The following is a 144179-nucleotide window of genomic DNA, read 5'->3' as shown; positions in this document are numbered from 1 at the left end:
AAATTCAGACATTAAACACTAAGAGAACTACTCATTTAAATACTAGAAGCAAGAAGGTCACACAAAGTAAAGCAGAATGCAGAACCACAATAGACTTAGATTCTCCAAAAGCTAAGGTAGCAATAGAATAGATCATTGGTCCTGATATGTCTAACACTATAAAAGACCAACAAAAAATGGTTGAAGGAGGAAGTGCACCAATAGATACTCTGGCCCTAATTGGTACCACTACCACACCTAGAAAGGAACCTGTGACACCTAGATGGTTAGAAACTTCTGTAGAAATGAAGCAAAGTATGGTACCCCTCTCTATGCCAATGTATGACTTAGTAAGTAAATGCCTTGGAAGATCTTCTAAGGTTAAGAAAGAAAAAATAGAGTCACAAATTGACTTGGACAAGAACATAGGGTGGTGGCTAGCAGAAATTGTCAAACATCCTTAGGATAAACTTCAGGAAGAACCAACACCTCAAGATTATCAAGTATCAAAAGTAGACCTAGGTAAAGGTAGCAGAGCAATAGATATGAAAATATTTGAGGTATCTAGACTGGGTTTGGAAATATGCTAAGGACAAACAAGACATGAAAGAAGCTATGGGAAGCATGGCCCAATATATCAATGGTATTCTGCACCTAGAGCCAAAGCCAATAAATGAGATGTCTGCCATTGTTGACATTAAATCCTCAGCCAATCAAAATTTCTTAGATAACTTATGAAGGTGCAAGGTTTTTGCTAAGTCATTTGAAGAATGGGTTCAAACTGTGCAAAATGAAACAATAAAGCAAGTGAATCTTCTGGGTGGTACCCAAAAAGAGACATATATTGTTGTCAAGAAGGTTGAATCAAAAATTAAAGGATATGAGAAAGAAAAGGGTAATTAGGTGATAGAGGTATTATGGATTGATGAAATAAAGGGGTATGGTTTGTAGAATTTTATCTCTGAGTGTCTGGTAGCCGATCTTGATGATAAAACTTTCTATGTGATCCAGCTTTGTATTGGATGGAGAAATGAGGCAATCACATAGGGGATAGATGAAATAAAAGAAATATTTTCTAGGCTTGAGGCCATAGATGATATAATCCTTGGTGACCTGAAGTGGTTTCATAAACAATGTGTAGAAGAAGAGAGTGACTTTGTTGTGCCTACAAAAGATATCATCAGATAGATACAGAAGAAATTTTTTGAACTACAAGGGAAGAAAATGCCTGTGAGATAAGATTTCTCTAACATTGCACATGTTGAAGCCATGTTGGTAATCAACTAGAAACACCTAGAGATGCATGAGGCAAAGATCATAGAACCAAAGAAAGAGAAGGAAGTATGGAAACTGAGGATCGCTTATCTCAGCTTGCCTCATCAACCAGTTATCTCACCCCTTACTACTGCATATGAAAAGTAGAAAGTCAAAAAGATTTTTTTTGGCATGGATAAAGCCCTATGACACCTAGACACTCCTAGTTGAATGTTTGCTAACTCTTAGTTTCTCTATTTTTAGTTTGTTTCAAGTAGTTGGCATAGTTAGATAATTGAAAAATATATATTTACTCCTGTCAAGGTAGTTTTAAATTTAGTTATCCAGCCTCAAGGAGCATATATATGTAATTGTATATGAGAAATATGTTAGAAAGTAATACTAATCTATTCAAGAGCAAAAGCATTAACTAGCATATAAACCATAACATAAATGAGAGACTAAAGAGGAAACCCCAATTGGAAATGTGAGCCAAATGAATGGACTCTCCCAATGGGATTTAGCTCCTTGCTTGGTAGATGGGTCTAAGGATTGGGATGTATGCTCAAGGTTCCCAAAAACTAGCTTCAATGGAGATGAAAAATGGAAAATTGGTAGCTTTGTGAGCTCTCAATTTGGCATCATAAGGGTATGGTTGATGGCTTTTGGCTCTCAAAAGGGCATTATAACTTTAGCTCCAAGATTGTGATGAAATGGCTTGGGAGAGGATTCAATTTATAGGCTAAGGGCTTGAAGGATGGAGGGCTAAGATGGAAAGAAAGATGAAAGCTTAAGGAGGGCTAGGATGCACTCAAAAGGGAGCACATAGATTGTGCTTGTTTAGCACCAATCAGGGAGTGACACATGTCACAAGGTGAGTGGATAGAGGAAAGGGGAAGGATGAGTCAACAAAGGAGGCTCAAAGGATAATATCTTCATAAAGATCCTTCATTATGGCTTGTAAGAGCTTGTAAGAGTCTTTATGGCTTTTGTAAGAGCATTCATTGTTGGGTGGTTGGGATATTTTGGAGGGAGTTGAGATTGTTGACTTTCCTTGGCTTAGGAAAGTCTTAAGCTTGCTTAGGGAATGTGACAACATTAGCGGGTGGATTAGGCTTGGGTTTAGGATTAGATTAGGGATGTTAGAGATTTGCAAGTGGATGGCATTCATGAGGGTGGGTGAGTTAGTGGCTAAGCTTGGTTAGTATGGGTGGATGGGGTGGATTAGGCTAAAAGGGGGATTTAGGATAGGTTAGGGGTTATTAGATTTGAGGGTTTTATTTATCAAATAGATTTATTTAATAAATGGGGATTTTGGATTTAGATAGAAGAATAGGATTTAATTGATAAATAATAGGTTATTTGATTTATCAATTAGGACTATAGATGATTAATTAAATTAATCAGCTAGGGGATGGCAAAGGATTAATTAAATAGGAATTTAATTAATGATGCCTTTAGAGATAACTAAATAGGATTACCAAAGCAATGTAATCAAATTTAGGTGTCTACAGTAATAACTAATTTTTGAAAAGGGGTCGACTCTCAGTAGATGCAAAACTAGAACTACTTTTGATTAAGTGTCTACACTTTGAACTTTAATGCAAATTTTGGTTGTGACAATTAATATAAAATTCTACAGTTTTATAGTTTGAATTTTTTCTAGAATAGGTACTACTACCTATTTTTTAATGGTTTATTTTCTTGAGGAGATTAGTCATTTGTGAAAAGTTTTGCATTGTCTCCTTACAATTTAAAATCTTGTTTTGAGGTTGAAGGAATTCGAGGGAAGAGGAAAAAGTATAAATCTCAAGTTTCTTTCATCTTTAGTGATTAATCATGTGGATGATCTTTGTTGTTAAATTTGAATGATTTTTTAGCCTGCACATTCTTTTCATTTTTATGAATTGATTGTTTAAGGTTTTTAGTATTTTCTTGAAAAATACTCATTTGGAATACTTTTCCTCAAAAAAGGAATTAATGAATATCTTTTCAAAATGGTAGTTGAACCAAATAATATATCAAAGTAATATTAAGCAGAGAATTCCTTACAATTTCATGGGAATTTAATAAGTTGGTTTATCAAGAATTTCCCTCTTTATGATTTTAGATATAGGGAAAAATTGTTAACTAACACAATCTATATTGACCAAGCCTTGCAGTATAGACTGAGTGGTCAAGGAAAATAACACACTAACAAAATGAATTGGTTATCGTCGAGTGAATAATCTTGACCGAGCTAAAATGGAGACTGAGCTAGCTGTCATACACCAAGTATAAAGACATTAATTATAGACCTAAAATGAAATATTGAAGGTATTTATCAAATTTGACATTCATTTTTATTCACCAAGCAATCAAAGAGAATACAAGAAGATTTCAAGGTGATCGAAGCGATTTTAGCAACTAGAGAAAAAGAATCACATCAATTTAATAGCAAATTAGTGGAACAAAGTATCATTCTCAATGTCAAGTTAAATATTTAGTGAAGATATTTGTGAAAGTTTTGTTTAAAACCCTAGTTCGAAATTGCATCTAGAAGTGAAATAATGAAGGATACTAGTACAGAAATCATGAGGAATGATCAAAGTCCTCCACCCAATTTCAGGAATTTAGTTAATATTTAAAACAATGTTGATGATATTGGAACTTTATCATCAATTTCACCTAGAGTCTTGATTGTTCAAGATTTAAGATCATGTTATTTATGTAAAGTTGGAGAAATTGGAGATTTTGAGATAAGAGCAACTTATGAGAAGCTATGTGTTGATGGAATCCTAAAGGAAGAATATAAGATCATTGCCAAAAAAAGGCTTACACATGCCCTAGGATTTCCAAAAAAATTAAAGTCAAATGGATAAAGGTTGTGCTTAGCTTCATTCAAGATATGAAAATATGGTTAGAAGGTAGGCCAATCAAAATCAACAAGATAATTATTTGTAGGGTAACTAGGTACCCTACATTGGATTGACCGAAGAGCATAAGGAATGGAATGAAGAATGAAATTAAAAACTTGACCAAGGCAAAGTGGAATGGTCCTGGAATGTCAATTGATGGAATTGAGGACCCATTAATTGAATTTTTTGTCTGTATGATTGCACACAAATTCCATCAATCTAGAATATTGAACAATGTACCTTGTGTAGTAGTGGATTTAGGCTACAAAATTGTGAAGAAGGATCATTTATATGATCTTTTTGAGCTGCAACTTCACCAACTTATAGAGAAGCTAGAGGCAATGAGAAAAGAAAATAACACCTCTTGTAAGTTTGGGTCCCTATTAGTTTGCATGTTTTTCTGTGTACAAAATTATTTTCCTACCATTGGAATAGTTGCATGGGATAGGAATAGAAATTTCATGGAGCAGCTAAGTGATTTAATAAGTAGATTGGGAGAAAATTTTGAAGTAGCAATGGGCAACTACTTTGAACAATTTAAAGTTAAAATGAAGAATAGAATGAGAATTCCAAAGTCAGTTGTGGAAAAATATTATGATGAAGTATGTTACATTGTGGATATAGATTTTGTGTATGCACAAATATTTTTTCCAAGGGTAGCATGGCTAAGGCCAATGCCCTATGAAGTAAATGTAATTGAGGTAACTAAAATAGTTATTGCACTTTTAGCAAAGGAGTGTTGAGCAATTTGGCACATATGAGATAGTAATTGGCTAGATGACTATTGAATCTAGCACACCTAAAGCAGGGAAGAAAAGAAAGAGAAAAGATGCCAAGGCTAGAAATAAGGAACAAGGAGAAGGGTCAAGAAAGCCTATAGAGGTCACAAAACATAAAGGAAAAGAACTTTTTGTTGTGAAGCCAAGGGTCACCAAACATAAAAATGTTGTTTTTTGTTGTAATAGAACCTAAGGTAAAGGAAAACCTAAAGAAAGACATGCAAGAAATGGTGACATCTCAAAGGCCAAAGGGCAAGGTGGTCATCACCAGGAAAAGGACTACACAACCCCCTACTTAGCTATTGACAAGAAGTCCATCCAAGAAGAGAAAACTAACTAAAGTCCAAGCTAAGTCGAAGAGAAAACTGATCATTTCATAAGAGGAAGAGGAGGAAGATGATGAAAAGACCAAGTTTGATGAAACCAACATACTTCAAATAGTGAAGAGACTCCCTCCAATGACTCTGGATTAAGTATGTGAAAAATTGGTAGAATCAGAAAGTATTTTGGGATTCAAAGGTATTCAATATGATTCTTTAAACAATGATGATCAAGTTGAGCTTGAAGGCACAATGATAGACATGATGATCAAGTTCAAGCACACACCCCTAGAATTGGGAACTAGATTTCTAGTGGTATTATAAAAAAGAGTGGATGTTAACTAAAAATAGGCATTGCCCACTAAGAAGAAAATAAAAGAGAGAACATTGGCACAAGCTATGCCAGATTTAGGGAAGACTCATATGTCTATAGCCCTTAAAGATTTTGTCAAGAAGTTTATGCTAAGGGACATGGCATATTAAGTTTTAAAAAATAAAGCTCATGAAGTTGAGAAAGATAGTATTCGGGTATAGAAAGAAGCCTTTGAACTGCTTACTCCATTTATGGAAGTGAGGAAAGGTCAAGATGCAATAGAATTTGAAGATGAATGCAAACAAGAAATGGCCAAGCTAATCGAGGAGATTCAACAACTTATCAATGGATGTGAATAAAAAGAGACTGTCACAATTGAAGATGACATTGACACCCCTCCACCTAATCTAAATATACTAACTAAAGAGGAAATTCAAGGCTTAATAAATGATTTAGGAAAACTCTATACTAACCCAATTTTGTTACAGATAGTTGAATATCCAAAGCTTGAAAATAAGAAGACTAGTTGTGTTAATGTCACATCAGTAACAGAGGATATAAGAGTTGAGAAACTTGGTAAGGCTTTAATTGTATATATGGCATTGACTTGTATGCCAATTTTGAAAAAGGAAAAAAAATTTGATAAAGACTCATGCACTAATTTGATAGAGGATGAAGTCAAATAGATAGAGAAAGAGGATACTCAAGCTCTTATTCAATTGTCGAGTGCAAAGGCTGCAAAACCTAGAAATGTGGCACCTATGCAACAAGTGATTTCTATACAAGTGTAGCAGACAAAGTGGAGATCCAGTGAAAAGAGGAAACAATTATGATTATCACTACCCAGTGATACACCCTCTTAATCTCAAGATGTGACTCATTCAGGTGAGGAAGATGATGAATTAATAAGCCTTGATGAGGTAATTACATTACCTATGTATGATTTGAATAATCTTACATTAGAACAGATGCAAGAGCTAAAAACTTTGTTGAGTTGTAAGGAAGATAGAAGAAAAGAAGACAAGTACTACATATTGTCAAAGATATTTTTACAGATGCATTTAGGATCATAGATCTGAACAATCAACATACATTTTTTGATAAGCTAATACATTTAGTTGATAAAATTTAGATAGAAGACATAGACACCACTGAGAAATTATTACATTGGTCTAAAAGAAGAATGGAGCATAAAGTATTATAGAAAGTCTCACAAGAACTTGTACATAGACAAGTTGATCTTTCTACATCAAGCTGAAAACAATTTTGAAAACCATTAATTCATTATATTTGAAATTGGTGTGATATAGATATGTCTTTACAGTAAACACTACATGCTTATTAGAGCTATTGCATGCAAACATAAGAGTGAATAGTATTACACTAGGCAAGAACGCAAGTTCAAGCTCATCTTCTTATGGTGAACTGGCATTTAGTCAAAAGAGGTTAGCCGAGCTCACAGCTAGAGACATAGAGATCAAGCACAAGTTGACGTTGATTCAACATCAGTTAGTGCCACATATAGAAATTATTGAGAAGGTGGTCTTTGTTTCTAAAGACATTTTGAAGACGAAAATATGATTTTCACATATTGCAAGATTCAATGATCTAGCTATCGAGCTAGAGATTTGATTACAAATTTTGGAACAAGTACAGGAATGATGGAATAAAGGCTATGCCAATACTGTGGCAAGTCATTGGCAATTTTTTGATAAGTATCAATTAGCCCCTACAACCTCAAGTTCCATCAGTGACAAAAATAAGGAGGATATGAAATAAAAGGGAATCTAAAGAATAAAAAGGGATATGATAGAATAAATCAAGGAGAAGCAATGTGCAAATCAAAGATCGGACATTAGATCTTACTAGACCATATTATGGTCTTAGAGGGAGTACTCATTTTTGACAAAAATGATTCTTTTATTCATGAAAAAGAGTTTTTGCCACTAATGTCAAAGGGGGATATTGTTGATCTCTAAGTCTTTGTTGTCGATTAGTGTCCAAACACTTAGTCATTTACTAGGAAATATTACAAGGTCATCACTGTGACCAAGTTATCTAGCAAAGACTAAGCAAGATAGTGATTTTTGAGTATTTAGTAGCACCTGAGTAGATGAATGAGCCGAGCAATATAGTTGAGACCAAGCATGTTGATAAGTTAATGCCAAGAAAATGGGTATATAGAAGTTGAGTAACATCATGACAAAGTTTACATGACCAAGCATCAGATCATTCAAGTGTTGAGTAGTTCAATTTTGACATATAAGTTTTTAATGGCACACACACATATGTAAACCATTTTGGCTAAATTTTCTATGATATTTAATATTTGAAGAGCTAGCTAAGGATTTGATCATGTGTCATTATAGAAGGTAATAATCCCAAGGCGTGCAATTCAACAATCAAAAAATGGGATAGAAATGGAAAAAGGTGATCAAGTGTAAGTCATCAATCAAGATCTAGAACTTTCATAGAACATCTATTTAAGGAGGATTCTAACCCTAGAATCATATGTATGTATGAAGAAGGAAAATGTCCTCATGCACATATGAAGGAGTGAAGATGAAATTTCAAAGATAGGGAAGACAAAGAGCAATCAGAGCACTGAAGGATTTAACAGAGTTATCAAATCATAAGATCGATCAAATCAGAGATACATCAAAGAGGAGACCCAAGATTAGCTTGCAGAGAAAACTGAGGGTTAAACTCTAAATCATTCATTTTTCATCAAGACAAGGTAAATCTCCTAACAGAGTGGTCTTAACAGATCTATCTAAACCTCCTAACAGAATCCTTACTTCATTGTGAGTGTAAAATCCTTTAACAAGGGTAGACCTAATAGATTCTTAAGCTTTTAACAGGGCAGACCCCTCATAGGGTAGATCATATTTTATGATCAAACATTATAACCTTAACAAGTTAACTTTATTATTACAACAGTGAAGATTTGTGGGTTTCATCCCCACCCTAATTTTTCCTTCATCTTGAAGTGTTTTTGGGTAACCAAATCATTGTGTTATGTGTTTAACTCTTTATGGATGTGATGTATTTCATTTATGTTTTAGCATTTCAGTTTTGAAGCTAATAATTTAAGATCATGATCCCCCCCCCCAAGTATCTTGTTTCCTATATACTTACTCCAACAGCTTAATGATATTCAATGTTTTTATGAATAAAAAAGGGTATATGTTGCATGAGTTCATAGCATAAATGTTAATCATTACACAATTAATTAATAGGCATGTCAACCTATGATTGGTAAATGAATAAGCATTGTGTTCCCGCTTAGTAAAGAGAAATTTGAACTCTTGTTCATCATTTTTGTCATGTTTCATGTTATATAAGAACTTGTATGATTTCTTGAAAAGTTAAACCCAAGAAATCTTTTATTTGTGCCATTACACTTTATTTTTTAAATTATTATTTTTAAATGAAATTACTATGCAACGATAGCACATGTGAATGGAATATCTTCTAAGCAAAGGAAATTAGTTGTTTTCTTGCCAAGATTAAATTTTAGACTTCCTTATGGGATAGGTGTAATATTTTTATTTGGGAGAGATAGAAATGGATGCAATTTTCTTTGTTTCTTTCTATTTATCGGTTATCTGATTATAAATGGATTATTTATTTATTTTCGTTCTACCAAGAAAATATGGATCATTTCTTTTAGCATGAGTATGTTGGGTACGTATGGGATGGGTTTTGAATGAAGAATGGTGTTTTATCTTAACTTCTAATATTAGAAATGGTATTCTTGAGCTTAGGGAGTATGATCTTGGAAATTATTATGTTTGATTATGTTCCATGATGACCCATTGTTTGTAGAAGTTCTCAGAGAGAAGTAATAATGATGGATGTTCCTTGCACTTCATTGTGAAATATGGTGGTTATTATGAAATTCAATTTACTTGGGAAAATGAAAGAATGTTGCTTATGTTTCTTTATGAGATGGACATGATTTCTTTTAACCACATAGTTCCATTGCCTCTCTTGGTTTTACTTGGTTAGACTTCCTCAATGCCATGTTAGGTATCTTTCATGTTAGGAAATATTTTGGGGAATCTTAATAGCTCCATGGTAGGGTGGTAAAGTACTCCTACAATATTCTTGCCCTCTTATATTCTTATACAGGTTATGGAGCCTTTGTCAACTTAGATGACATTACCTGAACATGTTGGTACTCAGGTAACTAGGTATGGTTTCTTTTTAAAACCTTTTGTGTTATCTCTTATCTTTATACTTGTGTAAATATATATGTATTTATTTTAAATTAATGAAAATTAAAAATTAATGTTGACTAGTCAATATTCAAATGACCTTGACTCTTTTATACTTTTCACATTTTATGAAAATTGTTGATGTGGCATTCGTTTTGCAGGATAAGTCTTTACATATGGTTTCAGAGCTCTTGGTTCCACGCTAGAGCCTTGCATTCACTATGCTCAATCTTAACCCTATGACACAAAATTATAAGTTAACCAAGCTTAATCTATATGTATATGTACTAGTTGTAGAGTTGATTATTGTCTCTCTTAGTTATGATTACTTTTGACATGGAAGGATGGGATGATATTTATGTATGTCATGATATTGGGTTGACCTTACATTCTTTTAAAGATTGTCAAAATGGATATTTTTTGAAATGACTAGTAATCTGTGTTCCTTAGATGGTTATGATTATATTTTGATTGAAATTCTTTGATTGTATAATATGCATATTATTATAGTTTAAGTACTTATTTATTTGCATGTGTGATGCAAGAAGGATGTGAATTTCTATTATCCATTGAGACAATCAAATGATGGTTTGACTTTTGCACTAGGTTATGAGTGCCCACAAATTCAAGACTTGGCTTGTGATAGAAATGAAAATATGTCTTTTATTATGTAAATTATATGTGGTGCATATGTGGTGCAATAATTTGATGCTAGATTCTTTGAGTAACGTAGTATGATATGTAGGAAGAATATAGATTTTGTTTGCAAAAGTATTGCATGCTGCGTTTTGCATTTAAATAATGTGTGAGATTACAAAAATAAAATATATAAGTAACAAGATGTGATGTATGTTTCCTGAAGTTTAGTCATGTTCTTAAATGCTCCTTGGATGCAAGGTGTCATGTAGAATCTACTCCCTCTTGGTTACTAGTGAGATTCATTGTGTTTTATGTCAATTGGTTTTCATTTGATTATGTGATCTTTTAGTTTTTATGAATATTAAATTAATAAAGGGCTATCTTGAAATTTTATATGCTCCTTGTGACCACTTAGCCACCTATTTTTCTTGGTGACCTATCTACTGTGAATCTTGTTCACTTTTATTTTATTGGTTATGTGCCTCCTTTTTTACCTTTGATTTGAGAATTGTGAATCTTTGTGTATTTTTATGATGCTAGTCCCGTGATTTGAAAGTGATATCATCTATCACGTTTAGTGGGGAACATTGATAGGATGTTTGACGGAGTAGATTGTAAAGAACATGTTATTCTTCCTCTTGCATTAATGTTTTATCATTTTATGTATGAGATTTGGAAAGATTACCTTTTGGTGTGGGTGTAATGTGGCTATTTGAAAAGTATAGAAATTGATACGGTATCTTTTTATTTCTTTTCATCTGCTAATTCTGATTAGATATAGATATTGTATGTCTTGTTTGTTTCTATCAATTAAATCTTGATCAAAGTGCTTTTGCTAAAGTTGTAATTTTATTACATACATGTAGATATATTGTTACTTTATTTCCTTGCCACATTCCATGATTAGGCTACTTAGACATATGTGGAAAGTAGTGTATTTCATGACTACACCAAATACCTCCTACCTTTTTGTATTGTATGGGCATTGGAGGGTTGGGAATTTAGTGTGTTAGGTAAGATCCCAAGGAAGTGTAAAGCTTCATGGTTGGAAAGGAAAGCACCTCAACTATATTTTATGCTTTTAAAAATTCTACTAAAGTGATGATTTAACGGTGAGAGGGTCATACATCACAACTTGTTCTTATATGTTGGTTAAGCACACTTGCACTCATAAAACTATGAATGTTTATTTATGTCAAGATCTAACATTTCTTTGATGTCTTAAATTTCCTTGAAATATTGTGGTGACAAGATGGGCTTGAGGGGCTAGGTCACATAAATGAGAAAAGTTGGTCTACTAACCTTTCCAAGTGATGGAGAGCACAGCTAGATGATTTACTTATTTTTTTAAATTACATGATAGATGGCATTCTACTTGTATGGTGTACTTATCATACCATGTTCGACATGCAAGTCAATATTTTATATGATGTTCATTGAGGTATGATAGTTTAAATTATGCTTGATGTAAACATAAGATAGAATGAAGTTTGGCATGTAGGTCAACTTCTTGAGTATATTCATTTATGGTATAGTCATGTGATGACATATTGTGTTTGATAGTTCGGTCGATAATTAGCTCATGAAATGTAATTATTATTATATCTAACATTTCGACATGTAGGTCAAAAACTACAATGAAGTTGCATAATTAATTGGAAGATGTTTTATTTACTTATTGATTCGACTATGTGTAGTTGACTTTTGACTTTGACTTGACTTGACTTTTGGGCCTATCTGGCAAGTGTATGGAAATGTGGTTTTCCTTTGAGAATGCAAAAGGGTGTGCATAGATCCTTCTTTTATCTGATTTTGAGAATATATTGCATTGGTTCTTTGTATACATCATGATCCACCTCGTGCAACTTTGACTTTATCAAAATTCATCAATACATTTTACTTAGTCAACCTAGTCGATGAACGTTGAGCAATGATTGGTCATCCTGAGTTGTTTGTTTGGAGTCCTACTCGATATGTTGTTTGTCATAAGATTAGTAATTTTTTATTTGACTTAGACATTTGGTTGCTATGTGCAGTCATTATTTAGTTTTATTGGTGCACCACATGTCAGATGGTGTGTATGGTTGATTATTCATGTTACTCATGATCAAGATGTGATTAAAGATGAGTTAAGAAATCATAAAATTAAAGAAAAAGGTTGACTCTTCATATTTCAATTGATCTCCTTGAGCTATTGACATCGTGAATAAGCTAAAAGTATTTTAAAGTGTATATATATGAGGATGGAAGGAAGTGGATATGAAGTATCTACTAGTGATGTCAAATCCATGTGATGCCAAGGTACATTAAGTAAGTCTAGGTATGAGTGTGATATCATGTGATTTTAAAGAAGTATGTAATTTAGTTTTGAGAATCATTGAGATAAGGACGTATTGATTTTATTTCATTAGATATTTGATTTGATTTATGATCATGACATAGACTGATGCTTGGATGTTGTTTATGTGTATATAATAGATGGAACAACATGTCATTATAGAGGGGGAATACTGTCAAAGAGAGGTAATTCTAACCTTTTAAAACTATAGAATGGTAATGGAATTCACACACTCACACATAGAAAATATTCTTGAAATGATTACTATACATATGCTTATATAAAATGTGTCATACTTTCTTTTAAATGTGTTTACTTCAAACATGTCTTATCTTTGGAGAAGATTGCTTCTCTGAGATTGTGTATTGATTTTCTTAAAGCAAATTCCATTTGAGATTGGGCCTTATTAAGAAATTCCATTTGACCTTGTTAAGTAGATGGAAGTCAATTTAGGTGATATAATTGATTGTAGTGCATGCATTATTGTTAGTAATGGAAGATGGATTTTGATCCTATTATTCTTATTTTCTTGAATTTCTTGATATGATTGCAATTTTTATATCTCCTCACATCGAGGATAATGCATTTTTTAAGGGAGGGAGGATGTCACAACCCAATTTTTCATTACTGAATAAATCAGTCTACCTTCTACCATATGTATGTTGCTGGCATCTTTTCTTTTATAAAATTAATAAATATACTATGATATGCATATTAATAACATCAAATCATTACCTTAATGGTTTCAGTCTTCATGAATTGGTTGACATATATCATGTGTGGGAAAAATGTTAGGAAGAAAATATTTTTTGGATTTTTTAAAAAAAGATGTTAATGTGAACTTTGGGTAAAAAAGAAAAACAAGAACAATTACTGAGCACATTTCAGAGCTTAGCTAAGGAGGAGGTAAGCGATTGTTAAGAGGATACATCCAAAAATGGAGGTTCATATAACTTCCAAGTTCTTTGTTTATAATCCCAATGTTGATAAAAAAATTCTTTTCATTCTATCATTCTTGATGACACCCAAGCACGACATTAGTACACAAAGTAGAAATTTGAATCGAATTCATAAATGCATTTCTAAAATGAGATAAAATAATTGAGAAAATTTATTAACTAGCAATCAATAGACTATGGCGTTCATGTTTGATAGAGAAATTATTTTGGTTTAGTTGTTATAACCATATCTTAGGTTTTAGGAAATCCCCAAATCTTGTTGCGGAAGCTTATAGACCATGTATCGAGCAAGTCCAATGTTATGGCATGCACCTAAATTAATGTTACAGCTCCAAGATTTATTTTCTTGCATGAACCAATATTGAAGGAGACAGAATTGGTTTTTTATCTTGTAGTTTTTCCCCGACACTATCCAAAAATTCTCCATGGTATGAATATGATTTTTATTAAGAAGCATAAGTGTGGGGGAAGGTTGATATTATGATTGTTTTCTTGAAGGATGTATCAAAGTCATCAATCATGTTTTTCGTACAATAGACATTTGTCAACATATGTAGAAGAAGGGACCAACAATTACATCTATGTGAAGTAGAATAATATTTACTGCATAATTTAATGTTTTGCCTATTCAAAATAGATCCATTTGTATTTGTTTGCTTAGTTCTACCTTGAATAGAATGTTTGGAAAGTTTAGCATATGTGTTGTGCTAAGAGATGAAACTAGAGATTAAATATCTTAAATTCCTCTCCAAAGTGTGCATTAAGAAATTTTGAAGATATTCTTGGTTGTTCTATAAAATATTCTTTAGACAAAGAGTTATCTTTAGTACGCATTTGAAAACTAGATGATATATACCATCCATTTATAATCTATTATTTTTGTGATGCATTAGATCTTTGGAGTTAAGTTCAACAGAATTTTAAGGGTGTTACATCCTTTGGGGTTCAGTCCTCTACCTATTTATTAGAAGTTGAACAGGAAATTATAGTGGCTTGGCCACTAACAAATGTTTGATTTATGAAAGTTTGTTAAAATCTCATATTAAAGGCTTAAAGATATTGTTATTACAATTGTTTGGATACTAGATCTAGGAGTGGTGGTTAGAAGGAAAATAACTAAAATTGTTCTAAGCTTCAGCAAATAATTTTATCCTAACTTATTCATGCTTGCTCTTTATTTTATGGATATAATTAATGTATAAAATGGCAATTACACTTGACATTCATTGATTTTCCTATGCATAGAACATCTCCAACCTTTCCTTGTTTTATATTAGAAGGAATGAGCTTACCTATGAGTTGTATTTAACTAAGTACGCAATTTACCTTGCACTATGAATGTATGTATATGACATTATTTCCATTTGGATAAACTTCTACCTGAAATGGAGTAGTTTATTAATGATCTTGGCAATACCATTTGTGGAATATAACAAAATTCTCAATTAAATTGAACTATTAATATCATCTTGCCTCCTTAAGAACTAAAGTTGCCTTCTTTTAGGTCTTGTGAGCTGAAAGTATCATGAGGAAGTTTCCCTGCAAGCAATATTCTTTTATCATTAGTTATTGAGTTATTCACTTGAGGACATGACTAATTGTATATGCTTCATATGGACAAATTTGACTGAACATATTATCCATGATAATGACTAGATGGACTATTCTCAATGATATTCAATATTTTTATGAATAAATAAGGGTATATATAGCATGAATTTATTTCAACCTATGACTAGTTCATGAACTAGCATTGTGCTCTTGCTTAGTAAAGAGAAATTTGAGCTCTAGTTCATCATTGTCATGTTACATGTTATATAAGAGCTTGGATGATTTCCTAAAAATTTAAGTTCAAGAAATCTTTTATGTGCATCATTACACTTTGTTTGGGAAATTACTTTTGTTAAATAAAATTCCTACGCAATGATAGCACATTTGAATTGAATATCTTCTAAGTAAAGGAAATTAGTTGTTTTCTGGCAAAGATTACGATTTAAACTTCTTTATGAAATGGGTGTAATGTGTCTATTTGGGAGGGATAGAAATGGATGCAGTTTGCTTTGTTTCTTTCTATTTGTCGGTTATCTCATTAGAAATGGATATATTTATTTTGTTTTGTTCTACCATAAAATCTAGATGATTTCTTTTAGCATGAGTAAGTTGGGTACTTATGTGATGGGTGTTGAATGAAGAGTGGTGTTTTATCTTATCTTCTAATGTTAGTTATGGTATTCTTAAGCTCATGGAGTATGATCTTGGAAATTTTTATGTTTGATTATGTTCCATGATGAACGATTGTTTGTATAAGTTTCTCAGAGAGAAGTAATAATGATGGATGTCCCTTGCACTTCTTTGTGAAATATGGTTGTTATTATGAATTTCAATGCAGTTGGGAAATTGAAAGAATGTATCTTATGTTTCTTTATGAGATGGACATAATTTCTTTTAACCACACAATCTCATTACTCTCTCAATTTTACCTAGTTAGACTTCCTTGATGTCATGTTGGGTATCTTTCATGTCAGGAAAGATTATGGGGAATCTTAATAGCTTTGTGGTATAGTTGTAAAGAACTACTACAATATTCCCGCCACCTTATGTTCTTGGATAGGTTATGGAGCCTCTACTAGCTTGGACAATAGGTTCGAAACATGTTGGTACTCTAGTAACTAGTTATGGTTTATTTTAAAAACCTTTCGTGTTATCTCCTATCTTTATACTTGTGTACATATATATACATTTATTTCTTCAAAATTAAGTGAAATTAAAAATTAATGTTGAATAGTCAATATTCAAATGACCTTGACTCGTGTAGACTTTCTGTATTTTTTGAAATTGTTGATGTGGCATTGGTTTTGCAAGGGTGGGTTGTACATATGTTATAAGAGCTCTTGGTTCCACACTAGGGCCTTGAGTTCACTATTTTTAGTCATAACCCTCTGAATGGAAGTGTAAGTCAATTGAGCTTAGTGTATGTGTATGTACACTAGTTACAAAGTTGATTATTATTTCTCTAAGTTATGATTACTTTTGACATGGAAGGATAGGATGCTCCTTATATATGCCATGTTTTTGGGTTGACCTTGCATTCTTTTAAAGATTGTCAAAATGGAAATTTTCTAAAATTATTAGATGGTTATGATTATGTTTTGATTGAAATTATGTGATTGTATAATCCTTGAAGTACTTGTTTCTTTTCATGTGTGATGCAAGAAGGATGTGAATTTTTCTTTTCTGTTGAGATAGTCAAATGATGGTTGACTTTTGCACTAGGTTATAAGTGCCTACAAATTCAAGACTTGGCTTGTGATAGCAATGAAAATATGTCTTTTATTGTGTAAATGACATGTGATGCATATATGGTGCAAGAATTTTATGCTATATTCTTTGAGTAACCTAGTATGATATGTAGGAAGAATATGGATTTTGTTTGCAAAAGTATTGCATGTTGCATTTTGCATTTTAAAAATGTGTGGAATTACAAAAAGAAAAGATATAATTAACAAGATGTAATGCATGTGATGCATGTTTCTTGAAGTATGGTCATTTTCTTAAACACTCCTTAGATGCAAGGTGTCATATAGAATCTACTCCCTCTCAGTAACTAGTGAGAGTCACTTTATTTTATGTGAATTGGTTTTCATTTAATTATGTGATCGTTCAATTTTTATGAACTTTAAAGTGATGAAAAGATAGCTTGAAAAAAAATTATCTTTCTTGTGGCCACCTAGCCACCTATTTTTCTTGGAGACCTATCTACTGTGAATCTTATGCACTTTTATTTTATTGGTTGTGTGCCTCCTTTTTGGACTTTGATTTGAGAATTTTGAATCTTGATTTCAAGATTTTTTTTTATCTTGAGGTGGCTAGGGTGTGTGTGTTTTTATGATGCTAGTCTCATGATTTTAAAGTGATATCATCTATCATGTTTAGTGTGGAACATTGATAGGATGTTTAAGAGGGTAGATTTTGAAGAACATGTCATTCTTCCTCTTGCATTAATTTTTTGTCATTTTATGTATGAGATTTGGAAAGATTACCTTTCAATGTGGGTGTAATGTGGCTATTTAAAAAGTATAGAAATGGATAAAATATGTTTTATTTCTTTCTATCGGCAAGTTCTAATTAGAAATAGATACAGTGTGTTTTGTTTCTTTCTATTAGTTATATCTGAATCAAAGTGTTTTGGCCAAAGCCATTTATTTGCTACATATGTGTAGATATGTTGTTACTTTATTTCCATGCCACATTCCATGATTAGGCTACTTAGACATATGTGAAAAATAGTATGTTTCACAGCTACACCAAATATTTCCTGCCTTTTTGTATTGTGTCAGCATTGCAAGGTTGGGAATTCTTTGTGTTAGCTAGGGTCCCATAAGGCTTCATGGTTAAGCACAAAACCACTTCAACCATATTTTATGCTTTGTAAATTCCTACTAGTGATGATTGAATGGTGAGAAGTTCATACATCAAAACTTGTGCTTATGTTGGTTAACCTCACTTGCACAAATGAAACTATAAATTCTTATTTATGTTAAGATATAACACTTGTTTGACAACTTAAATTTCCTTGAAATATTATGGTGATGAGATGCAATTGAGGGCCTGGGTCACATAAATGAGAAAAGTGGGTCAACTAACCTTTCTAGTGAACGGCGAGCACACCTAGATGTTTTACTTAATTTGTAAGGATCACATGATAGATGGTATTCTACTTGTTTGATGTTTCTTATTGTTCCATGTTCAATGTGCAAGTCAATATTTTTTATGATGTTCATTGAGGTATGATACTTTATATTATAATTGATGTAAACATATGATGGAATGAAGTTTGACATGTAGGTCAACTTCTTGAATATATTCCTTTAAGGTATAGTCATGTGATGACATGTTGTGCTCGATAGTTTGGTTGATAATTAGTGTATGAAATATAATTATTTTTGTATCTAACGTTTCAACACATACGTCGAAAACCAGAATGAAATTGCATAATTAATTAGAACATATTTAATGTACCTATTGATTCGACTATGTGGAGTCAACTTATGACTTTGACTTGACTTTTTGGCCAATGTGGCAAGTGTATGAAAATATGATATTCCTATGAGAATGCAAAAGGGTGTGTATAGATCCTTCTTTTATCTAATTTTGAGAATTTATTGCATTGGTTCTATGTTTATATGTCATGATTCACATTGTGTGACTCTAAATTTATAAAAAATTATCGATACATTTTACTCAATCAACCTAGTTGATGAACATTGAGTGATGATTTGGTCATTTTGAGTTGTCTAATTAGACTACTAGTTGATATGTTGTTCGACATAGGCTTAGTTATTTAGTATTTGACTTAAACCTTTGGTTGATATGTGTGGTCAATATTTCGTGCATGTTAGATGGTACGTATGGTTGATTATTCGTGTTACTCATGATCAAGATGTGATTAAAGATGAGTTAAGGAATCATAAAATTAAAGAAAAATGTTGACTCTTGATATTTCAATTGATCTCCTTGAGCTATTGACATTGTGAATAAGCTCAAAGTATATATATATATATATATATATATATATGAGTATGGAAAAAGGTGGATATGAAGAATTTACTAGTGGGGCCAAATCCATGTGATGTCAAGGTATGATAAGTAAGCACAGGTATGTGTTTGATATCATGTGATTTTAAGGAAGTATGTAATTTAGTTTTGAGAATCATTGAGATAAGGACATATTGATTTGATATTTTATTGGATAGTTCATTTGATTTATGCTCATGGCATAGACTAATATTGATGAAGGGTGCTCCCCTTAATACAATATTTAAACACATAGTAGAAACAAAGAAATAACAACAATTTGTGAGAACAAAATATGGGCTTCTTATTGTTGCAAATGCAAAATTACAAAATTTAAAATTACAATATGCTAACCCATATGGGTGCCTTCATTACAATAATCTACAAGACCAAGCTATGAACTATCACCTAGAGTTGTCCTAGACAATGTTTGGGCATTTCTTAAATAGGAAATTTTATGTCGCTTGAGAAGGTTCTGGCCGACATACCCTAAAAATACATATACAGTCTGCCAAATACATTTTTGACATTTATTTTGTAATTTTTGGTCAGCCTAACCTCGGAAGACCATAACTCTCAAACCGTTGCTCTGATTGGCTATTATAACCACTTTTTGGAATCCTTAGCTTTTGATCTACAGGCTTGGACCGACACTAAAACCCATCCATCAATTTTTTAAGCCTCATCTAGGCATATTTAGGCCTTCAATGGTAAGCTTGAAGTTTTTATACCAAAATTACACAACAAAAATCCATGAATACACATGATATGGCACTGAGCCTCAAGTGGTAGACTGATATATCCAAGATGAACATCCACCTCTGAAATTAGGACATTTCGAGCTTGTATGACTGACTTATTAAGTAGCAAGCCTCTAGAGACAACAACTCTATATTAAGACAACCCTTATTCAAACAACTTAAATGAAATATTTTTGGTTGATGCAAGATTGCTCTTACACCCAGGATGCTCCTACATCAGACCCCTGGGATAATTTGAGAAGTGACCCCATCACATCTTAGGTATTTAGAGGAAAACCAAGATGGTTAACCTCCTCCCTTACTAGCCATGATGAATCTTCTACTAGCCTCTCTTTTCATTTGACCAAGTATTATTCATAAGTTATATTTCTTATACTTTTTCCAACATGATTGTCCAGTATCTCCTTAATCTCCTTTGTAGCTGAACTAGTTGTTGGAATACTCCACTACACTTCTACAATTTCATCTCCATCACCTCCTTCATAATACTCTGTCAAATATAAAATGTTAAATATTGGTGAAATATTCAATTCAACAAGCAACTCCACTTAATAGGAATTTCCAGAATCACCATCTTCACTATCTTGTATGGTCCAAACTTCTTCATTTTTAACTTATTATATGTACCTACCAAAAAATGCTTCTTTCTCAAATGAACCATGACTTCATCTCCAATCTAGAATTCCTTATACCTACTTTTGACATCTGCCTTAACTTTATAATGTATATTCATCTTAATAATGTGCTTCCTCACCTTCTCATGGATATCTTCAAATGTTCAGCAAAGTCTTTTGCTTTAGCACTACTTATTTCTCCTTTATCCAGTTGCCTCAACTCAAAAACATTTATGGGACTACTCCCATATATAATTTGGAATGATGATTTACTAGTACTCTTGTTGACAGAATTATTATATGAAAATTCTACTTGCGATAAAATTAGATCCCATCCTTTTGGTTTATTTCCAACCAAACATCTCAACAAGTTTCCCAAACTCATATTCACCACCTTTGTTTTTCCATTAGTGTATAGATGATGTGATGAACTGAACTTCAAATCTATGTTCAATTTCTTCCATAATGTATGCCAAAAATACCTAGTGAATTTGGTATCATGATCTAAAACTATACTCTTTGGGAACCATGTAGCCTCACCACTTGTTTGAAAAATAACTCTGCCACATGAACAATGTTACTAGTATTCTTGTAGGGAATGAAATGCATCATCTTTAAAAACCCATCAACCACCACAAAAATAAAAGCATGCCCTTGTTGATTCCTTGGTAATCCAAGAACAAAATCCATGTTGACGTCCTCCCACAACTTCTCTGGTACAGGAAATCATTTATACAACCCCTTATTCTTCTTCACTCTTTTTTCCATCTGACATATTATGCAACTCTGCACAAACTTCTTTACATCTTGTTGTAATTATGACCAGTAATAATTTTTAGCAACCAAAGCAATGGTTTATCTCTACCAAAGTGTTCATCCAATCCTCCACTATGCTTCTCCTTGATGAGATTCTCTCTCATTGAACTTCTTGGAATGCACAATGCTTCCTTTGAAAAACATACATCTTGGATTATAAAATGCAACCACTTCATCCTATAAGAGTAGTAGGTTTTGTACAAGCCTTCCACACTTCGCCAAAATTGGGATCCTCTAGATACAAATTATTGAGTTCCTTGAACCCAACCACCTCAATCTACATTTTGTCAAAAAAAAATTCTTCTACTAAGAGCATCTACAGCTTGGTTAGACTTCCCACTCGTGTACTTCAAATAATATGTATAACTCTGCAAAAACTCAACCATTTCAAATGCCTTTGGTTCAATTTTCCCTAACTATTCAAATATTGTAGAGCTTGATGATCAATATAAAAAGAAAACTCCTTAGGAAGAAAATAGTATCTCCACTTCTTCAATTCTTGAACTATAGCATAAAATTTCTTATCATAAATAGAATATTTTCTTTTTGCATCATTTAACTTCTCACTAAAATAAGCAATAGGTCTACCTTCTTGGCTCAAAACAACTCATATTGCAGTACCACAAGCATCACAATCTAATTGAAACACTTTGTTAAAATATGGAAGTGCTAAAATGAGCTACTTTGTAACTTTATGTTTCAATATATTAAAACTTGTATCTACTCCTATAGTCCACTTAAATTCTTTCCTACCCCCCTCCCCCCTGCTCATTATTTCAGCCAAGGTCCACAAATACTGCTAAAATCTCTTATGAACTTTTTGTAAAAACTAGCCAGTCCATGAAAAGATCTTACCTCTATAGCACTCTTTGGAGTAGGCCATTCAAGGATAGCCTTCACTTTTTCTAGGTCCATTTTCAATCCTCATGTTGAGACTACAAATCCTAGGTACACCAACTTCTTCAAAAAACTGCACTTCTTTAGGTTTATCAACAACTTTTCTTCCCTCAACTTATCAAACACCTTTCGAATATACATCAAATGCTCCTCCAATGTCTTACTAAAGATCAATATATCATCTAGGTAAATAATGAAAAACTTACCCAGAAACTCCTTCAGTACCTCATTCATGAGTCTCATGAAAGTGCTTGGTGCATTGGTTAGCCCAAAGGCATGACTAACCACTCGTACAATCCTTCCCTTATCTTGAATGGAATCTTCCACTCATCTCCTTCTTTGATTTGAATCTAATGGTACCCACTCTTCATATTTATCTTTGTGAAATACAAAGCTCCACTCAAACAATCTATAATATCATCCATCCTTAACAATGGAAATATGTACTTCATTGTGATCTTGTTGATAGCCTACAAATCTGTACACGTCCTCAATTCTTTGTTCTTCTTTGGTGCTAATACTGTTGGTACAACACTTGGACTCAGACTTAGCTCAAATCAACCCTTTTTGCAACAACTCATGAACTTGTTTGTTCAACTCTTCACTTTTTGCTAGTGTCATTATGTGTGATGCCTTGTTTGGAAAAATTTCTCCTGGAATCAAATCCATTTGGTAATTGGTCTTCCTCACTAGGGGTAATCCATTAGGTACATTATCTAACACAATATCACGAAACTCTCCCAACAAATTTGCAACTTCTACAAATGCCTCCTCTACTTCTCCTTTATCATCTTTTGGGATTACAGAAAAACATATATTTTGATGCTTCATACCTTGGAGAAACTCCTTTCCATCAACAAAAGATATATTGGCAGAACTACATACCTTTTCTTCATTCTCCTTCAATGGCTTCAACTTATGTTTCACTCCACCCTTTGCCAAAGTGTAGGTATTTACTCACCCACCATGTATAGCATGTCTATCAAACTGCCATGGCCTACCCAGCAACATATGACATATGTCCATAGGTATGATGTCACAAAGTACATCATCCTAGTAGCTTCCAATCTTGAACTTCACTGAGCATTGTTCATTAACCATGACCTTGTGCTCATCTTGTACATAGGAAATATGATATGGACACAGGTGGTTCTGTCTCTTGAGATTTAACTTCATGACCATTTTTTCTGACACCAAATTGCCAGTGTTTCCACAATAAATGATCATGTCATAACACTTATCTTCACATTTGCACCTGTCATGAAACAAACTCCTTTGATCAGGTTCATTCTCTCCACTCAGAAAGACTCTCCTATTCACTAGAACTTCTCTTTCAGCATCCTTAGAATGGGATCATTTGGCATCTTTATCAACATGCACAACTCTAGCCTAGCCTTATGTTCTCTGATCTGTCCTTCCTTGGCGCTCGGAACATTCAAATGCTCTATGTCCTTCTTCTCCATAGTGATAAGAAATGATTGTAATTGTTTCCCATCTAGTTCTGACTATTACTCCTCACCTCATCCTTGTTCTTTTGATCATTATTTTGGCCTCTATAAGATCATTTGTCAGATCTTCCACTGTGACCTCTTAAACTATTCTTGTTATCAAAAAAATTTCTCAACTTCTCCTCAACTCTTAGGGAAAACTAATACACCTCCTCAATACTATTCATTCGAGCCAGACTCAGCTCCTCCTAAAAGGTCAACTTTCTTCTTATTAGCTTCCACATTGTTGATTCTAATGAGAACTCAATAGAACTCTTCGGTATACTCTTGAACATTTCAGAGCTTGGCTAAGGAGGAAGTAAGCTATTATTGAGAGGAGACATCCAAAAGTGGAGGTTAATATAATTTCCAAGTTCTTTGTTTATAATCCCAATGTTGAATAATTTTTTCTTATGTTTGAATCATTCTTGATGATGCCTGAGTATGACATTAGTGCAAAAATTAGAAATTTGAATTAAATTCATAAATCTCTTCATTTAAATGAAATAAAATAATAGGGAAAATTTATTAGCTTCAACAATCAATAGACTATGGGGTGCATGTCTGGCAGAGATATTTTCTTGGTTTAGTTGTTATAATCATATCTTAAGTCTTGGGAAATACCCAAATCTTATTGTAGAAGCTTAGACCATGTATCGAGCAAGTCAAATGTTATGGCTTGCACATAAATTAAATGCTACAGCTCTAAGATTTATTTTCTTGTGTGAACCATTATTGAAGGAGTCAAAATTGATCTTTTGCCCTATAGATTTTACCCAACACTATCAAAAAATTCTCCATACTATGAATATTATTTTTATTATGAAGCAAAAGTGTGGGGAAAGGTTGGTATAATGATTATTTTCTTGGAGGATGTATGAAAATCATCAATCAATATTATCGTAGAATAAACATTTTTCAACATATGTAGAAGAAGAGGCCAACAATTATGTCTATCTCAAAGTAGAATAATATTTACTACATTATGTAATATTTTTTGTACTAGTCAAAATAGATCTCCATGTATTTGTCTTCTTGGTTCTACCTTGAACAGAAAGTTTGGAAATTTTAACAACTATGTTTTGCTAAGAGATGCAACTAGAAAATAAATACCTTTAATTCTTCTCCAAAGTGTGCATTAAGCAATTCTGAAGATATTATTTGTTGTTATATCAAATGTTTTTTAGACAAAGAGTTGTATTTAGTACACATTTGACAATTGGAATATCTATGCCATCCATTTATGATCTAATATTTTTTGTGTTGCATTAGATCTTTGGAGTTATGTTCAACATAATTTTAAGGGTGTTTGTTCTTTGGGATTCAATCCTTTACCTATTTATTAGAGGTTGAACAAGAAACTATAGTGGCCTGGCCACTGACAAAGGTTGGATTTATGCAAGTTTATTTAAATCCCATATTAAAGGCTTGAAGGTATTGTTATTACAAATTTTTGGATAGTAGATCTGGGAGTGGTGGTTAGAAGGAAAATAACTAAAATTGTTCCAGGCTTCAGCAAATCCTTTCATGTTAACTTAATCATTGTTGCCCATTATTTTCCTGATATAATATATCTATAACATGGCAATTACAATTGACACTCATTGAATTTCTTACATTGTTTGTGAAATTAGAACTTCTCCAACCTTTCCTTGTTTAATTTTAGGAGGAATGAGCTTACCTCTTAGGTGTATTTAATTAAGTATCCAATTTACCTTGCATTGTGAATGTATGTATGTGACAGTAGTTCCATCTGGATAAACTTCTACCTGAAATGGAGTAGTTTATTAATGATCTTAGCAATACCATTATTGGAATACAATGAAATTCTCAATTAAATTAGTTTATTAATCATCTCATCTCCTTAGGAATATAAGTGACCTTCTTCTTTTAAGTCTTGTGAGCTAAATCTATCATGAGGAAGTTTCCCCACAAGCGATATTTCTTTATCATGAGTTATTGACTTATTCACATCAGGAAATTAATAGGAGAAATTGTGATGTGTAAATATATGATTATGTAAGTTACCAAACAATGCATGTGATTCTTCTAAATTTTTGATTGAGTACTTTCCATAACAAAATTGGTTGTATATGCTTCATATGGATAGATCTAACTATATATATTATCCATAATAATGATTGGTTGGACCATGCACAATGATATTCAATGCTTTTATGAATAAAACAATGAATTTATTGCATAAATGTTAATCATTACATAGTCAATTAATAGGTATGCCAACCTATGATTGGTTAATGAACTAGAATTGTGTTCCCACTTAGTAAAGAGAAATTTGAACTCTAGTTCATCATTGCCATGATTCATGTTATATAAGAACTTGGACAATTGCTTGAAAAGTTAAGTTCAAGAAACCTTTTATGTGTCATTAAACTCTTTTTTGGAAATTAGTTTTGTTTAATGAAATTATTATGCAACGATAGCACATGTGAATGGAATATCATCTGAGTAAAGGAAATTAGTTGTTTTCTTGCCAAGATTAAATTTTAGATTTCCTTATGGGATTGGTGTAATGTGTCTATTTGGGAGGGGTAGAAATGGATACAATTTGCTTTGTTTCTTTGTATCTGTCTATTATCTTATTAAAAATAGATACATCTAGTTTGTTTAGTTTTAGCTGAAAATCTCAATGATTTCTTTTAGCATGAGTATTTTGGGTATTGTTGTGGTCTCACAACACACACCTCATTCCTTACTAGGAATGGGGACCCCTTACTTTTTTTAGGCTATCGAACTATGAGTTCAAAAGTTGAGAAAAAATAATAAGATGTTAGAGTCAAAAAAGTTAAAAAACACAAAAAAATTAAAAATAGAAAAGGATGAAAAATGAGAAAAATGAGAAAAAAAAATTAAAAACATCATCATCATCTACTTTGCATGCGGGTGAGATGTGCACTGTGCACCCGCGCACCATGCACCTTGCCCGGTGGGGAGGTTATAAAAATCCCATCACTCGGCATTTCCTTCAACAAAGTTTATTTTGTTATTTTCTCCAAAGTTCACAGCGCTCATTAGGTATTTCTTTCCCCTCTCTATGGCCCACATACACACACCACCCTCTTCTCAACTCACACACATTAATAAAAATCTGTGATAGTGCCTTAGCACGCACCTACGCATAGTGCCCACTGCCACGACATGCACCCAACAAACCTTAACCCCTGCACAATGCTACTGCACACTCACACGTGCTGCATGTGCTATGCCTGCCATTCATTAAACACCCGCATGTGCTGCTCTCATCATGCTCTGCCTTTTGTGCACCTCCCACACTCACCACCTGTCTGCGGTGCTTTGCACACCAGCATGCTATCAAAACCCTCCACCACGATGCCAACTCCCATGTTCATAGCACTATGCACCCACATCACCTCCATGAACTCCACCCACGTGCCTCTCTCTACACGCTACTTGCCACCACGTCCTACACGTCCATCGCACCTAAACCCTAATCGCAGGCGTCACTTCGCACACTCGCAAGCCTAGTTTCACCTTTATTTATTTTATTTTATTTTTAATTAAAAAAATTTTAAAACTAAATAAAATAAAATAAAAGATAGGAAAAACAAAAATAATAAATAAATAAAAATTCCCAAATGGGGCATTTCATTTTTGTTTATTTAAATTCAAAGCTTTTATGTTTTATTTCTAAGTTTTCTCGTTGACCTGACAAGTGTTTTTTCTTATGACGTGCAGGTGATCAAATGGTGTCCAAATCTAGAGTAGCACCCAAACGCTATAGTTTTCAAGTTCCAAGGCATTCCCTCAAAGTCAAGATTTCATGATGACCATGAAAAAATCAGGGATACTGATTTAGGGCACACAGGTCTATGAGAATTCATCAGAATTTGTAACAAACCAACTAAGACATCAGCTCTCGTATCTTCACTGATCTGTTCTAGGTTGGTGAATGCAACTTCACATCTTATGTCAATATAGTTAACAGAATTAATCATGGCCCTAGTATAGCATTTTGTTCCTGAAGAAAGGGTCATCAAGAGCATCACTAGAGAGGTTTTTTTGGATCTACAACCCAATAACATTGAGGGGGTTTTCCATCTCCCAAAAGTAGATCAATTAATTGGGCTCTCATGTGAAACAACTAAAAGATGGTATAGGGAGCACCAATAGGATGCGATTGACATCATACAGTCCTCTTACCTCATTGAGAAGCCTCCTCGGGGATGGATAACAGGAAAAGTTGACATGACTCAGGAATACATGAAGGAGGACATTGGATACTCTATCATTCTTTTAAGTAGAGTCATAGGTTTACCTATAGCGGGCCACCTTAGCACTTTCATGGTCAACTTCATTGAGACCATCAGATAGGAAAAGATACCACTGGACTGGGCCACCACACTAAGTGAAAACTTGTGTGAGCAATTAAGAATGGTGAAAGAAAAGAAGAAGTTTTACATGACTTCTTACATGGTATACCTGCTTGCAGCAAAAGCAACAAACTATCTTGGTTTGTACAGGAGAGGTAGTATGCAGGATCCTAATGCTTGGCCATACATAGTTTACCCTCAGTTGGTGAAGAAAAAGTTCTCAACAAAGAGTAAGGAGTATAGAATCATGAATGATGAGTTTATTTTTGTGATCATTCAATTCATTGAGTGAGATTATGGGAAGAGGTTATCTGATGAAGCTAAAGCATACATTACAGTTCTCGGAGCCTACTTCATCCAGTTCAAAATGTTCACATATCTACAAGTAGCTAGTGCCTCCATCAATCCTAAGAAGCTCTCAAGATATCCAAGTGACAAACTGGTGCTTTTGGAGATTGCCCAATAAATTGAGTCCGCCTATGAGAAGATAAAGAGACAACAGAGACCTTTCTGGGCATGGCCATTGGTCATTGGACCATATCAAGTGAAGAGGAAGTAGGATACTTTTTCCTTCAAGTGGGAGTGGGAGAACTATCCCCTTGAATAATATAACTCTCCCTGGCCCTATTTTGATAATATTGGGAGAGTGGAGAGTCTGGCAGGAAAGGACTTCCATCATGAGGATACTATTGAAGATCATTGGATGAATGCCACAAATGACTATGATGTCTACATAAGGGATTATTGTAGGATGACTTTGTATCTAGCAGAGAAGGCTCTGCTGTTGGAGATTTTGGAGGAGATAAGGCAACAAGATTCGAAGGAGTTACTGGACCCCCTATTCAACGCAGACAAAATTGGTGAAAAACCCATTATGAATGTTGAGGTTGACAGGGAGGAGGCCAATTATATTAATCATCAAGTGAGGCATGTCATCATAATGATGACGGATTGGATCAAGAAGCCTTTTCCACTTGATCCAAATCCTGATACAGTGATCTTTCATGCAGATGCCCACCCAAAAAGAGGTAAAGGGAAGAAAGTAACAATTCCTACCTTTGCAGCCTAGTCTCCTATCAGGCCAGAGATAGTGTACTAACTTGATCTCCCGGTTGGATACTATCATCCTCCAGAGAGGAGGGGAAAGAACAAAAGGAAGAGGACCTCCCCTCAGAGGATTCAGACAAAACAGGTTGAAGAATAGGTGCCTCCCTAGTAGCAAGAAGAGAGTGCACAAAGGTCTGAGGATACTCTAACTACTCAAGTCCAGGATGAACCTCAATTGCCTCCCATTGTGCCCTACCAACCAGAAGAGGGAGAGATTCCACAAGTCTCTATTCCTCCTATACAAGAAGATTCAGCTTCTCCTTCTACCTCCAAGAAACAAAAGAAGAGGATTAAGATCTCGATGAAAAAGAGGCAAAGCATCAAAAAAAAATTAGTGCCTTCCCCATCTGTTCCTAAAAGCATTCTGGAGGCAGAGGAAGAGGAAGAAGAAGAAGAATTAGAAGAGGAAGAGGAACAATTACCATTACATGGAAGAACTTGGCTAGCAAGAGTTGTAGAATTACAAAGGAGAAAGAGTACCATGGGTACCTCGCCATCCACCCAAGCAGAACCCTTAGAACTCTCTTCCTCGGAAGATGAAGTACAGTAGTGGGTGGATGAGTAGAGTGAAGAGGGTGATGACATTTTTTCAATGTCATATTTTGACTTTATGCCTGTGGGTATAGAGTTGATGCACCAGTGGAATCTAGGAAGTGTTGCTCTTGTTTTCATTGGTTACCTACCAATCTCTTCAAAAGCTTAACTTGCAGTGTGTTGTTTCATGTAGCTTATGTCCATTAGGATTTCAATTTCATGTTATTTGCTTTAAATTTTGTGTTATTTGCTTTCAAGTTATGTTATTTTCTTTGCTAACCCCTTGTTAGAATAGGAACTCATATTAGTTGCATTGTTAGATTGCATTCATAAAAAAATAAAAAAAATACAAAAATATAGTTTTCTTTTAGTGTTATTTTTGAAACAGTATGCAGATTCTACATTCCATCTCAAATCAAAACGAACCAACAAAGGCCTCCTCGTGAACATTCACATTTATCTTCAACTGGGTGGGTTCCAATAGGTCTCAAGATCACCTAGAACCTTGGAGTCGATTTAACAAAATCAGCTTTTCAAGAGAGGAATTTGCAAGAATTCCTATCATTTAGCATCATGTAAAATGATAGCTCAACAGAATTGGTGCTAGAAGGAGGGTGGATCACAGCAAGAGCTCAGAGAAAAGTTGAAAATTTGCCAAAGTTTTAGAATTCTACACTTTTCACAAAAACCTGTGTTGCACACAAGTTCAAAAAAATTTCTGAGTTTTTGAGAAATTTAGGTCTACAACTTCACAAGTACGCAGGTTCACAAATCCACAGGTATGTAGGTCCACAAATCCACAACTTTTTAGGTCTACAGGAGTGCAAAACTCTATGGTGCACAAAATTTAGAGAGGTGAGAAAGTGTACCTCTACAGAGGTGCGATTTTTCTAGAATTGATGCAAACTGGAGGATATTGATCCAAAATCCCCATTTTAGCGAGCATTAAGGTCTATGCCAAGTGCACACGAGTTTTTTGAGCTTACCCACTTCTGCAAACCATGTAGTCACAAGGGAATACCCCACATTCAACCACTTCCATTAGAACTTTCATTATCTTCTTCAACTCCACCTCCACTCCAACCCCCTGGTGGACCGCCACATATTCCAATAGCTACTCCTCAACAACCACCGTTAGGTCCACCAAACCCTCCAATGGCCTTTTTCGCCAATTTCATAGACTCACCAATAAGCTTGAGAGGTGCACTCACTAGTACATTTAACCCTAAATTTTGACCATCAAATATAAATTGTTTGGTTGGTCATCATTATAAAGGAAACTTCTTCTTTTTTTTAATACATGCCCGTGTTGGTAGCAATTGCGACCAATGCTTTATCTTTTGTGTTGGTCTCAATTGTGACCAACACGGGAACATAAAGATATTAAAAAAAAAGTGGCAAACATCAGTTGATTTTATATCATTTGATCATTTGGGCATCACTAGGAGGATTGGAGGTATGTGCAATTTATTGGAGTGAATGCTAAGAATTGAAGCCTAAGCTTTGAATCAGCTTAGAAAATGAGAATGTGAGGTCAACAATGAGCTTATGAAAGTGAAATCTTCACATACAAAGATAGTAGCAGTGGAAATATAATTCTCATTCCTAGAAATATATAGGTGACCATAAAAAAAAAATTGTGGAGGAATAGGGTCTCATTTATAGAAATATACAGATGGTAATAACAAAAATTTTAAGGAGGAATAGGGTTTCATTTACATTGTTGAAGGAGTAAATTGAGTAATGCCACAGGAGAATTTGGAAGTGAGTGTATTTTTGTTGCAAGTTCTTCAACATTTACCCTTACTTTGATGATTGCTTTGAATCGGTTATTGCAGGTTCTTACACTACATTGGCATTTTGACACATTTTAGGGCAACATTAATCCATTTTTGCCCCTAAACAGGTATGCACTCCTTATATACCTTTGCATTTTTGTCTTTCATTCCTATATTTGGTATTTGATAGCTCATTTCTGGGCAATATACGTCTACATTTTTTTCTTTCATATGGCTAGGGTTTGATAGTTCCATATCGGGGTTGAGATCTAGTAGCAAAGGTAGTAGAGCTTGTTTGACCATACACAAATAGTTGTTATGATTCCACATTTTTTGATATTTCTAGTTCCATATCCATCCACTTCTCGTGGGCGGGCTATTCTTTAACCTTCCACAATAGCCATAGTCAATCACAGCCATAGTCAGTGACAAATTAAATTACCCAACCACTTCATACCCAACTACGGATATATTGGTACACCCACTGAAAAAATTAGCACAAAAAACCTACAACCAACCGTCAAAATGGAAAGGAAACTAAAACCAAAAATCTAGGTGGATAGCACAATCCAAACTAGAGCCTAAAGAAGTGGCAACACCTTCTCCTTCAGCTCCTGCTGAATTACTTGAATTTTTTTTCCATCTTCTTGAACTCTTTCTTATCAGACACAAGGTTGTCCTTTATCTTCTTTTGGGCACTAGTGCATGTACATTTAAAAAGGCTACAAGCTTTTCTTTCTAAATCTGGTTCTTCAAGATGTAACACAAGCATTGAAGTAGCATCTGGTTCAACATTCTTGATTAGTCTATTTAGACTTTCCATGGTAGCTTCTATATTCCATGGACAACTAGTTAGGACACATTTGATTACATCGTCCATTCTTTCTATTTCTCCTTTCAACTCCTTGACTATAGTATCATTTTAAACTATTCACCTTATCCATCTCCTTTGAATTTCTATTAGCCTCCCTACTTTATAGCTCTTCAACTTTGGCCATTCAAATTGAGGATCTTGAATGGATTAAAGGACCATTTCTCAAGCCTAAAATTGCACAAGGGGACAAATTTTTCAATTTTAAGAACACCAAGAAGTGGATCAACACTTACATCCCTAAGGTCCCCCTCTAAGATTTTGACATTGACTTATACAGGATCCATGACATTGAGCGTAGGAGTGTGCATTTTTCTATTCTCCTTTTCCTTTACCCCTATCTTGTTTTTCATTATAATATGAATTGAAATTTCCTTTGAATTTCTATTAGCCCCCCTACTTTGTAGCTCTTCAACTTTGGCCTCAAGGGCTCTATATTCATATTGAGTGTCTTGAATGGATTGAAGGACCATTTCTCCAGCCTAAAATTGCATAAGGAGACAAAATTTGTAATTTGAAGGACACCAAGAAATGGATCAACACTTATAGCCCTAAGTTCCTCCTCCAAGATTTTTACATTGACTTCCACAAGATCCATGACATTGAGTGTAGGAATGTGCCTTTTTGCTATTCTCCTTTTCGTTTACTCCTATCTCCTTTTTCTTTATAATATGAATCAAACTCTTCATCAATTTGTCAATGGATTCCTAAGGAAACAACTAGATATTATGGTCAAATGAATCATCATAATCCACCAATCTCATGGTCTTCTCCTCTTCATCTACTAGTTCCTCTTGAATGATAGAATTTTTTGAGCTTTTTGGTTCATCACAAGCATAACAACATCATTTTTCATATAGCATAGTAAATGTAGCGAAAGAGTGATAACAATATTTCCACAAACTCATAATAATTTTCTCTTTCCTCAACCTCCCCCATTTCCATACTCTATTTCCCTTATTCGCTTGAAATATCCTTTTTCTCTTCATACTCACTCTCCCCTTCTAACTTCATAGGAATCTCTATGTAATTAACATGACCCTTTTTCCTCTTAGAAGACTCATGCGTGGAAGCATCAAGATCAGTGATAAAAAAATAATATTTTCCTTTGTTTCTTTCTGAAACCTCAATTTTATCCTTTGGCACTAAAACACACAAAGAAATAAGGTTTAGGATATTGTTCATGATGTATATACAAACCAGCCTTATTAACCCCTCATGGATGATTGGCTAATTGTGTTTCTCTCTAAAAAAAATTAATTCTATGAGTGAGAGAATAGATAAGGAAGAAAGGGTAAAAAATCCTATTTTTATATCTAAAATGGTTAAGAAAAGAAAAGTAATAATTATGATCCCTATAATACCTGCCATTAATGGTCACATATTCCATCACAAAAATCAAGACCTTGTTTCAAATAATCTTAATGGATGATAAAACATACACCCCACCCTTCTCCTTAACCAATTCCCCATCCTCCTTTTTAGGGAAAACACTAACAAAAAAAGCAAACACTTTTTTATGATGGGAAAAATGCTTAGCTTTTGGGCTTAGACCTATAATTTTGGCCATGATATCAACATTATGCTACAAATTTTTTCCACTCAAATCACCTATAACTTTGAAACTCACCCCAACAGATTGGATAAGAAGGAGACATCATCACTCACTTCTACCTATAATTTTATGGACATCCATATCCCCCAACAGAATCCCCCACTTAACCATCCGCCATTAACCATCTTGTGTTTAAGGGCCATGGCAACATTCTTGCAATTGTGTTTCAAGCTTTTTGGGGAATTCTATTACAGAGTGTCAATTTTTCTTGTGGATTCAATTTCCTATGTTCATTTTACTCTTCTTATCACTACATCTTATTATAAGGTTCTTCTTCATCCCTCAAAAAAAGCAATAGCTGGGTCAAGTCACTATTGCCAATTTAGTAACATTTTGGGTACATATGAAGATGTTGATCTGAAAATTCAGAGATGTATGTGGCTTTTGGTATAATGACAACTATACGTGTGATATTAGATCCTAAGGAACTAATTTATTTTTGTCACTTTTCTTTGAGAGTTATTTAAGTGAGATGTTTTACAGCTAAAAAAATATGTTCAAAAATACTTTGGTGGCATTTGACAGTATTTAAAAGATAAGCTTTTAATATATAAAAGAGTTGCATTGTAACTACAATCCCTACATTCTTGTCCATTCATTCATTTTAACAAAGGTTAATATTATAGCCTTCACTAATAATCATATCTTAATTATATAGCCTTCTCTAATAATATAGTGTTATTGAAATTGGGATATTCAAGTGTCAGACATTACAATAAGAACGTATATAAAGCCATGGCACTAGCCTAAAGACTTTGATGGTCTCAACCCGATTACACAATGTGAGGTACAATCATGAAGAAGTAAAACAAAGGATAATTCCTATCTTATTTTTACATTATACTAAATGCACCTCGATAGTTGAGATTTTTTTTTTGTGCTAAATTAATGTATTTGTGAAATATGCTCTACACTCATCCTGTTATCCCAAGTGCCATAGAAACCTCTCATCCCACACAACATCTTCCATAAGCCTCCAATGTAACATACTATTTTTTTACTTGAATATTACACTAATATCATTATGGAATCTTTGATTTTTTTTTAAAAATATTAGTAGGTTCAGCTTATATAAATTATCATGGCTTGCTAGTCATAACAATCTTCAACTAGTTTAAGTCTTCTCAAGACCCACATCTTGTGTTGTAGTTGATCTTTTGTTTGGTTATATACTTGTCTTGTTTCTTCTTGATCTTGACCATGATATTGTTCAAGGTTTTCTTTCTTCTTACAATTTAGTAGGACATTCATCTCCATGTTCCCAACCCTTACTATGCTTGTGCTCTTAGTTTCAAGAGGAATCCTTATTTAGCCATGAAACCTTATAAGGGTTAGGATGAGGAAAATTCTTCAATCCAAGCTTCTCTAAAATTTCTACAGATATTATCAGTTGAACCAAAATCTACAATAACTTTGTAGACCTTACCTCTTACCTTGTAGAGAGTTCTGAATAATGTCTTTCTTTGGGGAGGTTCTTGCTCTGTGACAGTCTTCAGTCGGGTTCTATTGAACATTAGAGACTCTCCTCTCTCTGGATCAGCATTTCCTCTTGCCCCTTGGTCACCTTGTGCATCCTTCTCTTGAGCCAAATGGACTCTCCTATTCCCTTCTTGGTTGTTGCTGCCCATTTTCTTAGGAAGTGCTTGTATGTAGCAAGTGCAATATGTAGAGGTAGAGTTATGGAAGGTCAACTAAGTATTTGTTTCTTTACATTTTTTATATTTCTTTATCTCTTTATCAATCTATCTCTCTATCTATACCTCTTCCTATCTGTCTCGCTTTAGTATTCATTTCTATATGTGTCTTCCTCTTACTACTCCATCTGCAGGTTGCAAACAAATCATCCTTCTTCCACCAATGAGTCATTCCATTCAAGAAGGACCATGTTTGATGATATCAATGCACAAAAAAATAGGGAGACAATTGCTAGACTATGGTCTAACTTAAAAATAAAAGGTGATGGAAAATGTTATTGTCCTTGAAAAATTTGTAAGGGCTTAAAGACTCGAAGATATCTAATCAAAATAGCTGAGGAACATTGTAGGCAACATGGTCACATTGAAGGGGGAAAAAAATATCATCCATTGGCATGTATTTTAATACTTTATAAATTACATAATACATGATTTGATGATGACATCATGGTCATGGCTAATATAAGGTCATCATTTTCGTATAGGTCAACATCTTCGAGTTTCATGTTATGGTCCATGACAATTTGGAGAATGTGGATTTCCAAATGAGGGAACATGGAGGTGTGAATATTGAATTAGAAGGTAATGATACCATGGAAGAAGACCACGATGATGAAGATCATGATGATCAAGATGATCACGATGATCAAGATGATGATGATGATGATGATGATGATGCAGAGCTTGATGTACCTATACTTGAGAAGGCTTTGAAATAACTCTTCTTGTCATTGTATTGTTGTTGGTGAACATGAAGGTTATGAATGGGTTATCCAACATAGAAATGACACATATGTTAAGGTATGTCATCTTCTTTCATTATTTTACTCGTAGTTCCCTTAAAATTAACATTAGGTTCATGTAGGAATTAATATTCTTGAAATTAAAAAATTATATTTTTGGTCTTAGGTTGATAGGTGAGTGTTTGTTACCACCATCAAACATTCTACCTCGCTCATACCGAGAATTACCTTCCATCATGAAAGATATTGGAATGGAGTATCAAACAATGCATGCATGTCCGAACAATCATATTATATATCATAAACAGCATGAATTTGTAACACAATGCCCTATTTTTCATATTAGTAGATATCAATCAGATTGATTAACAAAAAAGGTGCCTCACAAGGTTCTTTGGCATATTCCCATTATTCCACGTCTGCAACAATTATTCAGGTGCAATAGCTTAGCACAATTTATGGATTACCATGCATGCAATAGAAGTCAAGATGACATTATGCGAATGCTTGCAAATGGTTTGGCATTTAAGGAAATAGAGGGAAAATGGCCACACTTTAAAGAAAAACCTCATAATCTCAAGCTTTCATTAGCAACAGATGGTGTCAATCCTTTTGGAGAGATGAGATCTACTTACTCGGTGTGGCCTATTTTTGTTATCAACAATAACATACCTCCTTGGTTGTCCATAAAGAGAGAGCACATAATGTTGACACTGATTATTACAGGTATTTTTTGATTTAATGGTCATCTAAATTAATTTATTATTACTAATCCATCAAAATGGTCATAATAATTATGTAATGTTTTTGTTCATTCAACTAGATATGTACCGAGTTAAAGATATCAATGTATATATTAAACCCCTTATCGACAAGTTGATGGCATTATGGAATGGGGTTACTATGTATGACATTTGTAGACCAATAGGACAAAGAAAATTTCAATTTCATGCAATGCTTGTATGGACAATACATGATGACCCTAGGCTAACACATTTTTGTGCTATGTTCTCTTCTTAGCACCTCTTTTTTGGTATGTTATAGTGAGAACACAAAGTTAACACATTTAATCCAATTATACATGATCTTGTAGGTCTTTAGACAAAGGGAAAATTTGTATGTCCAGTTTTTGGTCCAAAGACAAAATCTCATGATTCAAAAAGTTTAAGAAAGCAAGTGTTCAATGAGAATAGAAACTTTCTGCACAAAAATCATAAGTACTAAATTATCGAAAAACATCTCTTCAATGGGAAAGAAGAGACTACGTTAAAGCCACAAAGAATGACACCTCACCTATGGAAGTTGGCATACAATAAAATAAATCATCGAGGTAATGTCATTCGATCTTATGGTTTTTGTTTCAAATTTATATTTTGATATTGTGTTTTTTTTTATTGGTGATGTAATTAATGCTTGTGAAGGTCATCAAGGCATCAATGACCAACTTTCAAAAGGACTAAAAATTTATCCTACACAATTTACTAGGTTGTCGTACTACAAGAAACTCCTAATTGTGCATTTGTTTGATCCTATGCATATTGGAAAGAATGTAACAAAGACGTTATGGAAAATCTTGGATGGAAGGCATGACAAAGACCAAATTGTCAAAACTTGTAGTGACATTGAAGAATTCAACCGTGCAACAAAAAATGGCATTCGATCAAATAACAATGGAGACCAGATTGATACAAGTGCCCTTAGTTGGTTATTGTCAAAGCAGCAAAGCAATGCTATAAAAGAAGTCATTAAAAAAATATGATTTCCCACAGGATTTGTTGCGAACATAAACAATCTCATATCAAAGAAAAGTGAATTTGGACCAGGGTTGAAAACACATGATTGGCATACATTTATTAAGGTAATTCATGTTATTTTGTATTCACTATATATTTGTATACTACATGTAGTTTTAATTGCATTCTTTTATAAAACATTAACAAGATCATTTTACAAATATTGCAGTACGTTCTACCTCTATCTCTCTCACACCATTTTGCCAACAATGTCAAACAAGTTATATATGATCTTGGAAAATACATGAGGTGGTTGTCATCTAAAGAAATCAATAAAGAAGATATAAAATATTGGAAGAGAAAAATTCCTCTTCTTATGTGTGAAATGAAAAAGTGTCTACCTCCAAGTTTTTTCAATGCACAAGAACACTACCTCATACATCAAGTTGAGGAGATTGAATTGTTTGGACCTGTACCAACCAAGTCAATGTGGATGGTTGAGAGGCACTTGAAATTTTTGAAAGGCTTGGTTCGAAAAAGAGCACATCGTAAGGGTTCAATGGTGGATGGATATATGGTATACTCGACCATGGTGTACATTAGTGAATATCTTCTTAAGTTTGTAGCAAAGATCCATGTAGATCATATTTGGGATCCCAACTCAATTAACAAATTTGAAAGGGAGTACTTGATGGGCAAAGGTAGATTGAAGAAAGTGAGAGGTAAATCTAAGATGTTATTGTGGTTAATTAATTCTTATAAATCTGCAATATAAGTTATGTATAATTGCTTTATTTTTTTTGATACAGGTGGTTGAGAGTGGGATGCAATACATTTGTATATTGCGAACAATCTTGATTGGATGATGGTATGGATTGAATGATGTCAACAAAATGGTTGCTCATTAACATGGGAAGGTGTTGCTTCATTGGTTACAGAAGCTCATCGTAATAGAGATTCCAATGTTACGCCAATGGTAGTTGATTTAGTAAAGGGTTTAAGAAGTGGAGAGGTATGTAGAAATTTATTAATGATCATAACTTGACATATGTTTCGTATCAACTCACAATGCAAATAATTTACACATGCTTCAAAAATTGCAAGTCAAGCACCACAAAGCTATGTACTATCATGGCCACAAATTTTGCATAAAAAAGTTGGATGACACAAAGAAAACTTGTGATTCTAGGATAACTATAGTTTTCAAGGTCACCAATATATCATCTAGAAACAACATACATCCTCAAAAATCTCAAAATCAATACTGTGGCATCTTGGATTATAACTTTAACTCCTTCAAAGTAGTTCTATTTTTTGTCAAATGGTAGTTCTATTCGTCATCAAATGGTACAGATTATGACTAAATCAAAATGATCCAAATAGAACAGTTATTCAACATGATAATGGATTTACAATTATTAATACAAGGTTGTTTGAGCCAATTGGAGATGAGTTCTATGTTCTTCCAAGCCAATGTGAGAAAATATTTTACTCAAAGGTTCCACATAAACAGGGCTGGTCATTTGTTGTTAGACATGATCCAAGAGGAAGGTTGATAAAGTATAATGTTATGGAAGAAGAAGATATTGAAGATGATGAAGAAGCAGATGATGAAGATCAAGATGATGGTGATGACGATGATGGTGATGATGATGATGATGATGGTGATGATGATGATGATGGTGATAGTGATGATGGTGATGATGATGGTAATGATGGCGATGATGATGGTGATGATGGCGATTATGATGGTGATGATGGTGATGATGATGATGAGAATGATGAAGAAGAAGATAATCAATGACATAATTGAAATGATCAATGAAATGGTTGACATGATTTATTGCTTTCAATTGTAATGATTACAGATTTATTGTGTTCAATTCTAATGATTACAACATATGTTATTTATAATTACCATGAATGTTTATATTGTGTCTGATTATCACCCTTTTTGCAAACAAGCAATTGACTACAGACATCGTCACCCCTTCTATTGATGATCTTGCATTCCATATATAAGGTAATGTTGTTCATGTTTACGATGTTGCATATTGTTCATGTTTTCCTCTAAGTTATTTGTAGCACATGTGTATCATGTAAATTTTAGCTAACTTAAGATAAATGATTAACATATGCAAGAAATTTGATTACATATTTATTGTGTTCAATTCTAATGATTACAACATATGTTATTTATAATTACCAATGTTTATATTGTGTCTGATTATCACCCTTTTTGCAAATAGGCAATTGACTACAGACATCATCACCCCTTCTATTGACGATCTTGCATTCCATATATAAGGTAAATTTTTTCATGTTTACGATGTTGCATATTGTTCATGTTGTTTTCTAAGTTATTTGTAGCATACGCGTATCATGTAATTTTTAGCTAACTTAAGATAAATGATTAACATATGCAGGAAATTTGACCCCTTTGGCATGGATCGTGCACAGTGATATGGATCAACATGTATAAGTCAATAAATAGACATAATTATCTCATATTCTAATTTTTTATCATTGAGCACGTATGTTATAAATAGACATATTATATAATCATATACTGTATATATAGACAAAGAAGGTCCGTATAGAAATATAATTGTATAATCACTTTCAACTTACTACATTTTATATCTCTCACATATACAAAAAGAAGAACTGAACATATGAGTCACGACTTGATTATTCTATATATATTATTTTAATATTATCAAATTTCCATTTGATGAATTGCAAGACCCACCAAATAGGTACTTTTTAGATCTATCTACATCAAATAAGGGAAATGAGGAAATGGTAGATGAAAGCTCTACATGTAGTACGACTAAAATAGGGAGATCAACTAGAGGTCAAAAGATTAGAAAAAAATTTGATAAACAAATGCAATTTTTCCTTGCTAATGGGGGGGTCATGTTCTTATGATGATGAGACCAAAGGTGACATCAAGGTGCCCTTTTGGTACACAAACATTGAGAAAGAATGGATACCCAATGAGCTACCTTCAATTAGCATCGATTTTTGTGTTAATGAGATGATATATCGCATTGCTCCATCCTCATTACATGGTTTGGACCTATTTTCCTTGGATGGGATAAAGGTATGTTACAAAAAAGTTGTCAAATTGTTCAAGTATGTCAATCCATGTTACAATTACAATGATTGGATGCAGATTGTTCGATATAAAAAAAGTATGCGTAGGTATGCACTATCAGCGAATTATATACAATGGAAAGAAAATGATCAAAGTAAAAGATTTTCTATGTGCATTGATGGGAGACCAAAAGCAACTGGTAATATTGTAAGTTTTATAAATAGTATGCGACCTTCCTCAACTATTTCATATTTGAGGCACGTGAAGGGAATGAAGTTTTTGTTTGTGCAATAAAATCAATAAGTGCAGAGGAAGAACTACTAATAGATTACCATTTAAATTGCATAGATACAAAAAAAATTACTATCATGAGGGTTGTAAGTACTATATACCATTTTGTTAATAAGTTTTTTTTTTTTGTCTATTGCTCTCAATTAGCTGAAGTTTCTATGTTTAATCTTTGTGACAGGACGCTATGGATCCCACATATGATAGAGGCCATGAGGATGCTACTCCCACCCATTCTTCAGCAAGGGTAAACCTTATTGAAATTATACAAATTAGATAGTTGAAAAAATTTATATTATTACGTTATTTTATTTACGATTTTTGAGTTTTTATGATAGTTTTATTGATATTCCTCTCACAATTTGATGTTCAGGATAAGGGAAAAGCACCTACAGTAAGTACAGAGCCAATAGCTACCCCTTCTGATGATGATATTGTAGAAACACCTAATGTAATAATTATGTTGAAGAAAAAAAAATTTAAAAATTAATTTAGAAATAATGAGAATTTTGGATGAAACAAATATTCCATCCGAGGAGATGATGAAGAGGCTATCTAATTTGAGAGCGCAAGCTCGTCATTATGAACTAAGCAGTAATGAATCTTTAGTTATAACAAAAATTCAATAAAGATTTATATTTTATAATATTTTATGTTGTGAAGTAAAATATGTAATATGTGTTCTTGTTACAGGATTTTTTGGCAACTGATCCAAAACCTAGTCAAGGACAATGCGGTGAGGCCAGTACTAGCAGAGCTCTGACTGCCACTAGTAAAATAATCTTTTAGTTGAAAAGCTACAAGGAATTTTTTATTTCGAACATTCAAAAACTTCTTAACTCTTACTTTTATTATTTCAGAATGTCTTTGCTAACAATGACTTGTTCAGGTCATCAAGTGCAGGAGACTCCTACGAGGTTGACAAACGTCGATACGAGATTGCCAACTACAATGTCGGCAACAAGGGGACATCCAACTAGTAAATCCTTGTTTTTCTATGTTTGGTTTTGTGTTAATTATGAGTTGATAATTTGTACTTTTATCTTGGGTGCATCACATAGTGGATTATTTTTTCAGTGGTAGGAGATGCACAGTCTGCTACGCCAAATATGGATCATAGTACATGTATTGGTGATAATTCACTATCATTTACTAGAGCTACTCGTGTTTCTAGCACGAGAGTTATGCAAACATCGTTGTTGATTGACAATGATGAATCGATGCCTTTAAAATGTCCTAAGATTCCAGGTACTTTAAATAATTATTTTTTGTATTGCAATATGCATTTACCTATTCATAAGAAGCTTTGGATTGATTATCCCATGACATTTTTTGTAGGAAACGATACATTTTATAAGAAGCTTTATGATGTCACACTACAAACATTCAGGCCTACCATACGTACAAGGTGGAACATCATAAGTGAACTAATTTTATCCCATTGTTTTTTTTCCATATCATTAATTGGTGCAACATTTTTCCTTTCATTCGAGTCTTTTTTTTAACTAGCTATATGTAACAATTTTGTGTTTTTCTTAAAAGGTGAAACTTTCAAGATAAAAAATTAAAAGATCAGCTCATCAAAGATTTAGAGCATGGGTTTGGTATTAATATTTTTTATTATAAGAAAATGCTACAAAAAGTTTCCAAACATCTTAAGGTTGTGAAGGACTCATATAGAAAGAGTCTCGTCCTAAACCCGAAGTACAAGCGTCCTCCCTTTATTATAGTGAGGGAATGGAATGAGTTCATTTTGGATGCAAAGGAGAAAGGGGATGGTCGAAGAGAAATTACACCAACAAATGTGAGAAGGTATGCAATAGTATTAACTACTAGTACATTAATGTAATAATGCACTAATTAGTATTGATCTTTATATCTATATCATCTAACATATTTCAAATTTTTCATAGGTTGCAGGATACATCAAAGGCAACAAAGGCCAAGCTGGAAAAGATTGGGTAGCACAGACTTGGCTCTGGGGGATACTCTAAAATCAAAGCATGAGTTGTAAGTAGCAGTAAATGAATTGCAGAGTAAAATTATTAATAAAATGCAAATAATTTTTTTAATTAATAAAAAAATGCAAGGCACTGATTTTAATCTAGAGGCCACGGAAGAACACAAAAGAATTGCCTTCAAGCAAGGCTATGTAGTTGTGGTTGAATGCCTACGGCAAGCTTCCATTGCCCCAACCGAATTGTCTCTTGCATCATGTGCACAAGTAAATATGCTAAAAATATATATTAGAGATTGAATACTTGAGAAACAATCTATTTGATAATAATGTGCATGACATTGCAATGCATCTTGTTAATCGTGACACAAATCATACACTGCATCATGAAGCCCCTAATGTGCATCGTACTGTCCATGGAGGTGCTTATTTTCTATTTAAAACTAATTATATAATTATTAATGCAATTTAACATCTTTAATTGAACTTGGTGTAACCTTTTTTTGTATATTTTAGAGGATATAGAATCATGTCATGCTAAATGAGTGCCAGAGGATGTCCAGACTGATCAGCACGTAGATCATGTCACACATTCAAGTAAAGAAAATCTATGTTTTGTTCTTTTATAGTAATTTTTTGATTTATAGTTCTTTTACTAAAATAAATACTCCTAATTCACTAATATAAAATGGTGTGGATTTACCTCATAAAGTACTTGTTATTGCAACAGACTCCCCTTTGGTGCAACAGCCTCATGTTCCTTAAGAGATGAGGAGGAGGCATGCATTGCAATTAGAACCAGTAGAGGAGGACGATGACGAGGACATTGATATTCCTCTTAGAAATTTCATTAAAAAAAAATAGCAAGAAAGCCAAAAAGAAATGATTGTTGTGTGTTAATGAATTTTATGTGTTAATGACTTATTCATGAATGTTGTGTGTTAATGAATTATTCATGAATGACTTACTCATGAATGTTGTGTGTTAATGAATTATTCATGAATTTTGTGTGTTAATGAATTTTATGTGTTAATGAATGTTATCATGTGATTATAATGATCGAATGTTATATTTCAAAAATGAATGAATGAATGAATGTTATTAAATGTTAATGGGGAATTTAAAGTGATGATGGGGGCGAGGGGGAGGGGCCAAATGAGCTTCCACCTTCATGTGGTTGGCCTTGTTTATTAGAGAATATTAAACTATTCTCGAAACCAAGTGAAGCTCAAACTTTAAAGATAATCTTATAGTTAATAGTGACAACAATTAGCAAGTCCAAATGAAGTTCTTCATTACAAGTACCTTTTTAGTTTTTAAAACACAATGTCATGTTTTAATATTGTGTAGTTTTTTTTCTTAATTCAAAGTATTCTTTTACTATAAGAACATAATTTATGACCATTTTAGTAACTATTCTAACATCAATTTTTGACAAATCTTGTTTTGGCAAAGATGGTGATAAGTGGTGTTGTCTATTCCTTGGGAGATTGGATTGCATAGGTCTATATCTCAAAATCATTTGCATGTGGTAGAAATGCATACTTACAACCATTTCATTCTACATTTAAAAACATTGATGACACTCTAGACACAAAATAATGCTCATGTTGTTGACTTGACAGTGCTATGAAGGCAAACCATTTTTTGAATTTGAATGAACCTAGATGTTCAAATCTGGTCTCCTTGGATTTAGTCTTCATGGTTCTTTGTCTCATTATTACTATCATCCTAGTGAGGTAACACCTTTTCCTTCTTTCTTAGTCTCTTATAGTTCATACTTGTTTTATTTGAATAATTTTTGAGTTCCTTGCAAAAAGGGTATGACAAACAAATATGGTTATACAGGCTCTGTTTCCTTTACTTGAACTTGATGTTATGATTTATCATTTGACATTTTATTATTTTGATGTTGAACTTGAAGCATATGATGATATGATGGTATGATCATGATGCTATGATTACATGTTTCTGGTATTTTTGTTGTTTATATGATATTATGTTACATTCTAATCTAGATTCATGCTTATAGCCTATATGGACTTTTTGTTACCATACATTACTCCCTATAATACGAAAAGTCATATCTATAACTAGACCCACATATCCTTCTTTGCAATTCATGACTTCAATATTTACATTAGCTTCCACTATCCCTATCAATTCCCCTTAGGGAATGCACCAAAAATGAATGCAAGAGAAATCAAAATTGTATTCCTCATTTGCCAGTGTATATGTAGATCCAAAAATGTCTTACCACCAAAGTTGGGTCTTATACGTTAGGTAATATGCCATTATATTGTATCTTCAACAATCCAAAAGTAGATTCCCATGAGTAAATGGTTAAAGATAGAATCTTGTTCTGACATTAAGTCACAAGAAAAGATCTTTTGCAATATCAACATTATCTATTTTCTGCATTTTCTTCTCAATCTATTATGCGCCTTTTAAAACCTAAGATAAAGTCACCATTGTTTGATCAATTGCTTCTCTTAATAGAAGAAATTCTTTCTTAATTTGATTTGTTTTCTCTTGTAATATATCTAGCAGAGAATGAAGTTGACTAGTCTGCAATAGGAGAGACGTTATTGTCTTCCTCTAAATCATGTGGCCATTAGCAAAATATGGGTTTCAATTGAGTCCATTTGTGCTTTGATGTGCTTGGTAGAGTCTTTCCATTTCAAACTATACTTGAATAGATTTGTAGTATTCTTGACACACACTGTAACCTTCTTTAGATTTTCTTGCAGCATGGTATGAGCATTAGTGCACTTGTTACATCTCTTAACTTTCCTTTTATTATTCATCTTCATTATGACCTCTTATGCTTTTTGTTCAAGGTGTGCAGAGTGATCTTTGAATGAGTCTGTCAGTAGTTCCATTTGTTGTTCCAGGGTAAAAGATGCATCAATATGAATGTAAGGCATCATGAATAATCTTCACTGCATCATCAATCAGACTCGTTTTCCTCAACAATTCCTTTTCTTACCTCCGGAGTTTGAGGAGCTAGTTTGCATCATTCAAGGTCTGCTTTAGAATCACATTTATTGTTTTAACAAAATTTACAAGGATACCTGTAGTAGTTTTTTTTTCCAATCAAAGGCCAATATGGAACTAGTAGAAGAAAGACAGTAGTAAGGCATAAGATGGCTAATTGCACATAAACTTTATCAATTGACTAAAACTGAAAAGAGGGCCATTCCATGGTAGTGTCTTTACTTGGAAAACTAGGCTATATATTCAACAATGATTTATGAAAAGTTTTATTATAAGAAGATGGATACATTTTAGATTACTTCTCCACATCTTGACATCATTTCTATGCTAAAATCATTTCTCGATGCCGCTTGTTTGGTTAAAAAATTTTGGTTCAATATTTGATGAACACGAGTAGGTACCTTTTTATTTCCGTGGGCACCACCATCAGTTTTGTGCCTTTATTTTTCAAGAGCATGGTGCTTCTTTGTGCATAAGTTTGAGCTTTTAGAGAAAATCATTCACTTATGAACATTCCATCAAAGATGATGTATACTGAGGATATGGCTTTTCTAGCTATTAAGTGGAAGTTTCACATTTTTTGAACATTCAAATAACTTTACTTTTATTGATGCAGCTGAACTACAAGTGCCTTTTGTGTTCTTGAAAAATGGTAAGCTTTCAACTTTTGTGAAGCCATTACGGATGCAAATGAACTACAACTGGTGAGGTGTCAATTTTAAGACAATTTTTGTTTCTATAGTATAGTTCAATTGCTAGAAATATTTCATCTAGAGGTTTCAATTGATAGATTGTTAACTTTTCATGTCATTTTCTACTTTGGTTGGGTATTTCTCCTTGCATTTGTAAATCTTGTTACAGTCTTTAGCCTAATGAAAATTTGGTATTACATCCAGGGTGATAACATAGTTGAGTTAAAACTTTGCATTAAAGAAAACATCAAGGGATAATATTTGGATTGTGGGTATTTGTAAATTGTGTTGTTTTTAGACATAGTTAGATCCTAAGTAGCTTCCCTCTACAATTTGAAGAACTATCATACTATTTTGTTTTGTTTTTTTATGAAAGTGACAAATCAAAACACTATCAGTTTTTGGCAAGTTTGTTGGAAACAAGACACAAGAAATTGTGATTCCAAGCAAAACATCTTATCACATTTGAGTTTTGGACTATGATATTATGGACTATGCATAACACTTTTGGTACAGAAGACTCTAATGCCCTGAAACATTTTCATTCATGAATGAGGCCAAGGTTGAAAAAATTGAGACTAGGCTAGCCAAGATCTTCCATGAATCTGCCTTGAGCTTATCCTTTAAAAATGTCACTTGACCTTCTAGCTCCTTAGCAATCTTTGTTATCCATATGTATGGCATTTTTTTTCTTTGATTCTATCCACAAAGTCACTATGTTCCAAACTTGGTGGTAGGAAAGAGCTAATAGGCTTAGTGATTGATTGTGTTTTAATATTATGTCCTAGATGCTCTTGCCAAGGAATTGATCAACAATTAGCCAAATAAGGGGTTATAGTTATATATGCGCTCTTATGATGATGTGATTGGGACTGTAAGTTTTTTTGTCACATTTATCTATTTGAAAAATAGAGATTAGTTAGTGCTATTGGCTTTCATTCCTAATAAATAATTCTTTCCTAATTTTATTTTTCCCTACAGTCTTCACAAGAAATGTTGTCTTAAGAAGCAAAATTTAGACGGGCTATGGCAATTATTGCAAAGGCTTTTCTCTCATAGGAGCCTTCTAAACTACACAAAATTTAATTCTAAAGCATGATTTCTCAATGGAGACTCAGGATATCATGCACATTTCTTCCTCCTTCCCATTGTTTTGTATGAAATAAATCATGTGATGAATGAAATAATGGTGTGGAGGTAGAAATGTGCACGATACCCTGAGTCTCATGCACCAAGCAATTATGTTTTAGAATCAAATTTTGTACAATTTAGAAGGCTCCTATGAGAGCAAAGCTTTTGCAATAATTGGCACAGCCCGTCTAAATTTCTACCAAGCGTCGGTCTCAATTTCAATGAACATGTCTTCCCTTTGCCATCGAATATATGGTACCACTGTAGAAAATTAAGGGGTCTTGGTCACAATTTTGATGATAGTTGGTCAATTCTACCATCCATGGTATGGCACCACCATAGAAGATTGAAGGGATCTTGGTCGCAATTTCAACGATGGTTGGTCATTTTTTCCATCACAAGTTTGGCTTCACCTTTGAAAAATTCAAGGGGTGTTCGTCAAAATTTCAACCAGCGATGGATGCAAATGAGGAAATAAGAGTTCAGGCTAGACTAAGGAAATTGATGAACCTCTCGTCAGTAAGTTGACCTTTTTAAAGTCAAAATTTTGACGCATAATGACTGTGACAAAAAATTGATGAAAAAAGATCAACAATAGGTTTAGTCGTCTACTCGACCAACTTTGGTTGAAATTGTGACCTTTTCTCATCAAAATTTAGGGCTAAATTTACTAGTGACTCCATGACCTCCCTAAGAATCTCAAGAGGTTTTGCCCCAGATTCATCTATGGTGAAACACGAACTATTGAAAATCATGTTAAGGTATTCAAGGAAATTTGCAACCGCTAGCAAGTTGCTAATGAAGATGTGGTTCTTCATTTATTTTCCTACTCCTTGGGGGAAATTGTCTTTAATTGGTACGTTAATTTGCCAACTATATGCATTGGAGATTGGGACACATTCAAAAAAAATTTCTTGGAACAATTCAAAACATTCATCAACCCAGCTGTGATACATCAACAATTCATACCAATCAAAAGGGACCCAGTTGAGACAGTTTCTCGCTTCAACCCTTGCCTTCATATAGCATATCGCAATCTAGATACAGCATACACTATACCAGTTGAAGTTGCTATTCAGATTTATCTGAATGTTATGGACCATCTTACTGCAATTTTTCTAAGAAGACTTCCTGCAAAAAATATCGACACATTGGATAAAGTCTTCGCAAATGCAATTACCTTCACTAAGTAAGCTAATCCTAATGGAGGAGGATTAATGCTTCTAGCTCCAGCTATCATAGCAATGCCAACATACCTTGCCAGAGTACCTACGGTGCCTAGTCAATTCATACCTATGAATCTAGTTCCATTACAATAGGCACCTACTCCATAAAATCCTGCTCTAACGTACCCAAGGTTTGAACCTCCAAAAGTTGCCTTCTTTGAGCAAAAGGCAGCAGCACCCACTGAAGCAGACAATGGTTTTGTTTTCGAATTTGGTTAGATGAAAAAGACTATGTCCCAAATGAACAATGAATTAACTCATCTAAGGTTATCTCAAGGACAAAAGAACAACTTCCAAAGAAACAACGTTGGCTCTTACAACAACAATTTTGGCTAGAATTATAATAGGAACTTCAGTGGAAACAACAACAAAAATGCAGGAAACAACAAAAACAATGGGGGAAACAACTTCAATCCTCTTTATCGTAATAATGGCTTCAAAAGGCAGAATCAATAGTGGAACACTCGACCAAATAATGGAAGTATTCCTGCTGACAAAAATAATAACAATGTTCAATATGCAGATGTTAATCAGTATTACAATAGTCAAAATGCACCCAACAATGATGGTTCAACTGACAATGGGAATCAAGAGATGAACCAAAGCTCACAAGCAACTGATAATGCTCATCCTGTGCAATTTAATGCTATGTTACTAGAATCCTATGATTCTACACAAAATGTGTAGGTGGAATAGCCAACTAGCAAAGAGTTCCCTTTTCCATTCAGTCGGGAACCTGATCTTCAACATGATGAGATGTTTTCTTTTCGCAATGACAATCAAAATATGTATAATCTAAGAAATAGAAAGGGACCTTTGACGGATGGGATTCCTCCAAGTTTAGAACCAACTCCTCCTTATCCGAGAGCGAGTAAAAATTTGGCACCAATTAGGCCATCATATGGAGGACAACATAATCATAATCAAGTGAATCTACCAACAATACTGAAAAATCTTGCTTGGTCTACTGAGAAGTATAGTGTTGTCAAAGACTTGAAAAGAACCAAAGCAAATATGTCCATGTTTGAAATGCTGCAACAATTGTCCACAACAACAAGAAGCGCTCATGAAGACTCTGGATCATACAAAGGTATCCCACAATACAAATATTGTCCCTCAAAAGACAATGTCTCAACAAGTCAATGTAGCAGAAGCAATGCCCACTATGTTTAAAGACAATGTTGAAGTACCCCCATTTCTGATCAGCATTAGGATATATGGAAAGAATCTCCAAAATTGCTTGATTGATTCAGGAGCCTCATGTAATGTCATGCCACTATCAATAGCACAAAGGTTAGGGGTAAGTCCTCAACCTTCTAATCGAATAGTGATATAGTTGGACAAAATTGAGGTGGAGGTCATCGACGTATTAAAAGATGTTCGGATACAGTTGAGAGTCGATCCCAAGATTCAAGATGTCATTGATATACATGTGGTGGACATTCCAGAGACATATGGGTTGCTCCTGAGTAGAGAATGGACGAAATGCCTAAGAGGATGGTTTTCTACAGATTTCACTTAGTTATGGTTACCATGGAAGGGGTTAAACAATCAAATCAAGATAGATGTTGAACCCAAATTGAAAATGATGATTATAAACTACAATGCCCCGAATGAGATAGCATTTTTCCAATCAAATTTGGACTCATACAAGGTAATGCATTCAACACTATTCCAATCAAATCATCCCAAGATCAAGATAAGGAACTCAAGATACCAATCCCAAAGGATGAGATTGTGACATAGTTCATAGATAATATAGCGACTAATTTGCGATGCTTGGGAGAAGAAGCCAACCCCAGCATCTTACTTCTCCCCAAATTATGTCAATTACACAAAGTTACTCACTCTGAGTTTGAATGCCCATCATGCCAAGAAGCATTTGGAAAGGTGTTAACACATATAATGCAAGGCAAAGATAACCACATTTCAAAAAAGGGACCTATGGGAGATCAAAGTAATATAAACTCAACTAAGTCGGCAAGGCAGATCAAAGAGGAAATTGAAGATCTAAATTTATCGTACAGTGATACCTCTTCAAATGGGGAGGTTTGTCTTCTGCTCCTCCAAGGATGATTAAAGTCCAAAGAAGAAGACGATATGTGAAAGGTAAAGGATGGACTTTAGTAGTCATTCATCCTGAACCTAAGGTTGAGGAAATCAAGAAATTGATAGGGGAAATCCAAGATAAATAGGAAAAATATACACTTCCTCTATCCACAAATTACAAAGGGGAATCATCAAGTCCTACATAAGGAAAGTTACAATGGATTCCTAAGAAACAATCTTTCAATGCTCAGATCAAAGAAAAGTTAAGAACGAACAAACACAAGGTTAAAAGGCCCAAGGAAGATCCAATTTGGACACTTCGCTTTGATGGTTTCAGATGCAAATTAGGGGCTGGAGCAGGTATAAAATTGGTTAATCCAAAAGGTAAGTCCTCTTATGCAACATATCGATTACAGTTTAGATGTACTAGCAATGCTATAAAATATGAAGCGCCATTCGAGGACTTCTCTTTGCACTCGAGAAAGGAGTCACAACCCTCATAATCGAAGGAGATTCTCAATTGGTTATTCAACAAGTAAAATCATTATACTCTTGCAATGAAAAAATGTTACTTTCCTACAGAAAAAGAGTATGGGATTTACTGGATGATTTTGAAGCTTTAAACATAAGGTCTATTCCAAGAGGGAAAACATGGTGGTGAATGCTCTTGCTATTTTAGCAAGCACATTACAACCAGTTGAAAGAACAAAGTTGAAAAGATTTTTAGTAGAGTTGGTTGCTACCCCATCTATTTCAGACAATATTACAAACTTTCAAGTCTTTCAAGACGATCAACACATACTTGAATTTATCATGTGCAATGGTCACTTCAAAGGGCAAGAAATTAATGACAATTCAGATGACAAACCTGAGGATGACAAACTTGAAGATGAAAATGGAATCCTGAATCTAAAAACTAACACTATTCCCAAGGGGATGGTTGAGTTAGAATGTATTTTTGATTGTGATGAGTCAGCACTTAAAATGAATGATCCAAGAAAAGGGGATCGAGGAGCATGAAGAATACAACTTAGGAACTAAAGAAGAGTTGAGGATGGTCCGAATAGCGAAAGCATGCAATGCACAAGAAAGGGAAGAAATGCTCAAGTTACTTACTGAGTATAAGGATGTTATTGCTTGGAGCTATGAAGAATTAAAGACATACAACCTCAAGATTATAACTCATGAAATTCTGTTGAAACCAGATGCCAAACCTTTTCAGCAAAGGCAAAGACCTGTCAATCCTATCCTCGAGCCCCTAATAATGAAGGAAGTCAAGAAATTACTCGATGCTAAGATCATATTTCCCATTTTCCATTCTACATGGGTGGCTAACTTGGTTCCCATATGGAAGAAGATGGGAGAGATTCACCTTTGTGTCGATTTTCATAACTTGAACCTGGCATCTCAAAAGGACAATTATCCTCTACCCTCACTTGATGAGGTTCTGCAAATTGTAAATGGTTCAAAAATGATGTTTTTCCTAGATGGATATTTAGGATATAATTAGGTGATGGTTGAAGAAGAAGATCGACCAAAAATAGCTTTCACAACTAAATGGGGAACTTTTGCCTACAGGAGAATGTCGTTCGGACTGATTAACGTAGGGACTACATTTCAGCAAGCCATGGATGAATTTTTTAAGGGATTGGTAAATAAGTGCAAAGTCATCTACATGGATGATTTAACCGTCTTTTCAAAAGATCAAAGCACTCGCATTGCTGATTTAATGTGGGTATTCAATAGATGTCATAGGTATGGCATATCCCTCAATCCTAAGAAATGTTTGTTTGGGGTCACTAAAGGAAAGCTCCTGGGTCATATCATTTCGAAGGCTAGAATTTCCATCGATCCAGATAGAATTGAAGCTATTCTAAAATTGGCACCTCCTCATAGTCGAAATGAACTAAAGTCTTTCTTTGTGAAGATAAATTTTGTGCGAAAATTTGTAAGCAGATTTGCAGAGATAGTTCGTCCCCTTTATGATTTACTCAAAAAGGGGGCTAAAACGGAATGGGTTCCTAAGATAAAGAAATCATTCGAAGATATAAAAGTGGCCATTTCCACGGCCCCAATCTTGGTGAGTCCTAATTACGAGTTACCTTTTAAGATCTATTCCTTTGCTTTAGAATACTCTTGTGCAGGGATCCTGACATAGAAGAAGGAAAAGGAGGATGAAAGACCAATTGCTTTTATGAGTTTCCCCCTGAAGAATGCAGAGTTGAATTATTCAAACCTTGACAAACAATCCTTTGCATTAATCAAGGTGGTAAAGAAGTTTCATTATTATATACTGAGAAGTAAGGTGTATGCAATTGTACCTAACCCAGCAATGAAGACATTGTTGATGCAGAATGAACTCGGTGAAAGGAGAGGTAAATGGATGGCCATACTTCAAGAATTTGATCTAGAAATTCAACCTATGAGATTAGTTCAAGGTCAAGGATTGTCAAGAATGATAGCTAATAACCAGGAGGGAGATGAAAAGGAATTCAATTTTGATAATGAAATGACTGAAGATGATCAGAAGAAGATGGTTGTATCACAAGTTGACATTAATCAAGGTGTGGTGATAGATGTTTGGTATCAAGACATTGTTTATTATCTCCTATAGGACCAATGCCCTAGGTGGATGAATAGCTCACAATGTAGGGGACTTAAAATGAAGTGTGAATCTTATATGCTACATGACAACAAGTTGTATAAGAGGAACTATGAAGGGATTTATCTGAAGTGTTTAGGATGGGAAGAAGCCAAGGAAGTCTTAGAAAATTTCCATGACAATTATGGTATAGGACATGGTTTGGTAGAAGCAACGGCTTACATGATTCTAAGATCGGCTTATTTTTTGTCCTCAATATTCAAAGACACTTTCGAGCATCTACACTCTTGCCATATCTGTCAAACTAGTGCCAATAGAGAAAGTAATCTAGCGATGCCCTTACAGCCTGTGTACGAGATATGCCCCTTCAAAAAGTGGGGGCTAGATTTCATTGGTCTGATTAATCCATCATCATCAACTCGACATGCATTTATTCTCATAACTAAGGATTATTGTACACGATAGACAAAAGCAAAAACATTTAGAAATTGCACTGCTAAGGTAGTAACAAAGTTCTTGGAAGAACACATTGTTACTAGATTTGGGATGCCCTTCGCCCTAGTATGCGATAACGGGTATGTTTTTGCATTGGAATTTCTAACCCAATGGGCATTTGAAAATGAAGTCATTATCAAGTTCTCTTCGAATTACTACCTGTAAGGAAATGGGGTAGCAGAATCTACAAATAAGAACTTGATCACAGTAATAAGACAAGTATTGAAGGAGAATCCTAGGGATTGGCATACGCAGCTCAAATATGCCTTATGAACAGATCAAGTAAGAGTCAAAAATGCTTTCAAGACTTCTTCGTATTTGCTTGTCTACGGACAAGAACCAGTGTTCCCACTTAATCTCAAAATTCCTGTATTGAAATTCATGAGTGGGTATGTTGAAGATGTTGACAAAGTAAAAATCAAATTGATGAATCTTTTAGAGATGGAGAAGAAAGGGACAGCTACATTGGAGCACATGGCTAAACATCAAGCTATTGTGAAAAGATGGTTTGACAAGAGAGCCACGATTAAATCATTCAGGATTTTTGACCTTGTTCTACTCTAGGATAAGGCAAAAGAAAAGCTGGGCAGCCATACCAAGTTTCAATGTTTGTGGATAGGCCCTTATCAGATCACGAAAATTCTCATAGAAAACACTTTTAGGCTCAGTTCCTTACAGGGGGAATTTCTTCCGTTGCTCATAAATAGGCAGTTTCTGAAACATTATTTTGAAGCCTAAAAGACAAAAAACAAAAAAACAAAAAAAAAAAAAAAACAAAAAAAATTAGTTCAATCATATTTCTGCATTTAGCTTAGATTTTTATTCCAGCAAGTGTGTTTGCTTTCATGTTGCGTGTTTGCTTTTAGTCGTGTGTTTCCTTTCAAAGTTGTGTCAATCCCGGGGGGTAAGGTGTACTTGAGATTTTCTCTCAAGATTTTACTAACCACTCTTTGGTTCTGATTTCAGGAAGAGGTATTTCTTTGTCAAAACATTTGGGTGATTATTTGTTTTATACCAACCGAGCAACGAATATTCCTTGCAGAATTAAGGTATTTTCAATCTAGAAACCAGAAGTCTAGACCAACAAGTTCTCAACACTTTGCAAATTTAAAATTTGATTGTTTTAGGTGCTATTGAATTGAAGTCAAAGATGATGAAGGGTGATCCAAACTTCAACATTTAAACAGGAGGGGTCTCCTCGAAAGGTTGCCAAGATCATTGTTTGGCATGAGAGTTTCCAAAAAGTTCTAAAAGAGGAACGCAAGGGATGTTCACAAGAGATCAAATCCAAAAAATGACGTCAATGTCTTGACTACATAGTTTAAGCATGGTCAGGATACAAAAGATAAAAATAAAGAGAAAAAAAAAATACAATGTTAAGACTAAAGGATTCTAAAGATCTGAAATGACAAAAGATACATTTTCAAAACAAAGTATCTTATATCCAAAATATTGCTTCATCAAAAGTAGCATTCTAAATGACATGGAGTAATTATTCAAATTTTTCATAAAGCTAAAAGAACGTGACACCTCACCAAGAGCCCTCAAACTGATTCTCTCATCTACTCAAGCAAGTGACTGATGAATAGCCTTCGTGGAGATTCTAAATGAATGAGCCAGGAGGAGTGGAAAATTGTTTTCGAGTTGTCAGAAAACTTTGAAAGACTACATCCTGAGATATCAAAGGGAATGAATACATGAATCACACACGAGCTTGAAGGTTTCGAATTCTAGGATTTTGATTGCAAAGTCATCTGAAAGACGCTCGAGATGTTCAAAGTTTGGTTGGTGTTTGACACACGTTGAAAGAATGTTTGTTCATGAAGAAATGCCTTGGTCATTTCTTCCTTTTTCGGGGCTATTTGTTGTGGTCTCACAACACACACCCCATTCATCACTAGGAATGAGGACCTCGTACTTTTTTCAAGCTCCCAAACTGTGAGTTCAAGAGTCAAGAAAAATAATAAGATGTTAGAGTCAAAAAAGTTTAAAAAAACACAAAAAAATTGAAAAGGACAAAAAATCAAAAATGAGAAGAAAAAGAAATCATCATCAACTCCACGTGCGCACGGGTGAGATGCGCAACACGCACTCGCGCATTGTGCAGTGGCGCACCGTGCACCTCCCCTGCCGGGGAGGTTATAAAACACCCATCACTCAGCATTTCCTTCAACAAAATTTTTGTTATTTTTTTCTACAAAGTTCATGGCACTCATTAGGTATTTCTTGCCCCTCGTCGCAGCCCGCATATGTGCACCACGCTCTTTTCAACTCACACACATTAATAAAACTTTGTGACAGTGCCTTAGTGTGCTGCTCGTGCTCACACTCACACACGTCTGCACACAGTGCCCATCGCCACGGCATGCACCTAACAAACCTTAACCCTCGTGCTTGCTACGCTCGTCATTCAATAAACACTCCCACGGCACTGCCAAGCACCTACACGCACTGCTCTCGTTGTGCTCTCACCACCTGCGGTGCCAACTCGACGCCTCCATGAACACCACCTGTGTGCCTATCTCTATGCACTGCTCGCCACCACATCCTGTGCACCCACCACGCCTAAACCCTAATTGGGCACGGTGCTTCGCGCACCCACACACCTAGTTTCACCTTTATTTTTATTTTATTTTTTTAAAAATAAAATTTAAAAACTTTTAAAAATAAAATTTTAAAAAAATAAAAAATAAAATAAAAGATAGGAAAAACATAAATAATAAATAAATAAAAATGCCCAAATGGGGCATTTCATTTTTGTTTATTTAAATTCAAAGCTTTTACGTTTTATTTCTAAGTTTTATCATTGACCTGACAAGCGTTTTTTTCTTATGACGTGCAGGTGATCAAATGGCGTCTACATTCAGAGTAGCACCCAAACTCGTAGTTTTCAAGTTCCAAGGCATTCCCTCAAAGTCAAGATTTCATGATGACCATGTAGAAATTAGGGATATTGATTTAGGGCACACATATCTAGGAGAATTCCTCAAAATCTGTAAAAAACCAAGAGATCAACTCTCGTATCTTCAGTGATTTGTTCTAGGTTGGTAAACGCAGCTTCACATTCTGTGTTAGTACAATCAGCAGAATTAATCATGGCCCTGGCACAACATTTTGTTCCTAAAGAAAGGCTCGTCAAGAACGTCACTAGAGAGGTTGTTTTGGATCTACGACTCGATAACATTGAGGGGGTCTTCCATCTCTCAAAATCAGATCAATTCATTAGGCTCTCATATGAAACAATTGAAAGATGGTATAGGGAGCACTAATAGGATGCAATTGACATCATACAGTCCTCTTACCTCATTGAGAAGCCTCCTCAGGGAAGGATAACAAGAAAAGTTGACATGACTTGGCGATACATGAAGGAGGACATTGAATACTCTATCATTCTTTTAAGCAGAGTCATAGGTTTACCCGCAGTGGCCCACCTTAGCACTTTCATGGTCAACTTCATTGAGACCATCAGACAAGCAAAGATACCACTGGACTAGGCCACCACACTAAGTGAAAACTTGTGTGAGCAATTGAGGACGGTGAAGGACAAGAAGAAGTTTTACATGACTTCTTACATGGTATATGTTCTTGTAGCAAGGGCAACAAACTATCTCAGTTTGTACAGGAGAGGCAATATGCAGGATCCTAATGCCTTGCCATACATAGTCTACCCTCAGCTGGTGAAGAAGAAGCTCTCAGCACAGAGAAAGGAGTATAGAATCGTGAATGATGCATTTTTTTCGTGATCATTCGATTCATTGAAGGAGATTGTGGGAAGAGGTTATCCGATGAAGCTAAAGCACAGATTACAGTTCTAGGAGCCTACTTCATCCAGTTCAAAATGTTCACATATATGCGGGTAGTTGTTACCTCCATCACTCCTAAGAAGCTCCCGAGATATCCAAGTGACAAACTGGTGATATTGCAGATTGCCTAACAAATTGAATCAGCCTATGAGAAGATAAAGAGACAACAGAGACCTTGTTGGGCACGGGCATTGGTCATTGGACCATATCAGGTGAAGAGGAAGCAGGATATTTCGTCCTTCGAGTGGGAGTGGGAGAACTATCCCCTTGAAGAATATAACTCTCCCCGGCCCTATTTTGATAATATTGGAAGAGTGGAGAGTTTGGCAAGAAAGGATCTCCATCATGAGGATGCTATTGAAGATCACTGGATGAATGCCACAAATGACTATGATGTCTGCATAAGGGATTATTATAGGATGACTTTGTATCTAGTAGAGAAGGCTCTCCAGTTGGAGATTTCGGTGGAGATAAGGCAACAGGATTCGAAGGAGTTACTGGACCCCGTATTCAACGTAGACAAAATTGGTGAAAGACCCATTATGAATGCTAAGGTTGATAGGGAGGCGGGTGATGATATTAATCATCGAGCGAGGCATGTCGTCAAAATGACGAAGGATTGGATCAAGAAGCCTTTTCCACTTGATTCAATTCCTAATACAGTGAGCTTTCATGCACATGCCCACCCAAAAAGAGGTAGAGGGAAGAAAGTAATAATCCCTACCTTTGTGGCCTAGTCTCCTATTAAGTCAAAGACAGTGTACCAGCTTGATCGCCTGGTTGGATACTATCACCCTCTAGAGAGGAGGGAAAAGAACAAAAGGAAGAGAACCTCCCCTCAAAGGATTCAAATAGAATAGGCTGAAGAACAGGCACCTCCCCAGCAGCAAGAAGAGAGTGCACAAAGGTCTAAGGATACTAGAGCTACTCAAGTCCAGGATGAACCTCAATTTCCTCTCGATGTGCTTGGCCAACCAAAAGAGGGAGCAATTCTGCAAGTCTCCATTCCTCCTATGCAAAAAGAACCAACTTCTCCTTCTACCTCCAAGAAACAAAAGAAGAGGATTAAGATCCAAATGAAAAAGAGGAAAAGGATCAACAAAAGATTAGTGCCTTCCCCTTCTGTTCCTTAAAGCATTCTGGAGGGAGACGAAGAGGATGAAGAAGAAGAGTCAGAAGAGGAAGAAGAACAATTTCCATTACAGGGAAGAACTCCGCTAGCAAGAGCTATAGAATTACAAAGGAGAAAGAGTTCCATGGGTACCTCACCATCCACCCAAGCAGAACCCTTAGAACTCTCTTCCTCAAAAGATGAAGTATAGTAGTGGGTGGATGAGCAGAGTGAAGAGGGTGATGACACTTTTCAATGTCAGATTTTAACTTTATGCTCGTGGGTACGGAGTTGATCAGGGAGAAGATCAGGGACACTTCTACAAGTGAACCTCAACAAGAAGACTAGATGTAGATGCCGCCAGACACACAAGGTCCTGATCTTACTCCCCCATCTCCACCACGAATTACAGTTGTAGATAGTGGCTCAATGACTCCTCCACCTCAAAGTGTAGAGCAAGAGCAGGTTCAGAATGAGCCATCATCAGAGGAGCGACCAAAACAAATGGCAACTGATGAAGTGTTAAAGGAGGGACAAATGGTGGAATATTCTCAATCACCTTCCCAAGACACTAAGGTTCAGGCCATAGGGTCTACTGAGACTGAGGCTATAGAAGAGGAGCCCTCCCAATAGGAGACAACTCCAAACAAGAGCAACTAAATGGATCTGAAAGGAGATAATGAGGAGTACTAAGCCTCAATTTTGTGCTTCAGAAGAAGAATCATTTGTGACATTGCAGAGATTTTGAATAAACCTGAGTCTCCATCACACAAGGCAACGCCATTGGCATTTTTCACCAGCACAAGGAACCAAGAACTGTTTGCACAAGTGGCTCTCCTTCCTGAAGGTACAGATGCGAAAGGTCTTGGTCTTGAGGATTATGAATTGAAGGATGTTATGTTGGGGAGGCCTACACAAGATTTAGCTCGATTGATGATGACCCTAAGAGTCAAAGAGGTCCTCAAGCATATGGAATAGGATGAGGTCGAACTTCAAGCACTTTGAAGGCAGGTCGAGATCCTAAAGGTATATCTAGCCGAAGTAGTTGGTCCTCTAGATCTTGAGCACCCTGAGAAAACTTTGAACACCATACTCAGAGAAGGGAAAGATGTACAGCTGGATCCATTTTTTAAAGCCTTTCATGAGTGGTGAGAAATCCTTGAAGATAAAGGTGTACCAATAATCACAAGAAATTTAAAGTTATTGCATGCTACGCAGGAGAACGTGAATAAGATTGTAGCAATTTTGAAGCAAGACTTCAGTATTATGGATGAGGTATGGGCCTAGAGTAAGGACTTGCAAACTCTACAAGTCATTAGGCGGCAAAGGTACTACATTTTGATCGATGTATATATGGGAGAAGAGCTAGATATGATTGATGATTGGATAGAAAAGATAGCGGATAGCAATAAAGTAATGGGAACATTACATGAGGAGATTCATCAGCTCAAGGACCAAGCCCAAGAGTGAATTTTGGAAGCAGAGAAATTGTATAGTGATGCATGGTTGGATATTTTTGAGGATGAGGAACGAGAGAAGCTATTGCCAGTTGAGGTAGTAGTAGAGAATTTTAAGAAGACCTTAGAGGAGGCATCAAGGGATGAAGATATCAGACAAGCCTTCAGGATAGAAGAATCTTTGTTAGAATTGGATACCAAACTTGGGGATTTTGCTGATACCCAAATTGAGGTAGACAATTACCAATAGAAGGTCAAAGATAAATATGATGCTTTAGATATACCAAATGCGGCTAAGATTACTAAGATGATAGAGATTTTCAAGGCCAAACATCCAAACATAGCTTTGGGATGAAGAAGAACAAAACCTAGATGCTAGAATTTTAATTTTGATACTCAGTAAAATTTTGAGATTTTGACCTAGTCGAGGTCCGCAAGTGCGTAAGTCTGTAGGTTCGCAGCTTTGCAAATTCGCAGGTGCACAGGTATGCAGGTCTGCAGCTCTGTAATTCAGAGGTGCGCCGACAGTTAACTGCTTGTTCCAAAAATAGCATTTTCCATGCATCAGGAACACATTCTAACAGTAGTTTAACTTCAACACATGCCTAGTGAAGGACCAGCTTCTAATTTTGGCACCTCCAGACAGTCCTACTTCGACTCAAAGCTTCCTCCTCTTTCTTCTCTCATAATTTTTTTGTTTTAAACATGTAAAAGGCTCATGCATCTAATTAATAAATATAAAATGGATGGAGTCCTACTAAGCACCTGTTAGGTAGTTAGTTTGTATATAATTAGTTTGTTTTATTAAATTAAAAGCATTTTATTGCATGAGGATATCTCTCACTCTTAACACAAATTGAGGAGATGATTTCTTATAAATACCCCATTAATAATCAGGGCCACTGTTACTATGCAATAAAATTATGCTTTTGGTGCTCTCATTTGGAGTGTAGTCATTCTTGCCTAAATGTGTCATTATTTTGTGAATGTTTTTCATGAGATTTTGATTGAGCCAAAGGTTTATAGCGTTGTTTCTGGTTGTATGATCTTTTAGTTCTAGTGTTTGCTACAAATTTACAAATTTTGCTGACGTAACGACCTCGAGAAGAAATCACCAAATTGTGCCTGTATAACTTTGTCTTACATGAGCGCACTTTTTGTGGCCTTGCAATTTGATGAAGAAGTGAAACATCATTCAGTTATTGAAATTTCCCATCGACGATTGCATCAGTGGAATCTAGGAAGCGTTGCTCCTATTTTCATCAGTTACCTACCGATCTCTTTGAAAGCTTAACTCACAGTGTGTTGTTTTCTATAGCTTATGTCCGTTAGGATTTCAACTTCACATTATTTGCTTTGAATTTCATGTTATTTGCTTTCAAGTTCTATTATTTTCTTTACTAACCCCTTGTTAGAATAGGAACTCATATTAGTTGCATTGTTAGATTGCATTCATAAAAGAAACATAAAATACAAAAATATAATCTTCTTTTAGTGTTATTTTTGAAACAGTGTGTAGATTCTACATTCCATCTGAAATCAAAACGAACCAGCAAAGGCCTCCTCGTGAACATTCACATTTATCTTCAACTAGGTGGCTTCCAATAGGTCGTAAGATCACCCGGAACCTTGGAGTCGATTTTACAAAATCAGCTTTTTAAGAGAGGAATTTGCAAGAATTCTTGTCGTTTAGCATCATGTAAAATAACAGCTCAACAAGTACTTATGGGATGGGTGTCAAATGAAGAGTGATGTTTTCTCTTATCTTCTAACGTTAGAAATGGTATTCTTGAGCTTATGGGGTATGACCTTGGAAATTATTATGGTTGATTATGTTCCATGATGACCTATTGTTTGTATAAGTTTCTCAGAAAGAAGTAATAATGAAGGATGTTCCTTGCAATTGTGAAATATGGTGGTTATTATGAATTTCAGTGTACTTGGAAAATTGAAAGAATGTTGCTTATGTTTGTTTATAAGATGGACATGATTTCTTTGAACCACATGATTCCATTACCTGTCTTGGTTTTACCTCATTAGACTTCCTCAATGTTGGAATGGGTAACTTTTGTGTCTAGAAAGATTATGGGGAAGCTTAATAGCTTTGTCGTAGAGTAGTAAGGCACTCCAATATTCTTGCCCCCTTATGTTCTTGGACAAGTTATGGAGCCTCTATCAGCTTGAACAATAGGTTCGGAATATGTTGGTACTCAGGTAACCAATTATGGTTTCTTTTAAAAACATTTTGTGTTATCTCCTATCTTCATACTTGTCTGCATATATATGTATTCTTTTAAATTAATGAAAATTGAAAATTAATGTTGACTAGTCAATATTCAAATGACCTCGACTCTTGTAGGCTTTTGACATTTTATGAAAATTGCTGATGTAGCATTGGTTTTGCAAGGGCGGCCTTTACACTAATACAAATGCAGAATTTATTAATAATTAAGTTTAAATATATTTTGGATGAAGTTGAAGACAAATCTAAAATTTCATATTGACAAAATGATGTACTCAATAACCATGATGTGCTTAATGGCAAGACTTCATATTCTACTCGAGCATCGTGGAAGATGAAGACAAATCTTAAAAATTATTTTGACAAATGATATATTTTAGGCGGTTAGACTTCATATTCTACCTAATAGCATAGCGTCTAGTAGAGATACAAAATTTATTGGAAGCTATTTTGGAAGACGTTGAAGACAAATGTAAAAGTTAAGGCTGATATCGTAAATATAAGTTTACTTATTTAGATAGGGGTAGGAGAATAACAGAATAAAATGTGGGTAGGCTTTGATTTTGTACACCAAATTTCATTGTAACAATTTGATAAACAGGAATACCCAACAAATCATAGTTCCAAATTTATATGAGAGGACTCCAAGAAATGTTTTAGAATTGGAGTAGGCGGATAAGGAAGCAAAACGAGGTGCATAAACAAGGAGGGCATCGTCTACAGGGCAACTGGAAAAATAAGTATTTTAGACTATTTAACACTTGATATGGATGCATATAAATTGCCCGTATCCACTGATAACAAGGAGGTGCAAAAGAATATTAGAAAAATGACTAATCAACATATCCCAAAAACGGATCAAAATAAGAGATTCAAATAATCCAGAGTTGGAGAACAAGTTACGCTCCACCTCCAGAAGGAAAGATTAAGAATTTCAGATCTGACGGGATTTTAAATAAGCGTGAATTAGAGAATACCAAGTGTGTTTAATATTTTATCCATTTTCTAATGTTTCTGTTTTGTTCGATTATCATTAAGGAAACATAGAAGATTGCCCAACGGAAGAGCAGTGGCATATCTCAGCATCATATTTTAGATACTCATGCGGAACAAGGAGTACGACAGATATTTCATCAGATGGACCGTAAGACATGTTAAAGGTTTATAATGGAAGACATGTTGAAGGTTTATTATGGTTATTTATTGCAAAGTTATATATTGGAAAGATAAGTGTATTGATATTCCTCAAATATAGGAGATGTGACAACAGTTGTATAAATTTCTTAGTGTCTAATTTGAGAGCTATCATGAACAGAACCACAATCACGTAAAATTTTTATTATTAGTGAACTAATGGTTTCGTTGGTGGGTACTAATGGTTTCGGTGGTGGATCATAAATACTTTAAATTAAACCAGTTGACGTAACCTAAAGTTTAAGCGCACAATATTTTAAAAATATTTTTTGTCATTTGAATTCTAATTTACTATTGGTTGGTTTGATTTTTGGCAGGGGTAATTTTATTTTTAAATTGTGGAAAATGGTACAAAAAATAGTAAGGTGCTAAGGTCGCACTTATTGTCACATCCTCCACTATCAGAAAAGGTGCAGTGATTTAATGCATTATATTAACAATGCAAATTTTAACTTAATAATTATTCTGTAATGCAAAGGTTTTGAGGCATTTTGCTAACATGAAGTGTTGAAGCTCGCACTCTGTGTTTGGCAACATGGCAAAAATATAGATCTGCCAATGATATTAAAGTGTCAAAACAACTTTGCAAATAGAAATTATATCCCAGCATACACATTATATAGAAAAGAGGGTGCTTTTCCTTTTTTTCCCTGTGCTTTGTCATGCATCTTTCCAAACTTATAGTAGTATATTTTAGTAAGTTTTCTGTATATTTTTAAATATGTGTATTGTTTAGATCAATGACATTTAATTGCAAGCCGTGCTATTTTTTTTTAATATAACTTTATTATAAAATATAACAATTTGTATGTCAAGTTCGAAGTATGTAATATTGCTGAAAATTTTATATAGTGATACTTCCTTGTGACCAATGATAAATAAAATATGATCTTAATTATTGTTGTTATGTAAACAATAAACAATTATAACTTGATAATACAAATTAGGAAATTCTGTAGTACTATTTTGATTTTAAAAAATAAGAATTAATATTTTTAGTATACTTTTTTAACATTTTTACTTTAAAAAAGATTAAACATTATTTTCTTTATAATTGTCTCTTTTTAATATTTTTTAAAAAGTTTTCTAAAAGAAAAGAAAGATAATTTTAAATGAGAATGAAATAATTTTCTATTGAATTTAATTATTGTAGAAAATTGAAACTGGTTAAAGGGAAAATTAATTCAACAGTTATAATTGATTTGAATGAAATTCTATCAATTATGTCTAATCCAAGACAAGCTGGAAAATAGAAAATTAATCATTATATTTGACTAGAACTCAAACTTATCCTTACCACATTGAATATCACCACAATACCAAATAATTTACAACTCTTCTCAAATCATGTCACTTGCAAATCTTTCTAGACCAATATTATTCAATTTCTTTGACATTCTATAGAAATCAAGATGATTTGGTAATGTTGTTGCAAATCGAACTGTTCACACCTAACAATATATGTTCAGTAATGACAACTATCACATTAGTCCAATACCTTGCAACTCTTGCACAAGGCACGGACTCAAGCTCTCCCAGAGCTCTTGTTTATAAAGATTCCCTTAATCAATATAAATAACAATAAACTTTCATTAAAAATCATTTCATTACCTTCGAATCAGGAACCAGCTAGTATAGATCATTTCAATTCCCATGGTTACATCGAGTAGCTGATAAAATTGAAAGAAAGGCATCATATATCCAGAGTTCTTAAACAATCAACACATACATGTCCATAATTTTACATGAACAACATAACTTTACAAACGTTAACTATTTAATTTTTGTCCTCCCACACCCAACACACAGTGTTCAGCAATTTGTACATTTCTTGCTGTTGATAACTATTCTGAAGGAAAATATATCTAGTGAACCTCTGAAATGCCAAATATAAGTACATATTGTCTTCATCTTAGGACAAGATTCCCCTGCACTCTCTAGACCTACATATGTGGTGTAATGCAACATCTCATAAGCTCAATTTACTCTGAATTTGCATGATTGGAGAATTCCGATGATGGCAACTCAATGACTGGAAGTGAACTGAAATCCATATTGCTTTTAACCTTCCCATCAAGAGTTTCACAAACATGAATTTCAGAACATACATCATTCGAGTCTAGATATTTCTCCATATTTGTCAAGATGATAGGCCCATATTCAAACACAAGTTTCTTACACTGTTAAGAAGAAAACGATGTCATATTATGTCAATGCCAACACTTTGTATTATATCAGAAGATAAGAAATGTAAAAGGAAATTGTAATGGAAATTGTGATCTTACTTCTTTTGCATAAGCTGGCACCCGTTTGCAATTGTCTAGCATTATCTCAATCACTTTCAACTGGACATTTGTATAGAGATTAGAGACTGTTAATATTTTATAAGCTAAAAACCAAATTACATGTGCTCCAATCATGCACCAATCATCCAAGAAATTCAGGTCTAAAATCCTGTGCATTGATATACACAAATTACCTTGGTTTCAGGGTCTTCTAACTCTGACTTAATTTCTGAAACTGCAGCTCGGCAAAGATCACAGTTCTGCTGTTGCTTCAGAAAAAGAGAAGCTGAACCCCCACAAATACTGATCTTTTGACAAAACTCCTTTGCATTTACAGTTTGAATCTCCATAAAAAGAAGTGAAGCATAGTAGTCAACCAGTGAATCACACTGCAGTAAAGAATCAACAGAAAACGCATCAATTTGCCAAGACCTATATAGTTATCATACATATTCAATGGGAAACAACCATGTAAACTTAATGACAATTATCGAAGCTCAACCAAAAAATACTGACACAAAGATGACTGAGAACTTCCTAGGCTTCCATCCAGAATGGTCTCTGGACATGAAATTTTCAAAAGCATTTCATGAAATATCCAAAAGTTTACATTCTACTATATAGTATTAATCAATATCCAAAAGTTTCTCATCCTAACATATAGTTTATATCAATAAGTTAGAACAGAATGAAACTGAAATTGGAATAACAATCACCAATTCGTTTTGAATACTACCTCAGTGCTGAAAATTTTCAGCTTTGAACATGTCTGGTGCAACAAAGAAATAAACTCCGATTGAGTTTTATTCTGGTTGGCATAACTAATTGCCTGTTCTATAAATTGTTCACAAGCTGCACAAGTGGTATCATCATCTACATCAAATGGAGAAATCTTGCCTTGTCTGCTTACTTCTATACCTGAATCAATGTTACTGTTTCCAGTACAAAGCCCTGTACTAATGCAAAGATTGTCTTTGCTAAGATAATCTTGCAACATTGTAATTGTCTCCTCTATATATGTCTTTGCCATTTCATCACACTGCAAATGCCAAAAATACAACGAAATCAATGCAATGAATACGATGGTTTCATCAAACTAGATAGGCATCCAGTAATATTTATTTTCCAGTGAAACTCGCACCTGTGTACTAAAATTGGATGGCAGTGTTGTGCATATGCTTGTGGCAAGTTCCTCGATTTTATCCAATGTCTGTGGGTCTGATAAGACTTGCTCAGCTTGCTTTGAAACCTCTATGCATGCATTACAAACTAATTGAGATGGAGCCCACTGGAAGGCCGGACTTTCACTACTCCTAGCAACTGCATCCCCCAAAGGGAATCCAGATTTGTATGGTGCAAGAAGTGACATTTTCAACAGACCTGCTAAAATATACATTTGTCAAGAAAAAGCTTGGACACAAAAAGAAAATGTGTTTTGAATATCATTATAATTTAAAATTGATGTGAAGTAAACAAATTCCATTCATGTGACTCTAGATAATCACATTACACAGAACAAAAAGCAAGTTCAACGGAAGGCATTATGAGCTTTAAAAGCTTTCGAAACCAAATCATTTAGAATCCTTGTGGGATGGAAAATTTGGAAATCTAAAAAGGCTTCTACCGAAACTACCTATGAGACATGGACTAGGAAAGAACCAAATTATGCTATACATTATATACAAAATGTTGTATCTTATATCAAGAAAGCTTATTGGATGTGAAACAACAGCATGATGGACAAATTTCATATATTTAGTCCAATGTACAATGACATCTGTCCTTACATTCCACTGAGTTCCTTTTGGGGAGACATCAAATAAAACCAGGTAGTTGGTCTCTCAATATACAGAAGTCCACACAAAGATGTCTGAATGCATACCTAACCCAATTACTTTTGCAACTATGGTAGAGACCAACTCCATAGAACAAGCTTACTTTGCGACCTTGAATATAACTATGACAAGGCAAGAATTGTATTAAATTACCTTCAGAAAGTCTCTCTTTTAAAATTGCAATCCTGGGGAGTAGTTCTTGCACATCCTCACTTGAAACTAAGATTTTTTCTCCCAAATCAGAAATTTCTTGTGTTATCATCAGTGGCCCTGTTTCGAAGAAAAAAAAAGGAGTTATCAATCTTATGCATATAGCCTTATAGGAACAGTAACTTTAAATAAGAAGTAAAACCAACAATGAACAGATTATTATTGATACCCCAAAGATGTATGCCATACCTCAATATGAAAATGCCATTAAAAACTAAAGACAATTTTCTGGAAGTACTGAAAAAAAGAATACCCAGACAATGCTTATTTAGAAAATGAACCCACCAAATATGACCAAATTGAAACCAATCAAAAGTGAAAACAATCAAATCAAATCCCCCCTCTAAAGGAACTGGAAGCTGAACTCGTTGATATTGTTACATCTTTCATGTTCTTTTGCTGTAGATCAAAGCTCAGGTGAACATCTGGCAAAAAAAACATGTGTTTGTAGCATTTTTTATACTACAATCAGGGAAGACTGTCCTCCAAAGAATTAAGTACAAGATGCAATATGTGCATATTTGTAAGGAAACTTGGCAATAAAAATATAACCGTTTCCACATAACCCATAATTGATCTGAAATAAACATGGAATTAAAATCCACATGCAAGAAAATAGACAACATACCCACAAAATTGTGACACAAGATATACCCTGGGAAACCCTCATTGAGGGAAAAACCAACCTCCAGAAGCATCCATCACCATGTATTATTCAACAAAAATATCATTTTCATACAACTATGGAAGCCTTCATGGCCATAGCCACAACCGAACAAACTATGTTAACAAACATGAATCCACACATCCCATGCCATGCTTTCAACCTTCACAAATGCTCCCTTGGCTAACCTGTCAAGCCTTGTCCCGCTCGACTCTTGCCTTTCTCACTCTTTCTCTACAACAACTACCCTTGTGGCTGCTTATATAGTAGCAAGTCCCACAAAACCACTAAGTGGTATTACATAAACCATGTGCTAAAACCATGTGCTACCTAACCCACTGACCCCACATTTAATATTGGGCATTTAATTCTTTTTCCCACTATTAAATAATTACATGAAATATTTTTACAATATTACAATACAACTCATCAAGAATATTTCATAGGAATCTTTACATGTTGCACATCCATCTAGGTGGAACATTACATGATAAAATAAAATAATAAAATATAACAATATTATGCAATGTGTGCAACACCCATTATCTCAACAATATTAACATTTCAAGACCAGATTATATGTAGCATTCACCCAATCAGTTCCAGCATCTATTTCTGTTGATCCTGATATGTATTCTGTCAGCTCCTGGGAGTTCAAACCTGGATCTTTAGTTTTGTTTACTTCACATGCCTAGATTTGAACAAATAACACTACTAGAAAAGAAATAATAAATACCCATTTTTTGACCACATGAAATAAAGTGCACTATACATAAGAAAAAAAATAGTCATGACTTGAAACATAAAAACAAGCGCAGTCACCACATTATTCAAACCAAATGTACTTGCTGAACTTTTATTCTTAATTGTCACTGCACATAGAGAAGACAATCAATCATTGAAAGTTCAAAAGAGGGTAAATTGCTATTTCTACATCTATGCAAAAGTCCATTCAATGCAAAGAAGACTCTGGAGGAACATTATTGGATTGAAAATAAGTAGTAGTTTTTTAAATTCTACAAGCAAACACTTTTGTTTTGTTTTTCAATCTTCTATGATTAACCAAGTTGAGATAACCATTATTTTAGTTTCAAATGTTTAGGAATTGCTATTTTCCAAACTTGTTGCCATATAGATTACAACAGCAAGCAGCTCTCACTCTATGGGTCAACAATTGAAAATCCAATCTATCAGCTTTGCAGTCCATTGAAATGTAAAGCATGTTTTTGGATTAGATTGTATGAATAATTTTTACATCAATGTTTCGAATCACACTACATGATCCATCATCAAGATGCAAGAACACTGCATGATCCATTTTTCTGCTCCTTTGTGTTCTTGCATCCTGATGATGGATCACGCAGTGTGACTCAAAACGTTGATATGAAAATTATTCACACAATCTAATCCAGAAACTCTCTTTACAATGCTTGAAAATACATCCAAATTCATTGGTGTGCAAGTACGAATACACAATACAGTAAGTCCCAAGTGGTGGATATATGTTAGGATTTGCAATGCATATGTTGTCAAAAATACAAGCTCATAAAGTTAGGCGAAAGTCTATAGCTATGGTATTCTTGGCATTGGCATTAGATGCACTCATGCCAACATTTAGTTGGTTGGAATGAATTGGAGGGTAAGAGATGAAGTAGTTGCCCTTAGAACAGGCCATCCTTTAGCAAAGAAAGGGTCCCTGTTTCCAATTGTTTTGCATTCCTTAAGTTGTGGTAGTGAGCCGCCCATTTTTTAACATGCATGAAGAAAAGCCTACTACACATAAGAGAACGAAAAGTCAATCAAAAAAGGCATTTCAAGATAAATCTCAAAAGATTTTTAATCAATGTGTTGCAAGATTGACACAACGCAAGGCAGGAGAATCCCCAAAGGAGATGTCCTAGCTCCCAGCAAATAACCACACAGCAAAAACAAAATAACAATGCAAGATCTGATACCAAATTACAACTCTTTATTCATAAAATATAACTGTTACATGCAATATGCCCGACTGTAAGGCCTTCCGAGTTAGGGCCAAGTACAAACAGCAATTACAAAATCAGTTCTGCAAGATCCAACAAGATCCAACTTACAAAACCTATCCTAGCTAGCCTAGATCACACTCTAGTAGAAACCTCCAAGGAAGATCTAAACTTGTGCTCACAAGCCCACCAAGCAATCTCCTTGTTTTCCAAGCCACAGCTACTAGCCCTTCTCAAACTTGATCCAAGATCAAAGTGTAAACTGCCTCACATTCAGCGCTCTATCCACACACTCACAACTCCACCATAATCCTGCTATAAACTGCCTCACATTTGGCGCTCTGTCCACAGACTCAGGAAAAACTCGCTCTTCAGCTACTCTCCACACTCACTACTCCTCTGAATGAATGAATCACTCCATCATGAACAAAAGACTCCACAAGACCCCCTACTTATATCCAACTAAGCCACAAGTTGGTCTAGCAATTACAAATTAAATAAAACTAACATTAAATACTGAAAGAGCCACAAGTCAGCCTCCAACAGCAATTAAATGTCCAAAAATTGATACCAGAGCAAATTTGCGATATCTCCTAGCCCCAATGAATTAGAACTTGTGCTTTGAACTAAAGATAGCACTTTAGGTCCTCTACAACCCCTGAAATACACAAAGGTTGATTCATCAAGGATATCTACACATCCATCGCGAAAGTCACGCACAGAAACCTACCGTGCAAACTGCCAAAAATCGACACTCCAAGAGAACTGCCATATTTTCCAACTTATAAAGAATTAGGACTTGCGCCTTTGACAAAAGGAAGTACTCTAGGCCCTCTTCAATCCCTAAAATGCGCATCCTCTCATTCATTGCGCAAAATTAGTTACATGGCCTGCAATACGCACCCAGAAACCAAAAAACACAATTCCAGCAACAAGGTAAAATAGCTCAAGCTTCAACTCAATCCATCCAATCACTATGCAATCATAAGGAAAGGTTCTCCAATGTGTCCCCAACACATCCCTAACCATGAAAAGCATAACTCCACCAAAATCCAAGCTCGATACTTCTGCATCAAAGATGCATCTATGCAAATACTTTGTTTTTCAGCATAGTCCATTCAACATATTGGCCAAAAAGTACATGGGCTTGAATTTTCAAAAAGTGTTACACAGCTCATTATTGCCAAAGGAGATGAAATTGTAGAAAATTTATCACAAACCGTAATGAGTTCATGAATCAAGACATCGGCATCCATTATTTCAAACCAATGACCTTGGATCAAGGTGATTGCAATCTCAAGTCAAAGGACAATGGTTTTTTAAGTCATTGATTGTGAGGGCCAGGTGACAAAAGCAAAACATATTGCAGAATCCTTAAACAAACCATCACAAAAATGGCATCTAAAAATGTCATCAAGTCATAGTGGACAATGGAAAAAAATTGTAGTGTGGTTGGTTTGTTGGTTGAGATAGGCATTCACACATCTTTGGACAACTTGTGTTGTCCACTTGCTCAACTTAGTGCTACAAAATTTGTGGATAGGACAATTGATTGGATCAAACAAGTGTGTGATGAAGCCAAAGAGATCCAAATGTTCATCACTCACTACATATCATAGGCTATATTTAGATCATTCTAAATTGGAGCTACTGAAGATAAGTGAACTGTGAAATTTGTTGATTGAGATAGGAATTCACACATCTTTGGACAACTTGTGGTGTCCACTTGCTCAGCATAATACTACAAAATTTGTGGGTAGGCCAATTGATTGGATCAAACAAATGCATGTTGAGGCTGGAGAGATCCAAATGTTCATCACCACCCACATATCACAGGCTATATTTAGATCATTCTAAATTGGAGCTACTGAAGATAAGTGAACTGTATAACAATGCAATTTTACTTCATTTTAAAAAATTATTTATTTATATTGAAGAATGTTTTCTTCTTTGTTTTATTTTACTTTGTTTTAAATAAGTTGTTAAGACTTGATCTACCTCCAGCACAGCCATCTTCAGATAACTTATGAAGATGCAAGTGACACTTTTGAGCACCATACAGAGGCAATCCAATAGTAAAAGAGCAATGATTGTTACACAAGTGATCCTAGATGACACTTGGTGGGATAATGTGGAGTATTTTCTGAGTTTCATCAGGCCCATAATGAGTATGATTTGTTTTTCTAAAATGAATACCCAAGGTTAGGAGAGGTTAAAAGATGGCATTAAGTCAAAGATTGAGAGGATGACGATCATGAATGAGTAAAAACCTAAAGAAATTTTCTTCAAATAGGGGTGACCTGTTCATATTGAAGGGTGGAATAAGATGACCACCTTGTTGAATCTCGGTTTTGCATTGATCCCAAATTACACCACCAAGGTCCTTTGTTTGCTAAAGAGGTCTGCAGATGCACAAGATGGAGATGTGGAAGTCAATGAAGGGTATAAGCTAGCATTTGCTGGACTATTCCCTAATCCTAGTGTGGAGGATGTAGTTATAAATGAGTTTGTTGAGTTTGAGTGCTCGAATAGTGCACAAATGCAGGGATTGCTAGTTTTTCGATTATTTTATAAAACAAAATGCACACATGGTAATTTGTTTGTAAACTTGTCTTTGCAGCAGCTTGCACATTTTGGAAAGATTTTTTTTACAACGGTTCCTAATCCTCAACAAACTAACACTAAGAGATATGGTCAAAAGGATGAGGTTTGGAAATATACTGAAAAATCTCCTCGTAGAACAAATGCATGTTTTGTAAAGAAAATAATCATGGTGGCACAATAGACTTAAATATCATATTGTTTGTATATGTGGCCATGATACTAAGCCATGTAAGTTAACAACTCCTAAGGCAGTTCATTTTTGTTATGTCCAATTAGAAACATTTAAACAAAATAAGGAAACAAAGAAGAGGTAATTGAAAGAGTTATCTCATATTGGTTCCCATTCACCTACATCCATATCCGCATCAGCAGGTTGTGTTGGAGAGGATTCTTCCATGCCTCCCTTTCATCCTAGTGCTTCTACGAATGCTAGTGCTTTTACGTTTGTTCCTTCTAGTGGCACAATTAGCTTTGATCCTAGGGTCTGGAAATTTGGGTTGTACAACTATTTTTTGCCACACACTACTCCTGGTCATAGCCCTCACTCGAGAGCATGGGTTGGAACAAAGAGGTTCATGATGCTGCAAAAAAATCAATTTGCAAATTTTAATACTTTTGCAACATTTCACTTATTGCAGCCAGGTAGTTCTTTTTTATTTGATTGCTTTAAATTTCAATTTTAAATTTATAGTTTGAAGTTGAACTTTGCTTTATCTAATGATTACTTGTAATGAATTGTTATAATTTTCCAACACATACTTATTTAATCTATTTGAGAGATGTCCTTATTGGCAAGGCATGATAGTTGCTATAATCATTTGTGAGGCGGGGTTTAAAGCCCCTATTGATGCTGAGTCAAGTGGCCCCCTCTTGTTAAATATGGTTGATGATATCAAAGTTAAGCTAGAAGGCCAGCAACTGTCTTGGAGCAAAAAAGGTTACACTATCATGACATATGGTTGGTCCATAGGAGGAATAAAACACTAATATATTCTTGTTTCTTGCAGAGGTGATTGATCATCTTTCTTCCCAAAATGCATTGAATAAATTTATTTTTATTTAGTGATTAATATTTGAATTTTGTAATTTATGATTTATTGATTGATCATTCATCATTATTTTTCTTTATTATCAGGATCCACCATGTTAGTTAAGACCATTGTTGTTTCCTCACATGTGAAAAATGTCACATACTTATGTCAGGTTATTGAGGAATTCATAAATGAGGAGGGGGAAGAAAATGTGGTGCACGTGGTGACAAAGAATGCCGCATGTTGTTATAGGTAGACTTTTGATGGTGAGGCACCCAAAATAAAAGGTTTCCATGTGTTGCCCATTGCCTTGACCTCATATTAGAGGATATTGGTAAGCTTGAATGGGTAAAAAAATGTGTTGATAGGGCCCAAAACATTTGCAAGTTTATCTACAATCATGCATTGGTCTCTAGCATAATGAGGTTGTACACAGGGTAGAAGGAGTTGGCTCGTCCTGGCAAGATTCACCTCTAATTTTATCACACTAAAATCCTTGATGAAATCAAAGGTGATTGTGAGGCGCATGTTTGCTGGTGACGACTAGAGTTCCTCATCCTATGCTACGGCCACTACAAGGACAAATGCGGTAGATCGCATCGTTAATAAGGCAAGTTTTTGGACCACTTTTGCAAAGATCATGCAAGTGTATTTATTACAATTTAATATTTAGTGTTTACTTTTTATAATTTGATATCTATGTTACACAGAAATGCACTTCCTATTCCAAGGGAACTTGTTTCTGTCTCGAAAACGTTTTAGGGATGATGGGATGAAAAGAGGGCATCCCCTTGTCCCTATTTTTTAAAAACAGCAAGAAGTTGCAAGAAACATCCCTAACATTTGGACGCGTCGATCCATCCCTGGAATGCCTAAGGGATGGTCGAAACTTCCCCGATCCATCCCCGAAACAAATAACCATCCCCAAAATATTCAAATGGTTTTGGACATTAAAAATTAAATAAAAACACTTTTTTTTTTTAAATGGCAAAATTGAAAATGTGGGACCCACAAAAGCTCAAATTTGTGTAAGCGACAATAAAATTTGTGATCAAATATTCAACAATGATTAAATGTTTAAATTTTATATATTAAAATATATTAATAATTAAATGTTGGACTCTCGAGACTTTTAGACATGTTTAAGACATTTTGATTTCGATATTTGTATTGATAGGCCATAGTTTTGATGTTGGAGACTATTGTGATAATGCTGTTATACTGATTTATACTTTTCTATTATCATTTAAGTTGTTAAACTACTGTTGTAACTCACGAATTGGTGATTTATTTACATACTATCTTGTTATTAATCAATTATTGGCATATCTCTTTCTTTTGCCCTCTCACTGTCCAAAATATATTAATCTATTTATTTTTCAAAAACTTAAATAGCATATATATTGAAATTTTATATCCTTTCATCCCCTATTTTTGGCTCCTCTGGAAACACCTCCCCTGTTGTCCCCTTGTCCTTGTCCCCCAAACATCATGGAACATAGTTTTGTATGCATATTTTTGTTTTGTTTGCAACTGTTATACTGATTTGTACTTCTATTATCATTTAAGTTGTTAAACTACTGTTGTAACTCACGAATTGGTGATTTATTTGCATACTATCTTGTTATTAATCAATTATCAGCATATCTCTCTCTTTTGCCCTCTCACTGTCCAAAATATATTAATCTATTTTTTTTAAAAAATTAAATAGCATATATATTGAAATTTTTTATCATGTCATCCCCTATTTTTGGCTCCTACGGAAACACCTCCCCTATTGTCCTCTTGTCCTTGTCCCCGAAACATCGTGGAACATAGTTTTGTATACATATTTTTGTTTTGTATGCACACTTGTGACTCAACTATTTTTGTTTAACAATATTTGCAAGTCACTAAGCCCCTGGTAGTTCTCATACAAGTTGTTGATGGGGGAAAGCCCTCTATGGGCTACATATACGAGGGCATGGATAGTGTAACATCCCTCTAATATCAGAATCTAATATTCACATTTAATTAAAAGAATGTATATATAATTGCTAATTGAATTACTTAATAAATACATATATATAGACATCAATAAAAAGTAAAATAAGTATTAATATTACATACAAAAATTGCCAATATAATTGACGAATATTTTTGAGGTTTGATATAAAGATAATGTATCCCCAAATATATTACTAAATCCATACTTATTATGCTAAAACCCATATTCCTAAGGACATCTACTATGTAAACATACTAATCACTTAACCATTAAACACAATAACCAACCAACGCTGAATGACAAAAAGGCGCGACCCATTAAGTGAAAGAGGTACTATATAAATACCATACCAATCACATAGTTGATGAGATAGATGGACCAAGAGAAGACAAAAGGCGGGGACCCACCATTGACATTGAACGGAAGAAATAAAAGGGGACATCAAATGCTTGAAAAATCGGGAGGAAATATGAAAAAGAAAATAATTTGCATATAATAGACCAGCAAAAATGGTCAGTCTAAAGTATGTCCAACGTAAAAAAATAAAGATATACCCTTGAGGAGCCATAAATATAAGAGGAACAAATCAGATTTCAAGAAAGTGTCCACATGGAAGGAAAGAGAAATATAAATTACAGCTAAGGTAAGGAAGGTAAATATAATGTGTTAATATCCATTTCATACCTGTTCTTTTTTTATAGACAAGTATTAAATTGTGTGTGTGTGTTACATACAAAAATATGGTAAATATATATTATTTGTATTTCTATATTTATAATTGCATTTGAAATTATTCATTTAAAATGATATTTAATAATTTAATATAATATTGGTTAAATATAAAGAATGTATTGTTATATTGAAAAATATTAGTAGGATTTCTTATGGCTCAAAGCACTTGTTTAAGATTTTCATAGTGTCAGTACAAGAGGTTAGTGCAATCCTCATAAAAATGGCTCACACACCAGTGCGAGAGATGAGTAACCCTGTATGAATGGCTAGATGAGTAATAAACGGAACCTCATAGTGCCAATGTAGGAAGTGAGATCCTCGTATGAATAACTATCGTAACAATGTGAGAGATGAATAACCCTGTATGAATGGATAGATGAGTAATAAATGGAACCTCATAGTGCCGATGCACGAAGTGAGATCCTCACATGAATGGCTATCGCACCAGTGTGAGAGATGAGTAACCTTGTACGAATGACTAGATGAGAAATGGATAATGGCCACAATATTATAATGATGTCAACATATGCATATATGTTTGGCCTTGAATAGAGGATGTCTTGTCCAAGAGCAAACTTAAGGGGTGCACTCCCGAGAAGACGGTTGAATAAGCAAGAGTTAGAAGACTCAATGTGGAGACGTCTTTAAGGTTGGGGTTAAGATAGAGGGAACTATAGTATAATAATATTTGTTATTCTTATGATTCTAACAATTACTTTGCAAATTTTTGTAACCCTAATAGTGGGGGCATTACAAATAGGGCTGAGGAGACCCTTAGATCACGATATGGAGGAATTTAGGATAAGTATGGTCCCATTTTGGAGATAATTGATAGGAGATGGCATAACCAATTTCACCATTCCATCCATGCAACATCTCATTACCTCAATTTGACATTGTATTTCTACAATGATTTCAAGGCAAATGAGGAGGTTCTTATTGGCCTATATTCAATGGTATAGTAGATGTCTATTGATACTACAACTAAACTACGCAAGTTGGATGCATTTGATAATGCAACAAGGGCGATTTTCAAAAGCCAAATGTGCAAAGACGCTCAAACAAAATTGCATCCAGGTAGACTTATATATTAAGATTCTTAAGTTTGTGCACTTTAATTTTTTAATCTAGAAATGCAACATAGGTGATTTTCAAAAGCCAAATGTGCACAAATACTAGAACAAAATTGCATCCAAGTAGACATGTATATTAAGATTCTTAAATTTGTGCACCTTAATTTTATAATCTAGCCTGAAAGTTCAAAATGAGTGACTTTTTTTCTTTTCCTTATTTAGATAGATGGTGGCATATGTTTGAGCCTATAGCCCCACACCTTCGAGAAATTATCATTCACACACTGAGCCATGCAGCACTTTAGGATGTGACTGCAACTACAGTATAATTAAGCAAATCTACTAGAAGAGGCATAATTAACTGTCGAGAGGTTGAATGATCTAGTCTTTGTCATAACAACATTTGTCTTAGAACTAGACAAATGTTGGATAGTGACTCCTTTCCGATCATGCTAGAGGAAGTCGATCTAGAATCTAGGTGGCTCATTGAGTCTATCGATCATGTCTTCACTACTGAGGGTCTTGAGTGGATATAAAGAGGTTGAGGTTGTGGCCATGGCAAAGGACAATTGAGCATGATCAAGCACAATTGATGTTGGTCGAGTGGCATCTCACAGGCACAGACTAGAGTTGTTCAATCATCCACGACCTACCTTATACGCATTTGTAAGAGATGGACATAGGCTGCTCATAGGCTGAGGTTATGCCTGAGCCGAAGCCTTGGGCACATTTTTGTTCACACATGTTTGGGAACATTTGATGTCATGGATTTCATGGATTATATATATATTTGACAAATATTCATATTTCTATTTATCCATGTTTGCTATTTCCTTCAGCTACAACTTACATTTGTACTTATGTGATGGATGTATGTTCACGCATGTGATCAAATTAAATTCTATTTGATGATGTTACAGTGTCTTGAAACTTTATTCAATAATAGGTGCATGAAACAAATTTCAAATCCTTAAAAATCTCAAAATTTCAAGGGTTTTTACGTTTTGTCGAGCCATTCTCACTAAGTCCGAGTCTAGGAACTTTGCAGGCCTCCTACCTCTTCAATAACCAATCCTTGGAAATTAATGAATCGTGTTTGGTAACTCCTTTCACAGACAGCAATTTAAATAAAGTTTTTCTATTATTAAGTGGCATGTTTAATAAAACTGATTTGATAGTCACTCGCACAATCCCTAACCATTAATATCATGGACATCTTTTTCCGTTCCTATGCCCTGATTTCTTGGGGAAGTTAACTGTATGAGAATGTTTTGACAACAGAAATAAGACAAGTATTGGTAAGAGATGTATTGAACTACAAGTATTCACAACATACCTATGAGCATATTAAATGTATCTAGTTCCAAGAGGGAATGAGAAATAAAGGTAACAACGTGAAGGAATGTAGCGTTTAAATATGTTGCATAACAGGTGTAACCACATGCCTATGGAAATACGAGCTGTTGAGCATTTGGGAGAAACTAATAGATTAAGTTTCCCACATCTAGCTGTCTTTGCTCTATTTCATATAGGATCTGTTCAATGCCCATTACCTTGCGTGTGCATAGTATATCACTGCTCATAATCGACTCATGTCTCATAATTGAGTCAACTATTTGTCTCATAAGTTGGGCATACATTGATCTTATTTATATATCAATGTTTTATGTTAAGTGCTATTTTCTCTACCCAAGATTATCACTTATACTTGGGACTTTTATATCTCGTCATTATATTATTTTAAAATATTATTATTTATTTATTTTTATATTTGGCTTTATTATTACTTATTCAATTATTATTCTATTAATATTTTAGTGCTGTTATTTGTTTACTTATTTATTATTAATTTTTTTAGAAAGAGGGCGCTACAGTTTATGTTATTTAAATAGGTTTCATTCTTCCACTCAGGTAACTTGAAGGAACACAATAGAAAATCCTCAATCAAGAAATGTAAATCTTTATACTATACTGAGAGGGGAAGACCAAATGGTTATTTTCAATATTGCCATCGTTTTAATTGAACAAAAACCGAAAGAGATGAAAACAATTAGACAATATGTATGCCATGCAATCCCTAAAAACATACCCCATGGAAATCTAAGATGACAAATTATCACGAATTCATTATGACGCAAATTGCAAGGTAATTACTCTAGTCTGAATTTGAAGTCAACACCTGCTTATATCCTAAGCAACGAAATTGAGCCATAAAATGAAGAGAATTTTGACAGAACTGCACATACATTGCCACAATCTGTGCAAAGATGTTCACTTGTGGTTTGGGTGAAATTATAGTTTTGAAGTTGGCTCACCATAGCTATTAGTCTATTAGATAATAAATTTCACTTCTGAATCGATCAACCGTTCACTCAAAAGCAGCTAAAATTTCATTATTAGCCATTCTAAGGTTGCAGATCACAAAATCGGTCAACTAAGTTTAAAAATAAAGCAAGTTAGCTAGTACACAAAAAAACTAACCTCTAGGAAAGATAAGTCAAAAGATAGTGCACACATTACTGCAAGGATAGTTTATTTTATCACAGTTCTGCCATGCTGATCTTCACAAATGAAACAGTTTGCAAGAATAGGTGATATAAGCAAATGTACATTGGAAACATATGTGTAATACATATTTTTTTAAATGATGTTAATATTGTGGTTTCAATACATAATTGATTTATGAGTAATCAGTCATCCTATCCCTAACAATATATTGTTAAATTTGGTAGCTGCAGGAGATATTTGTGTGCCTGTGATTGCATCAGCATTACATTTGAGATACCTACTGCTGCATTATCTAATCCTTTAATATGATGAGGTTGCAAAGAGTCTTCATTTATGAATGATCTTTCATATGAAGAGCCATGTCTTTTGAAGATCATATGGTCTTCATCGTTAGTTAATGAAGAGACTGTGCCTGGACATTGAAGAGTAGGGGCATGATGCAGGAGCATCTTGGGTTTGCTTGCAATCCTTCTTTTTGGAGAGATTTTGGCTAAGTGTTGTGGCGCTTGGCAGATACTGGTGTTCAGCATACAATGCGAGCTCGGCATGGTCTAAGAACTTGGTAGAGTCTAGCAACTCGACATGGTCTGTGGTTGCTCAACATAGTCTATGGAACTCGGCTTTGCTTAAGAATTTACTAGTGCTTGGCTTGGTCTTGGTTTCTGTTGGTTCCGAATTGTCTATGAGCCGACCTTTGGCATTTAATTTATGCATGGGTATTTAAATTAGTGTTGTAGCCGACTTGTGACTCGACCTATATTTAATGTAAGGGATTTAATTTAGTTTGTAATGAGTTGGGCCGACTTATGGCTTAGTTAGGTATAAGTAAAGGGTCTTGTAGTGTCTTTAGGCAAGGAGGAGGACGGGGCAGAGGTTGACCATTCCAGCTTTGACAAGGGGATGAAGAGTAGATGCAAATTTTGAAGAGCTAGGGCTACGGCTTGAGAAACAGAAGATTGCTTGGTGGACCTGAGGGTACAAGAGTGGATTCTTCTTGGTGTTCTTATCCAGTTGGGTATCTGGACTAGCTGGGATTGGGTTTGTAACTAGATCTTGTGGGATCTTGCAGAACTGGTATTGTAATTGTTGTTTGAAATTGTTGTTTGTATTTGCACCTGAGGGTACAAGTGTGGATTCTTCTTGGTGTTCTTATCTAGTTGAGTATCTGGACTAGCTAAGATTGGGTTTGTAATTGGATCTTGCGGATCTTGCAGAACTGGTATTGTAATTGCTATTTGTATTTGGACCTAACCTGGAAGGCCTTATAGCTAGGCATATTGCATGTAATCAATTATATCTATGAATAAAGAGTTGTGAATTGGTATCAAATCTTGCATTTGTCTTTCATTGTTGCTTGTTGTTGTGTTTCCGCTATGTGGTTATTTGTTGGGGATTTGGACATCTCCCTTGGGGATTCTCCTGCCTTGCACTGCATCAGATGGTATCTGAGTGAAGGTTGTTTCTGAGTGTGGACAGATCACCATTTGAGGCAATTTGCACCAAGATTTGCAGAGAAGGTCGATCTAGTGGCTGATTTATCTTTTGGCTTTGTAGATATATTGCTTTGGGTTTACAAAAAATTTAGAAGATGCCTTCAAGAAGATTGGACCCTAAGGGAATTGATGATCTTAGTGATGCTGTGGAAGAAAGGATCTCAGAGAAGATAAGAGCAGAGTTCAGATCTGAGATTGCATTGATGAAGGGTGACATGATTGTTGAAATTGTAAGTGCTTTTGGTGGCATACCTAGGCATGTGGGTACTAAAGGAAGTTATGAGGAAGTTGCTGAAGACTTTGAAGTTGTTGGATCTAGTGGTAAGAACAGAATTGATCGTGCGGAGAGACCTATTGGAACTAGGACTGGTCAGTTTGCTAGACTTGGATCTCAGTTGAAGCTAAAGCATAAAGTGGAGGTTTCTAATTTTTCAAGTACTTTGACTCCTAAAGACCTGATTGATTGGATTGGTGAATTGGAAGACTACTTTGAGCTTGAGGATATTGAGGATCCACTCGGAGTGAGGTTGGCACAAACTAAGTTGAAAGGACATGTTGCTCTTTGGTGGAAAGAATTGCAAAAAGACAGAGAAGAGGAAGGTGAAATGAAGATCTCTAGATGGAGATTGATGGTGACTAAGTTACAGGCTAAGTTCATTCCTGTTGATTATGAACTTGAGTTGTTTAAGAGATTGCAGAATCTAAAACAAAAAGATATGACTATGAAAGATTATACTAAGGAGTTCTTCAAGTTGACTATTCGGTCTGGTCATAGGGAATTGTCAAAGGAAAAGGTAGCTCAATACATTAATGGTTTGAGATTCAATATTCAGGATGAGGTTGGTATGCTGAGTATTTCTTCAGTTGAGGATGCTTATTAGTATGCCCTGAAGGCAGAGGATAAGTTGAAAATGAAAAGTCAAAGTAATGCTAGAGGGAAGGAGAAGCAGGATAGCTTGGCACAAGTTAAACCGAGTGTTGAAGGTGAACCAAAACTTGCTAATCAGAAAAGGAGGACAGGTAGAGGTGAGTTCAGAGGTAATTTTTTCAGATGTGGTAAAGAAGGGCATAGATCTTTTGAATGTCTAATTGGTAGGACAACTTCTGTTGTGAATGATGTTGTAGTTCAAGACAGTTTGCCTGAGCAAGGAGAAATTTTGCTGACTCGGCGAGTACTGCTTGTTGAGAGAACATTGGTTTCTTGTCAGAGGACTAGTTTGTTCAGGACTTGTTGTAAGTCTAGTGGTAAAGTCTGCAAGGTGATTGTGGATGGTGGTAGTACTGATAACCTTGTTGCTAAGGAGATGGTTGAGAAACTTGGATTGAAGAGAGTGAGACATCCTTATCCTTATAGGATTGGCTGGTTGCAAGGTGAACATACTTCGGAAGTGAGGGAGCAATGCCTTGTTGATTTCCAAATTGGGCAGTATAAGGACCAAGTGTTGTGTGATATTGTGGACATGAACAGTTGTCCTGTGTTGCTTGGTGTAGTGTGTTGTGTGATATTGTGGACATGAACAGTTGTCCTGTGTTGCTTGGTAGTATGATTGCAGGGTTGTGCATGATTGTGTCAAAAATGTATTTACTATTGAGAAAGGTGGCAGGAAGTTTTCCCTGATTCCTTTGCAGAATGAAGAGCTCGGCATGAGGAACCTAAGTATTGGCAGTCGAGTTGAGTTGGTAGATTCTGAGAAGGTTGGAGATCAGTGTGGAAAGTAGACTTATAGCACACCTAAGATGGATATGAAGAAGCAGACGAACAAAGGAAAGAGTGTACAAGTTGAAGACTTGGAGGATATGTATGTGAAGAACCAGTTTGGGATTTATGTGTTGAATCCCAAAAGATGTTCTTTCAACTTCTAAGAACATCTTTTCGAACCTGGGGTATCTGTGGCAAGAGCATCTTGGGTTTGCTTGCAATCCTGCATGTTTGGAGGGATTTTGGTTAAGTTTGTGGAGCTTGGCAAATACTAGTGTTTGGCATACACTAGGAGCTAGGCATACACAAGGAGCTTGGCATGGTCTGAGAACTCGTCATGGTTTGTGGTTGCTCGGCATGGTCTATGGAGCTCGGCTTTGCTTAGAAATTTACTAGTGCTCGGCTTGGTCTTGGTTTCTGTTAGTGCTGAGTTGTCTGTGAGCCAACTTTTGGCATTTAATTTATGTATGGGTATTTAATTTAGTGTTGTAGCCGACTTGTGGCTTGACCTATATTTAATGTAAGGGATTTAATTTAGTTTGTAATGAGCTGGACCAACTTATGGCTTAGTTAGGTATAAGTAAGGGGTCTTGTAGTGTCTTTAGGCAAGGAGGAGGACGGGGCAGAGGTTGATCATTCCAGCTTTGAGAAGGGGATGAAGTGTAGATGTGAATTTTGAAGAGTTAAGGCTACGGCTTGAGAAACAAAGGATTGCCTGGTGGACCGGAGGGTACAAGTGTGGATTCTTCTTGGTGTTCTTATCTAGTTGAATATCTGGACTAGTTGGGATTGGGTTTGTAATTGGATCTTGCGGGATCTTGCAAAACTAGTATTGTAATTGTTGTTTGTATTTGGCCCTAACCCAAAAGGCCTTACAGTCGGGCATATTGCTTGTAATCAGTTATATCTATGAATAAAGAGTTGTGAATTGGTATCAAATCTTGCATTTGTCTTGCATTGTTGTTGCTTGTTGTTGTGTTTCCGCTGTGTGGTTATTTGCTGGGGGTTTGGACATCTCCTTTGGGGATTATCCTGCCTTGCAATACATCAAGACATTGAAGAGTCAAGGCAATGAAAGGTCAGGACAATGAATGGGTCTTCACTTTGTAACGGCGAGATAATGAAGGGTCCAGGCAATTTTATATAATCTTCAGGAGTATTTCATAGGTGATGGAGATTGATATTATGTTTCTGACTATTTCTTTAGTTTTGAGCCTACTGTTTGGGCATATTATATTTCAGACTTATGATTATTGAATAAAAGTGATTTTATTGTGCAGCTGGGTTTTTCCCCTCAAGTTGGAGGGTTTCCATGAGATAAATTGTTTTGTCTTAGTGTTCAGTATTGCTTCAATTCTGATGTTCTTCTTTATTTGTTCCTCATCTAAAACAATAACATGGTATCAGAGCAGGTTTAAGCAACATCCAGATCAGTGTCATGTCCCCTTCTCGATGTTAGTTCCGGGTGACAGAATTAATCTATCTCCACATCCGGATAGATTAATATCAAATTTTCCGCAAGATGCTTTCCAGTCACAATGAGGAATTTAATTTAAATTATTCCAGAACTTTATTAAATGAAGCAGAGCTAAGTCACTTTAATGTTTTTAAAGTTATTTACTTTATAATAGCTTTAAGTGACTACAGGACGAAAAATGTCATTTAATCCCACATTCTTTGTACTTTGTACTTTCCCTCATTCTAAAGCTATATATGCACGTGCTTGCATTGTGATTAGCATATAAGAATATTGACATTAAATGCTCATAAACTAACTGGTTGCTTGAATGTGACTGGAACTTCTTAAGGACGAAAACCCTTACGAGTATTGGCAGAGCCTGGACGTAGCCCCAGTATTTTGCCATCTTTGCAATATAAAATTTACAGTTATGCAATCTCCAGGAGAACCGACTGGAATTTAGGATGTTGGGAAGCATGATTGTTGACAAGCAGTGCCTCACGTTGCAGGAGAATGGTGTTAAGTGCTAGCTTATCAGCCCAGGCAGGATAGTAAGTTAATTTCGTTTGCAATTCTGGAGTTTGATGGCAATCTGATTGCTTTTCTGGAGTTAGAATTTATTTGCTAACAGTAGTGGTATCAGCAGTTTGAGAATCCGTAACAGGTTTTTTCCTTCCTAAACTCAGTAAGATATATAACCAGTCTAGTGGCAACGTAACACATTAAGAAGATGCCGTGGACAGAGCTGGGTTAACGTGTATTGGATGGATGTACACGCGAAATCTCACAGGTGATTAAACGGCAAGAAGGGTTGAGTATATTCACGTCAGTCGTGAGAATATCAACCATCGTATTCAGGTGAAGGGCTTCCACGAAGTCAGCAGTCTGATAGCCATGCGTATAGGAAGGTTCTGCGTTTCAAACAGTGAAGATTCATAGTGGAGAACGTGGTCGCACAGGTGTCTCCAGCACGTAAGGAAAAGAAGAAATCAATAGAAGCTGCCAGGTTATGTGAGTTGGAGTCGGGTCTTTTCATTCGAGTGTAATATCAGCGTTTGGCACCCACGACTAGCATCAAGCAGCACGCACAGGCCAGACATAAAGTTTGTATTATTCCCCACCAATCGACACAGTCATGACTCACTGGGAGTGCTACCGCAGGTCTTGGTTGGAACAGGTGCACTCGTTCTTTTCCTTGATAAACTCCTTGCTCCCTTTGTAACAGTTGTTAATATAACTGCGAATTCAAGGTGATATTATAGCTGTTATTGTAAATGATCAAGCTCATGCTTATGTGTTCGTATTAATGTGGGAAGTCGACTGAAGGGATATTGTTCTCAAACTGTTTGACTAAATGTTCATAGCTGGGAGCCCATAATACTGAAGTAATACCTGATTTAACAGGATCTTAATTGTTCATCATCGACTGTGGTTGTCTTAATTGTTAAATTCCATGATCCAACACATGAAATAGAGTGGAAGTTATTGTGGTTGCTACAGCAGTCATACCAATGTGTTTCCAAAACTAATGCACACTGTCTGATCCAATTCCTCATAGGTTGATATCCAGTATTTTGATTCAGAGATTGTATCAGAGTTTACTTCATCTACACAGCAATAGATATAGAAACATTTTAATGTGCTTGTGAACTGTTTGACAAAAACTTCTGCACTTGTAAACCAGCTGAATATATTTAGAATAATCACAACAGAGAATATTACAATCAGAGTGACAGAAGTAGTTATTACTCAAGAGAGTGGTTCCTATTTTCGCTGTTTACTGTGTTGCACAGATACCCGTGTTTCCTTGTATATGGTCTTTCTTTCTGAATACCTGCCATGGTTTCACCAACAAACATACTGCAATCTTTCCAGTATGCTTACTGTAGCATTTGGTTCGCTTCCATATGTATTGATAGGATTTTTGTAAATGATTTTGTTGCTACCATAATTGCTAGAGTTCATGTCTGCCAATTCTATTAGCAGAGTATACTGGCAACCATAGTTGCTGCAGTTTGTTGTGATCATTTTTTAGAACGATATAATCATTCTTTCTCATCGTCAACTGTTGAAAGGACATGTGATTTGTAATTGATGTCTGCATGTGTGCCTAATAGTCTCAGCTTCATGCATCGTCCAGTTAACCAAGTTGTCAATCAAGTGGCCTTCTATTGTGTAGCATATGGGATTTAAAGCGACTCATTGTGTGTAACAGTTCTGCATCACAATGACACATGTCCATGTCTGTAGTGCTGGTCAAGGTAATGTAACGCCACCTCTGTGCATTGGACAACAGTTAGCAGCATTGATCAAAGGGTATCTCAGTGACATTCTTGATGATAACCTTTTTCTGAGTATTGTAGGCCATACTAAAGAGCAATACAGTTTTGTTCGATATACATGTGATTTATCATTGATTAATGTTACTGATGCATGTGCTGGTCAAGGATCACTATGACGCATATTTTTTCGGTTACAAGCATTTGCGATTGTATAACTTGTCGGATATCTGTGGTTATGTTGTTCCCTAAGACATTCTTGGATAAGCTATAGAGACCCATTGCTGTAGCAAGCAGGTCCATTGAACTGTAAGATATATGACAATCAAAATCTGAAAGGGTTTTGCTAAATTGATCAACAATAAAGAGATAAGTATTTTATGATTATACCTTTGAATACTGATCATGAATTTTACTCATGCAATGACAAAGGGAATAGTAAATGATGTATGCTTTTAGCATTGATTTGTATATTTCTCTTCGGGATAATTTGATTCTATGAACTATGGTAAATCTCTCTCTAAAAATGCTTCGAAGACTGATCAAGATGCAATGGGATGATGAGAGATCACATGCAAAGTCATGCAATCTGTAGAAATGAACATAGGGACACCGCTTGCAGCCATGGGACTGAATTGGTGTCTCATAACATTATTAAAGAGGAAGATACTATTGAGTTTTTCATTGTGATTTGTTTCTTCAAAATCCGAAGAAATACGATTCAGAGGGAGCTTGTGTGGCATAGGGAGAGTGCCAAGTCCTTTGCAGAGGATCAGCAAGCTCAAGTAGCAATGTGGCCCCTAAAGCTCATTGCTTGGTCAAACATTGGAGCATATTTCCTAGTATTGTGATCAAAGCTATTAAATGTTGCCCCTGTTGAGAGGGAGTCTCAACTAAGAGGGAGTCTTAGTTTTCAAATGATCTTTTATGTATTCTAATGCATTTTTCTCTGACGGAGAAATTTGAGGTGAAAGCCCTGGTTAATGCATCCTCTCTATGAGAGAAGTTAGGTGCAAGCCCTTGTTAATTCATTTTAATCTGTGAGAAGTTTGAGGTGCAAGCTGTTGTTCATCCATTCTTCTCCACGAGAGAAGTTTGAGGTGAAAGCCCTTGTTCACCCTCTAGAAGCAGCCATGGCGGATGTCATGTGAGAGACTCCATGACTCAGCTCTTGTATAATTCACTCTTAGAGAGTTGCCATGGTGAACATCATGTTGAGATGACGATATCAAGTGATAAAGTTTTGTTCTTGACACACATGGGTGTAGCCATTGTTTATCACAATGACATGAAATCTGCAGATGATATCTCCTTTGCTAAGAGGAAGTGTTAAAGTTTGGTAGCGGCGGGAGATATTTCTGTGCCTGTGATCGCATCGGCATTATATTTAAGATACTTGATGCTGCATTATCTAGTCCTTAAATATGGTGAGGCTGAGAGGAGTCTTCATTTATGAGTAATCTTTCTATGAAGAATCACATCTTTTGAAGATCATGCAGAGTAGTCTTCAGCATTGGCTAATGAAAAGACCGTGCGTGGATATTGAAGAGTCAAGACAATGAAAAGTAAAGACAACAAATGGGTCTTCACTTTGCAATGGCAAGATAATTATGGGTCAAGGCAATTTTATATATTCGTCAGGAGTAATTCTTAGGTGATGGCAATTGATATTGTGTTTTTGAATATTTCTTCAGTTTTAAGCCTGGTGTTTGGGCATATTGTATTTCAGACTTGTTGTGTGGCTGGGTTTTTCCCCTCGAGGTGGAGAGCTTTCCCAGGATAAATTGTTGTGTCTTAGTGTTCATTATTGTTTCTGTTCCTACTTATTTTCATTCCTGGTCTAAAAAATTAACATATATCATAACTTTATATGTCTATTAGTATCAGTCTGAAGAATTATATGAGTTATTTTCAATTTACTATCACGTGCATATCATCCTATCATTTAAGTGTATGTTAAATATTACATCGTAGTGAATAAAATAAAAGCAAACAAAACAAGAACATTGGGTCACATCAAGAACAATAAAATTGCCAGATTAGCAAAGAAACAAACAGTTGCAAATCAAACAACAATTCACAACAACATTAAGTTATTATCATTATATGCATTAATGAAAATTAAATTTATAAACTCACCAGAATGCTCAAACGTTACAATTTTCCTGGCATTTGCAGCTGTCCATGAGAAGTAAAATGCAAGAAAAGCAACCCACAATATTCTCTTCTCCATTGCAACAGTCTTCAAGACACGCTCAAACGAATCTGTCAGCCTAAATTTCCTGGGCACCTGGTAATACAAAATGAAGAGCCTTCTGTCATGCACAATGAAAATAGCTACAGAATAAACAAGAAGGTGGCACCATTAATATATCAACTGCTTACCTTGAATCACTGTTTATGGAATAGATAGTCTATAATTTTAGCAACAGCCTCAAGTGACATAGTCAAGGGGTTGAAACTTGAAAGACACTAAGAATATATGATAGAAGCAATTATAATTTTGGTACAGCCCATAATACCTCTCCTAAGTTAATACCAAAGTAACAAGAATCAGAATCAGCAAGGCCGAATCAAATCGTGAATCAGCCATGAATTGGAATCGAATCGGCCACAAATCAGCAAATTTTAAAAACCCTTGAAATTTAGTGAGTAACTTATTTCATAAACCCTTTATCGCTGATTTGATTCACTGATTCACAAAAAATCGTTTGGCTTGAATCAAATCGCCGAATCGTGTGAATCGCCGTGATTCTTGGAACTATGGTTAATACATATAAGCTATACAAACTACTCAAACAAGGTTAAGAAGATAAGAATGAAGTAATTGTCTGCATAGCAAGCAAAAAGGCCTTATCCATATTACATGTACTTCCACTTCCCAACAGACCACCTACCCATGGCCTAGAACTCGATATATGCTCTTAGGAGTGAATCCCGTACAAGGGCTGACAAAGAATGAGCTGGGTACCAAATAGCTATATAAATAAACTGGGTCATTTGTTGCTACAAGTCAAGAATATGCTCTCACGTTAAGATCCTAAGAGGCCATCATTTCCAATACCCTAAGAAAGCTGTGTGACGATCTTATGCCTGAGATAGTAATATCTGTCTCCTGGTGCTATCTAGGATTAAAATTTATAAGATATCACAAGACTTGAGTATGACACCGAAGTTCAAACTAATTTAAGGGCTCCACACATTTGGGAGTTTTAGCTGACTATTAGAATGCAGACCTTATCCACTGTTTGGTAATCTGCATACAAGGCCTGACAATGAATTTCATTCAAACACATTGAGTCATTTGTTGCTACAAGTCAAGAATGTGCTCTCACATTGGGATCCTTAGTGGCCATTGTTCCAATGCCTTAAGAAAGCAGTGTGGGCAATCATGAGCCTGGGATGGTCCTAGGCTCCTAGCTATGTTTCTACCTCTGGTGACATATCTCACTTCTCCTGCTATCCAAGGTTAAAGTTTGTAACCTATATCAAAACTCGAGTATGACTCCAATCTTATTTAAAAGCTCCAAATATTTGGGAAATTTAGCTCTAAGTATGAAAATGCATGACATTATCCACTGCACATTAATCTGCATCTATCATGGGATTCTAAGAGCTACTGTCATATGGTGATAGGTGAGATGACCATCACCCTCTATGGCCCCAGAATCAACTGTATCTAAATGCTGCTGCCATATGGTATGAGGTGGGATGTAACCCTTCTCCCTAGAACCAATTCTATATGCAGATATGTAACACTCCTTTTTTTCATAAACAAGCCATGTAAATACTCAGAACACCCACCATACACATTCCAAGGGTTTTAAGAATTTTAAACTAAGGAAATGAAATTAAATTATTTAAATATATTATAAAAAGGGACTCATGCAAAGTTAACAACGTACCATATAAGTATAGCATCTAATTAAAGTTCATTTTACAAAATTCTCTCAAATATCAAAGGTCGTCGTGAAGGAAATTCACAGAGTTACGTCTCTCGCGTAAAAAGCTGTTCAACAGAGGCCAAGCAAGGTTGAAACATAACGATCAACCATTCTATCATCTGACTTCTACTCCTTGTTCGAGCATTGGAGTTTGGTTCAACTAACCTGACGAATAAAAACCCTCCACATCTGGAATTGGGGGACAAAACCTCCTGATTTGCATTGGTAGATTAGTGGATGAAAACCCTTGCTTCAATCCTTGTTTGAAAAAAAAAACTGTTTATTTTTATTTGATATGTTTGTGATTCAAATCACATCAGTATCATTCTAGGCCCTAATGATTTGTAATTTGGATCATCATATTGCTCTTCATTTGTTGTGAGACTCAAGGGCAGGAATTATAGCCATATTCATATCTGTGTGTATAAGATACTGCAGGGAACAGAATGCTGATTACTAGGCTGCTTCGACCATTCACACAAGGCCCAGCACTGAAGTTGCAAGTTGCTCGTACAGAATTAAATACATTCCTAGTCAGTAGCTCCTTTCAGCAACACTCAGTTACTGGGTATACTCCCCTGCCCCACACAACCACTGGGTTTGCCAGGGTACACGTAGTCTCAGGTTCATTTAAAGTTTTATTTAAATTTGTATTAATTATCATTAAACACGTTTAATTTATATTTTTAAAAATTATTTCATTAATCTTTATTTTTTTTATTAAAACTATCATTTAAAAATTTATATTTGTTATTATTTACTTGTTTTTTATTTGTAAATTAACAAGTAATAATTGAACAAATTTAATTCTTTAAATATAATATAAAAACTTACTGAAGACAAAAAGAGCTTAGCTTTAATTGCTTGGGATAATGTGTGCAGACCAAAGGAAGGAGGAGGTCTAGGTTTGAAAAACATTAGAGAACAAAGTAAAGCATTCAGTGTCAAGTTAATATGGAGAATGTATAACAACCCAGACTTACAATGGGTCAAAATACTCAGAAATAAATACCTAAGTGCTTGGAGCCAATAAAACTGTTTAAGATCTGCCAACATCCGCCAAGGGGATCCAGAATTTGGAACTTTATGATGGACTGTAGGGAACTCATAAGAGAACGATTAACCTGGAGCCTAGGAGACGGGAGAGGTGCATTATTTTGGGATGACTCTTGGGTAGGGTATGAGGTGATTGGTGGAATGCATAATATTGAGATCTCTAAAGGTATCTTGGAGACCATGTGAGAAAGAAAACATAAGGACTTTATAGAATCCCCCTATAATGATATTACTTTGGGCTGGAAATGGAAAACATTACATAACATTGATATCTTGGATGAAGAAAAACAAAAGCTATGCAAAACCCTCCAGAATAGAAGGATTGCATTGAAAAATGGCAAAGATAAGCTTGTTTGGGATGGATCCAATTCAGGTGAATATAACACCAAGGATGAGTACAGGTTGCTAATCAAAAAACAATTTAGACCAAAAATTAAACTACCCTTAACTCTGTGCTGGGACAAAAACTGCCTCCCCAAGGCTGGCATTTTCCATGGATTATTTTACAAAGAAAGATACTCACTGCTGATAGAGTCACTGAGATGGCATACGAGGGACCTAGTATATGCCCCCTTTGTGAAAAAGAACAAGAAAATGCAGATCACATCTTACTTAATTGTGAATATTCCAATGAATGTTGGAAATGGTTATGTCGTAAAACGGGCTGGATTTCGGCCCGACCTAATAACTTATTAGGCATCTTTCAAGCTTTGCCCAACACAAACAAAAATAGCATAAACGACATGCTATGGACTATTAGTCCTTCCATAATGATATGGGAACTATGGAAGGAAAGAAACCATAGGCTATTCAAAGAGAAGCAAATGACAAAGGAGCAATTAATAAATTAAAAAATGTGCTCATTGTAGAGACAGTAAATAGAAGAATCCTATGTCGACCTAGAACAAAAATCACTATGACATATTGGGATGATAAGATGTGTAATATATGGTTGTGATTAAAGCTCCCAACCTTTGTAGGACCTGGAAACCATGATAAATTTAGGAAAAAGTACGAATGCAAGTGGAACCTTCACAAAAAAGATTAATTCAAATCTAGGATGCAAGGTTCGAACCCTGTCAGGCGTGTCCAAGTTCAAGTCTATAGCTAGTCTGGATTCCCTTAAGGTTTGTGGCAAGTCCCCACAAGGTCTATGCCATGAACTATGGGTCTAGCACAGTTCGTGCCAACATGGAACCATGCGAACCCACAGTCTGTGGCGCAGACCCTATGGGGACCTGCCGCCAACCAGGGTGGACTTGTGGCGACTTAAGTCAAAAAGTCAAAAACTTATTCTTCCTAACCCTAAAAGGAGCCTATTAAAAAACATTTCAGTCACTTTGTTTCTCATTTGCTCTCTCATTTTGGTGTGCCCATTTTGCAAGTTTGAAGAGAAGGTTGTCAAGGTTAAATCTTGGAGTTGTTAAGAGTGTTAGCTTCTTAGTAGCTTGAAACATCTAAAATAAATTATATAATGAAGTATTGATTATTCATACTCATATGTATTTATGCATTTTATATATATATATACTGTCATAACCTTATATTGCAAAATACTAATTATTGGTGAGGGTCTATTTATTAATGCCTTGTCATTAATATATAATATGGTATTTGGGGATCATGAATCTTGATCTTATTAACTATGTTAGATGTTTGTTCTTACACACCGATTAGTATCGGACGTCTTGCCTTGTCTTATGCACCGATTAGTATCAGGTGTCTTGTCTTATCTTTTACACCGATTAGTATCGGGTGATTTTTGTTTAGTGTTATGATACGGTGCAGTTAAATAAATGTTGAGACATGATCACGTAGGGTCATGCCCCTACATGATTATATACGTGTTCTATTCAATCTGCAGATCATCATCAATAATAGTGGCATATCGATCTTGGGTTAAATCAGAATACTACAAATTATATATTGAATATATTGTAATTACAGGAATCATTATATCAGGAAATCTTCCCACATACTTTAGTAGTGATTATTATTAGATACACATAAGAAGGAAGAAGTTAAGTATTCAAATTAGAAACTCAAGGTTCTCAAGGACCAAAGTAATCTCAAAACTGAAAATACAATTGTTTGGTCTCCTCCAATAAAGATACTTAAACTTTAGATGGTATCAGAGCCAAATTGGTAGAGAGACTACTAAAAGAGATATAATGTCTAACAATGTTAGAGTTGAAGATAGACTCGAAGGATCAACAAATTTCTTCTCATGAAAAATTCGTATTATAATAATCCTTGAAGAACTAGAGTTGGAATCATTCATTGAATCAGACATCTCAATACCTAAAGACAAAGCAGATAAGGCAATCTGGAAACGAAGAAATATCAAAGCCAGGAAAATCATTGTTGATTAAGTAAAAGATCATATTCTCCCTTCTATATCAAATCTCCAGAAAGCATTTGAAGTGTTTAAAACAATGAAGGATACATTTGAGATTAACAACTCAAGTAGACTACTTACCTTGAAAAATCAACTTATGAACATCAAAATGAACAAAGGAGAATCAATCGCATCCTACTTTGGGAAAATTTCTGAAATTAAGAATCAACTATCTTCCATCAGAAATAAAGTAGAAGATCAAGAATTGTCTATACTAGCACTTAAAGGATTACCTATATCTTGGGAAACATTCATCCAAGTTGTCAACAGACCTTCAATACCAATTTTTGATCAACTGAAAAATGATTGCACCTCAGAAGAATCAAGACTAATTTCTAGAGGGATAATTTCAAATCAAGAGGGAGAAAATCAAGCTCTTTTCTCAAGTTCCAACAAAGGGAAGAAGAGGAAATTCAAAGGAAAGAAATATGATAAAAGGAAAGGAAATAATAATTACAAAAGAAATGATTTCTTCAAAGTTCAACATTACAAGTGTGAGAAAATTTGGACATACCTTAAGAAATTGTCCAAAAAGAGAAAAAATCGTAACTTCCTTAGCTGAAACAAAAAAGGATGAAAATTTGTTATTCTAGCCCTATCAAGTGAGATGAAATCCAATGAAAATGTGTGGATAATAGATAGTGGTGTTTCTCAACATATTGTTAGACTTGGTGGTCAGCACCCCCTTCAAGGTACGCGAATGACTTAACCGCCTCTCGTGATCTGGGTAAGTCTGGTGTTTGTGACGTCCGTTGATGGCTCGAGCTTTTGCACAATGGCAAACATACCAACAATTGGTATCAGAGCCTTGGGTCATGGCTTCGAATGTCAGGAGGTCTCCTTCATTCCGTCAATGTGGAACCCTCAGTCAGTGTTGAGGGGGAGATTGTTGATATGGTGGTCAGCACCTCCTTCGAGATTCACGACATGGCTCAACCACCTCTCGTGGATCTGGGTAAGTATGGTGTTTGTGATGTTCATTGATACCTCGAGCTTTTGGCGCAATGACAAACATACCAACGCATATAACAGGATTGAAAGATAAGTTGGAAACCTTTGGGAATTATCTCACTAAAGGAGTCACCATTGGAGATAACTCCACCTATCTAGTAAAAGAAATTGAGACCTATTCTATACAACTAAGAATTGGGGTTACACAAATATTGAAAGATGTTTTTTTCATACCAAGCATAAAAAGAAATCTAGTATCGATCTCTGGACTTATTGATGAAGGGTTTCAAGTCACTTTCAATGAAGACAAAGTATTGTACTGACCTAAAAACACTACTCTCAAGAATGCTATCACCATAGGGACTAGAGATGGAACACTATATAAACTATGTAACATCCAAAAGCAAGCCCTAAGCCACGAAGTGACAAATTCTAATGAAATATGGCATAAAAGGCACGGACATATTGGATTCAGTTCACTTCCAAATGTAAAAAAAATCACCACTGGAACACCTCGCTTAAATTCAAATCATACAAGCACTTGTAAAGAATGTGCGCTAGGAAAGAATATAAAAAGATGTTTTCCTCCTAGTAAACACAAGTCTAAATCAGTTCTAGAACTAGTTCTCTCTACTTTATGTGGACCTATGCCAACACTTTCCCTGGAAGGATTCTCTTTCTACATAATATTCTTTGATGATATCTCTAGGAAAACCTAGATCTATTTCCAAGAGATAAAAGAATCAAATGAGGTCTTATCAAAATTTTAAGAGTTCAAAGAAATTGTGAAAAATCAAACGTCAAAGAGAATTAAAACTCTCAGATAAGACAATGGAGGAGAATATGCTTCTGAAAATTTCAAAGTTTTTTGTACCTCTGATGGGATTAAGAGGGAGTATATAGTACCTTATAATCCTCAACAAACTGGGGTAGTAGAAAGGAAAAATAGAACCATTATTGAAGCAACAAAAGCCATGCTTCATGATCAAAATTTACACTTTTCATTCTGGGTAGAGGCCACAAATATTGTTGTATACATTCAAAACAGATGCCCACACTCAATTCTAGAAAACATAACTCCTGAAGAAGTCTTTTCAAAAATTGATCCTAACTTCAATCATCTTGGAATATTTGGCTGCCCTATTTACATTCACATACCTAAAGAAAAAAAATCATGTTAAAACCATCCTGGAAGAAAGGAATATTTGTTGGGTACAATGAGAACTCCAAAGGGTATAGAGTCTATGTACCTAGACAAAAATCATACAAAGTAAGCAAAAATGTCATATTTGACGAAAACATTGCTTAAACTATCTACAAGTACAGAAGATGAGCCCATCTCAAACTTGATGAAAATCTACAAACTAAAATTCAGAAGTAGAACATATCAGAAGAAAATGAAACATTACCAGATACAAAAAATAGAGACATCTCTAATATCAAGAAAAGGCCATTATGTGCAAGGAAAATGATTGAAGAAAATAATGTTGAGCTAGATTAAATTTTCAAGGAAAGCAAGAAAACCAGAAATAAATCTTGTTACACTGCCCTAGTAACTAAGCTTACTAAATCTAAACCATCAATTGTTGAAGAAGCCCTAACTTGTCAAGCTTGAAAAGATACTATGGTTGAAGAATATCAATCCATATTACAGAATGATGTTTGGGATATTGTACCTAAACCAAAAGACAAATCAATTGTTTCATCAAAGTGGTTATACAAAATCAAATATGCTTCAGATGGCAGTATTGAAAAACATAAAGCAAGGTTTGTTCTTCGAGGTTTTTCTCAGAAGGCTGGCATTGATTTTGAGGAAACTTTTGCTCTAGTTGCTCGATACACTTAAGTACAATTATTGCAATTGCAGCATCAAAAGGATGGAAGATACATCAAATAGATGTCAAGACCGCATTTCTGAATGGGGTCATTAATGAAGAAGTATATATTGAACAACCTGAAGATTTTGTTATAAAAGATGAGAATCTATATGTATGTAAACTCAAGAAAGCTCTCTATGGCCTCAAACAAGCACCTCGAGCTTGGTCTAAAAGGATAGATAGCTACCTCACCAAACTAGGATACTCAAAGAACGAAGCTGATCCTAACATATACTTCAAAATTTCTAATAATGATATGTTCATACTTGTTTTATATGTTGATGATCTATTTATAACAGGTAATGATCACTTAATTGAAAGATGCAAACAAGATCTTATAGCTGAATTTGAAATGAAGGATCTAGGCCTACTACACTATTTTTTGGGCCTAGAGGTATGTCAAAAGAAAGACCATGTTTTTCTAAATCAAGGGAAGTACACTCAGGACATCTTGACTAGATTTGGAATGATGGACAGCAAAACCCTAGCAACTCCAATGGAAACTAATCTACACAAACTAAAAGAGGACCCTGTAAATTTAGAATCTATTGGTCCCACTCTATAGACAAATCATTGGATCGCTCAAGTATCTAGTAAATGCTAGGCCTAATATCTGCTATGCCACCAACTTCTTAAGTCATTTCATGTGTGAACCAAAGAAGATTCATTTGACGGCTGCTAAACATATCTTGAGATATCTACGTGGCACAATTGGTCTTGGATTGAAGTACAAAAAATGTTGAGATCAAACTTGAAGGTTATACTAATTCTAATTGGGCCGGTTGCTCCATAAAGCACAAGATTACAACAAGATGTTGTTTCAGTCTTGGGTCAGCAATGATATCATGGTTCAATGGAAAACCACCTACAATTGCCTTGAGTTCCACCAAATTTGAATATATGGTAGCCTCCATGGGAACCCGCAAAGCAATATGGCTAAGAAAGCTATTATTTGGACTGTTTGGAAAGCAAATAGACCCCACAGTGATTCACTGTGATAACCAGAGCAGCATCAAACTTTATGCTAATCCGGTCTTCCTTAATCACTCAAAGCACATCAAAAGTCCATACCATTATATCAGAGACATGGTTGACAGAGATGTGATCAAGCTGATTTACATCAGCACTAATAATCAAAATACTCACATTTTCACCAAGCGTCTTGCAAGGATGAAAATAGAGTACTTCAGAGGTAAACTTGGTATGACAAATTTGTAAATACATTTGTAAGTTTATATATTCATGAATAATTGAAAATTAGATTGTTAGCAAACTTGTAAAATGAAAGGTGACGATCTTTCATGTGTATAAGGTCACTATTCTAAGGTAACGATCTTATCAATAGTTGATCTACCTTCTAACACCAAAAGTGTTGAAATGAAGTGTTCTCATTGTTCTTCAGACCAGATTTTGTTGGACACATTGATGACCATCATAGATCTTCAGCCGGATTTTGTCGAGCACCATAATTGATTAATCACAGTTAAGTAGTGTTTAAATCTTGTGTGTGTGTGTGTGTGTGTGTGTGTGTGTGTGTATATATTTCAATTCCTCATTGCTAAAGAGGAAGTGTTAATAAAGCTTCTTAGTTAATTGAAACATCTAAAATAAATGATATAATGAAGTATTGATTATTCATACACAAAGTCATATGTATCTATGCATTATATATATATATATATATATATATATATATATATATATATATATATATATATATATATATATATATATATATATATATATATAAAACTGTCATAACCTTATATTGCAAAATACAGATTATCAGTGAGGGTTTGTTTATTAATGCCTTGCCACAAATATATAATATATAATATTTGGGGATCATGAATCTCGATCTTATTAACTATGTCAGATGTTTGTTCTTACACACCGATTCGTATCGGGTGTCTTGCCTTGTCTTATACACCGATTAGTATTGGGTGTCTCGTCTTGTCTTTCACACCGATTAGTATCCGATGATTTTTGTTTAGTGTTATACGATACGATGCAGTGACATATATGTTGAGGCATGATAACGTAGGGTCATGCCCCTATATGATTGTGTTTCAACATATATATGTGTGTGTGTGTAAGGCCCCTTCCCTAGTACCTTAGTTATCTTAATAACATGAATATGGTTGGGCCTAGGAGGAATAAAGGAGATAAGATGTTAAGTTTTGTCACTTGTGAATGATAGACTGTTACCACACACCTTATGATAGAATGATGGTATGAAGGTATTGGAATCGAAGTCCTTGATTTATAATGAACCTGAAATCTTATTGAGACTGATGTATATTGTAGTCATCATTGCACTAAGTATCATGTTCGAATTACATTAGGTTGATAAGCTAAGACCCTATGGAATAAAGACTTGAGGTGCCATAACTTAGAAAACTATGTCGGCGAGTTCCTGTAATTTGATGGTCTGTTAGGATAATTAAATTAGATGCCAGTATGGAAAGATGAATCGACACCCACTCTTGGGAACAATATTAGTAGTCATAAGATAAAATTGTTATCAAATTTTGGATAAAAGTCTACACAGAAGAACTTGATATGATGTAACGTGATAAGGCAATTAGGTGGATGTCTTGGTATTTATAAGGAAAGTTTTTATGAACCAATAAAATATAATCGATTTATTCTATGATTGGATCCTAAAACTATATGACATGGCTATGCAAACATCCTGTCTACCTGACATAATTGATACACTTTATGATTATCTCATAATAACAATGGGATATTGACAACAACCAAATGATATTTGACTGAATCAAAGGATATTAGTTGAGATGTTTTCATTTGATGATTTTGACCTAAAATATGTATTTGTAACTGATTTCCATGTTGACTAATTTAATAGTATAGATCCAACATTCCATCACTAAGATAGGAAATGAATTTTGATTAGATATTAATATTGATATGCAGATTTTGATATTTTAACATTTTGAATGTTTATATTGAGATGATTAAGTAAAGGAATTCCATTGAATTAGGTTAATATGGATTACGTAACATTTAAATTATTATGCATTTATGATATGTATTTTATATGACCTTCTTGGACTACTGATGCTGAAGTTTAGTGTGCAAGAAGTGGAACCATGGAAATTTTTGGGGGGAAACAAGTTCGAAACCTATGTGAACACAATTTAGCCAAGGCGAATCTTTGGAAGGTTCAAAAGCCTCGTTGTGATGTATTTTATTTCATAAATGCAAGTTTGCTTGTATGAGGAAATGTTTAATCATAAAGATACATTAGGGACATGTCATGGTGACGTGGAATGTGCTTTTATGTGTCACTTGACACTTGTGGATTTTGTGTGCAATGACATGTCATCTAGGGTTTTGGGTCATGGTGGCATTTTACCCTAAAACTTATTACCTTGCTAATGAGTAAGTAAACCCACTTGACAAGGGGTAGGATGGGTCACAATCAAAGGAAATTCGAATTTGGATTTGGCTAGGGTTTTGAGGGGTCATTAGGTGGTCCCAGAGTGTCTTTTATGTGAAAATGAGTTACCCATGTGATTGTATAACGTGTTAGGGACCTAATTTTGACCATGATAGAGACTAGACAGCCTAGGGGACCCCTTTACCCATGCATTCTTCCTTCAATTCGAAGATGGACTTGTCACATGTGTTTTCTCCCATGTTTTCACTAAGTCAAATATAGCAAACTTAGAGGGAGACAAGTTTATAAGAGGAAGTGGCTTGATGTCTTTGCTAAAATAGTTAGTGGGAAGGCTTTATTAGGGAGTCTTGGTCAAATTACTGGGTTGTTCACCCACTCTCTAAGTTTAGAGATAGTTAGGGTTTGCAGAAGGACTAAGGGAGCTCTACAACAAATATCATTGCCTTAGCTTGGACCAAGGTTGGTGCTTCAAACCATGTGCATTTTTTTTCTTTTAGTATTGCATAGTGAATCTGCAAGCATGGAGCATTTGTTATGGGATCTTGCATTGTATTGTGAATCTTTGTATGTTAGATTTTGGTATTGTGTTGTGCCATTGTGAATATTTGTATTGTGTTGTGGTGTTATGAATGAGCATTGTGTTTCATTAAATTTCTTGTTTTTCTCTCTTTCTTGAATCTCCTTGTTTTGGAATTGAATGTCGAGTGTTGTTATGGGTGTGAGGGCTTCACTCACCCTTTGGGAAGGGAAGAGAAGTCTAGGGTGAAGGGCTTAGTTGGGCTTGAAATATAGTTGAGAAACTTGGAGTATGGGCTCCATTGTATGCCATATTCATTCATATCTTGCTTTGGGGGTGATAAGGAAAAATGGTGTTGAAAGGAAGTTAATGGAATATGGGCTTTAAGGAAGCTATAGTTATTGGAAGTATGTTTGGAGGATGTTTGTGGAAGCCCCAAAAGGGCATGGAATTTGTTGATTTGTGAAAAGCCCCGAAAGGGCATGAAAAATTGTTTATTGCAGGTATGGTATGTATGGCAAGTCTCCTTCTTGAAAGCACACCTTCGCCCTATGTTCAAGGTTCCACTGGTGAACCTTTGTGATATACCCTTGGGATGGGATTGTCCAAGTTTGTAATGTGATGTTCATGCAATTGTAAGATTGGAATGAAACCTGGTTTGGATCTTGTTTCCCCTGCTTGGTGGGTAGCTTCATGGAAGCCTAGGATGGGAGGTAAGCCTCCATGGTTCCAAGTTTTGTGTTGTGTTGCAGGTTTTGAAAAGAGTATTCCTATGAAGAGATTAGGGCTCCTTCTTGGCAATGTTGGAAAACAAGTGTTTAGAGAGAGATCAATGTTTCCATGTCATCTCAAATGTGTTGTGATATCAAGTCTCCATTGTTATTTCATATTGATGTAATAGGGATTTGTTTATCGTTGTATATTGTGAAATGTGTAAAGAATAAAAAATTGAGAAATTGTATATAATTGTAAGAAAATATTCCTTGTAAGTTTCCACATTATGTGGTTTGATGTAATAGGGAGAAAATTATGAAATGAAACCCCCCTTCTTAAGATGTTCTATAAATGATTTGTTAGGAAGATTTCATAGTCGTTGTGTGAAAGAGCTCTTTTGATATAGTTGATTTAATAATGATGATTTGCATTGTAAAAATTATATGATTGCATTCAATATAATGAACGGAGATTGTTGTATTTCGATAGCTCATTATATTAGTTCTTTGGATTTTAAGTCCTAATGATTTCCTAGGTCAAATAACACTATCACATCATTAAACTTGTTCACTAAAAATTCCATGGAAGGATTGAAAGATATTTAGCTTGAAGGAAAACCATAGTCCAAAACTAAGAGGAAACTTGATGTAGGAGCATATTATGCTCTCTGGAAAATGTATGGGGAAGAAAAATAGTTCCTTCCCCATAATACAAAGTAATAAAATATTTAGAAAAGAATAATAGCCTTCGGAATCCAATACATAAAATAATAAGAACTAGGACATTAGAATAAAGCTTCACACAAATAATAAACTTTTAGCTTATAAAAAATTAAAAGTCAGTGACTCATATGAGTCATGTGACCTTTGTCACATCTTTCTCAAATAAATAAATAAATAAATAAATATATATATATATATGAAAACTATGACAGGACTACATAAGTACCTAAGCACCTATTCCTTAACACTAGGTGTTACCCAAAGGAAACATCACCCCCTTAAAACAATTAAATTTAAACAATTAAATTTTAATCATATAAAATAAGCTAACCCAAGCGCCTACCTTTCCTAGAGCATTGGGATGCATGTGAAGGGGCAACATATTGACATAATGTTAGACCCACCTTCCAAGATTCCTAGGCGCTAGGATTAAAGAAGGACCAAAGGTCAAAAGAAATTAAGTAAAAAGGCTTATCACATACTTGGGATATAATCATTGTTTAAAACATGCAAACAAGGTGGTGGTCCCACCCTAGGCGACCAAAACCATGTAGAAGCCCTCCTAAGCGCATGAAATAAGACACTTAAGCTGTCACTAAGCTTTAAGCAAAAAGTGATTAAAAAGAAATAAGACAAAAGTCTTGTCTTTCATTTGGTTCGTTACCCAACCCCAAGTACCTAGGAGAGTGCAATGCAAAAAGGTAATCCATTAAGCCTTCCCATGTCACATGAACCTAGAAGGGAGGTGGGTCACGCATGGAGATGGGAAGGTAAGTAGGGAGTCTTGGAAAGGGGGAAACTGGGCGCTAATTTTTGGGTAGTTGTAAGTTTTGGAATTAATTAATGTATATGCTATGGTGTTTGGGTTAGCTTAGATTTAATATTTTCAGGTGTGTTTAGTGATAAATTTAGATATGGGGTTTAGAAAATAATTTGAGTTAAGGTGTGTAGGGTAGTAATTAGTATAGCTATGGCATAGTTTAGTAGGAAGGTGGTAAGTGACTAAGGAAATGTTAGGACTTAAGGGGGATGGGAATAGATTATGACTATTTTATGTTGATGCGAATCATTTAGTTAGTATGACATATAAATAAGATGCTAAAATTAGTGAGCTAGCAAATGGTGCTAGTCTAGTTAGTGGTAAGTATACCATAATAGATTATTAAATTAATATTAGTTTGTTAATAGTTAGTAATATAAAAAAGGTAGTAGTGTTTAAAGTTAGTATTAATAATTAATAATTGATAGATGTTAATTAATATATATATCCTTTTAATGTGAATTGGAATTATATATATATATATATATATATTGAACACGTAATTATAATCCTCTAAATGATTCTAGGTAATCTTCAACTAGAAGATATGTAGAAAGAAGCTAATTAAAATCAAGCATTATAGGTAATCTGCGAAGGAGTTAATCAAGGATAAATGCCTGATAAGTTAGTTGAGAGAACCAATAAGTGAATTCACCCTAGTTTGTTATAGACTAGTGAGGTGGTTAGTATGTGGTAGGAGGGTGGTCGATTTAATTACTAAAAGTTATCATGAGTGCTTCATAAAACGAATATGTTATTAATTATACACGTTATCTTGTGGCTAGAAAATGAACTATTAGATATAACCAATCACTACGAATATTAGCAAACATAGTAATCTTATAAGTTTCAATATAAACTTAATGCAAGTAATAATCCCTATTAATGTTCGAAATCAAAATAACTACCATAATAATTAACTCGTTACCACCTTATCACAACATGATGCATCTTGTGTTAACATATGTTCAGTGCACACTATTAGGAAAACAAAACATAACAGTATGAAATGAACTAAAATTAGTTGTACTTAATGGTAAAGTGATGAATCCTTCTACCCAGACACCTAAGGCCTGATTAGAGTACCAACGTACCCTAAAGTTGTTAAGTATTACCTCCAACCTATGATCGAATCAATGATACCCTAATGGATTGTAGATTTCAATCTCTGGGTAGTTCGATAGAGTATATCTATCATACATAGATACATGTGTATTATCCCTTGATTTACCTTTCAAAAAAAAATACGTTGGTTGTGTTTTTCCCTGTTAAATTTAGGGCATGACTCTGTGTGTGTGTGTGTGTGTTCTATTCAATCTACAAATCATCATCAATAACAATGGCAAATCAGAATACTACAAATTATATATTGAATATATTGTACTTACATTAATCATTATATCAGGAAATCTTCATACTTTCGTAGTGATTATTATTAGATACACATAAGAAGGAAGAAGTTAAGCATTCAAATTAGAAACTCAAGGTTCTCAAGGAACAAATTAATCTCAAAACTAAAAATACAATTGTTTAGTCTCCTCCAATAAAGATCACTTAAACTTTACATGAGTCTCAAATCCTTCCAATAATCAGTGTTGAGTGTTCCAGGTATGCATTTGATCCTTTCTTTTGCTTCTTTCACAACTTCTTTTAAGATTTTCAATTGTTCTAAATTTTATCAAGTTTTTGTATAAGTTTTGATACATGTTTTTTTTTTCATTTTTGTTATAAATTGCAAGAATGGGTAGTCGAAAATTAGTGGGTGACAAGGGGTCCCAATAATTTAAAATTTATAAAGTTCTCCTTTGTGAAAGTATATGACAAGAATTGAGCAATGTCCTTGGGGAGCGGGGGGGTTGGGTGGGTTGGGGGGTTATATAGAAATGCATTTTTTGCAAATCCCAATATAGAAGCTCCTATTACTAAGTTAAATATCATTTTCCAAGCACTGGGGGTAAAGGGATAAATATGTGCGAGGGCTCAGAGATAGAGAAGGGATTTTCGGTTGCTCAAATAGAAGCCATGGTAAAATAACAAGAAGATGCGGAACAAGAAGATGCGGACAGGTTAGTGTCAAGGGGGAACAAGAAAAATTAAAGCACAAACCACCAACACCACCCTCTCAAACGACCACTAGACATCATCCCTTCTTACCTATGCCTTCAACGAATGATGAAGATGTAGAAACACCCCAAAGAACCACCCGCAAGAGAGGCCCAGTATATAGGGCATTTCAAAATGAATCAAGAGAAATTGCTAATGTAAAGGTTGGGCGTTGCCTCTTTGTGAATGGTCTTCCATTCAATCTAGTAAGATCACCTTACTGGAGAGATATTATGCAAGCAATAAATTAAGCACCTAGTGTTCACCAAGATTTTGAGTAGGTGAGAACCACCTTATTGCATAGTGAGAGGAAAAATGTTGACAATCTCCTCAAACCAGTAAAAGGTTCTTGTATCCAAACGGGGCTGAATATTGTCTCTGATGTATGGAAAGATTGCAAAAAACTGTCCCTTAATAATTGTGATTGTTGTCTCCCCCATGCGGACAATGTTTTTGAAGGTAGTTGATTGTGAAGAGTAGGTAAAGGATGCTAAATTAATTGCCCAAATTCTCATTGACTCCATAGAATCCATGGGTGTTGATAATGTTGTCCATGTAGTAATGGGCAATGCAAAAGTTTGTAGGGCTACAGGTACTTTGGTAGAAGCATGATATGATCATATCTTTTGGAGACCATGCAATGTCCACTTCTCAAATTTGGTTACGAAAGCAATTGGCACCCAAATTGAATGGGTGAAAAAAGTATGAGGATGAGGAGATCCAAATGTTTGTGACAGACCACCATATGTCACAAGCAATTTTTCAAAACTTTCTTTTCTCCAGCTTGGAATTATTGAAGGTAAATTTTATATTTTAATTTTAATTTTATCTAGTTCCATTTATCATTTTATGTTACAATTTACATAATTGAATTAAATGTTCTTTGTGTTGTTTACATATTTAAAATATGTTATTAACTTACAATTAACATGTCATTAGGTGGCTGAAACTCAGTTTGCTTCACACACAATCATTATTAGAGGACTTGTAAAGGCGACAGAAGCATTGTCCGAGACGGTTATTAGCAACAAATGGAGTGTATGGAAGTGCTATCAAATACAACAAGGGCCCAAAAGGTAAAGGCAATGATCTTGGATGATGATTGGTGGGCTCGGGTGGATTTTGTATTAGAATTCACCAAGCCCATCATGTCTATGCTTCAGTTTGCCAACACTGATGAGCCTTGTTTGGGGGACATCTATTATACTGTGGATTCCATGATAAAGAGAGTGAAAATGATAATTTTCAATTTTTATACAATAACCTATCCTTGATTATTGAGAGATTTTAATTTTTGATATTAATTAACATTACATCAAGATAACTTACATGAACATCATTTGACATCACAGGTCATTCATAAGAGAGAGCGTGATCCTGAGGACACCTTGCACAAAAAGGTAAAGTCAATTGTTCTTCATTGATGACTACAACTTTACACTTCCTGGCATATGCACTATCTCATAGGTATTGTAGCACTAGATACTTGTTATTCCTAGTAAAGTGCCACCATACAAAGATCCTTAGGTTGTTAGTGGGTATAAGAAAGCATTCAACATGCTCTTCGGTGATCTTGAGGTGGCATCAAATGTTAGGAGAGAATTTGTAGAGTTTGTTTCAAGAAAAAATGCAAACCCCAATGCAATTAATGAACAAAGTAGAATGGATGGTACTAGATGGTGGTACCTCTATGGGCAAGACTATATGTACATCCAACGTCTTGCCATTAAGATCCTATCACAAGTAGGCTTTTAAAAAAAAAATTCCTTTTTTTATGGCCATTTACCTTGTAAAATTAGCACTCTTAGAGTCCTATTGTATTACAATTTCTAATTGTTTGGGTTGTCTCTCTTGGTTGCAAGCTCTTCTGCTGCTGAGTAGAATTGGAGTATATACTCCTTTATCCACTTAGTGAAGTGTAACTTGTTGAGTTCCAAGAAAGTTGAGGACTTGATATATATTCACAACAACTGGCGCCTCTTGTCACGCAAGGACCCAAAATACAAGAAGGGACCAGAGAAGTTGTGGGATGTAGCACCCGAGTCAATTGACTTGGATATGACCATCTAGGATCTAGCTAGAGCTACCTTGCTAGATGTTGATGATGATGTAGATGATATAGCAGCATCTAGGGGTAGTGGAACTGGTTTGGGTACCAATGATGAGGATCTAGCTTTAGTTGCAGTCGGGGATGAAGCCATTGATCCCTCATTTTTTGATAACCCTTGAAGGGCATTTATACTATGATAAACTAATAAACACTTGTCATTATGATTTTCAGTTATCATTATGTTTCAAATTTTATTATTTGATGCACTAGTCTATGTTTTGAAATTTCATTTTGCAATTTAATAATTCAATGTATGATTTTCTTTAGAATCGTGCACATAGATTAATGAGCAAGTATTTAAAATTTATCTTTGACATTTGGCATTGATTAGTGATCAAGCAACATGTATTCACACTATGAAATGATTTAGTTTTGCAATTACGCATGTTTCTGATTTATTTATTTTGTGTATATACATGTGTGTGTATATTATGCTATGAAATGATCGAGTTTTGCAATTCTGCATGTTTCTCTGATTTTTTTGTATATATATACACTCACAAACCACCCCCGAAAAAAAAGGCCCAAACCCAAGAACCCAAACTTGAATCTGAAGCCGTCCCCAAACCTGAACCAGCAACTTAGGTTCAAGTTAAACTTTGATGGGACCTCTCAAGGCAATCCAAGCATTGCGGGATTAGGTTGTGTTGTCCACAATTGGGAGAGCAATGAAATCGCATCCATATCTAAACCTTTGGTTATTACCTCCAACAATAAGATAGAGCTTTTGGCTTTGATTGAGAGTTCACAAATAAGCAAAGAACTAAAGATCAAGAAACTGGAAGCCATCATAATTAACGCTCTATGAAAGGGGTGTTGAAAGGGGTGTATGCACAATTGGAAACTTAATTTGTTACTGCCAGTAGCCCTATACTTAACCACTCCCTTTACTAAATACACCTTAAATCATAATTTTCAAAAAGGGAATAAATGAGTTGATGAACTAGCTAATAATAGAGCTGATGGAGTATGTTTGGTGAAGTCTCCACCCTTATAATTATGTTAACTTTTCCCGAAATGGAGATTTTAAATCAAAAGTTAGACAAGCATATAATTTAAGGTCTTAGACTATCCTAAGTCCTCTAACAAGCCAAAAACTTAGAGTCTAAACCCACGAAATTGCATCATGTGGTGAGCAAATTTTCTCAAAATTATTAAAACTTATGGGCATTGGGAATTGATGTACACATCATCCCACCCCCCTTTTGATTAGCTTGGGAAATCTAGAAAATTTGTGAAAAGGATAAGTCTTGACTTAATTTGTCTTTACCCTCATTCTCTACCATTGTCAAAGAAAACTACCAGCAACATGGAATCAAATTTGTGTCTCTTTCACACAGAGAAAAACAGGCAGATGGCTTTCTGGGGTGCCATCAAACCATAAAGATGTGACCATATGTTGAAACGCCTAGATGTTATGGTTAGGAGAGTGGTGAAGATTGTTATAGGTAAGGAGTTCTATGACAACCAATATACATTCAGAACAAACTATAACATTGTAGGTATCTTCGCTGCTAGGGTTCATAAACAAAATGTCATTTCATTTTGATAGTTTGTCTTTGGTCAAAAGTTATGTGGGGGTTTGGAAAATGATAGATTTAGTGTTAATGAGAATCTAGAAACTCCATATCCTGAGGACTATATGGCCCATGAAGTAGAGGCTCTAGGTAATATGAAAGGAATTATCAGAAGGCCCATTTAGATCTTCAAGGACAAGTCGGTCTTTGATAGCAGTGGAAAGAGATGTCAACTACCTTTAGCACCATACTGTTCCCTCTAAAAATGTGTTATGACTGAAGCATTACATGCAAGCTCAGGGTTACAGGGTTGCGGATGATTTTGGATATGCTAAATTGGACAAATGCCATGTCATCCCAAAAAAGGATAAACTCAGGAAGGCGAATGCAACAATATAGCAAAACTTGAGCCATTTTATGCAGACTCAGATGACGAGGAGTTTGAAAGTGAGGAGGAACTGATAGTCTATACTCAAAAGGAAAAGAAATAGACATATAGGAATCCCACAGCAGGACTAGGTCCTACAATTTTGTTGTGAATCTTATAGTCTGTTTTATAGATATACAGGGACTTATAGGGTTTAGTACAAACTGAAATTATCGTTTAATTTTTTTTGTATTCTGCTTCACATGGATATATGACTCTGCATAAACATATAGAAAACTCTCGATATAGTTATATGGTTTCATATATCAAATAGTTTATATTGTTAGTATAGATATATGAAAAATTCTTACTGGCTATCTGACATGTGGCATTTAATCCCTACTTGGGGCCTTCATGTTTTTTAAATTTTTAATTAGCATTAACATGATATGTCTCTGAGAAAAGGACAGATTAAATCTAAGACAAGGAATACTCTGTTTGTCATTTTCATTTCATTCCTCTGAGATAATATCATTTATTGTTGTAGGCAATGGTGGTGCTAATATCCTTTTTAGAGCAATCCTCATGGTTTATTTTATGCTCTAATTATGTTTAAATTATGCTCTGTTGTGTTATCTATTGAGAAGAAAAATTCTCAGGGGAATATATATCTATGTATGGTGTTACAGATTGGTATATTTTGGTGTATATATCTACAGTTTGTTCAGAACGTATATTTGGGTTGGAAGAATTCTGTGAATGAATTTCTTATGAGTCTCCTATGGCTTTTAAAGGATTTCTCATAAGTTTCATAAGGGTGTTTATATTCAACTGTAGGTATAAGAGTGTTTATACCAGATTTACTTGATCTATAAATTATATCAGTCTTTTGGCCTTTAAAGTCTATAGGCCCTATATACAATATATGAACATTAATGCAAAGGGCACTTAAATAAGAACCATATAGAGAAAATTGAAAGTTTTATGAGCTCTAATCATACATCTCATAAATTGAAACTGCTTTTATGAGATGTATGATTAGAGCTCATAAAACTTTCAATTTTCTCTATATGGTTCTTATTTAAGTGCCCTTTGCATTAATGTTCATATATTGTATATAGGGCCTATAGACTTTAAAGGCCAAAAGACTGATATAATTTATAGATCAAGTAAATCTGGTATAAACACTCTTATACCTACAGTTAAATGGAAATTGTTAATATTTTGAACCAGAATATATATCGACATAACTGAAAAGGCAAAACATAAATAAAGGATAACAGAAACATTTATCCTGGGAAAAACCCTCCTGGTCGAGGAAACAACCCAGCCCAGAAAAAATGATCTTTTTATTCCAAATCTCAAAAACAATTACAAAACCTCAGGTTATGATTGAACTCCTCAAGACTAGTCAGTCACATAAGCCTGATTATTCCTTTCAAATTACTAACAAAATAGTAGTAATCTGAATATAAAGAGGTAGACAATATAACCAGCTTGACCATCATATGTCGATCATTGAAGTGACAAAATCCACATTACAAATACACATATCAGAACTTATGATATACTTTGCATAAATACTCTAAAAGAGACAATGCATTCAATGCTCTCAGGAACAAAAAAATGAAGTCAACTTCACAATAAAATCACTGATATCTTCAAGGATGCATGATACAATATCACACACCCGAATTCTCGCTAAGAGAAAATCCATCCTAGTTACCAAAAACAAAATTGAAGAAACTTGCACAGGAAGCGAGGGAGCACCTGTTACGAGACTCCATTGAATTCATGGTGCCAACTGTAATCCTTGATGCCATTATGAATCTCAACAGCCTCATGAAACCATGAACGGTTGTCACTAATAATGAACAATGGCATAACAAAACATTTTGCAAAAGTATGAACTTGGACGTAAGGATAGACATCACTCAGCTGACATGTCACTCAAAAACCATGAGACACCTTGACACATAAGCAATTATATAACATGTTGACTTAACAGTAAAATGGTAAGAGAGAATACAAAGAAGCAGCTCCCAAACATTTTCACTGATAAGAATAATGAAGATGAAAAGAGTACTCCTAGATATGTCGAGTACGGAAGCTCATAAGCAATAAAGCATAGCAACAAGAAACGGCACATCGAATGCAAAATAACCAGTTCATTGTCGCAAATGAATCTGACGCATCTCAACACAGGTAAGAAGATCTCTATTGCAGCCACTAACTTCAACAGATCTGGGTTGGGAGATTCTATGAATGAGTCCCTTATGGCTTTTGAAAGATTTCTCATATGATTCACTAGTTTAAAGCTCATAAAGCTTTCAGTACTCTTAAGTCTTAACATTAATGTTATATAGATAGATAGATAGATCAACAAGCAGAAGTGTTAAGTTATTTCTCATGGAATAATATGGGGCAATCAATTCAGCATCCTGTATAATGCTGTGATATTAAGATTTGAATCATGAGGTATGAAATTAAGGAATGTTATTTTCTCCAGCTTAGATCCCATTTACCATGAGTCAGGATTGTTACAGATTGGATTGATTGGATTGGGAAATCTATGTTTATTCTTTTAATTTCATGATAGATTAAGAGTTTTATATATGATTGGATGGATTCAAACCTAATATTGTACCGGTACTGATAATAAAGAGAAGAAGTTCATATTTGTATCCATATGCGTAAGTGGGCGTATACATTCAGACAAATTGCACCTATACATACAAATATATGCTAACATGTAGATATGAATATGAGTATAGGTATACAGGGTGGTGAGAGCATTGAGATTATCAATGTTAATCCTTCAATTCATGCTTGATTATTTGAGTCTGTAGTTGTTAACATCTTATGCTGATTACTATACCTTTTATTGGCATACTAATAATGATCTTAGCTGAAAGGAAGAGAAAAATACTTGCAGGAGGGGTTTCATGGACAAGGGTCATTTGGGATGCAGAGGTCTTCAGCAAGGGACTGAATGAATGATTTTAGTAACATCCACGAGGCCAAAGCAACCTAAGCGACCACCTAGAAAAGCACACCACCCGAGAGGGCGGGAGGACCCTAAGTCTTTTGAAACTGCTTCTTTAGGTCCATTCTTCCTCAAATATAGAATCCAAATTGTCGGTTGCTAGGATATCGCCATAGCTGGAGCAGATGTCAATGTACGCTGGGCATTCCATGATAAAATGTCGTTCTATCTCCACCACTCCCATGCTGCTAAATAAACATTTTCTTTCCTCACACTCTTCCTTTGGTAGTGTCCACCTACCCGTTTCTCACCTCAAGTGATGGGAACCCGTTCTAAGTTGAGCTATGAGCATTTTTGCTTTCCAATTGATATTTGCTCCTATGTATGTTTTCTCCACCTGCTCCCTCTTTTGATTAAATTCTTTGATAATATAATAAAAAAAAATTGTATCCTTTTTGTTTTGACCATATTAGACTCCTGAATTTTTCATTCACATACTTTTTTATCTCCTCATTGTTATCTGGACATTCTTGCCTACTACTATTCCACTTTTCCATCCATTTACCATTCTATTTCATCCATGTGTTTTTTCTTCTATCAAGTCTTTCTTCTATGATCAATTTAGGCCATCACTGATTTTCCATTCTTTGAGTTTTCTTTAAATAACATAATAATTGAACCATGGCAGCTGCCTCTAACAGAAAAGTACCCATTTCCGCCAATAAGATCTTGTAAGGAACGGTGGTTTTAATCTTGAGATTACAGATGATTAAATGTTTTTGAATTCTTTCTGTTTGTCTCCATTTTTTATCTGACAAATTGCTGCCCCAAATCTCACATCCGGAAAGATTCACCAGAGTAACCAACAAACCGAAGAGTATCTTTTTGGTTTTCTAGACCCATAATTCTGCATTCCTACATCTCTTTTGTAAAGAATATAATGCTTTCCATCCTCCCTCAATTCTTTTTGCTCTACATGTTTCCCAGCTGAGTTTGTTATGGAAGTTGACTCCAAGATACTTGTACTCCTCCACAGTCTTCAAAGGGCTGCCGTCAAAAAGAAAATTGTTTTGTTGCTTCTTCTTTTTTTCAAAGAAAAAATCATCACTTTGGTTTTGCTAGTGTTCACTTGCATCCCAGCCAACTGACAAAAGGTATCAAGTGCATTCAAGTGTTCCTTCAGACCCTCAGTTGTTTTAGCAATTAAAATAAGGTCATCTGCATATAGGAGTAACTTTATCATGTAATTAGCTAGTTGAACCCCATCTCCATTATTCTTGTCTAAACATTTTTCTAGCTTGTAAATGTATTACCCAAACAGGGTTGGGGAGAGGGGGCAACCTTGTTTGACACCTATATCGCTACCAAAGCATTCTGACATCCCATCCATAATTCCGATTTTAGCCATTAACTTCTCATAAAGTCTATGTGTCGCAGCTCTAAGTTCAATAGAAATTTTCAGGTCCTCCATTCTAAGCCAAAGTTTGTCACAAGGCACTGAGTTGAAGGCCTTTTTGAAATCCACAAAGCAGCAAAAAGCCTCAGCACCCTCTGTATTCCATACTTTTTCAACTAAGAATGGCAGAGTAATCCCATGGTCAATAGTGGAATGCTTTAGTAACCAAAGCACTGGAAGCAATGATTTACGATGCCAGTTCAACACAAAGATATTCTTGGCCTCAAGACAGTAAATTAGAGATAGCCCTGAATTCTAAAAATCCACAAGTACAAGTGGAGAGTATTTTGCAAGGTTGCATGGGTTGGGTACACAGGTATGGGTATGGGTACAGGAACAGGAATGGATATTTTTTTCAAAACAGGGGACAAGGTAATGCCTAATTTTTTTTTATATAATTAATATTTTATAGAAAATCTGAAAATGAAAATATCTGTCATGAGTCATGACATTGAGCTTTCAAAACAAGAAATTTGAAAAATATGAGCCATAAGTCATAAATTATAACATATATATGCTATTGCTGAATGTTTAAGCTGTAGATGCTTCACAGAGAAGACAAACTTTAAATATGAACAATAACATCACAAATCACATAACAACATATTGCAAATGATAAACTTCTAGTTCTAACTTGAACAGTGAAAATCAGAAAAAGTTTATAGTTTTGTTTTACGGTTAGTCAGTATTGTACCAAAGTTTCAAACTGATTACATATCGAATTAAGCTTGATTAAAAGCAAGCTGATATGCAAAGGAAAAACTAAAACAAAAGTCAGACTATCTTAATCTACTGTCTACTCTTCTTTTAACTATTTGCAAGGGAAAAAATTAATGTAAGTTTAAGACAGTGTTTCCAGTTGCGAGAAACATTCCCAGGCGAGTATTGGGTATGGGAGATGTGTACCAGTACCCGATACGTGTACCAGGGGTCTGGGTACAATTACCCATGCAACCCTGGAATTTTGTAATTAATAGATAAATTTCAAAAATATATGTAAAAAGATTGATGCCTAGAAGCTCGCTTGCAATAAGAGGGTAAAAACTGAAAAGTATTTGTTTTTTCTGATCCCTCGAACATTTTGGGCAAGATGGGAGTTTTCTTTCCTAGCAGTGCCCACACTGAATGGAGGTGTAACAATTAAATATTATAATTTAAAAACTTTAAGGCCTTAGCCTATTATCGATCAGATTAAAAAAATTACCAACTTAATATATATTATTTAGTATTTATAAATTACAGTTCAGTGAATATATTTACCAACTATAAAGTAAATTTAGTTTCTATCAAGTGTATTTAGTTTTACAATTCTGTAAGCTTCTCTAAACGTTTTTGTGTGTAATTACCAGCTATCAAATTATTTAGTTTTACAACTCCATATATCTCTTTAAAAAAAATTGTGTATCTATGAATGTTTATACACACACGCATAACCAAACCCACATACCCAAGGGCAACAAAATTTTGCCCATACATACCCACATACAGGGTTCTTGTACCAGTACCTGTGCCCATACCAGCTTTTTAGCAGCACCATTAATGATAATGCAGCTTCTACAGTGCCCATGATCTAATAACAATGACTGTCATTAAAAGCAATCAGTTTTAACTTGGAAACATTTGATAGTGGTAGTGTCCATCCAATGGATAAATGAAGATAGCAGATAGTGGGACTCCTGTGTCTACATAAGGGTGTAATTGTTGTACTTTATCCAATTTGATATTCATTGCCAAATAGCCCAAATATGCATACAAATTCAGATTAAATTGTGGCTTGCCGCCAATACTGGGAATTTACTATAAATCTGAACCCAAACTAGTTGACAGTCTGATTTGTGAGATAAAGTAAGAGAAAATTATTGATCCAAATTGAACTGAGTTAGAATTTGCAAAAATATTACATTCCAGGATATTACAATAACTAAGCTTTTTTTTTATGTGGATGCATATCTCATAGACTGCCACACATTATCGATCACATTCACCAATAAAGAGATAAAAAAATGTTTCTTTTGAAACTTCAGATGGTATCTCCATAATTTTCCATTCTCTTCTGTGCAATCTGTTATAACAACAATGTAGAGAGCAATTACTACCAGAAGTTACAGAATATCATACAACTATTACTGTCAGGCTCACCAACATACCATACCACAATGTTATCCTAATGGAGGCGAAGAAAATTTTATTTTATTAATATCACCAAACATGAATGTACAATGTCGAAGTATCAATCTGCTTATAAAGGGGTCAGTTGGTTAGAAACCAACCGACACACTCCCTGCTTCCTAACTACCTACTAACACAAGTACTAAATACTTAAATTACCGAATGCCGACTACATATATCCCCCCCAACAAAAGAGTTGTCTTCCAGACAACGACTAAAACAACTAAGAAATGTTTCAAGAAGAAGGATTGGAGGACATCCCTGGACTCGGAGTGCCTCGCAAGCATTGCAGCTCCCACTCCGTCGTCTTCTGTTTAGTATGAATGCCCTAAAGTACCCGCAAAGTATCCATCTTTTTAGCTTCGGCCGCTGCCAACTTGCCTTCCAACTCAGCTCGCTCCACCTACAACCTACTAACAGAGCAATCTTTTCTGTCTGGACTTTCTTATGAAGACGTTTGTCCCGCTAGGCTTCCACAAAAACACCCCAAAAAGCAATCTCTATAGCAGCTAGAGAGGCCATAAGAGGAGAAGAAGCAACTTGGGTCTGAGAAATGATAGAACGGCTAGTCCAAGTAGTGGCAATATCTTCCTAGCTATAGTTACTCTGTTCTAAGAGACCCCAATCTTTGTAGCAGTCGGCTCACATGAACTGGGCTAATGCTGCAACTGCGGCAAGTATACCCTCCAAGTTATAAGATTGCGCATGCCGAAGGAGTTCCCGAGTAGAATGCTCCATAGCCCGTAACTCCATAAGAAATCCTTCTGCCTAAGTTGCAAAAGAAGCTGGAACCAAAGCCCACTCTGTATCTCCACTGGTTCCTGAAGCCGCGAGGGCACAGGGGATGACACCAACCCCTCTTCTTCCAGCAACTTGTCAGCCTCTTCTAAAATAGTATATGCTCCTACCATTGTCACCTGAGTACTCGGAGAGTAAGGGTCCTTCGATTGCTCCCCCACAGCCGACTTAACAACAAGGGCCACAAGCTAGATCACTTCTGGCCCAAGAGGTGTTTGTAGTCGTACCTTGTGTCCACAGTGAACTTGTCCTCTTAAATCAATCACCTTGGTGCGAGTATGCTGGTCTGGCGAGAGAAGGGGCTTGATTCTTGGAATAGATAGCTTAGAAGCCCCCCATGTTGGAAAGTTTCTTGAGCCACTTGCTGCTTTTAAGCTGGCATCTTCGGTGGAAGAAACTGATGGTACCACAACATCACCAGGTGGAGAAGCCGGTTGAGGAACCTCAACGACCCCCGTAGGAAAGGGCCCTGTTGTAGGTGGCAGAAACACTACTTCACTTGAGGTGCCCTGTAAGTGGCTTAAGCGAATCTCGACTACTTGGGAATCAGAAAAGGATGAATTGTATCACCCACTGTGTCCGCAAAACTGACTTGGTCTTCATCCTCTTCCAACTACAGCCTGTTGTGCTTTCTTTTTGGTAGGTTCACCACAACCCTGGGAGCCCACACCCAAGCTCTCTAGATGTAGCCAATAAGTCATCATTAGTCGGTACAGTTCCACTCTACTTGCTGGTACCAATGTCCCACGATGTTCACTACTAACTTGAAGCCGAACTGCCTCCAAGAACAAAGCCACTGCATGATGGGGCATGTAGAAAGCCTTATGCCACAACTCCAAAAATTCCCATAGTCTATCAAAAAGGAGTTAAGCCCAGTTGTAAATTTGTCCTTGGGATAGGCCATCCACCACTGGCAACGGCCAAAGAGCAATATGAGAGGTGCGACTGTTAGCCGTGAGCTTACTTTTGACCAAATCGACCATGCAACGCCATTCCTCATTTGCAATGAAAACCTTTCTCAACCCCCGACTATTTTTTAGAATACCTTCCCATTCTTCATTGGTAACATCTTGGCGACACAAGAGTTTTAGCCATTTCCGTTTGTCTTCTCCTGTCATAGGGGCTTTGCTCAACTCATGTCCCCAATTAGGGATTCCAAAAACCCTACTAAGTCCTTCAGAAGAATAAGAAACTACCACCTGGTGCTGAGCATATTGTATGACAGATTGATGACCTGCTCCATCATACCCCGTAATCAAATCTCAGCGGATAGGTTCAAATTCGTGCAAATCAAAGATCAACATAAAGATAATCCTGTCCACTTCTGCTGCAACCTAGGTTACACGAGTACCTCCCCCCCCTCTGGACCACGAACTGGTTCGAACCGGTTCCAAGTTTGGGTCCGGTTCGAACTTGGTTTGACCAGGGTCCTTTCTTGTAGGCCTGGTTCAATCTAGTTCGAACCCGAGTGAACCACGTCCAAAAATTCGAACCAAGGTCAAACCCACGGCTACAAACATCATTTTGACTATTTTCTTTGCAATTTTGGATAATTTTTTGGCATCCATGTAACCTAAAAAGGTGTTATTAATTGGTTTTGTGCCCTCTCATTGTCATTTGATGTTTCTAAATAGGTTATTTTGCCTTGAAGGAGAGCACATAAGTTTTTGAGCAAGCATCCAGTTGTGCAAGGAGGAGTTTGAAGATTGATTTGTTGGTGTTCTTCAAGTGTTTGTGCATCATTCATACACATTTGCAAACTTGCAATGCCTGGAAAAGGACCAAAAGGTAAGATCTTATTCCATTTGCTATTGGTTTTGTTCTAGTTTTTCCATTTTTTTATTTCTCTTTCAATCTTCATATGTTCTTGAATTTTTTCCATTATTCCAAAATTTGTCATTTTCTTGCATATAGATTATGAACATGTATCTAATTTTTTGCCATAGCGAAAGGCTCGAAAGGAATGTCATCTACCTCTTCATCAATACGCAACACCGAACAAAGAATGGAACCCAACTCTAATTCTCCTCTATGGAAGTATGTAGAAATTATAAAACCCATTCCAAGAGGTGGTGCATTTCGTTTGAGATGTCGAGGATGTGGTGTAGAAAGAAATAGTTCTTATTATCGTGTGGTAGGTCATTTATGTGGTTATACTAGAAGAGGAGTCAAGAAATGTCCTAGAAAAAATGGTGTCCCTATACCAAATCACACGGTGTTAAAATATATTGAAGAGCATGAGGCAGCAGGAGAGACAGAAGGACGCAGGGCAATAAAACTCAGTGGCAATAAAAGTAAAAGAGCAAAGGGGATGCAGCCCCCCTCAGATATTATAGTACAAGACCACCCCTTCTTCAGTACTACAATGGACACTGACATTGAATCTATCCCCATTGTACACAAAAGAAAGGGGCCACTAGAAACATCTTTTCAAAATAAGGCCCGAGAAATTGCTGACATTAAGGTGGGAAGATGCCTGTATGCAAATGGGTTGTCTTTTAATGTTGTTCGCTCTCCATTTTGGAAGGACATGTTGAGGCGTGCCAATGAAGCTCCAAAAGGGTATTGTGGCCCCGAGTATGAGAAAGTGCACACCACCTTGTTGGATGATGAGGTCCAATGGGTTGAAAATCAATTGAAGCCCATAAGGGACTCATGGGTTGAGACAGGGGTGACAATTGTTTCAGATTTCTAAAAGGATTCTAGGAACCGTCCCTTGATCAATGTCCCTGCAGTGCCCCTAAAGGGCCAATGTTTCTGAAAGCGATGGATTGTGAGGGCAAAGTAAAAGATGGGCCATTTATTGTTGATATCCTAATTGAGGCCATTGAACAAGTGGGTGCAAGAAACGTTGTCCAAGTCATAACGGACAATGCAAAGAATTCTAGAGCAGCAGGTTTGTTGGTTGAATCATGATATCAACATATCTTTTGGACACCTTGTGTAGTCCATTCACTCAATCTTATGCTACAAAAGATTGGGAACCAAATTGAGTGGATCAAAAAAGTGTATGAAGACGCTAAGGACATACAAATGTTTCACAAACCACCACATGACTCAATCTCTTTTCAGGAACTACTCAAAATTGAAGCTATTGAAGGTAAATGACCTTGAACTCAAGTTAGTAATTTAATTTTTAATATTTGACAATTTCTGATTTTTCATATTTTACTTGTGCAATTGCCAATGTGTATACTTTTCTTAGTTTTCTAAAATATGTATCTAATAGTTGTTGTTTTTTGCTCTAATTTATGTCACAGGTTGCTGAGACCCGTTTTGCATCACATATAATCATCTTAAGACGACTTTTGCAAGTGAAAGATGCACTTCAAGGTATGGTAATCAGCAACAATTGGGGTGTATGGAAGCAAAAGAACATTGAAAGGGCAAACAAAATAAAGGATAAGCTATTGGTTAAGTCATGGTGGGAACTTGTGGAATATCTCCTTAAGATCACCAAGCCCATTATGAGCATGCTTAGGTACATTGACATGGATAGGCCTTGCCTTGGAGAGATCTATGATGGCATAGACTCAATGATTGAGAAGATCAAGCAAGTTATAAATGAGGAGGAGCAAGATCCGCAAGAGACCTTTTTCAAACAAGTGCAAAAAATTATTGATGAAAGATGGAACAAAATGACCACTCCATTACATCTGCTTGCCTATGCCTTGACCCCCAAATACTACAGCTACCAATATTGTGATCTACCAGGAAGGTTGCCACCATATAGAGATATGGAAGTGTCTGAAGGGTACCAGACAACATTTAGAAGAATATTTCCTGATGATGATATAAGAGATGTAATCATGGATGAGTTCATAGAGTTTGTCAATGCTAGAGGTCTAAGTAATGATGCTCTTCATCATCGGTTCAAGAAGGATGCTCATGCTTGGTGGTACCTCCATGGCCAAAAATTCCGAACATTGCAGCCCCTTGCAATCAAAGTTATATCACAAGTTTGTTTTATTTTTAAAAAATTAGCTCACTTTATCTTCAAAAGAATTTTTTTATAAGATTGAATTAAATTTTTTTTTAATTGCTTACCCTATGTTGTCTTTATAGGTTGCTAGTTCTTTTGCATCAAAAAGAAATTGGAGCACCTATTCTTTCATCCACTTGGTGAAGCGCAATAGGTTGCAATCAAAAAAAAGCAGAGAACCTGGTATTTGTGCATAACAACTTGTGCCTTCTTTCGCACAAGAGTCAAGCATACAAAGAAGGGGAGACAAAGAAGTGAGATGTAGATGCAGAGATTGCTGACTTGGATGCTTCCACTGCTAGGCTTACAATTGATGATTTTGATGACTTTGATGCCAGTACCATTGTTAATTCTGCTGCTGATCCCATTGGCCTTGGTGCAAGTAATAACGGAGCCAAAGGAGGAGGAGATGAAGAAGAAGATGAATATGAAGAAGATGAAGATTGAAGAACTTAGAACTAAAAATTCAGAATTTTAATAGAATTTCATTCCATTAGTTACTGTTAAACACTGAGCGTGAAACAATGATACTTGAACTTGATATTTTAAATGTTTTGAATATTTCATCTTTGATGTTGACGTTGATTGAACAATGTTACTATATGATGGTATGATCACCATGATATGTTATTGTTTATGCTGTTTTAAAGTTTTTGTTGTTTAAACGTGTTTATGCTACTATGCTACATTCTAATTTTAACTCCTGCTTCATAAAGATGTATATGTGTGTGTGTGTATATATATATTTAAAAATTTTACATGTTTTTGTACTAACGAACCCAAACGAACCCAAACCCCTTCCCAAAATTTTGTCTAACCAGCGAACCGGTTCTCGAACCGTGAACTTGGAACCGAACCCGAACCAGCAACTTAGGCTACAACCAATGCCTTCCAGAGAGGATGATTTGCGTCTGATTTTTCCCACCATGCCCTATACTCATTCCCGAGCACACTTTCAAAATTCATACTGGAAGCATTGATCTTCTGTGACAGTTTAGTCTTGCCCTGTACCATGACTGACTTCTGAGTTCTTTCCTGTAAGGCAGCTGCTTTAGTACCTTTGGAATCAACAATGTGGCCCCGACTGGGATTCCCCATACTTAACTTCACCATATCAAAAGAATATGTCCAATCTACAACCTGCCAGAGTTTGCTGCGATATCTCCAATGACCACCTAAAAGAACTATTGGCCACGTGCTGAAACAGTAACCATACAATTCAAGTATAATGTTAATTTGTACAGAATTTGTTTGATCGGTATGTTGTCGTACGGCCACTCCTCTGTACGACTTAACCTTGTGCAAGTTTGTACGGAAATCCCTCGTACGGCCACTCCTCTGTACAATGTCCCTCATACACTACCCCTTGTATGACCAATTTTTCCTAGAAGCCAAGCCTCCGTACGCTAGGTTCCATATGGCACACCAACTCCACCAAGTCTGCCCTCCATACGCTGGATGTCGTACACTGCCAAAACCTTGTCCTTGATTCCGTACGGTTATATCCAAAATCTATCTGTGCAAGGATAATCTGAGTGAGGATTTCGTATGTTGCCCCCTGTACGGCTATAACCTTGCCCCTTCCATACAATCGAATAGGTTGTACATCGCCTTGCTCCACTGTCCAAACACGCCATACGTCCACAACCCTCTACCCTGTACTTGCACTCACCTTCCTCTGCTTGCCTAGTCAAGAAGAAATGACTTTGGCTGAAGTCTTGGGGGTTTATAAAATAGGCAAAAACTTTTCGCTCTTTATAAATTTTCAATTTGGACCCATTCACCAAATCTTTAATTGGTTGATTATCAAGAGTAGCTAACTTTACCGCTCCATTTGCTTTTAGTTCCATTATTTTGTAAGGCCCCAACCAACGAATTTTAAACTTACCTAGCTTAATTTCATTCTTTCTGTTGTACCGAAGTAAAAGTTGCCCTGGGTGAAAATTCATCATTTTCAGATGTCTGTTGTACCAAAATTTTCGTCGCTTCTAAGCCACCTCTGTCCACCATTGGGCGAATATTCTTTTTTCTTCCAACTGGAGTAAGTGATATAGGTGCTCCTTGAGACTTTCCTCGTCACTTAATCTGATCTGAATGGCTATCCTTTAGTTCAAAACCACATACTCTACTGGCATCAATGCTTCCTGCCCGTACATGAGCTGAAATGGGGTATGTCCTGTAGTACCTTTATAAGTTGTCCTATAGGCCCATACTATTATTGGAATTTGCTCTTCCCAATCCTAGCCTTCAACAGCACAAGTTTTGTAGAGAATAGCAACCAATATTTTGTTTGTGGCTTCCGCTTGACCATTCGCCCTTGGATAGTAGGGACTCGAGAAAGAACGAAATATTTTATATTCAATGGTCATCATTCGAATAATGTGATTCACAAAATGCACTCGTCAATCACTGGTGAGCTGCAGCGGGATCCCAAATCGAGTGACTATCTGTTCATAGAGGAATCTGGCAATACTAAGGGCGGTATTGTCTCGTAAGGCACGTACCTCTATCCATTTAGTCAGGTATTCCGTGGCCACCACTATGTATTTGCACTAATGAGTTTTACTAGTTTGTAGAGGACCCACAAAGTCCAGTCCCCACCTTTCAAATAATTCCTGTGATTGAGATGGAAACAGTGGCATGAAGTCCCTTTTGAGCGGCTTGCCTGCTCACTAGCATGTGTCACAGCTCACTACCCATTTCTTGGCATCAGCATGCAATGTGGACCACCATAGTCCTGCCAAGAGCACTTTTCGTGCAGTGGTATCTGGTCCCATATGGCCTCCTGCCACTCCTTCATGGGATTCTTTGACAAACCCTAGGATCTCTTCCTCCATTACACATCATCTGAGGATTCCATCTGGTCCAAGTTTGTACAACAACCCTTTAATTAACTGAAATGTACGGCTTTTTAAGGCAATTTTTCTTCGTTCTGTTGGGGGCATGTCATGAGGAAATGTAGTTGTGGACAAGTACTGGCCAATCTGTTCGTACTATACAGATAAAACTGCAATCTGAAAAAGGTGAATATCTGGAAAATCCTCATTTATCCCACCACCAGCAGCTTCTCCTGACTTGATGCGAGACACTTGATTAGCAATTACATGAATTTTTCCGAGCTTTACTATAATTTTGAATGTAAATTCTGTAACAAAATTAGCCACCGACTTACTCTCCCTTGAATTACTGGTTTGTTCACTAAATACATTAATGCTTGGTGGTGAACAAAAAATGTAAAAGGTGTAGCAAGTAGATAGTGCCTAAATTTTTGATCTGCATAGACCATACCAAGTGCTTCCCTCTCTGTGGTACTATAGTTCCATTTCACTTTTGACAAAAGCCTGCTAGCAAAATATACAGGGTGATCCAACCCTTCCTTCCCTGTTTGAGCCAAGGTGGCCCCTATAGCATAGTTGGATGCATCTACATGAACCCAAAATTCCTTGTCCCAATCAGGATAGATAAGGATAGGTGCTTCCACAAGTCTTTTTTTGAGTTCTTGAAAGGCGTCTTCTTGTTCCTCCTTCCGTTCAAACTGTTCCCCTTTTCTAGTTAACTTTTCAAGCGGAAGTGATACTTCAATGAATCCTTTGACAAATCGCCGATAATACCCAACATGCCCAAATTTGATACCTGTCACATTCTCGGGAGCCTCCATTCCCAAAATTACCTTTATTTTATCTGGATCTATCTTTAAGCCTTCTTTACATACTATATGTCCCAAAAGTCTGCCGTGTGGGACCATGAACCGGCATTTCTTAGGATTGAGTGCCAATCTCACTCTCTGACATTTCTCCAAGCATTCTCCAATAATTTTAAGGTGGTGTTCCTTTCCGCTCTAAACCGACCAATCATCAAGGAATGCTTGAAAATTTCCTACTGACATACCATGAAAAATGTGTAGTATAATCCACTGGAAGGTAGTCGGTGCATTGCATAGTCCAAAGGGCATCCTATTATAAGCATATACCCCATCTTCCACTACAAATGTAGTTTACAGCTTATCCTCCTCTGCAATACTAATCCAGTTATATCTGGAAAATCCGTCTATGAAAGAGTACATCTCATGGCCAGCTGCTTCTTCTAAAATGTTGTCTGTAAATGGAATGGGAAATGGGTCTTTTATGGTCACTGCATTTAAACTTCTGAAATCTACACATATCTGATTTTGAGTACCATCCTTCTTGAGTGATATTACAATAGGAGAAACCCATTCGCTTCTCTGAACTTCAAATATTATCCCTACGTCCAACATCTTTGTGATTTCCTCTCCTACCCGCTCTGCATAGTTTCTATTAATTCTATAAGGTCATTTCCGCACTGGTCTTGCTCCAAGTATGAGTGGAATCCGGTGGACACACACCTCAGGTGGTACTCCTTTCAAGTCCTTGTATGTCCATGCAAAAACGTCTATGTATTCCATAAAGATTCTAAGGGTTGCCGCTTTCAGCACAGGATCCCAATCATCACCTATAAAGAATTCTTTGGTTTGCCCTACTTCTCCTAGGTTTAAGGCCTAGAGACTAGCCTCTTTGTTTTCCACTTTTTGGTCAAAAATATGGGTAGGTGTTGTGTTTAGGGCAGGTACACCTTCTTTGTACTTTGTATACCCTTCCAGGTATTGTTCCTCTGATTCTTGTATTTGTAACATGTTGCAATCTGCTTGGAAGACTTCATAATCACCCATCTACCAGTGAAATAAACCCTTAAGGGAGTCTATGTCATCCTCCAAGTATTCTCCCAACCTGAGTACTCCCTCCTCATCAGGTTCCATCCCTTCATACTCTTCTTCTTCAGAGTCGGATACCAAGTCCTAACTTACTCATTGGTTTTTGAAATCTATAGTGTACTTCCTACCCTTCGATTCAATAGAGAGGGTGTTTCATTTCTAGTTGTGATTGGCCTTCGCTACTACTAGCCATCCCCTCCCTAATAAAGCATCATATCCTTTCTTCACCAAGGTAATAACCACAAAATCTAAAACAAATTGTTGGGTTCCTATTATTACCTTTTGCCCTATCAAGGTGCCAATCAGTTTGATGCCATGCTGATCTACTCCTACAGGCTGAAATTTGGACGGCCACAAGGTAGGTTTCCCGATCGCCTTCCACGTATCTTCCAATAGAACATTCACCCCCAAGCCTCCATCAATTATCGTGTTTGAGAGTTTGTACCCCATAATTTCCATCTCTACTAATGCTGGCGCTCTCCCTAGACCTGTTGTACATAAGGTATTTTCTTCCTTTTCCACTGAAGCTTCTTCTTGTTCTACCCCCTCTACTGCTTTTGGTTCCACTTGTTCTACTGTTTCTGGTTCCCCCTAGGGATCCTGCTCAATTGGCTGCGTTCCTTGCGTCAATGTGACTTGTAACTGTGGTAGAGTATCTAGTAATTCCCCAATGGAGACTAGAATGGTAGTTTCTAATACTTTCCTTATGATGTTAGGTACCCCCTTGCCCCTAGGGGCCTTGGCTGGCTTAGTTGTTGTTTCCCCTCTCAACTCATTTTGGATGTTCTACTTTGCCTCCTTGAATCTTGCTTTTTCTATTGTCACCTCCGAGTATATGGCTTTCTTGGCTTGCATCCTATTATTGCAAGTAACTCCTTTTCTGATCCTTCAATATCCAGCATGTTCACACCTTTTTGCTTTGGGCAATTGGCATCCTCATGGTTGCCCGGCCCACACCATTTGCAGAGCATTCCTCCATTCTGTCCCCCTCCGTTTTGACATTCTCGAGCAAAATGGCCCCATTCGTTGCATCTTCGGCATTGGATCATGGGTCATCCTCGAGAATCATATTGGATTTCCTCTCGGGGTGTGTTCGTGTTGCTATTGTTATTACTACTATTAGCACTACCTCTTCGGTTATTCTTGTACCCCTTGGTGAAGCTTTTGTATTATTGTTCTTTGGGGGAGTTGTTGGTAGTGTACACTGTTCTCCAATAAACAGTATCTGGGCGTTCCTTATTTTCAGGTTATAAGGGCAGTCTTTGATTGCGTGACCCCTATCTAGCAAATCTCGCAAAACATCTTTCTCGAGCATGCTCCTTTGGTATGACCCTCTTTTTCGCAGTCTGTACACCATAGGTCTTTACCTTCCTTCTTCTCATCCTTAGTTCCAACTACTTCCTTCATTAGCCGTTTGAGGTCCTTTCTCAAGGCTTGGATCGTTTTCAACTCTTCCTCACTCTCCTTCGAACTCTCACTAGAGCTTCTATGTCGTCTCCTCTTGGAGGTTTTATTTTCACTTTCAATGTCTATGGCACGCGTACAAGCATCTCCAAAAGTGGATGGTGGGACTATCTTCATTTTTTTTCTTAAGGACGGGGTGAGGCCTTCAATAGACCATCTTTTCTTTAACCCGTCCGCAAGCTTATTGTCCAATTTGTAAATGAGCTCCTTCAGTCACCTGGTATAAGCCTTCACCGATTCCTTCTTGTCTTGCCTGGTGTTATAGATTTCTGTGACAATTTCATCATCATCTCTTAACAATTTGAATTCCTCCTCAAATGCTCCACGCAAGTTATCCCAAGTGTTCTTCTTGCCAGCATCCAAGTCTGCATACCACTCTATGGCGATCCCTCTTAATGTGGCAGGAAATGCCTTCAATCATTCATTACTATCATTCTCCCCGTTCGCTTGCCATATGGTTATACAAGTTTTGCAATGGCGAGCAGGGTCCTCTAATCTGTCCCCCATAAATTTAGGCAATTTTTGTTTATCGACTGCCATTTTCTTTCCTTGTTACCGCCTTCCCAATGAAACCCCTCCTCCCGAGGGAACACCACCATCCAGTGGAACCCCACTTCCAGATGAGACACCACTTCCTAATGGAACACCCCCACCAGATGGAACCCTACTTCCCGCTAGAACACCCCCTCCAAATGGAACTCCACTTCCTAATGGAAGTTTACCCCCCGATGGAGCACCACTTCCTGATGGGCTAGACTCCTGACTCCTTATCTCCTCTTGAGGAAGTTCTTGCCGTTCAGGGGTTTCTAGTTTCTGGCACCCGAACTGCCTTTCCGATGTGTCTGAAATAACCAAATTGGCTAGTTCCTCAATAGTATGTTCAATCCACACTTCCTGACTTTGATGGGAATCCCCTTGTGTTCTCCAGTTATGACGTCTCCCTTCTTGCTACTGGAGACGTAAGGTTCTTAGTGCGACTTCCTCTTCAATTTCGTCCTCTGGTGCTGTCCTCCGATATTTATTTGGAATTAGGGGCATAAAGTAATTCAATGCCTATCTCCCTATCTTGGTTTATTGGGTTCCTCTCCTTTGGGATTTCACGCCCTCTCAGTAAACCATTGAAGAACTTTTTGCCTTCTTCTTTCCCTCTCGATTTGTGCTCTTTTGTCCTCAATATGTACGAGGTTCCTTGCCAAAAGCCAAGGGCCCTGTCCTAGGAGATCATGCACCGCCAGTGGCACAGAGAGTTTGTTACTTACCATGCTCTCAGGAACCGTCCTCTGACAGGCTTCCCTTTGCACGTACTGCTCGACCGCAACCTCCCACGCTATCACCAAGTCATGTGTCAACTAATCCTCCCTAGTTATTTCCTCCTCCTCTTCGTCACTATTAGTAATTTGGATGTAAGGTATAAATGATCTTCCCATTAGTCCATCCTGTCTAGCACAATACCTCCAGATCCGAACTTAGGCAACGGCGACAAAAATGTAGAGAGCAATTACTACCAAAAGTTACAGAATATCATACAACTATTACTGTCAAGCTCACCAATATACCATACCACAATGTTATCCTAATGGAGGCAAGGAACAATTTTATTTTATTAATATCACCAAACATGAATGTACAATGTCCAAGTATCAATCTGCTTATAAAGGGGTCAGCTGGTTAGAAACCAACCGACACACTCCTCACTTCCTAACTACCTACTAACACAAGTACTAAATACTTAAATTACTGAATGTCGGCTACAAACCAATTGCCGATTACAAACAATCTCCAGTGTCATTCGACTTGCCACAACTGTGACATTTCACCGTTGTTCGTGGTCCATTGCATTGCTGAAAAAGTCCCTTGCATTAGAAATTTTATGGCTTAAAAACTTTCTTAATAGCCTTCTATTAGTCATTATCATTACAACATGTTTTAATTCTTTTAATAGAAGTAATCCATAAAGATCTAGATAGTTGACTTCTCAATGTTATAGTATTGCATCTTTGGTTAGTAAATATTAGTGACATGTCCTGTGTTAGTAAATAAATCTTCAAGATGATGGGTTTAATGTTATTTTAGTTCATTATGTTGTGTTCATTTTATGCAGGAAGTTTCCCATTAAGTATTCAGGACGGATATTTTCCGAAAGGCTTTTATAGAACCAGTGTAAATCATTTGGGTATCAAACCAACTAAATGTCATATTTTTGCACCGCTTGTTATTTTGTCTCATAAATGATGTATAAGCTTTCACCATTCCAACAATCAATTGGAGACACTCAATAGAGTCATAAATGCCTTAAAAAGAGAGAAAGCAAGGAATGAGATCATCATCAACTGATCATATTGAGCTTCAAGATCAATTTTTAGAAGACAATCCTTGATGTCTATCACACCAAAATCTCTTTGACTTTTTCATCTTCATGTGCCTCCATCATGTGCAACTGTTCTATGAGCATAAAATCTAAGCTTTAATGGCTGCCACTTTCCTGTTAATTGATTAAGTCCAGGGGTTTCTACAGGACATGTTTCATCCTAAATACTATAACATTGTGATATTGTTCCATCTTTGTGATGTTGAAAACTGAATCTAGTGTCTCTATTTTCACTGATTTCGAACTTGACACTTTGATGATTTTCTCTACTTTCTGTTAGACATCTTCCTCGAGAAGAACTGATACTACAAATGAAACAAGGTTGTATCAAAACGTATAATAAAAATGTGGAGAAGTAATATGATAAGCCAATACGGTCAAGATGAAGGAGGCAGGTGGAATTCCTTGTACCAGTGGAGGAAAATTCCTATTCCCACATATTGTACAAGTTTCTTCACACAGATTTTTTCTTTTTGACTTTGAAGTACTAAAGGAAGCATATGACATACAGAGAACTTCCTTAAAAAAAGAAAAAAGGAAGAAACCACGAATGTGCCACCTAGGACTCAAATCTAGGACCTCAACATGTGCATGCTGGAGGCTTCTACTTTCCCTTTAACAATTACCCGTCCCCTTTCTTGTACAAACTATGACTAGTTCCCTTCCACAAAATCTAAATGCTCAGCAACAGCATATCCTCCTGTAATTATCCGGATAGTGGCAATAGGGTTTCAACCAAGAAATAGAATCCATCTTTTTTTATTAGATTTGGCCATTTATTTGCAAGATGGAGTCAATGTTGACCCAATCTCCCTCTAACCCTAACTAACCATAAATAATGAATTATATGTGACGGAAGTTCTGCATGCTTTGATATTTGCATATTTTTGCTCAAAAAATCATCTAGATTTTCTCATTTTCCCCTGATGCTTTTTTCTCTAATGAACATCCTTTCGGAAACCCTATGTTTTCCATTGTGTAGGAACATGGCTATTATGATTAAAACCACATGTTTGAAACTTAAGTCCCCAAAGCTAGAAGCTAAAATCTAAAAATTGGAACTACCAGTCTAAGTTTTAGGGTATTTATGGTAGAAATTTTTTATAGTAAATTTTGAATTGGATACGATTTAACCAGAAAAGCATTTAAGCTTTCAAATTGGAGCTCCAAGTTAAAATCCCCAGGGTTAAATTTACATCCAATTTAACAGGTCCTGTGTAACTCAACCTTGATGGCAAGCAGTGTGGAAGGAGCCCTCGATCATGGCAGATAAGCTCTTAGTTGAAAGCTATTCCATATGGGAAATTTACCAAAACCAAATAAATCAGAAGCAGAGTACACTTGGTTAAAATTGAGGTCTGCCAACATTGAATTTTATGACTCAAACACAATGGAGCCTATACACAACCGATCTAAAGACAAATTCTAAGTGTGATATATGGGTGCCGATCAGAAGGGTAAGCGATAATCATTTATTTATCAAACCCAAAATGAGAATAATTATTTCAGCTCTTTTCAAATTTCCGTTCATATTCTCGTCAAACTCATAAATTTAACCGACCAAGAAAGAAACCAACAAAAAATTTAGGAAAACGTGAACGAGATTCATCTGCAGTAATCGAAAATATACATGCAGAACTGTTTTAACAAAGCCCAGCTCCTGCTGCAACACAAAGCATCAGCTTCACCTTGGGAGGTGGTGATTTAATAGCAGTACGTGCGAAAGTGGCTTTGTACATATTCCATTGGGAACTGCGGACTTTTCCCGGATAGGTTCTGTAGTGGCAACCAGCGCGGAAGGTAACGATGAATTGGACAGACTAAAAACCGCTCGATCATGCAAATAAGCTCTTAGTTGAAGGCTATTCCATCTGGGAAATTTACCAAAACCAAATAAACCGGAAGCGGAGTACACTAGGTTAAAACGGAGGTCTGCCAACGTTTAATTATGATTCAAACGCCAATAGAGCCTATAAACAACCGATCTAAACACAATTTCTAAAGACCGATAAATGGGTGCCGATCATAAGGTTTAACGATAATCATTTATTTATCAAACCCTAAATGAGAATAAATGCTTCAGCCTTTTTCAATTTTCGGCCATATTCTCGTCAATTTCATAAATCTAACCAACCAAGGAAGAATTGAACAAAAAATTGAGGAAAATGCATCGACGACTTTCATCTACTGTAATCGAAAATTTATATGCATACCTATTTGAACAAAGCCAGCTACGTTTAAGATGAAAACAGTGGGCAGAGTTAAAAAGCTATACGATCATATATGAATACTCACCTTCGGATAAATGAAGCAAGTATGATGCCTGAGATAACCAGGAATGCAGAGTGCAGCTCTCGCAACAAAGTTTCCTTGGGTGACTATTGTCAACAAACACAAAACCAAATTATAATTTGATTCCTGTCTTGCATTGTTTGACACGACAGAAACGAAGAAATATTATTATTATATTATTATATTATTATATAATATCAAATTGGTGTTGTAATCTGTCTTTATAAAGTCAGGCCAATTGTGTAATTCCATGGTTTATGCAAGCTTCACACTATGTACAATATCTTTAAGTTGCGTCTTTTGTGATGGCATTTTCTTCCCATCCTAATTCCATCTACAAATTATCGCAAATAGGGTGTCCAAAAAAAATTAGGAAATGTAGATAAACCCAATATTTTATATTTGAAATGCTTTCTATTGTTATTTAGAACAAGAGCTCTGTATGAGCTTGAGTCCCTGCCTTGGGAGTCTGCAGGAGGGTTGTTTGGTAAATATATAACAAAGGATTATACTATTGTATCCATCATATGCAAATGAAAAAGTATTCTGAAATAGAGATCCAATGCCCTTAAAAATGGATTTGTAAAAAAATGTTTCACTTGAGATGTTTATGAAAAAAATGATTAAAATCAAACTTAAAAACTATTTTAAAATGTTGTAAAAGAAAAAATACTAATTTATGTAATATGAAAGAATAAATTCAATATTTAAATAGTTTTTAGTTATAAAACTGAATAAATTGTTTAGTAAATTAAGTTTGAAAAATTGAAATAAGAATTAAGATTTGAAATTGAAATAAAATATATACAAATTAATAAATTTAAAATCTTAATTTCCTTTTAAAATCAAACACAAGAAGTTTAAGATATCTTATAAAAGAAAATGAATTTATTTAATCTTTTATTCATATTACTAAAATTGTTTTGATTTTTTAATAAAAATTATTATGTAATTTTTTTAATTTTAAATATAATTAGTAATAATAAATTTTAAAAATAGAATAATAATAAATTTTAATAACAATTAATAATTACACATACAACTTCCCCTCGTTACAAATCTGAAACATATTTACTTTTTAACTAAAATAGCTTACCTTATAATTAGCCCCTAACTACACCTATACTAATCCCTATGGCTACGTGGCCAATTGCCTAGGGTCTTCCGAAGATCAGATGTGCGTTTAAATGATATCTCCACGTGTTAAATGTCAATTTTATAAACATTGCTTCTAACTTTGTCCATTAAAACTTGGCTTCAATCAACGTCATCTTTGACATACGCTTTTATTTGATCTCTCCAATTGAGAGAAACTCAAAAAATCTAGCTTGGTCAAAGTAAACAAAACATCAAACATGCATCAACCTTCCCGTATTCCTCTAAAATTGGCTTTGTCAATCTTTGTGTTAATAATTTGACATCAAATTGCATGTTTTCCCTGAAGCACTTCGATTTAAGTATTCTCCACGGTAAGGAAAACAAATAGCAAAGAGCTTCCAAATATTTCCTATATAAATCACATATGACGATTAAAATCGTTAACTCGTTCAAAGGTGGATACGACGGCTACGAAGGCGGCGAGGGACTAGGAGGAGAGAGTGTAGGGCTTACGTCAAAGGAATAAAGCCTTTTGAAAGGGACGGTCAGTGTGGCATTGGGGTTTGGATTAGGGCGGTTATGTTAATTAAGGGAGTGGGGTCTCGTGTTTACTGGAGAGATTAAGGATGGGTGCAGATTTTGGGCGACCTTAAAATTGGGACCCCCATGCCATGCCCCTCCCGAATCCATCTGTCGCCCTGTCTCATGATGTTTTTGTCTCTTTTGCGTGCATCATCATCATAATTGCCTAAGAGTGTTCCCCGTGATGGTAGGTAGTGAATGCCTGAAGACGAGATAAAATGAGAGGCTTTTTAAGGTGCGAAGGAGGGGGAAGCGGTGAAGATGCCATGAGTGAAAATGGTGAATTGCCCAACAAGAGAACGCCCAAGGAATTTGGATCTTGTACATTTAGGCTGTGAGATCACATTGGTTGAAGCCCATTAATTTGGGGGAATGAGCAAGAGGCGGTATATGAAATTGGGGATTTTGAGAGTGGAGAGAATAATGGTGTCTTTTCGGAGACTACGCTAGACTAAGGTCGGGTCTGCCTATGAGTAAACCTTTTGGTAGAAGCCATTTGCATTGCAGTTGGAGAAGAGAAGACTAAGATTAGTTGCCTGTGTGAAAAGAATCTACAGGAAGTTTCCAGAACTATTTTCTCAAATTTTTTTGGCAAAACTTCATTTTTACCCCTGTCAAAATTGGCAGCAGCCAATCAAAAAAAAGAATTATTGGTTAAAAATGAATTAAAAAATAAACTGATTTTTGAACTTTAGTTAATGACTACTTTTGGTGGTAAAAATTAATTGTACCCAGCACCAAATACATTAGTACCCTGCCTTACATAAGGCAGGGACTAATAACACTTTGCACCTCTACCTAACTACAAGTTATGTGGGTATATTGAAAATAAATTGTAAAAGTTATTGCATATATGTTTTGTTAGATGAGGGTTGTGTATTTGGGTATGAAGCTACATCTACTCATGTCTTCATGGCATTTTTTTTTTTAAGGATAAGGAGGGTTTGAGCTTGAAAGATTCTAGTATAATGTTGAATGGACAGATATATAGATCTTGACATATTTTTGATATTAGAAGAAACAAATATCAGGGTGTTGTCCCTTTATACAAAGCCCCAAGGGCAGTAGTCAACAAATAAATAGTGTTAGCATATTAATAGTAGTCAAGCCAAAATGAAACAGTTGCCATATGACTTTCCCATATCAAAAATGAATCTAAGTCTAACAAAAACTAATTGAGCATCTCTCTGTAGAGCTAAACTACCCATAGAACTTCTAGGATTGAAGTATTAAAAGTTTTGAAACTAGGCCTTGTAGGGCTATACCATAAAAGGTCTTTAACAAAAAACCATTTACTAACAACTAACTTATACAAGCATGGTCCAAATAGACCATTGAAAGCCAAATAGCTAAAAAAGCTAGAGCCAGCATCATAGGCGATCTTCTGAATGCCATGTTTGGATAGTAGCATCCATGCCCAATCTTCGATTAGGAACTTAAAAGGTTCCTTGAATCTTCTACTTCACTAACCTTCCCTTAGTGCACTTTCTCCTGCAGCAAATACAAGGTAGTAGTTGAGTTTTGCATTACTTTGAGAGCAAACCAAGCAACCTCATGTACAATCTTTTATCTATATTAATAATGTTTTTTTCTTATTTTTTAGTTTCCTCCCTAGCATACCCTTCCTTGCCATATTCCTCTCTATTTTTAGTTTTCTCTATCTTTAGTAGGGGAAGGAGGCTTAACCTTACTTTTAGTTTTGAGTGTGATGTCAATAGAGCCATTCTTCGGGCTTTTAGAAACATGTGAGGAGCTACTTGTAATAGCAAATTGAGTCTCCTTATATGGGATTTTCTCCTCCATACCTTTTCCTTCACTTTCCTCATAGTCGTTTGACACTAACTTCTCCTTCTCGTTCTTACTCTTCTTAGAGGGCTTAATTGCTATACTAACATAGCAGCATGAGGCATTCATCTCGTTAATGATTTTGATATCAAACTCAATTTGTTGGATGTTAGACTTGGATTTTTCAAGTTCTTTCATTTTAACATCTATTGGAGGGTTGCTATTCTTTTCCTTAGGCATTCCAACCAACTTAATAGTGAGAGTGGTATTAGGGGGTGGAAGGGCTTTAAACGGAAAAAAAATTATATATAACTTCTTGATGGGTTCTAGTGTGTCCAATAAACTAACAAAGGGACAAGTTGGAGAGGTCAAGGCTTCTTCGAAAGAAATAGTGCATGAAGAGCATAGGGCTTAATGAAAAAGATACATCTTAACAAGGATGGAAAGTGTCTAGTTCCTACTAAAATTATTTTTCAAATCTTTCTAGATGTGTTTTCTATTTTAAAAAAATACAATTTATCTGTAAGTCCATTTGTTAGGATTGATAAAAGAGATTTGCTTTTTCCCTTTTAATTTTAGTACCTTTGTTGTTAATTTTAAGTAGCATAAGTAAGTTATTGTAATAGTTGTTTATTGCCTTTGTTAACAATTTTAAGTAGCATAAGTAAGTTACTATAATAATTGTCTTATATTAAAATTACAATTCCTTTAAATAGTTGTATTATTAGTAATTGTTATCGATTTGGAAAAATTATTGAAAAGTAATCTTCCATTACTGTAAAATTTCTAATCAATTTATCATTTCTAATGTTTAACAAAATTTGGATTTGCAAGTGAGTCAAAAGGCTCCTTATTGTCCAATCTTCCTTCTAATCTTAGAACTTATGTTTACCATATGTGACAAAGAATACCTAAAGTAGATTTTATGGAAATGTTAACAAGTAACAAAGTCATCAGAATGACCTTTAATGGAAAGCTCTCTTGGAGTGAATCTTGTTTCAAATTGAAAATTAAAAACTCAAATAAAAAAATCTAGTTTTCCAAAAGCTAAAGTAATATGCTTAAGCAAACTAATGTTAAAAATGTGAGGTTTTTTTTCAAACAAAAAATCAATCATAAAGAACTTTTTTTAGGGTATTCCAATGTGGTTAATACCAAAGTACACTCTCCCTTAAGGAGTTCTAATTTAATAGGAAAGAAAAAACTAAGTAATTTCATCAATATTTGGAGTGATTTCTATATGGTTGTGGGCAACACGACACTATTGTTGTTGCTAAATGATATTCGTAGTTGCCTTTCTTGGCAGATGTTTTAGTGTCTTTTTTTATTTTTCCATTGACAGTTCGTGTTGTCCTCATTTGTATCTATTTGTATTCTTCTTTTTTTTCAATATGGAAAAAAAAGGTAATTTCATTGATAGTTGAGAAGAAGCATTTCCTAAAAATCAAATGGACTTTTTCTATTGCAAGCCCATTACAATGTCAAAACAAATAAAGACTTGTTGGTAGCCCACACCCAAAAGTTTAGATAAAAAATTATACTAATAAGTAAACTTTAATAGACTAAGTCTTCACTGCCAAACCAGGGGTGGCATAGGTATAAGAAGAGATAAAACCAAAGAAATGTCAACATCCCTTCTAAATTAACCCTCATTGTACATAATTTGAATAGACGTATTGTCAACACCTTCATTCCTTCAATGGCCACTTCTCTTAGAAAACATCAAATATTTGTTTGTACACAGTTAAATAACTCAGGAAAACTAAGTCCTCTCGATGTCCATGTGCTAAAGAATGACAAGAATAAAAACACAAAAGAGACCAAATACAAACCTCAGGAGTAGTGAGTAAATAACTTCAACAAATAGCAAATTAATTGATAGGATGAAGCATTGAGGACAATAATGACTACAATTTTCACTTCATAAAAGCAATAAATTAACAAGATATTTTTTATTGTTCCATCTCAAACAATCAAACATATTTTCTCAACCATAATTAAGTTATTAACAAAAAAACACAAGTAAATGATTTTTAAAAAATGTTGAGGGAATGTCATGCATATCTAAATAGAAAATCCCAAAAATAAAGAGAAAAATGCATTACAAAAAAAGAAATTTATTCAAATAGAAAAATTAGTAATCTTGAGAAAAGAGAATTGTATTCAAAGGATGTCATTAATTTAATACTAAGATGAAAAAAATGTTCGAATCGAGGAGAAAACAATGAATCCCCAAGATCAAAACACATAATTATCAAAATAGAATCTTCCTTTCATTCCAATGATTTCTCTTAAATTTCATTCAACTCCACATAGGATAGAAAAGAATCCCACATGGATACACCTTTCAAAAAGCATCCACCCTTTTGTCCAAGAAAATGCAATCGCTAGAGTAGATGTTGAAAGAAAAACATTCAAGCTGCAAAGGATGAGAAGAGTGTGAAAAGATTGAAAGCAGAATGATTGCTCTAGCTTTTACTTTTGATTTAAACAAAAGAAACACTTACCTAATTGCTACCATAGTCTTCAAAATGCTGCTAACTACGAAAGAGCCTCAGAACAAAGAGTTTGTTGATTGTCTTGATTTTTACTCAGCTAACTATCATCATTTAATATGATTATATGGTTCTATTAGAGGCCTTGGAAAGTTCCTCAAGGCAGCTCACTTGTCTAACTTGATGATTGTCAATAGTTTTTTTTTTTTTTTTTCTCCAAAGATCTGCATGGGACAAACAATAATCTTACAAAGTACTTATTAACAGCTATTTTGAATGCCAACTGTATGCTAACAATATTATCCAAAGTTGATGTAGTGCAAGGTAGGAGAATCCCCAAAGGAGATTTTCTAGCACCCAACAAATAACCACATAGCGGAATATCAATAATAAAGCAAGCTCTAATACCAAATTACAACACTATATTCATAAATATAACTATTTGCATGCAATATTGCTGATCACAAGGCCTTTAGGGTTATGGCCAAATACAATAGCAATTACAATAACAATTCTACAAGATCTCTCAAGATCTAACTCAATTCCTAGCTAGCCCAGATTTGTAACATAGCAGCAATCTGGTAGAAACCTCCAAAATCTCAACTTGTGCTCGCAAGCCACCAAGCAACCTCCTTGTTTCTAAACCGCAACCACTAGTTCTTCAATGTTCACATCTACCCTTTTATCTTCTTCTCCAAGCTAGACGAATCCCTCTAAAGACTACCCAAAACCCCCTACTTATGCCCAACTAAGCCACAAGTCAAGCCAGTTCATTACACATTAAATTAAATTCCTTACATTAAGTTCATTACACTTAACCAAAATACCTCCAACCATGTAGGATTGCAAGCAAGCCTAGGATACTCCTTCATTAGTCACCCTAGGTTTGAAAAGATGTTCTTAGTAGCTGGAAGAACATCTTCTGGAATTCAACACATAAATCCCAAACCAGTTCTTCACATACATATCCTCCAAGTCTTCAATTTATACACTCTTCCCTTTGTTCTTCTACTATTTCTTCACATCCATCCTAAGTGTGCTACATGTCTATTTTTCATGCTAGTCTCCAACCCTTTCAGAATCCTTCACCTCAACTTGACTGCCAATACTCAGGTTCCTCCTACTGAGCTCTTCATTCTGCAAAGGAATCAAGGAATGCTTCCTACCGCCTTTCTCAATAGTAAACACATTCTTGACAAAATCATGCACAAACCTACAATCATACTGCTAAGATATACCAAGCAACACGTGATAATTGTTCATGTCCACAATATCACACAAACACTTGATCCTTATATTGCCCAATCTGGAAATCAACAAGGCATTGCTCCCTTACTTCCAAAGCATGCTCACCTTGCAACCAGCCTATCCTATAAGTATAAGGATGTCTCATTCTATTCAAACTAGGTTATCAGTACTCCCACCATCCACAGTCACCTTGCAAACTTTACCACCATACTTACAACAAGCCCTGAACAAATTAGTCCTATGACAAGATTTCATTGTTCTCTGACCAATCAATACTCGCTGAGCTAGAAAATTCTCCCCTTGCTTAGGTTGATTATCTTAGACTTCAACCTCATTCACAATGAAAACTTTCCTACCATGAGGACATTCAAAAGATCTATGCCCTTCTTCACCACATCTGAAATAATTACCACTAAACCCACCTCCACCTTTCCTTCTCTTCTAATCAATAGGTTTTGGTTCAACTTCATACTCGATTTATCCTTTACTGAGCTATCCTCTGTCTCCTTCCCTCTACCATTACTTTGACCATTCCTCTTCAACTTATCTTTTACATTCAAAGCATACTGATAAGCATCCTCAACTGAATCAATCTTCAACATACCAACATAATCTTGGATATTTACTCAACTACCTTCTCTTTTGACAATTCTCTATGACCAGACCGAATAGTCAACTTGTAGAACTCCTTGGTACAATCCTTCACAGTCATATCTTTTTGCTTCATATTTTGCAATCTCTTAAATAACTCAAGTTCATAATCAACAGGAATGAACTTAGCCTTCAACTTAGTCACCATCCATCTCCATCTAGTGATTTTCATTTCACCTTCTTCTTCTCTGTCTCTTTGCAGTTCTTTCCACCAAAGAGCAACATGTCCTTTCAACTTAGTTTGTGTCAACCTCACTTTGAGCAGATCATCAATATCCTCAATATCCTTCACCAATCCAATCAATTTGGTCTTCAAGAGTCAAAGCCGAGAAATTAGAAACCTCCATCTTATGCTTCAGCTTCAACTAAGATCCAGGTCTAGCAAACTGACCAGCCCTAGTTCCAATAGGTCTCTCCACATGACCAGTTCTATCCTCACCATTCATTCCAATAACTTCAAAGTCTTCAACAACTTCCTCATAATCAACTTTGGTACTTGCATGCCTAGTTACACCACCTAAAGCACTCATAATTTATGTAATCATGTCACTCTTCATTTGTGTAATCTTAGATCTGAATTTTGCTTTAATCTTTTCTAAGACCCTTTCCTGCATAATATCACTAAGATCATCAATTTCCCTGGGTAAAAGCACAAACCTGTGTCACCTTTTGTGATATCTTGTACCGTTTCGGTCGAAACACTTTCAACCGTAACGGTTTCGGCCGTAATGGATCCGGCCATACACACGTGGCAGTTTTGCGCGCCTACGTGGCGTGTACCGTTTCGACTGAAATCGGTTTGGCCGAAACCCCGACACGGAATAAAACTCGGCGCAAACCTCTAGCGGCTATCATTGTTACTGTTGAGGTTTCTGAATGTTTGGAGAGTGGGTTAAGGGTTTCGGCCGTAACTGGTTGGTGGTTTTTCCCTCCCTATTTTTTAATAGTTTTTAAACTTATTTTTTGATTAGTAGATGTTAATCGTACTTAAAATAGTTGTTTTTTACGTATTTTGTGAGTGGAATGCTTTAAATTATTTAGTTTTTAATATGTTTAAATTATTTTAATTATTTTAGATTATTTAAGAATGGTATTTAAATTAATTTGTTAGCAAAAATGTAGTTAAACATGAGATAAAAACATAGAAGAACATTAATTAAAAGTGTAGAAAAATATTAGGAAAAACATTAGGGTAAAATATAGAAAAACATTAGTTAAAAGTGTAGAAAAACATTAGGTTAAAATATAAAAAAACATTAGGTTAAAATATACAAAAACATTAGGTTAAAATATACAAAAATATACCTTCTAACATAACCTTATATTAACTACAATCATAACTCATACCACATTCTAACCATAACATAGGCCCTCTACTAACCGAATGAACCACACTTAGATATTGATGATGTTCATTTTAACAACTAGTTATTGTTAGGTAATAATGATTCTTACATTACCAAATGACACATAGTGACCTCATGATACATTTCTAGGTATTTTTATCCATATATATGTTAAGGGGACCTAGGGACTCCTACTAGGTCATTACATCTGTTATAGGTTGTAATAGGTATTCATATGTTTACTAGCACATAATAGGTATTGTCAGGTAATAATGAGTCTTACATTACCAAACAACACATTACTTGATCACTTATGTCAACTGTGTTTTTCAATACGTTATCCATACATGTGTGTCTTAAGGGGACATAGGAGTCGTAATAGGTCATACTATTTTTTATAGGTTAGATAATAAATCTTAATATGTATTATTAGGATATAATAGGTCTTATTAGGTAATGATGATTCTTACATTACCATATGACACATAACGACCTCATGATACATTTTTAGGTATTTTTATCCATATATATGTTAAGGGGACCTAGGGACTCCTACTAGGTCATTACGTCTGTTATAGGTTGTAATAGGTACATTCATATGTTTACTAGCACATAATAGGTATTGCCAGTTAATAATAAGTCTTACATTACCAAACAACACATTACTTGATCACTTATGTCAACTGCGTTTTTCAATACCTTATCCATACATGTGTGTCTTAAGGGGACATAGGAGTCATAATAGGTCATACTATTTTTTATAGGTTCTAATAAATCTTAATATGTATTATTAGGATATAATTGGTCTTATTAGGTAATGATGATTCTTACATTACCAAATGACACATAACGACCTCATGATACATTTTTAGGTATTTTTATCCATATATATGTTAAGGGGACCTAGGGACTCCTACTAGGTCATTACATCTGTTATAGGTTGTAATAGGTATTCATATTTTTACTAGCACATAATAGGTATTGTCAGGTAATAATGAGTCTTACATTACCAAACAACACATTACTTGATCACTTATGTCAACTGTGTTTTTCAATACGTTATCCATACATGTGTGTCTTAAGGGGACATAGGAGTCATACTAGATCATACTATTTTTTATAGGTTCTAATAAATCTTAATATGTATTATTAGGATATAATAGGTCTTATTAGGTAATGATGATTCTTACATTACCATATGACACATAACGACCTCATGATACATTTCTAGGTATTTTTATCCATATATATGTTAAGGGGACCTAAGGACTCCTACTAGGTCATTACGTTTGTTATAGGTTGTAATAGGTATTCATATGTTTACTAGCACATAATAGGTATTGTCAGGTAATAATGAGTCTTACATTACCAAACAACACATTACTTGATCACTTATGTCAACTGTGTTTTTCAATACGTTATCCATACATGTGTGTCTTAAGGGGACATAGGAGTCGTAATAGGTCATACTATTTTTTATAGGTTAGATAATAAATCTTAATATGTATTATTAGGATATAATAGGTCTTATTAGGTGATGATGATTCTTACATTACCATATGACACATAACGACCTCATGATACATTTTTAGGTATTTTTATCCATATATATGTTAAGGGGACCTAGGGACTCCTACTAGGTCATTACGTCTGTTATAGGTTGTAATAGGTATTCATATGTTTACTAGCACATAATAGGTATTGTTAGGTAATAATGAGTCTTACATTATCAAACAACACATTACTTGATC

General features: G+C 35.4%; 1 protein-coding gene across 2 annotated transcripts; it reads right to left on the bottom strand.

Annotated features, from left to right (window-relative positions):
- Positions 1 to 66205: 66205 nt before the first annotated feature.
- On the bottom strand, positions 66206 to 133307 carry LOC149542461 (uncharacterized). 2 transcript variants are annotated; one of them, XM_089797401.1, is made up of 8 exons: positions 133227 to 133307; positions 90596 to 90746; positions 68892 to 69008; positions 68045 to 68283; positions 67640 to 67942; positions 67098 to 67292; positions 66904 to 66963; positions 66206 to 66798 (listed from the first exon to the last, which is right to left on the bottom strand). In XM_089797401.1, exons 2-8 carry the CDS (start codon positions 90687 to 90689, stop codon positions 66601 to 66603), a joined length of 1206 nt encoding a protein of 401 aa, XP_089653527.1. In that variant the 5' UTR covers positions 90690 to 90746; positions 133227 to 133307; the 3' UTR covers positions 66206 to 66600. The 2 variants fall into 2 exon arrangements, with proteins under 2 accessions (XP_089653527.1, XP_089653528.1); XM_089797402.1 differs by lacking the exons at positions 90596 to 90746; positions 133227 to 133307 and adding an exon at positions 69577 to 69848.
- Positions 133308 to 144179: the final 10872 nt, after the last annotated feature.

The sequence above is a fragment of the Cupressus sempervirens genome, chromosome 8 (genome assembly GCF_028749045.1).
Source record: "Cupressus sempervirens isolate cs-2001-9-10 chromosome 8, ASM2874904v1, whole genome shotgun sequence".
Classification (NCBI taxonomy): domain Eukaryota; kingdom Viridiplantae; phylum Streptophyta; class Pinopsida; order Cupressales; family Cupressaceae; genus Cupressus; species Cupressus sempervirens.
The sequence above is the reverse complement of the archived record's forward strand: the minus strand, read 5'-3'. Positions and strand labels throughout refer to the sequence as shown.

Bases quoted from the DNA above. Each gene is read 5' to 3' on its own strand.
- LOC149542461 (XM_089797401.1), bottom strand. From the start codon at position 90,689: ATGGAGAAGAGAATATTGTGGGTTGCTTTTCTTGCATTTTACTTCTCA. The intron at 68,284-68,891 runs GTAATTTAATAC...ATATTTTAGCAG, and splicing joins AAAAGAGAGACTTTCTGAAG to GTCTGTTGAAAATGTCACTT. The intron at 67,293-67,639 runs GTAGTATTCAAA...TCTTTACTGCAG, and splicing joins TGAAAATTTTCAGCACTGAG to TGTGATTCACTGGTTGACTA.